General features: G+C 45.7%; 2 protein-coding genes across 5 annotated transcripts; one reads left to right on the top strand and one right to left on the bottom strand.

Annotated features, from left to right (window-relative positions):
• Positions 1 to 13,247: 13,247 nt before the first annotated feature.
• CNOT6L (CCR4-NOT transcription complex subunit 6 like) lies at positions 13,248 to 74,646 on the top strand. Of its 4 annotated transcripts, none has more exons than XM_053255200.1 (12): positions 13,248 to 13,873; positions 48,934 to 49,055; positions 51,079 to 51,265; positions 57,140 to 57,225; positions 58,181 to 58,270; positions 60,679 to 60,747; positions 61,892 to 62,049; positions 63,819 to 63,973; positions 64,253 to 64,404; positions 65,200 to 65,427; positions 69,399 to 69,601; positions 70,613 to 74,646. In XM_053255200.1, the coding sequence occupies exons 2-12, from the start codon at positions 48,944 to 48,946 to the stop codon at positions 70,823 to 70,825; spliced, it is 1,653 nt and encodes a 550-aa protein (XP_053111175.1). In that variant the 5' UTR covers positions 13,248 to 13,873; positions 48,934 to 48,943; the 3' UTR covers positions 70,826 to 74,646. The 4 variants fall into 4 exon arrangements, with proteins under 4 accessions (XP_053111175.1, XP_053111172.1, XP_053111173.1 ...); XM_053255197.1 differs by lacking the exon at positions 13,248 to 13,873 and adding an exon at positions 16,266 to 16,458; XM_053255198.1 differs by lacking the exon at positions 13,248 to 13,873 and adding an exon at positions 19,743 to 19,760.
• Positions 74,647 to 79,152: 4,506 nt separating this feature from the next.
• On the bottom strand, positions 79,153 to 85,257 carry LOC128327762 (growth-regulated alpha protein-like). The gene is made up of 3 exons (XM_053256990.1): positions 85,116 to 85,257; positions 82,249 to 82,387; positions 79,153 to 79,240 (listed from the first exon to the last, which is right to left on the bottom strand). Exons 1-3 carry the CDS (start codon positions 85,243 to 85,245, stop codon positions 79,153 to 79,155), a joined length of 357 nt encoding a protein of 118 aa, XP_053112965.1. The 5' UTR covers positions 85,246 to 85,257.
• Between the last annotated feature and the right edge of the window lie 31,748 nt (positions 85,258 to 117,005).

Raw genomic sequence — 117,005 nt, 5'->3', positions numbered from 1 at the left:
GTGCTGAAAAGCAGTCTGCACTTGCCTCTCTGTAAAGGTAAAGTGTGCCATCAAGTCGATTTCAACTCCTGGTGCCCACAGAGCCCTGTGGTTTTCTTTGGTAGAAGGATTTACCCTCCCACCCAGTACAAAATGATGCCTTTCAGCATCTTCCTATATCGCTGCTGCCTGATATAGTACCAGCAGGGATTTGAACCGGCAAACTTCTGCTTGTACATAATCTCTATTTCATTAAACTATTAATATTCATGATTCCACACCACTACCTTGTCCTTGCATACTGCAACTCTTTCCCTTTAATTCAACACTTTGTTCCATTGTTTTCACATAATTTGCTAGACTTGTCATAGGCCCCCCTAGAAATTAAATCTCCAAGTGGATGGGTGGATGCATTTGTGTCTCTAGTACACCTATGCACGTCAATGGGTGCAGAAAACTGAGACTGTCTGCACTGCACTGCACTGCACATACATACATACAGAGGTGCTCTTACCTCTGGACTTGGGGGCTGAAGTCCAGGGCCTTCAAACCCCCTGGGGGCCCCCAGATCCTCTTTAGTCTGTTCTGGGTGGTGTGGTCACCATGCCACACCGCTGCACCAGGTGGCCGAGTGTGATTGTGAGCTGCGCTGGGTGTTTTAGAGACCGAGGGGGGAGTGGGGAAAGAAATAGGTGGGATGGGAATATGTTGAAATGTTGCTGCTAATTCATATTTGCATAAATGTACCTGTTTTATATTCTTACATTCTTGTGAGTTCAGTTGCAGTTTGTGCCCTCAAGAACCCATGTGTTACAAATACTGCATGTGTCACAATGTATGTGTTTATGTGTCTGTGTAGGGGGATGATGCTTAATAGGCAGGGGGGGGCAGCTGCAAAGGCTTTTAGGTCTTGGCTTCAAAATTACCTAGATGCACCATTGCGTACATAGCGGGTGGAATCCATTTTTCAGCAATGTGTAATAACGGGTGGGGAGCTTGGGCAATGAGCAGTAATTCTTGGTATGAAAAGCAGTCCTTACCATTATATCCCTATTTTCATTTGCAAAATGTTGGGTACACTCTTGATAAAGAACAGATCTCTGTATGGTAACACATTGAAATAAATCCACAAAGATGCATAATAGAGTCTCCACCATTTTTTCTCGACTTTCACCTCTGTTTTTAAGCAAGAGTTGACATGCAGAAATCAAATGGTGAAGCTTTCTTCATCACTTTATTGATTTCCACAGCAGGGAATGCTTCTTCTTGCTAATTATATAGCCACGAGAATGGATGTAGAATCAAAAGTCTAAACAACACCTTCCTTAGTACTCTATCATTATCCAACTTAAGCTTTGTAGTCCTTCTAAAATCAAGTTCATTAATCTTTTTGGTATGAAATTTGACTTGGAGAATCTACCGAAGGGATGATATAATGTGGTCAGATTTTAGGTGGGAGGAATCTACACATAAGTCTGCTATATATTAAGCAGCTGACTTAAGCTTTTCCCATATCAGGAAAGGATTTACTTCCTAAATTTCTGGGTGTCAGGTTGCTGTTGAAGGCACAGGAACAAGTTCAGGAAAATAAGTCGGCAACCTTAATTTGGAATAAAAGAATAATTTTTCCAAAAACAAAGCTGGGTGTTCTTATCACCAAATGTCAGTTTATGTGAATGGAGTTATACACATAGCAATTTAATAGTCTTATAAATAATATAAAACACCTACACATTCTTGCAAAGAACATTTGCAAATAACATTCTTGCAGTATCAGAGGTCTGCAATCTTGATTCAATGATAGTCTAAATTAATACTACACTAACATAAGAACAGACCTGCTGGATCAGGCCCAAACCCATCCTGTTTCGCACAGTGGCCCACCAGATGCCGCTGGAAGCCTACAGGTGTAGGAGTTGAGGGCATGCCCTCTCTCTTGCTGTTACTCCCCTGCAACTGGCACTCAGAGGCATCCTGCCTTTGAGGCTGGAGGTGGCCTATAGCCCTCAGACTAGTAGCCGATGATAGACCCCTCCTCCATGAAGTTATCCAAACCCCTCTTAAAGCCATCCAGGTTGTTGGCTGTCACCACATCTTGTGGGAGAGAATTCCACAAGTTGATTATGCATTGTGTGAAAAAGTATTTCCGTTTACTGGTCCTAAATTTCCTGGTAATCAATTTCATGGGATGACCCCTGGTTCTAGTGTTATATGAGAGGGAGAAGAATTTTTCTCTCTCCACTTTCTCCAGACCATGCATGATTTTATAGACCTCTATCATGTCTACCTGCAGTTGTCTTTTTTCTAAACTAAATTAGCCCCAGGTGTTGTAGCCTTGCCTCATAAGAAAGGTGCTCTACACTGATACTGCAAAAGCAAATGTTATATTATTTTATCTTCTTTTTAGAAAATGGCAGACACCCTACATATTGCCTTTTTGTTGTTGTTGTTGTTGCAAAAATCTGTATTTGTAAAAATTTATAGAATATATTATCAGCATTAAAACACTTTCGTATTGGTATACAATCAAATGGAACCCACAGACATGCCCATGCTAATCTACTGATATCCAATCTACTATAACATAACTTTTTGATGCTGTATATTACATTAACAGTTCTTAAAATTTTAATAATTTGCTATAGCCCTAAAGTTCAGGATGACTTTTTAGATCTAGATTCATATCGAAACATGGATTTACTAGGTGGCAATCCAACGCTGCACATATTTAGTCAGGAAAAAAAGCCCTCTCTTCAGTGGGACTTACTTCTGAGTAAACTTGCTTATCTTTTATTCATGCAATACAGCCCCAGTCATGTTTACTTAGAAATGTCCCAGCTTTATTTCTGAGTAAACATGGAATTATATGAATGAAACACAGCAGATCAGTCTGATAGCTAGATCCATGCACATTTACTTGGGGAAATGTCCGACTGTGTTCAATGGAGCTTACTCCACAGGTAAGTGTGCACAAAGATGCAGCTCTGCAGGGCCATCTAAGTATGTTTATTCAGAACTAGATGGTCTGATCCAGCAGAGATCTGGACAACACAGTACAAAGGCTTTGTGAGGTCACGACTGGACAGAGTGAACAGATCAACATTTCGGACATTACGGAACATTGCAGCACTGACCTTTCTGTCCTGCAAAGTTCTGTGAGAACTGCAGTTTTCTGAACGAGGAGGCAGCCATCACATTCTGCAGGGTTCACAATGCTCTGGAATAAAAGGAACAGCGATACGGTATATTTGGTAACTCTGTAAATACAGGAAGAAGCAGGCAGATTGGATATTTCGTCATAATGTCGGGTTTAAAAAATATGCAGTTTAAAGGTCCACATGTGTTTTTCAAGGAACTAGTCCCAACTTTCTGTGATGACGTAGCACAATGATTTGCTAACAGAGCCACCCTGTCGTAAGCATCTGGTAAAGGTAAAGTGTGTCGTCAAGTCGATTTTGACTCTTGGCAACCACAGAGCACTGTGGTTTTCTTTGGAAGAATACAGGAGGGGTTTACCATTGCCTCCTCCCGCACAGTATGAGATGATGCCTTTCAGCATTTTCCTATATCGCTGCTGCCTGATATAGTACCAGTGGGGATTCAAACCCGCAACCTTCTGCTTGTTAGTCAAGCATTTGGACCTTAGAGATATACTGCCTTTGCATATGAAGGTACAATTTAATTATTATACCTACTAGTACACATTTCTTCCATATGCTCCTGCAGCTAGGGATAGGAATAATCTGTATATATTCTATGTCACAGTGCATTTATGGGTAGGCGAATTGTGTCCCACATATTAGATTTCTGAAACAGAAAGAAATGTGGCTGGGGGGACAAGCCAATTGTCTGGTGGTACTTTCCTCCCCGCCCCCCTCTGGAGCCACACTTGTTCATACCTAGGGCTGCCATGCCCCCCAGAATTCTGGGTATCACCAGGATTTTAAGCATCTTGACCAGATTGTTTAGCCCACCCAGATTCACTCAGATTTCAGCTCCCCCCCGCCCCCGCCCAGCTAAGCTCTAGCCCTTGTAGAAGCGGAGTTATGGAGCAAAACATGCAGTCACTATTCGGCTCAACCACTGGACCTAATCCAAGTCCAGAGGAAGAACACAGGAGGCTAGCAAGGAGGGTTTAATTTTCACAAGTACAGTAATCCCTGGAGGAATGTTGTCTTGTTTGTTATTAGCAGGGGATCTCTGTTGGGAAGTTGAGAGGATAGTTTGCTTTTGATGCGAATCACTACCTGCCTACCAGGCTGTGTGTATTATAATCTTTAACGACTTGCTTGGCTTTATATTCAATGCATGCCTACTTAGAAGTAAGCACTGTTGGTTTCAATCAGATCTTCTCTCAAATAAGTGTGTACAGAATTGCAGCTTTAATTAAAAAGCTGTGCATTTTTTTGTTCTATTGCTGCTGTTAATATGTCAAGGAAAATGATCAGGCAGATATCTTCCCAATAACTATTGTTGGTAGAGATCCAGAGCAAATACAAGTCAACGGGAAAGTGCAGTTGCTAATTTGCATACACAAATTATTTGCAGGCCAGTTTGCATGACATGGAAATTAGGCACCCAGATTTGGCGAGCCAGAATATGGCAACCCTATTTATATCACCCCACTCCCTAAGACAAGCTGAACTTTAGGAATAAGAGAACAATGGAACAATTTCTGTTGCTCTGTGGTGTTTGCTGCTAAATTAAACTATCAGTGAAGATTGCAGACCTCGGATAAATCTTCAAGTGTTCCTTGCAAGAATGTGTGGGTGTTTTATATTATGTATAAGACTGTTAAATTTCTGTGTGTGTCCCTACATTTAAACAAAAGGACATTGACATTTTGGGATAAGAACACCCAGCTTCATTTTTAAATGCTAATTAATCTTTTAATTCCAATTTAGGATTGCCAACTTTTCCCCAGGCCTTGCTTCTGTGCTTTTAACAGCAGCCTGGCATGCAGACATTGAACAGGCCTTTCCTAGTAAAGGAAAAGCTTAAACCAGGAGTTCTCAGCCTTGGGTCTCCAGATGTTGTTGGACTACAGCTCCTATCATCCCCAGCCACAATGGGGATTGTGGTTGCTTGAGATTTATTAGAATTGCAGCACTATTAAATTGTTCTAAATTTCAGAGATGACTACTTGCATCCTGAGTATTGGTACTATATATCATGGGTGAACATAAGAACAGCCCTGCTGGATCCGGCCCAAGGCCCATCTAGTCCAGCATCCTGTTTCGCACAGTGGCCCACCACATGCCGCTGGAAGCCACAGGCAGGAGTTGAGGGCATGCCCTCTCTCCTGCTGTTACTCTCCTGTAACTGCATTGTGTAAAAAAGTACTTCCGTTTGCTGGTCCTAAATTTCCCGGTAATTAGTTTCATGGAATGAACCCTGGTTCTAGTGTTATGTGAGAGGGAGAAGAATTTCTCTCTATTCACTTTCTCCACACCATGCATGATTTTATAGACCTCTATCATGTCTCCCCGCAGTCGTCTTTTTTTCTAAACTAAAAAGCCCCAGGTGTTGTAGTCTTGCCTCATAAGAAAGGTGCTCTAGGTCCCTGATCATCTTGGTTGATCTCTTCTGCACCTTTTCCAGTTCTACAATGTCCTTTTTTAGATATGATGACCAGAATTGTACGCAGTCATCCAAGTGTGGTGGCACCATCATTTTGTATAAGGGCATTATAATATTAGCCGTTTCATTTTCAATCCCCTTCCTAATGATCCCTAGCATGGAATTGGCCTTTTTCATAGCTGCCGCACATTGAGTCGACACTTTCAACGAGCTGTCCACCACGACCCCAAGATCCCTCTCCTGGTCAGTCACAGACAGCTCAGATCCCATCAACGTATACTTGACGTTGGGGTTTTTTGTCCCAATGTGCATCACTTTACACTTGCCAACATTGAACAGCATTTGCCACTTTGTCGCCCACTCCCCTAGTTTGGAGAGATCTTTTTGGAGCTCCTCACAATACATTTTGATTTCACTACCCAAAAGAGTTTGGTATCATCTGCAAATCTGGCCACCTCCACTTCTGCCTACCCCACTTCCACTTCTAGATAATTTATGAATGAATTAAAAAGCACCAGTCACAGTACAGATCCCTGGGAGACCCCACTCCTTATGTATGTATGTATGTATGTATGTATTTTATTTATAAACTGCCCATCCAGAGGCTCTGTACAACTTTTTAAAAAGACATAAAACCCACAATTCAAAAACAATGCTAAAAACAATATAAACACAATTCAAAAACGATTAAACCCAATTAAAACCAATTAAAATACTTTTTAAAAAACAACACTTTACAAGCCTTGGAAGGCCAGGCCAAATAAATAAAGGCTGACAGCGAGCCTACTTCCCTCCATTTTGAAAACTCTCCATTTATACCTACCCTCTGTTTCCTGTCTTTGGTTATGGAAGGTTTTTTCCCCATTGTCTAGGTAGGAAGTCATTCTAGATTATAGCTTGTTGCAAGACTGTCTCCCCTCTGTCTTGAAAAGGTGGTGTTGACTCTGAGGCAGACGAAACAAAGTTATTGCATAAACAAGCATTTGGTGCCAGGAAGGATGCATCCTTCATTGGGACCAGATAACAGAGTCATGCAGTGCAAGTGCCTGGAGCAGTGACACCCACCCCCCGCCCACAAATTCTTAGTGAAGCCAAATTCCAGATGGCGCAAACAAGGGGACTGAGACAAAAGACAAACCCTGAGAAACAAGACAATCACACCTTAAAATGCCATCAAGGCAGTTAATGAGATTTAGCTTTCTCGTGCCCTTTTGTGTTGGTGACTCCTCTGAATAACCGCCTGCGCAACCACACATTTCCCCTGCCCTGACTCAACAACATACATTCCAAATTACCAATGCTGCTTGCTGAACTTTCCCACTTTTGCAGCCCCTGTAAGAAGAACCCAGAAGGGGAAACCTAAATACTTTGGTTGAAACCCAGTGAATTTAAGAAGTCCTTTACAGTAAATCCTGAGTAGTCTGGTCTGGATGTTGGCCTTTGTGTTAAGACACGACTTGTGTGTGACTTCTGTTAGCAGACAGCCTCCTCCTTCCCTTGCATCCTCATTGGGAAACTCTGGTTTTACACAATCATGCAATATGCAGTGTAGCATAGGCAGGCAGTTGGTGCCAGAAATTGACTTCTGTCTGGATTGAGAAGGTCTTGTGGTAGCAAGCATGAATTGTCCCCTTTGCTAAGCAGGATCTGTCCTGGTTTGCATTTGAATGGGAGACTACATGCGTGAGCACCGGAAGATATTCCCTTTAGGGGGATGTGGCTGCTCTGGGAAGATCATTTACATGCTTCCATGCAGAAGGTTCCAAGTTCCCTCCCTGGCACCTCCAAGCTGAGAGAGACTCCTGCCTGCAACCTTGGAGAAGCCGCTGCCAGCCTGTGTAGACAATACTGAGGTAGAGGGACCAATGGTCTGACTCAGCATAGGGCAGCTTCTTATGTTCCTATGAGCAGCAGTGTCAAGGGCGGCTCACTAATAAGGCAAGGTGAAGCAATGGTCTCAGGTGGCACCTGCACCACAGGGCAATGAGTATGGGCATCCCAACCTGCCCCCATCACATACGGGCATCACCTCACCTATCTGCCACTCCTCATCTCCGTGTCATCCACCACCCTCCCTTTATTTCCGCTGAAAAGCAGCTCCCATGCTGAGACTGCGGACTGGTAGTAGCTTATAACCCTATTGCTGGTGTGCCCAGAAAGTAAGCTGCCGGGAAAAGGGGAAGGCGGTTCTGAGGGAGGTGGAGCTGGCCCGACTGGCCCAGCACCTTGATGTTGGCATTTGTGGAAGAGGGTATGGCCAGCTGTGGCATCAGGTGGTACCAGAGCTCAAGCTGGCATGGAGCAGTATCAGGGAAGCACACCAATTTCACAGTTTTGCAGCATGTATACAGCAGCCAGCCTCCGAATTGATGATGGAGACATTGAAGTGGTGGGTAGCTTCTGCCTTTTAAGATCGACCATCAACAGTAAAGGACCCAGCAGTCAAGAAATACACCGCAGACTAGCACTTGGTAGGGTTGCAATGAAGGCCTTGGAAAGGATATTTAGATGCCGTGATGTGTCTACACCTAGAAAGATTAGAATCGTTTGGACAGACCTTAAAGGACCAGTTGAAGACAGATCATTCTGGAGAGAATCTATCTATGTGGTCGCTAAGAGTCGACATCGACTTGACGGCATTAATCAATCAATCAATCAATATGGGAAGAACAACCAAGCTTGGAATTTGCAAAAGAGCTTTCAACACTCTGCTGTTTATTGCTGTCTGAAAAGACCCCCTGAAATGAAAGGGAGGTGGATAATAAGCTTCTGAATCTGATCTTGCAAAGGGTTCTCACCTTTTCCAGGTTACTTCCACCTTTGCCTTACTCCTTCAACATCTCAGTGGCTGGTATGAGTTCAGCTAATTTTATCACAAAATTGCAGTTTGTATCAGGCATCAATGCTACCCTTACCTTTTAAGTTGAAGCTTCCATGCTACTTCTTGGGTAGCATGCTAAGGACTTGCTTTAATGTTACTCTGTTTTGTTTTAATCAACCTGACTTTGGTCTCTGGTCAAGAGAGCACATTGTCCTGATGTAACCATTTGCAACTGGGAGAACAACATGGAACCAACACAGAGAGTGGATGATTCATCTGACCTAGATTGGAACAGAGCTCTGTTTAAATATCTAGTCCATTCCTTCTCACTTCCTTTGGTGGTTTTAGGCAGGCTCAGTTATAGGGCCAGTTATAAATATGACCAGAGCAAAACCAGAGTCATAAATGTAAGAACAGATCCAAAGTATGTTTTTTGGAGCATGGGGATGTGGGTTTATTGCTCCTTAACTCAAGCATGAAGAAATGTACAACTTAATTTTTCTGTCCCGCGCAGTCAATTCCTTGTCAGAACACAACAATATTTTATTTATTTATTACATTTTATATCCCGCTTTTCCTCCAAGGAGCCCAGAGCAGTGCACTACACACTTAGGTTTCTCCTCACAACAACCCTGTGAAGTAGGTTAGGCTGAGAGAGAAGTGACTGGCCCAGAGTCACTCAGCAAGTCTCATGGCTGAATGGGGATTTGAACTCGGGTCTCTCCGGTCCTAGTCCAGCACACTAACCACTACACCACGCTGGCTCTCAATAGTGTTTTTGCTTTATTAATCAAGTGAATTTAAATAATTGATTTAAATCTAGGTGCTAAATCAGCCAACATGATTATATTGGTTGATGTTTCTAATCAACAAGGTTCTCTGACTTTGATTTCTGACTTATTCCTGAAGTTACAGTCACTGGTCTTCAGTGGCCTTACTCTAGAGCTTATCCTTTCCTCACAATAATCCTATGAAATACTTAGGCTCAGAGTGGGTGACTGGCGTGGTTGTGAGCGTTAGGGCTGAGTGAGGATTTTAGGTGTCTCCTGTCAAATTCCAGCACTGTAACAACTGCATCACACTCTCGGTTTACACAAAGCAACAGTGAGGCCTAACTGGCCTGTCCAGTGTCCTCTGTGAACTGAGATTGTACCTAGAACACCCTGCCTTCAGAATCAGCTGCAATGCACTGGGGTTCCTCCTCAACAGATATCTATTTTGCATAGAGTTTCCTGCATCTGCTGATACAACATCTGAAAGCCATGAACTAACGGAATGGCTTATCCTTGAGACTTTTCTGTTCCACTTCTCTAGGATTACAGCTTTTTCTGCATCACTTTTGCTGGGAGATCTGATAGCGTGAATCCACTCAAGTTCCATCTCAATTCGGCTAATTATCTGTGTGCACAATACTGAGGGGGAAGAAACAAAAACACCAGCCCAGTCTGAGTCACTTCCTGCTTTAATAATTCCCCTATGATCGTCTTAATAACAGTTCATACTCTACAGGTTATAATTATTTGAAAAGCATGACACTGATACCAAAGGGCAACTGTCAAATTACAGTTTGGTTCAAATAACTTTATTGGTCACTGCTCCAAATAAGATCTAAGGAGACTCCCGAGACATTTGCTCTAGCTTTCAGTGTTTTTGTTTTTGATAGAACTGCCAATGTACAAAGCAACGTAAGATGATCATAACAACAACAACAACAACAATGGCTGACATACAGAGCAAGGATGCACCGGTGTAGTGAGAGAACAGCATCAAGGAACTTACAAACTAGCTGCACTTGTGCAGTGGGGAAGCGGCAAAGTTTTATAACCTTCCTTCCCTAGAAAGCCCTCTGTGCCACCTGAAAATATGTTTCTGAGGCTGTGCAACCTTCAGGGACATATTTTTGGGTGGCACGAAGGGCTTCCTGAGGAAGGGGAGGATGTCAAAGATGGCAGCTTCCCTGCTGCACTGGTGCCATTAGTTGGGAAGTTCTGTTAGGCTGCTCTGTCTCTGCACCAGTGCATCCTTGAGCTGTTATATCAGTCAATAATAACAATAAAAACTAGAAGTTTTTCACATTAGTTCGCATCTCCTCCAGAATGGAGGGTGAGCATTCACATATTAGCCAAATTTACTACAAAATCCCTGTGAGCTATCAGGGAGCACTTCACACATGATTCAGGTTTTTCATTGCATGTTAGAGTGTAGCTTGATTTATATCCTTATTATATAAATCAGGATATAAATTTTTTATATATAAATTTTTAAATGTAAAAATAATAAAATAATAATAATAAAAAATAATAATATCCAGGGTTAAAAAAAATCCACTTTTTGTGTCAGGCTTTTTTTTGACAACTCTGAACTCCTGTGGTTAAGCCTGCTGTCTGGAAAAACTCCTGCCTCCTGCCCTAAATGAGCTTACAACTAAATCTCAACACAGGGAGGAAAGAAAAAGACAAGTGAAATAGGCAGGGGTGTCCTACGGTTTTGGGGGTCCTGCAGTACAGCACCAAATGCACAGATAGTGTTTCTTTGCTACTCGGTAATTACATCTGCACTTGCATGTCTAGAGCTGGGGAGCAGGACTACTAGGTCCGAATGGGTGCCTTCTCAGCAGGCTTCAGCCTTGGCATCTCCTTTCAGACATTAAATACCAGTTGTTTAGATTTTATTTTTAAACTACAGTGGACATAGCCAACCTTTAAAATTGTGGTAACGATCAGGGAAACAAATTTGTAATGAAAACATCTATAACTGAGGCCCCATCTCATGCATGGGATTGTGTGCATTATTTAATGTGAGAATGGCCATACCAGTATACTGTACGAATGTTTATTCATGTGTTATTATTTGTGATTATATTTGTTCCCAGTATTATATAGTGCTGGGAACTCAACCCCTTCTCAAGATATATGTAGAAAATTAAAAATCGTTATATATATTTCTCCAAGGCATACCCGTTGCTAATCCCATGCGTGGCAGCTCTCACGAGAGTTCACAAGCAGCTGCCTGGATAGTGACGGGGAGAACATGGAGGTGGCAGCAGGCCAGCAGGTGGGGAGGGAAAGTGCTGGCCAGCGAGGGAAAGCAAACTGAGGGGGGGGGGGAATGAACTGGAGATGAAGGGAGGGAGGAAATGAAGATGGGGAGGAGAGACAGGGAGAACTAGGGGCACAGATGCTCTATGCTGGATCAGCTAGTAAATAAATAAAGGCACAGCAATGATTGCAAAATATGTGCATCTCTGTACTACATACTTAGTCACCTTAAGTGGCACAGCAGGGAAATGCTTGACTAACAAGCAGAAGGTTGCCAGTTTGAATCCTTGCTGGTATTATATCGGGCAGCAGCGATATAGGAAGATACTGAAAGGCATCATCTCGTACTGTGCAGGAGGAGCCAATTGTAACCCCCTCCTGTATTCTACCAAAGAAAACCACAAGGCTCTATGGGTGCCAGGAGTCGAAACTGACTTGACGGCACACTTTACCTTTATTGCATACTTGAACACATGCAAGTTCATGTGGGGGGGGGGGAGATGAGCCCAACTTTTGCTAAATCTGTGGCTAATTTGAGGAACCTGGAAATTTATTGTCCATGCCAAGGCTCCAGCAGGGGCGTAGCAAAGTTGGAGTGGGCCCAGAGAAAAGATTTTAAAATGGGCCCCACCACTCATTGAAGCTCAGCTCATGAAGTCAAGAAATCTTAAATGAGACTGAATAGTGGTAACAAAAAGCATGTGTGTGTGTGTGTGAATGACATCTATGTGCCACAACAGAACATCATCCTGAATCATTTTTAAAAGGTTTTGTAAATTGTGGACGATGCAAGTCATTTAATGGTACTAGAGAAAGACATGCTGTTCTGGAAGCTCCAGGTCTTAACATCACATCAGTTTCGGAGGACGAATACAACTGAAGGAAACCTGGGCGGGTGCGCGGCTGGGAGAGTTAGTCAAGTGACTTGCCTCTGGGGGCCTCCCCAAGGCAGTGGGCCCCCAGACAACTGTCTTCCCTTGCTCTATTATAGTTACGCCCCTGGACTCCAGTGATTCCGGGGCCATGAGAAGTTTTAATTGTTTCTGAGCACTTGTAGAACATATTTATTTTGATCAAGTCAATGGCATTCAATGAGGCCCTGAAATTCTGAATGCATTTGTCTCTTACTCTTGGGGCCAGGTCACACATACATATACAATGCTTGATTTCACATCATCTGCAGTTCAATGAGCAAACTGACTCCACTGGGAAATGCATTTAAGGTGATGGAAGGAGAAAGAAGTGTTCCAGGGTCCAGTTTAAATGCAGTGCTTGGGCGTGCACAAGTTTGTCCCGTTTGAAGTTCCACAATTCTGGCTTCACATTTAAAGTAGACTCTTTAAGTGCTAAATGTGTGCAGTACTACCACATTAATCCGTGGCAATGGCATCCTACCACTACTGCACATGTGAGCAAAGTGGCCCAGTTTAAAGGAGACACAGGGCACTGTGGGATGCTGCACGGCTAAGTTTGCTCGGTGACACCGCTGCAGTCCCCATTCAAACGTCACAGCAGGTAGAAAAGAAGCCCTTCCAAGGTGCATGGCATCTCATTTACAGTGGGTCACCTTGCCTACCTGTGCCCCGTGAGTATGCCATCATGGTGGGCCCAGACAAGCACTGGGCTGGCGCGCCAACCCTGCACGTGTAGAAGCACCACCTGTGGGTTTGGTCTCTCGAAGGTGTGTGGAGGAGGCGCATAAAGCACTCCCTGCCTCTCCACTCCGGTGCTGCGCTTCCGCAATGGCCCATTCACACGGAACAGCGGCTATCCCTCCTTGATGGGGCAGTCATCGCGTGCGTGCACGCACGCCCGTGAAACTGCCCAGCTCACTCTGGGCTGTGTGGCTGCCTATGGAGTGTGTGTGTGTGAGTGTGTCCTCCCAGGGGCAAACCCGGGTTGGCCGCGCGTGAAAAGGCCTCGTCGTGTGTGAAAGAGCGACAACGGGAGGGAAGGAAACTTGGCAGCGGGGCCGCGGAGGGAGGGAAAGAGGCTGCGTACGAAGCGGGAAGCCAAGGCAGCAGCCGCGGAGGAGGCGGTGGCGGCGGCAACAACGGCCCTCCCTTCATGCCGTGTCATACGGGCAAGCCCGGCCCCTCCTCCGGCGGCGATAACAACCCCTCGGCTGGCTGCGCCTGGCAGTGAGTGGAGGGGGGGAGGCAGCAGGAGCACCCAAAGTGAGCGTGAGCGACGGGCTGGCCGGCAGGCGGGGTGACCGCCCGCTCCCCTCACGTTCCCCGTCCTCCCGAGACTGCCGCGCCGCCGCCCTCTCCTCCCCCTCCGCCCGCTCTCTGGTTCCCGCCGCGCCACCAGGCCTGTGACTCTCCGAGCCCGCACCCTGCTCGGCCCGGCCTGGCCCGGCCGCTGCCCTCCTGCATGTCTTTACTGCCCTCAGCCCCGCCGCCTGAGCAGCCGCCTCAGCCCCCTCGACAGACGCCCAGGCTGCTGGATGCAGGTGAGGGAGCGGGGCGGGGCGCCGGCAGGCGGGCTGAGGGGGAGACGGGTGGCGGCAGCGGGGGGAGGCCTGGTTGGCTTGGAGGAGGCCTGTGGTGGTGGCGGCGGCGGCGGCTCAGCGCGCGCGGAGGGGGGGAGGGAGGCAGCCAGCCAGGGAGGGGGTTTTCCCCGGCCGGGGCGCTTTCTTCCCCGCCTCGAGAGCGGGAAGCCGCGCAGCCGCCTCCTCGCCGTGCGCCGCCTCTGAGGGGACGGAACCGGCGGGGGGAAAGGACAGCCGTGCCGCGGGCCTCGTCGCGGCGGGGTGGCCCGTCGTCGCCCCGGGACAGGCGCCGGGGCCGACTCACTGCTGTCCTTCTCCCCCCGCCGCCCTCGGCGCAACAGGATGCGGGGCCTCTTCTCTGTGGTGGGAGCGGGTCGTGGGGAGGGGGGTACCGCCCGTCCCTGTACAAGGAGGGCTGCCGGGTGCGAGTGGGTGGGCAGCGCGTGAGGCGGCGGGAGGGGGGAGCTGGGTAAGTGGCGTGGAAACCAACAGGGCTCTTCTCCCCGGGGACGCGTGTCTGGGGCTGGCTGGCCTGCCTCCTCCGCCGCCTCCTGTCTGCCTGCAGGAGGCCGCGCCACTCTTGGGCCGGGAGTCGTCGGTGCGTGGGGTCTGCTGTTGAGGGTACTGAAAAGACCGCCGCGTGTCTGCCCGAGGCGCACGGAGTACAACTTTGCGGGTGTGAGAGGACGAGGGCGGGTAGGATCTCCGGGGCGGCATCAAAGAGTGTCTCTGCCTAGGAGGCGGCAGCTGCTGCTGCTGGGGTGTGAGGAGGTGCCTGTTGGCTTTTAAATTATTGCTTCCTGCTTCTCCGCGTTTAAGAAAACAGGCAAAGCACTTTCTATGAACTGTAAACACAAATGCCCTAAAATACAAAACGTGGCGGCAATACAATTCCAGAAAGCAGCAGATATATAATCTGTTAAAAGCTCAAGAGAATCTTGTTAAAATATGGGGTTATGTGCAACAGCTCCTACTACGACTAATATTTATATATCGCTTTGCAACAGACGTTCTCAACGTGGTTGACGCAAATAAATAAATAAATAAACAAAAGATGGTTTCCTGTCCTCAAAGAGCTCACAGGCTAAAATGAAACAAGATAAGCACCAGCCGCTGGAGGAATGCTATATGGTGGGATGTATGATGTGATTGTTTTATGTTGTGCTTGTATTTTAATGCTGAATTTCTTTTTTATGCACTGACATCATTAAGCACAAAGTCCCAGTATCGGACAGTGTAACACAGTATACAGAAATAAGAATTAATTAGAAAATACAAGAGAGCTCCAAAAAATTATTACAACAAATTATTACAAAACTTATAACTGAAAAATAGTACAAAATCAACTGGCTCCTAATAATATAAAAGAGAGAACCTCCAGCCTAACATTTTCTCTTGCATAGTTTTAGTTCAATATGACAAAAATGACATTCATTCTTGTACATATTTCTGGTTAGAACTTAGTTGGGAATCTCTCAAATCTTTCTTTAAAATTGGTTAGTTTGTGAGCGTAACTTGTCAATTTTGTTTCTGGATGTCAATGCCAAGCAGTTGAGGTTACTTTCATGCTTGGACTAATGATCTTGGCAGTTGTCAACAAACTAACAAGTAGTTGCCCATGTTTCATACAAGAATAAGAATAATAAGTTTAGATTTTTTTAAAAAAATAATTATATTATTATAATTATTATTATTAGTCCAAAAATTAAAAATGTTACAGGCTCTGTTCACAGGCTTCAATCCAAGGGATTTAGTTCATATGGCTTAACACTGTTGTTGTAAGCCACCTCAAGCTGATGGGGAGGAAGGATATAAATGTGTTAAATACATAAATATATTGGTGAAAGTGTGTGTGTTCAGAAAACGGTTGTTGGGAGTATAGTGAAAGATGAGTGTGTGTACAGAGGGGAGCTGTTGGATTTTTTATGGCCATTTCATATATAGCAAGAAATCTGGACTTGCCATGTAATTATATGTTCAGTAAAGAGCTGCACCTGATTTCAGCTCTTTGACAAATGTACCTATATGATATGAGTGTTTTCAAACATCTGTTCGTTGCACTCAGACAGTGACGTCTTTCATAGAATCAAAAAACTGTGTTCTATCTGGGTTTGGTAGCTGTTTGTACTCTCAATTTTCGGTTGTGTGGAAGCAAGTTAGGAAAAGGTTCTCCTCCTAACTTGGTTGTCCTCCTAACTTGCTTCCAGACAACTGAAAATTGGGAGCACACATGCTCCCAAACCCAGGTGGAGCACAGTCTTTTGATTGTGTGAGTTACTTCATTATGTGTTTGGGTCTGCATTACAAAGCCTAACCAATCAAAATATGTGAAGGGGCTTTAACTTGTACTTAGAGAAAGCTGACTTTAGCAGAGGATGGGTGGTGCAGGTTCAGAGGGGAAGTGTTTGTGGGAAGAGAAAAGCAATGAGGGAGGAAGTGAGGTGTTAGTGAAAGGGAAGGATGAGGAAGTGGTATGAGTATGTAGAGAAGAACCTCATTATCCACGGATTCGTGTATCTGCGGTCAGGAACAGAGTTCCCTCTAAGGTGAGCACATGTGTGCATGCTCACACTTTTTTGATGTCCGCTTAGTTGATTTTAGATCCCACTCAAGTTAACTCAGGAAGGTCCTATTCTGAGTGTACAAGCCTATACACTGCTTTGATACTGCCACCCAGAACAAAACTTATTCCACACACAGAGGGGAAAAATTAGAGAGATCACTGGTCGGGAAAGAGGCACCCAACCTCGGCATACACAGGCGGGGGGGAGGGGGAACCGTGCCAACCTTGCGTATCCATGGGTCGGAGGTGGTAGGAAATGACTGGAGGTTATTTACGGCCACCATCTTCTTTGGCCGATTTGGGGGCACAACACGGTAAGAAGCTCCCCCCTGAAATTTGGCCACTTTTGGACGACCGGGAACCTAACCTCCACGATCCCATAAGATCATAACACGATATTCGCAGTTTCTATAACCATGGCTGCTTCCCAGAACAAAACCTCCACGAATATTGAGGTTCTCCTGTATAGTAGTTTGGAAATTTGCAAGTGGTGGTCTTGTTTTTTAAAGCAGACCAGTGCAAGACAGACAACTGAATCAGTATCCAACTCACTGATAAGTGTGTCTGCCCAAAACCATGGAGGAAGCTGGCTTTTGCTCTGGGAGGAAAAAAAATGTGAGTCTTTAGGTATGTCTGTGCCCACCCTTATTGTGAGATGATTTGCAAATGTAAAATTCAGCATACTCTTTAATATATTTTCTTGGAACTTACTCTCCAGCACAGAATTCTTGTTCTTTTCATCCCCCCCCACCCCGCAACAAACTGTTCTATTCAGTCAATATTTTTCGAGGGGCCTACGATGCCTATTTTTCATGTTGCTCTGTGGGAGCAGGGAAGATACTTGTTTTGAAGCCAGGATTCCTGTTCTGTGTAGAGCTTTACTGTTCTGACTACTTGTCTGGATGGCAGCTAGACCACCCCAGGGACAGATTTAGTACTCTAGTGGAAAACACCTAAGAGGATCCTGCACGGATCTTTTTAGTCTCCAAGTTACCAGGTGGCTAGAAGGAGTTGGCAGAGAGGTTGGTCGTAACTCTTGCCATGTGGGCTAGAGGCATCGGGCATGCTGAGTCCATGTCAGTGTAGCTCCTGAAAAAGCCTCTATTTAGCTATAAATCAAAGCCAGGTGTTAAAAGTTCTGCTATGTAACCACTTTGAGAACTTCCTGTTAATGAAAAGTGGTGTATAAATATGTCTAATAATACTATAGCATGTTCAGCAGAGTAGTACAGTGTTTTTAATTTTTGTGTAATGCTTCATCAGCTTCTGTAAATGGGTTTTTATAGCCTCATTTGATTTTGGTGCTTGTACTACTGTGTTTTCCATATATCTTTCAATTTTTTGTCCCACCACGTAACTCAAATAGAAGCCTTAGCTAAAATACCACATGGTCAACAGAGAGTTGTGGATAATCTCTGCTCCCTGGTAAGTGTGTCTGTATGAAATGCATGTTTCTCTCTTTCAGACACACACTTAAGCACACACAGTCTTGTTTGCATACATATACATATTACATATACATCTCAACATGTGTTGCATAACTATCCAAACTAGGTACCATTAACAATCTTCAGTAAAATTATCTAGAATGTTTAACAGATAGAGCCAAGAGAGGGCCTGGATATTTATCTATCTAGGTTATTCTGTCATGTATAATGCACTCTTTCATGTAATCTGGCTATCCATAAAATACAGTAAACGGCTTCAAGGCACAAAACGAGGACAGAAGTAACTGGAAAGGGAATTTTAAAATATAAACTCCTTGGGGAAGAGATCTGTCTCTTGTTTATAGTACTCTGTACAGGGCCATGTACACAGAAGCAGCTATAAATAATAATTTTCCAGAGTTGAGTGGAAGGATTTCTTACAACATAGATAAAGTTGAGTTTGAGTATCTTTCCTTTAATTACATGCTTATCTATACACTTGAGTAGAACTTTTAGTAAGCATTGTGGTTGCTAAACATACTTCTAAAGTTTGTCTGAATGGGATCGAGTTAAGGGTTCAGATGCCTTTCATGTAAGTGGACTGAACTGCTTTATGTGATTTCCTCCAGAGCTAATTACTGGAAGAAGCATCGGAGTGGCCTTGCCTTTAAAGTGAGGAGAAGCAGAAGCAGAAAGCACTATGAACTAGTCTTGAGCTCAGAATTCAATGTTGTTGATCTGACTCTTGTTCTACTGCAAATGTGGGCTTGCTGTTTTCGATAGCCATGATGAAATATGCTGTGCAAACAAGAGAGAATTAATAATGTACTGTAGTACAGCAGACATTGCTAAATGGAGTTGACTGGAAAAAGAACTTAACTGAAAAATCTGTGCCCCCTTTAAACCTATTTCCTTTTTAAACATCTTACAAAGGCCAATCATTTCAGTCCGAGTTGTCCTTAGTTCATGACAAATAGGGAGTGAGAGCGATTAAAGCATGCACACTCCTTGGTCTGATTATACCACTTGCTCCATTTCCACTCAGTGTGCCTAATGCCAATAAATAACAAGTCAACCTTATTGCACTGTGCTGGTGTTAACATCATGTGTATTTTTAATAGCTGCTATTGCTATTGTAAAGAGGGTGTCTTTTTCATGGTTTAAATTTAGAGGATAGGAATTTGTCCCTCTTCTGTTCTTGGATCAAACTTGGAAGTTTTAATTGGTTGGTGCATTCTTTAATTACTCACTACTTTTAAGGTGCAGGGGTGTTGTTGTTTTTTGGTGGGGGGTGAAATCTGGAAAACAATTGTCTGGCCTAACCAATATCCAAAGTATTTATATAGGTAAATGCTGAATAAAGATTAAAATTTATATGTATAGACTAGTTTTTAGCGAAGTCACATGCAACTTGGCTTGTGTTTTGTGTGTGTTGGTGTTTATAATTTTTCTGAGCTATCGTTTAGAATGATTGTTTGTATTTAATGTGCCTAAACAAAACCCATCTCTGACGGTATTAATGGTGTCCTTTGTATATTCTGCAATCTCAGACAAGTTGGTCTTTTGACATAGTGAGAATATTCATGTGTAACAGGTGCCTTGGAGTAGTCTATCCTTTTTCACAGAACAGGGATTACAGACATTCGGACTGTGCACCAGCTGTGGACTGGCATCCACCATATTCAGCTAACATTTGAAATGCATTGGGTATAAATAAAAATGTGCAGTGAACAAATTAGCCTCCAAAAATGGCATCTGATGCTGAAATTGCTGACTCTTACTTTAGAACAATTTATTTCTAACTTTCAACTTTTGTTCATCAGTTTAGGTTGCCTCAGCAAGAGCATGTATGGACAAGGTGATTATTTATCGCTTCTCGGCCTTTTGGCTGGGAAAGCATTCTCTATTTGTACACTGCCCAACCTCATGCCTTTGGGTCGTTTACAACAAATTAAAACAGAAATTAAATCATTTAAAAGAGTTTAAAACTACAAATTTAGTTAAAAATCTTGAGTGTACAAATGTTTCTTGAGAGTCTTTTAAAAAGCTGTAGGAGATGGAGAGGCTCTTATTTCAGCAGGGTGTGCATTCCAAAGCCTCGGGGTGGCAACAGAGAAGGCCTGTCCCTAAGTAGCCACCAGACAAACTGGTGGCAACCATAGATGGACCTCTTCTGATGATCTCAATGAGCAGTGGGGCTCGCAGCTAAGAAGAAATTCTCTTAAATACGCAGGCCTAAGCAGTTTAAAGTAAAAGGTAAAATTGTGCCGTCAAATCGGTGCTGACTCCTGGAGACCACAGAGTCATGCGGTTTTATTTGGTAGAATACAGGAGGGGTTTACCATTGCCATCTGTCGCACAATATGAGATTATGCCTTTCAGCATCTTCCTATATTGCTGCTTCCCGATATAGGTGTTTCTCATTGTTTGGGAAACATACCAGCAGGGATTTGAACCAGCAACCTCTTGCTCCCTAGGCAAGTTACTTCCCTGCTGCACCATTAGGTGGGCTTTATAATTTATAACCTACACTTTGTGTTTTACTCAGAAACATATTGGCAGCCAGTATAGCTCTCTTAATAGAGGAGGAATATGCCTATTTGAGATGACCCAGAGACCAACCTAGCTGCCATGTTTTGCACCAGTTGCAATATTGGAATGCGTACAAAGACAGCCCCACAGAGTACATTGCAGTAGACAAGGCTGGAGGTTATCAGCATATAGTGTTTTGAGGTCGTTTATCTTGCGATACAGACAGAGCTGATATATCAGTTGAAGCCGATAGAGAGCACCTCTATCAGAAGCCTAAACCTGAGACACCAGGGAGAGGCTTGGATTCAGAAGCACTCCCAGACTGCGTAGCTGTTCCATCTGGAGGAGTGTGACCTCATCCAGAACCGGAATATCAAAATTGTCTCCTGAGTTCTGACTCCTCACAATAAGAACCTTTGTCTTATTTGGATTCAGTCCGTTAGTCATCCGTCATCCAGCCCAACACTCCCCCAGGCAGGTGTTTAGGGAGGTTATGCCTTTTCCTGATGTTGACATGGAGAAAGAGATTTGGGTGTCATCAGCATATTGATAACACCCTGCACCAAATCTCCTGATCATCTCTCCTAGTGGTTTCATGTAGATTTTAAAAAGCATTGGAGACTGTATGGATTACCAGCTGTTCCTCCTCAGTCTAGTGCTATATAGCATTTATGCTTCTCTTAGGAGAGAGAATAAGTTTGAATGCATTATCCAGAGACAATGGGGAAATAAAGTGTTGTAGTTTGACGCAGAGGGGAAATGACTTGATTATCAAGGCAGAGGTTGCTGGTTTGAATTCTCGCTGGTATGTTTCCCAGACTATGGGAAACACCTATATTGGGTAGAAGCGATCTAGGAAGATGCTGAAAGTCATAATCTCATACTTCTCAGGAGGAGGCAATGTTAAACCCTCCAGTATTCTACCAATGGCAACCAAAGGACTCTGTAGTCACCAGGAATCGAAACCAACTTGATGGCACACTTTACTACTTTGGTTATAGGTATACAGTTATCTGGACGTACTGTTTTACAGCTTATTGATGGCTAGAGAACATAAGAACAGCCCTGCTGGATCAGGCCCAAGGCCCATATAGTCCAGCATCCTGTTTCATACAATGGCCCAACAGATGCCACTGGAAGCCTACAGGCAGGAGTTGAGGGCATGCCCTCCCTCTTGCTGTTGCTCTCCTGCAACTGGTACTCAGAGAGGCATCCTGCCTTTGAGGCTGGAGGTGGCCCACAGCTCTCCGACTAGAAGCCGATGACAGACCTCTCCTCTATGAAGTTATCCAAACCCTTCTTAAAGCCATCCAGGTTATTGGCTGTCACCACATCTCATGTCAGATAATTCCATAAGTTGATTATGCATTGTGTGATAAAGTACTTCTGTTTGTTGGTCCTAGATTTCCTGGCAATCAATTTCATGGGATGACCCCTGGTTCTAGTGTTATGTGAGAGGGAGAAGATTTTCTCTCTATCCACTTTTTCCATACCATGCATGATTTTCTAGACCTCTATCATGTCTCCCCGCAGTCGTATTTTTTCTCATCTAAATAACCCCAGGTGTTGTAGCCTTGCCTCAAAAGAAAGGTGCTCTAAGGCCCTTGATCATCTTGGTTGCTTTCTTCTGTACCTTTTCCAGTTCTAAAATGTCCTTTTTTAGATGTGGTGACCAGAATTGTACGTAGTACTCAAAGTGTGGCTGCACCATAGTTTTGTATAAGGGCATTCTAATATTAGCAGTTTATCTTCAATCCCCTTCCTGGTGATCCCTAGCATGGAATTGGCCTTTTTCACAGCTGATGCACATTGAGTGGACACTTTCAGTGAGCTGTCCATCATGACCCCAAGATCTCTCTCCTGGTTAGTCACCGACAGCTCAGATCCCATCAGCGTATACTTGAAGTTGGGGTTTTTCGTCCCAATGTGCATCACTTTACACTTGCCAACACTGAACATTTGCCATTTTGTCGCCCACTCACCCAGTTTGGAGAGATCCTCACAACCTGTTTTGGATTTTACTACCCAAAAGAGTTTGGTATCATCTGCCAATTTGGCCACCTCACTGCTTACCCCTACTTCTAGATCATTTATGAATAAATTAAAAAGCACTGGTCCCTGTACAGATCCATGGGGCATCCCACTTCTTACTTTCCTCCATCCCTCCGTTGTGAAAACTCTTCATTTATCCCTACCCTCCATTTCCTGTCTATCAACCAGTTAGCAATCCACTCATGTACTTGTCCCCTTATCCCACGACTGCTAAGTTTCCTCATGAGTCTTTGATGAGGAACTTTGTCAAAAGCTTTTTTGGAAGTCCAGGTATACTGTGTCAACTGGATCACCTTGATCCACACACTTGTTGACACTCAAAGAACTCCAGAAGGTTGGTGAGGCAAGATTTCCCTTTGCAGAAGCCATGCTGGTTCTTCCCCAGCAGGGCCATTGTTCTATGTTCTTTACAATTTTATCCTTGAGGATGTTTTCCATCAATTTGCCTGGAACAGACGTTAAGCTAACCAGCCTGTAATTTCCCGGATCGCCCTTGGATCCCTTTTTGAAAATTGGTGTTACATTTGCTACTTTCCAGTCCTCCGGTACAGAGTCTGATTGTAGGGATAAGTTATATATTTTAGCAAGGAGGCCGACAATTTCACATTTGAGTTCGTTGAGGACTCTTGGATGGATGCCATCCGGCCCTGGCGACTTGCTAGTTTTCATTTTTTCCAGACAGTCTAGAATACCATCTCTTGTCACTTCTATCTGACTCAGTTCTTTATCCTCCATCTCTGAAAAGCCTGGTTCAGGAACAGGTAATATGCTCAGTATCCTCTGCTGTGAAGACAGATGAAAAGAACTCGTTTAGCTTCTCTGCAACCTCCATATCCTCCTTAATAATCCCTTTCACTCCCTCATTGTCTAATGGTCCAACCGCCTCCCTGGCAGGTTTCCTGCTTCTGATGTATTTTAAAAAGTTTGTTATTCCCCTTGATACTTCTAGCTAAATGTTCCTCAAACTCTTTTTGCCTCCCTTATTGTCACCTTGCTTTTTTTTTTTTTGCCAGAGTTTGTGTTCCTTTCTGTTCTCTTCATTTGGACAGGGCTTCCAGTTTCGGAAGGAAATCTTCTACCCTTTTATGGCTTCCTTGATGGTAGCTCTTAGCCATGCTGGCATCCTCCTGGACTTAGTGGTACCTTTCCTCCTTTTGTGTATACAATCTAACTAGGCTTCTAGTATTGCAGTTTTGAGTAAACGCCATGCGTTTTGGAGCGAAGTGACTCTCCTGATTTTCCCTTTCAGTTTTCTTTTCACCATACTCCTCATTTTGGAGAAGTTTCCTCTTCTGAAATTCAAAGTGTCTGTGTTAGACGTCCTTGGTGATTCTCACCCCACATGTATGCTGAATTTGATCGCACTATGGTCACTGTTCCCTAAAGGGTTGATGACACTGACATCCTGCACCAGCTCCTGAGTGCCACTCAGGATTAAGTCCAAGGTCGCCTTCTCTCTGGTTGGTTCCAAGACCAACTGTTCTAGGGCACAGTCATTCAGCGTATCTAGAAATTTGATCTCTCTGTCATTACCTGACTGTGAATTTTCCCAGTCTGTGTGGGTAATTGAAGTCACACATTATTACAGCCCTGCCTCTCCTTGATGCCTCCCTGATTTCCTGCTGCAACTCCCAGTCACTGACAGCATTTTGATCTGGAGTGTGATAGCAGGTCCCCAGTAGCACATTCCCTTTCAGCCCTTGTATTGTCACCCCCAAGGTTTCTGTGGAGGATTCCAGTCCACCTAGGTTTTCTAGCTTGTTTCTACCTAGGTTCTACCTTGGAGACAATGGGAACTTACTAGGCTTTAGTAGATGTGTAGAAGGGAGATGTTTGCTCCTGCTAAATGAGCAAAGATGCACCTTTTAAAGTGGCAGATCTCTTATATTAAGCAGGGAGAGAGCAACTGTCCCTAACCCAGCCTTAGCACAGTATCTTTCCAGTGTCTGTTACTGGTGTCTATATTTACTTTATATTACTTTTAAGATTGTGAGCCCCTTTGGGACAGGGAACCATCTTTTTATTTTATTTTTGCTATGCAAACTGCTTTGAGAGCTTTTGATGAAAAGTGGTATATATTTTTATAATTTGTTTTAATTGTTTTTATGTCATTGTTAACAGCCCAGAGACAAAAGTTTGGGCGGTATACTAGATAGATAAAAGTAGCAGTAGCAGGTACTGCTTTTTCCTTTCCAATGCTACCACGATGGGAAAAGTCACATCTGCTAAATGGTATAGGAGCTTCCTTTGGGCCTCATGTTAGCAGCCTTACTATTGATCTCTTATAGCTTCCACAAACTTGTTATGAGTTCTTAGGATATATAACCTGATATGGAATCTAACAAACTTTCCTAAATTGATTTGTAATGAATAATCTTCCATGGAGATTTGTTGAATGTCTCTAATGATATGCCAGTTGATTAGCAAGACAAAGTGAACAAATAGAATATTGGAAGTATTTTGGACATTTACTTGAAACCAAAAATTATGGAGAAGTGTAAAATTAAGTATAGGCAAGGCTGATATTGGTTGAGGTGGTCATGTTTAGACTATGGGCAACTGTTGAGTGCTTGTAATGAGAATATTAAAACACTGGTTCCAGTGTTTAACTTTCTTTCATTTGTGTGCAGAATGAGTTTTGTTTTGGGTGACAGTATCAAGGCAATGTATATGCATATGCATTCAGAGTGGGGCCTTCCTGAGTGGGATCTAAAATTGAGCGGATATCAAAAAAGCGTGAGTGCACGTGCATGCATTAGAAGGAACACTGATTGGGTCCCTAACAGCCCTGTACAGAAGAAGTGTTCCCATAATCCAAGACTTAACAAAACTAGGTGGCAAGGAGCCATGGTGCCTAGAAATTTAACTGTGGTGTCTAGACTAGACTATTCAGAGGTAGAATTATTTAATAAAATATTGGTTTGCCCCAGGCAGCCCTGTTTCTGTCTTGTTACTTATAGAGGGGATAAAGAAAAGCCCATTTACGTTCACCCTTCATAATGTCTGTCACTAAGTCTGGTAGTTTTGTCTAGTGTCCATTGCCTGGCTTGCAAATTTCGGGGCCAACTCCTAGATTGAAAGGAAATTTGTCAAGACCTGCCATAATCTGTGTTCCATGTTTGTGGCAGGACTGACCTGACTCAATCATGTGTGCCTCCCCACCCACCCCCGCCGCCACTGCAGGGACTGAGATGGCACATCAAGCTGTTGCTCTCCTCGCATGGAACGCACCACTCTTTCCGCACCTCCTCAGTGGTGTGTGGAGTTTACTTCTCTTCGCCAGGCCTTTCTCCCCCTCCCTTTATCTTATTTGACAGCATGCTGGCACTGCAGCTGCTCTCCTCTTCCCACTGCCATCTCTGGCATTTTCAAAAGCCAGAGGGGGGAATAAAGTGGCAGGAAATGTGGAGGAGGGGAGTAGAATGCGCAGCACTCTAGAGCAGCACTCTACTCTCCCTCCTCCACACTTCCTGCCACTGTATTCCCCTCTGGCTTTTGAAAATGCCAGAGCAAGGAGGAGCCCCATGGTGGAGGCTGGTGTGCCACTGAGTAAGTTCAAAGGGGGCTGATGAAGGCAGCAATCTGCCAGCAGTGGTGGCTGCCTCACTGTATCTCATCAGTGAGCTGGCCTTGTGTATGGGGCTAACACTCCAAATAAGATCGACTAGTAACTCTGTGTAAGGAAGGTTATTTAATGCTGGTGTTCTGTAGCACTTGGAAGTAAAGATTTACAGTTCCTTACATGCAGAATACTTGACTAAAGGATCTCAGGTCAGCTATTGAAAGTCCCACATGGTTATAAATAGGATTTGGGCTAGTCTTCTTTCCTGACAGACAGTTTGATGGAAGAAGTGGAAGTGGAACTGTCCTGAGCCATTTCTGGAAGGGTGGTATATAAATTAAATAAATACACAAGTTGTTTGTTCAGAAGTGCAACAAAGAGCATGAACTCGGTTCTTTTGCTTCAAGGTACTATATTCTTAGATAACTTACTTTAGTAGTGGAATAACATTGGTATCCATGCTTCTGCCCCAGATTTTTCCTCAGGAGAAAGAGCTCTTAATGGAACAACAGTGCTCCAAAAATGGAAATCTTACCATAGCCTATGGTGGAATTTCCATATTGATATAGCATAGTTTGGGTATAATATTAAGCTAACGAGAAGTAAAGTTGCTGCCTGTACTACTATGCCAAAAGCACATTTGAAGACTTCTTATATACTGCTTATGAGGTGTCATGGGTGTGGTTTTCTCTTCACTACTTCCAATGTAAATTGAGATTTTTCTTCCACAAGTGAAAGCAGGTGAGCTTGCAGGTTTATCTGTAAGGGAATGTAAAAGCTTTAGAATTCTTAATTTCATGCAGTTACTTTTACTCTTAATATCATATTAAGTACTATTTACCGCTACTTTAGTTTGCAGATGCCCTCCAGAGAGAATAAATAGGCAGTTTAGTTTTGGTCTCTCTCTGTGTATGTAAAGTCCATAAGTAGACCATAAAGTCATTCTTGTGTCCGTAGCTGGCAGGAATGCAGGAGCTTACTTGCCTTCCCCTCACACAAGCATCTGTTCTCTTGGACCCCACCACGCTGCACACCCACATGGTTGGCATGGTGGCCAGGTCCTGAGCTGGGATTGGGAGGAGGAAGTCCTCCTGCATCCCAGTGTTCACTGCGTGAGCTGCTGCTCTCACTAGATTAGCCACTCTGCGTGGCCATTCCTTCCCCTCAACTCACTACCTAAAATGGTGGTGGGTCGGGGGAAGCCCAGCTATCCAGTGGCGACCACACACACGATTGCCTGCTGGTTTGTTCTACCTCAGTAAATTACTGGGTAGAGCAGTGGGCTCCTGGTGCTCCAGAGAGACTACATAAGCTGCCTGGCAGCTTGTGTTGTGAGAATAGGCTCCGTATGTGGCTTAAAGCACAAACGGGTTTTTGCCAGAAAACAAACACAAATGAAAAACCTGAAACTACATGGACCTTCATAGAGCTAATGTGGTAACATATTGGCCCTGTTTTTGGTATTTCTTGGCTCCAGAGATTGTCACAAGAGTTCCTATGAACAATAAAGGACTTGGGAACTAGTCAGGATCATTATTCATTACCATTTCTAGGACTACTGTTTTGTTCTTGTTCGTGTTGAAAGAAAGAAATTCTCATGCATTGGTTCTTAATAATGCCATCGGTATGAGTGCAGTCCTTTCCTGTTTAAGCTGAAACACTGTGGTCTTTATGGAGCTTGCATCTAGGTTTATTTTTATGAAACGGGAATTTGAATTAAAAATAGACCAAGGCATAATAGTAGCGCTGATATACTGTCTTTGAAGAATGATTTGAAATACTTTGGTAAGTCTTGAGGTAGACTTTGTATGTATTACATTGAGTATTTCAGTGTCGAACATCAAGACAGTTTGAATACATAGACAAAGGGAGTAAGTATGTTCTTGAGTAATTGCCTTCTGTTTTGGTAGGATATCCCAGTGGTTTCATAAAAGTACAAACATGAGGTTACAGTCCAGTAAGAGGAAATGTATTATGATTAATATAATGATTCAGAAGTTGCATTTCACTTGCATAATCTGTCTAGATTTGGCACTCTTCTCTTGAATGGTTGACTAGAACCTTTGCCATAATGCTTAGTTCTTCTCTGAAGTCATGAACAGTGCCTCTTGTGTTTTCCAATCATCATGTAAGTCTTTTTGTTTTCAGATCATCTTATGAACAATTCTGCTAGAATTGTTAAATTGCAGATTGCAAGGTGTGCTTTGGAGGAAAATGTGATCCATAGGAATATAGGAAATTAAAAATAGTTGCAAGTTGTCTTTAAAAAATGCTTAATACATGTTTTGTGGTCATAGGCAAATAAGTTGGTGTCCTTGCTCAAATTTTTTTACAGCACTATTAAAAGTTTCTGCTCTGGCAAAAAATTTTGAAAAGAGAGTATAATTCTTTAGGCCTTCTTTCTTGTTGAGCAGTATGGATAGGTTAGTTTCATACTTGCATGTGAGATGTTGCTTTATGCCAAATTTTGAAACTGGATTTAAAATTTATACAAAACTTTATTTTAAAAGTTACAGTTATCACTGATGTTTACAAAGCTTCAACACGCCTGTCTTTGTCTTGTTTAGGAAAATGTATGCTAGTATAAAACTGGGGTTTTCATTATACTAATATATTGAGGCTGTTCTCAAGGGCAGCCCAGCCTAGGCTTGGCTGCCCGTGTGAATGCCGGGATTGAGCCCAAGCCCGGGAATTTACCCCAGGCCTTAACTTGGGTTTGAGGGTGCATGTGCACCCTTAACACCAGGTTCGGGGTCATGTGTTGCGCCAGGAGCGTGGTGCATTGAGGGATGCCGGAGGCAGAGCCTTGAAATGACAATCACTTGTGTCGATTGCAGGTCTCCTCCTTGCCTGCATGTTTGGCCATGTGCATGATCTTCTTAAGCACTGGGATATTAAGATGAGATATTCTGTTCTAAAAACATTTATGCACAATGCAAGGCTCCTTTATTACCCACAAATAGACTTTAAAGCTTGTTTAAGTACACTTTAGCAGTGTTTTTCTTGATATAGCCAAAATATTCAGCAACGAAGAAGCTGAAGTGTTGTGAAAAGAATTTGTAAAGCAAGTTAAAACCTGTTTATATGCAGACTTGCTGGATCTGATCCAAGTCCTCTAGTAGACTTATGACTGTAATATGAATTATTACGCACTAGTGTGAGAATCTCTAGCTGGTATCACATGGTGGTACTGCCTCAAATGTCCGTGCAATCTGCTTTATAGTCTAATAAAGTTGGTCTTGTTTTCTCTGCCTATAGATTTTATTTTATTTTTAAAATATCCACAGATCTCTTACTTTTCAGATCTTCAAAATGAGTGTCGTATCTGCTCTAGAATGAGCTTGCTTGCATATATATCCACTTCTTTTTTTCCTTGGGCAAGCCACCCGGGTTTCAAGGATCACTGTATTCAATAGAAATCTGAGAGAACAAATGGAGGAACTGATCATATCAGCCCTGCTGGATCAGGCTCAGGGCCTATCTAGTCAAGCATTGTGTTTCATATAGTGACCTGCCAGATGCCTCTAAGAAGCCCACAGGCAAGAGCTGAGGGCATGCCCTTTCTCTTGCTGTTGGTCCCCTGAAATGGATATTTAGAGGCATTTTGTCTTTGAGGCTGGAGGTGGCCTATATCTACCAAACTGCTTTGTCCCTTCTGCTATGTATGTGCAGTGTGTATCATTTGCTTCCAGTTAGAAGAGCAAATAGAAATGTAAATTGAAGCTGTCAGAGTAATCCAACAAACAAGTAAATTGCTAAACAGTGTAATGTGTGACTGTAATGGATATATCTGCATAGCAAGCCAAACAGTTGTCCCCCTATATGCAATAAAACAAATGTAGCAGAGAGGCTGTTGAAGTTCCCATTTGTAGGATATGTCCAGATTGCTCTTTCAAAACAAGAAGAATCTTTATTCTGTCCCAGTGCAATTGAAATAGGCAGTTTGTTTGTAACTTGGGAGCGAGCAGTTGCACAACTTTCTGTCCTGGAGTGGAATTTACAGAAGTATTTGGTATCTTTGAAACTGAAGATGTCAGGTGATGCAACCTGTTGTTGACTACACACGGTGTCCTGATTTATAGACCAGCTGGCCGCCACGTATATAGCCTCTTGCTTTCTTGCTCTTGATCAGACTAGCAGGCTTCCAAGTGACTTTGCAATCATTCTTGTAACCTTTGTCCAATCTGAATTCCAGTTTGTAAAAAACCAATCTGCTCAAGCCCCTTCTTGAATGCAGTTGTAGCAGCTGTTTCAGAGCATAGAGGAAGGAAAGGTCTGGTACAAAACTGGAAGTTTATCCAGGGAAAAGACTTGTGTTTTTCTCTTCTCTGTCTCTCTGCTCCATACCTTCTAAGACACAGGATACAGTTAAATGGTCCCAGTCCAGAATTCTGTGTGTATGGGGAAACTGGGAAGAGATCAAAATATAGGCAGATGCCAAGAACATTTATTCTGTTGGTTCTCTTTAGATTGTAATATTACAAATTTTATTTATTTAAGATATTTTTATACTGCCCAAAACCTACGTCTCTGGGAGATTTACAACAAAACAAAATAAATGACAGCAGAAAAAGTTAAAAAACATTACAACAATTTAAAATTTCTCAGTGGGCGGTGAAATACTCATGAACTACCAGCTCCTACCACAATGTGTGAAAATATGCCCTGACAAATTCTTGATGAGATGCTCATTTGGGAGTGGTGGGATTTTACTTCTTTTTCCAATGTGACTTTTTATTTTATTACAGCTAATTCTGAAGTTGGAAGATTTAGTGCAGGATGCATTCTCCACCCAGTAGAATTTTCCACTTGTGTGTGTTTTTCCTTGAATCACTTCTCTGCTTTGGAAACTTTTGAACAATGGTTATGGGGACAGGACAAAAAAAAAAGTGCTAGAATGAAAGACAAGAGAACTGGTGGGACCTGGGACCTGCAAGGTTTCAACTAGTATAAACTGGTACTCCTCTGGGCTAGTACAGTTCTATATAGATGCTCTTTTGAACATGCAAATTATTAATCTGATTTCAGATAGATGATCTCCTCCCCCACCCCCATCTCTAGCCCAATGCCTTACTCTGCAAGCTCAGGTCTCTATGAAGATGGTGATGGTTTTTAGTGTCATGAAGCATATTTTAATCGCGATGATCCTTGTATAGGCTTGTAAATAGGTACTCTTGCCTGGTCACCTGTGGCACAAAAGGATTTCCTCCAAGTGATTAAGCAGTGACATTTCTATAAAATTGTTTTTCCTTTAGGCCACAAATGGCTAACACAGACAGGTGAGGGTAGTTCACCTGCCCCTCACATCTTTGTTAGTTATAGATATTTCACAATTAGTTGGTTAAAAATAATAGATGGGCACTAGTAAACTCTTGTGGACTTATAGGTTTATCTAGTAGTCAGTGTCTCCAAGTTAAGAAAAAAGGATAGGTTGAGCAGAGCTTTTTAAAGAGTGACTTATGACTACTACCTAAGACAAGCCACCTAATGGCGCAGCGGGGAAGTAACTTGCCTAGGGAGCAAGAGGTTGCTGGTTCGAATCCCTGCTGGTATATTCCCAGACTATGGGAAACCCCTATATCGGGCAGCAGTGATATAGGAAGATGCTGAAAGGCATCATCTCATACTGTGCAGGAGATGGCAATGGTAAACCCCTCCTGTGTTCTGCCAAAGACAACCACATGGCTCTGTGGTCTCCAGGAGTCAACACTGACTCAACGGCACAGCTTTACCCTTACTACCTAAGACAGATGATTTGAGCAACTGTTCTCTACCTACGTTTGGCTGCTCCCCTTTCCCCCAGAGCATGCTCTCTTGGGCCTGTTAAAATGCTTGCACATTAGATGTTCCATTCAAATAGGAGCCTATATGCATGGACCTGCCCTGCACAGTGTAAATGGCCAGATGTGAGGGATATGGATTGTATGAAAAGGGCCTACATGCATTAGGTTCTGCAGTTTGAATGTTGCTTATGTATGTCATAAGAGACTAACTTTGAAATGTGGATAACTTACTGAAAAGAATCAAACAAGTGTGTTTGCAGACATGCAGATATTAAGCATTCTACCACTTGTAACGTTTATTTGCAGAACTCTTAAGAAGCCGAGTCTCTGAATTTGTTCTAGTATTATAGTCAAGATGTATTTTACATACGGTTGAACCAACTATAATCTACTGCAACATGGTGTAGAGTGATGAAACAGTTTTAATACAGGAGATATTCATTCCTTGTAAGGAGGACTGACTAGGTTTTATCTTTCTTCCTCCCTATGTGGCCAAAAATACCCCCGGTAAACAGTGTTCTCTCTAAGGTGTGCGCGTGCTCACAAGTTTTTTGATGTCCACTCAGTTAATTTTAGAACCCGCTCAGGTCAAATCAGGAAGGTCCTGCTCTGAATATATGTGCACACACACTGTCTTGATACTGCCACCCAGAACAAAACTCATTCTGCACACAGATGAAAAAGATGAGAGAGAACACTTCCAGTAAATACCATTCCATCTCGGTCTGTTTGCATTGTCTGAGTGCATGAAATTAAACTCAGTCCAGTGGTGGGCAACATTTTTGCTGTAACTCCAGCACAGAATATTTTCTTGTATTACTCTTCTGCAGTCTGGATGTGCTTTTGCCTCTAATCCATTGGTTTTCAGCTGGTGGACTGAACACATAAGTGGATTGTATTCCAAACTGCAGTTCTTTAGACCAGTAGTATCACAATCACTTCTTGTTGTAAAGGGGTTTCTTTAAAGGACAGAAATGACAAAAAGTGAAGGTGGAAAACAAGGTGACCTGTTGTAAAGCAGGGCAGCCCCTTTTCATCCTAGCATAGAAATTAAATTTCAGCAGGTACACCTCTTGCATGAAAAACTGCAGCTGCTAACATTTTCCTCCTTCTATCTGATGAAGGAACACACATAGATGTATACAGTAACACCTATTAAAAGAAGGTCCTGTATTGCAGCTTTGGGTTAGGGGTAGATCCTGGGACTGAAAAGGTTGAAGACTGCTGAGATGGAGTTTAGGTCATAACTCTATGCCAAATCCAGGCCTGTAGGTGCTTCTATTCCTACCAGCAACATTCACTCTGGCCAGGCCTCACAGCATGTCAGGACCCCACACCATTCTGATGTCTTCCAATTTTGCTTCCCGCTTTCTTGGATGAGTAAGGTTCCGTGACGCACAGTGTGAGGGACTGATGGTGACTCTGATAGTTCCACACGTTGTCCCTGTGTGATCACCTATGATATATGCATTGGGTGAGTGATGTTTCTGACCACCTTTTTGTCATTTCTGTTTGTCATGTAAGCCATTATCGCAGTACCTTCACTGGCAGGTGAGTGAGGTTCAGCAGACTGCTCAGTGCCACACATCTGACCACTACATTTTCTTCCTCTCTCTCCACCAGTGTTCCCTCTAAGGCATGTGCACGTGCATGCGATCACACATTTTTAAATGTCCATTCAGTTAATTTTAGATCCCACTCAGGTTGAATCAGGAAGGTCCCACTCTGAATACATGTGTGCACACACTGACTGCCTTGATACTGCTGCCCAAAATGAAACTCATTCTGCACACAGATGAAAAAAATTAGAGAGAACACTGCTTTCCACTTGGAACCAAGCTCCACCACCCTGGCTTTCTGGGCTGTATCCCTCTAGGAGAAATGGGAAAAGAGCAGAGAGGTACTATGGATGGTTGATCCATTAATGCCAGGCTTACTGAAGCTGACATTTTGTGGTTGCTGCTGTTGTGATCCTTCTGGCTTTGTTCTGCTGGCTAAAATCTCTGCTTCTGCAAGATCAGATGCTTCTGAATGATTTACTTGTTCCAAATACTAGGTCCGACATTGTGGGAGGGGCTGGTTTCATTTTCCCGAACTCAGGAGCACAAAGCTATGCAGTTCCTCAGACTATTTTTCAGACACTATCTTTCAAGGTCAGTTGAGCTTGCAAGGCGAAGCAAAACTGAAGTTTCCAAAGAGAAACAATCTTCTCTCCCATTCCAAGTAGCTTATTATAGAAATGGGATAGAAACCACACTCACACTCACACTCACACTTTAGAAAGCCCATTCATTTCTGGGGTGGTTTTTCTCCCAATTGACTTAATATGGGGGTGGGATAGAAATCACCCCACCATAGAAAGTCTGTTCATTTGGCGGTAGTTTTCTACCCTATGTCTTTTATTGATAATAACAACATATAACTGGTGATGAGCAATACTTGTGGATACATCGTGTACCAGAGGCCAGGCAAGAGCTTCAGCCCAAAGAGTTACCCCCCAATTCAAATGAGGGTTAAGAGAGCACCACGGTTGTCATGGACCTTGTTGCCTATTAAAAGCATGTGGGGCGGTCCAGTTACAGTTGCGACTGGCTTGTTTAGTGGCGACCCAGAGCTGGACCTTTTCTGTGGTTATCCAAGCGCTTTGGAATGTGCTTCCTGTCAAAATAAGAGCTTCTCCATCTGTGGCTGCCTTTTAAAAAAGACCCTTAAGCACCTGTATTCTTCAACTTTTAATTAAAGACACTTTAAAACTGTTAATTTTTTAATGGTTGTATTTTTAAATCATGTACATCGCCTAGAGATGCATATATTAGATGGTCTACAAATATGAAGAAAACTTGTCTGCAGAAGGGCTCTGCATAGATTTAAAGGCTGGTGTTCTTAACCCTTTCGAAACAAAGTCATTCAAAATGAGGAATTGGAGACAGGCTCATAAGATAAACATGGTGCTCCAAATTGTATGACAAAAATAACATTGCTGCTTAATGGGTTTCTGTGTTATAGCTCTTCAGCTGCTGTGTACTGAGGTTTATTTTGTTCTGGCAAGCAAGTATAATACACCTGCTCCTTCTTCTCCCAGCTCAGTCTGGGTATTGAGTCTGGTCTGGTGGTTAAGAGATGTGGACCGGAATAGCTCATGTCCACAATAGCTTCTCTTATTTACCAAAACATAGCATGTAACCCTGAGCAAATTGTCTGGAAGGTCACGTGCTTTCCCAGGGATTATTTTTTGCTATAAATTGCTATAAATTGTTCGAGGTGGATTTTGTTTAGTTATGAAACCCAAATATCCAAAGGGGAAAATACCAAAGGATTAGAGGGAAGGGAAAACTGCCCTTCTATAGTAACCCTGTGCAGATGTTCAGACTTTGGGGTCAGATGCATCTGCCACTCAGCTGTTCACACATGTGATTTAATGCTTGCACAGGGGCTTGTACATGTAGGCCTGATTCATGCAGTCTGTATGCCTTCATTTCATCATGTACAGATGGGTAGATTCATTGCGCTTTATATATGTAGGAAAGGAAAGATTGTGCTGCTGAGTCAGTGTTGACTCCCAGTGACCACAGAGTTATGTGGTTTTCTTGGTAGAGTACAGGAGTGGTTTACTATTGCCTTCCTCCCGCACAATATGAAATGATGCCTTTGCCGGGCTAGATTCAAGGTGCTGGTCTTGACCTTTAAAGCTCTACATGGCTTGGGGCCAGGGTACCTGTTGGACCGCATTTGCCTACGTGAATCTGCCAGGGCCCTCCGCTCATTGTCTCAGGCCCTGCTCATGGCCCCGCCATAAATAGAAATCTCATTGGCGGGGACTAGAGATAGGACCTTTCCGGTTGGGGCCCCTTGGCTTTGGAACGCCCTCTCTGAAGAGCTTTGCCATGCTCCCTCCCTCAGTGTTTTAAAAAACCCAACTTAAAACATATCTTTTTAAGGAGGCTTTTATATGCTCCATTTTTATTTATATCTGGTAGGTTCTTTACCTTTTTTAAATTTTTAGTTTTTAGCTTTTAATATAACTTTTAATTTGAACGTAATAACAATTGTGGTTTTTAACCTGACTTTTAACTTGTTTGTTCAATTTGGTTAGTTTTATTACTTGTGTTTTGTATCTGTTTTATTGTTGTAAGCCACCCCAAGCAGTAGTGCACTGGAGGGGCGGGGCATAAATATTTTAAATAAATTTTTGCCATTGTCACTGAAGTGAGCATCCACCTCCAGCACCTTCCAGTATTGCTGCTGCCCGATAAAGGTGACTACAAACATATATTTACTAGGCACAGTCTGGAAAGCACACCGGTGGGGATTCAAACTATCAGCCTTTTGCTCCCTAGGCAAGCTGCTTCCCCGCTGCGCCAGACCACATTCACACAACCATGTCAACCTGCATTTAACCAGGATCCTGGTTAAATGTTGGTTAACCATAGCAGGTTGGCCAGGATCGCCTGGAAATTCTGGGTTCTCACAAACCACTTTGCAGGGCTCAGTGGTCCTGGTCAACTCTTTAACCAGGATCACCACGATTGTGTGAATGCAGCTTAGGCAAATGTGTGAACAGTTGGAATACATGTCCCTGACTTCATATACGGGGTCGAATGCATGAATTGCAGCCTGGGGCAGGGCAGGCTAGTACATTCCCAGTTCCCCACAATTCATTCAAACTTTATGCATGCGCAAGAGAGCTATGCCAAAACGAGGAGTCTGTTTCTGAACAGAATAGTAGGGATGTGCACAAAATACTTCAGGCACATCCCAGGGAGCAGGGAGGGGTTCCCTTAAGAAGAGACAGGCAAGTCCTACCTGCTCCTCCTGCGAGTCTCACAAATGTTGGCTCTGCAAATGGCGCCGGTGCCATTTGCGTGTTGATGCTGTGTGAGCGATGCTGGGAGCAGCGTCCCGTTGCCACGGCGGGTGCCTTAAAGGAGACAGCAGCACAGGCTGCTGCTGTCACGGTGGAACTTTCCGGAGTACAGTGCCACGATGGGGTGGCGGCTCGCAGGAGGGGCAAGTAGGACCTGCCTGTCTCAAGGAAACCCCTTGCCCCACGCCGAAACGTTTTGGCTTCAGGGAGCTGAATCATTTTAGCGCCTTTTCAAAGAGGCACTGAAGTGATTCAGGTACATCCCTACAGAATAGTGGCTCTCTCAATTTCTCTCTTCCTTCAGAGGATTCTTAATCTCTCAAATCGTATTTCTTAGGCTTGTGGGTTAATGTGACTTGTTAATTGCAGAATAGCACAAACGTCTAGAATGGTGGGTTATCTTATGGCATTACTTACTGATTTCTGGTGTCCAGCTTCTGCTACATTGAATTTTCGTTATGCTCAGTTGAGCCTGTTAGCCAAAGCTAGTGACTTTCCACAAAAACACTGACATGCAAAATACATGCTACCCTGCAGCTGCATGTGATAAAACCCTGACGGCCTCCTTTCCCTTGCAAAACATGATTTGCATTGGAGAAGGGAGGGAAGAAACTGCCTAATCCAGGGGTGGGCAGATTTGGCCCTCTGGCTGTTATGAACTAAAACTCCCATCACCCCCAGCCACGCCACAATTTATTGTAGTTGGGGAAGGTGGGAATTGTAGTTCAACAACATCTGGAGGGCCAAATTTGCCCACCCCTAGCATCCCCTGACAGTTGCTTTTGCCCATCCAGTTTGTGTATGGACCCATAATTGCCTCCTAAGCATCAACTTTGCTCCTTCTTCTCTGGTCCTTTTCTTGATGCAACGTGTACTTCACAGAGGGCTACTGTGTAACCCATACTCAAAGGAAGTTAGTCACGATTTGGTCACTCTGTGATAGTTAATTTCAGTGGGATTTAGTCATAGTTAACTTTCTTTCAATAAAACTGATAGTTTGCCCCTGCAATAAAATCGGTAAAGGCTATTCGCACAACGATGATGAGTCCCAGCCTCCAGGAATCCCACAATGCACGGAGTGTGGTGCATTGGGGGATTCCTCCTGCAAGCACCCCGAGCAACATGACCCCAGCACTGGGGTTAAGGGTGTGCTTGGGCTTGGTGAAGAGCCAGGGCAAAAAAGGGCTAGGCTGGACGGGAGTGCTGGGATCAGGAGCAATCCCGGAGCGCCACATGAGCAGCCTAACCCAGGGTTAGACTGCTCATGCGAACAGCCTTGTAGAGTAGCGTTGGATACTTTGGTGATAGTTAGTTTATTAGTATGCACATAACAGTTCTTGAAAGGGGGAAAACACTGGTCATATTCTTCAGCTGAAGGAGTACCAACTGTAGTGTTAGTTCTAGGCTTCCTTGGAATACTTCAGCGTTTTCAGTGTAGGACTGCTTCATGCAAAACCTTTTCTACATGGTTTTTATTTCCTTTTAGAAGAACTGAACATACTATGCAAAAGAAGAAATCTCAGTGTCTACATGTGGCAACTGAAGGTTCCTTTCAGGTCTACACTTGGTGCATTAGACATTTGTCAATTGCTGTGTTGTGCATATGCAGTTCTCTGCACAAAAGTGATGTATGTATGTGGGAGAGGAGAACTGGTCTTGTGGTAGCAAGCATGACTTGTCCCCTTAGCTAAGCAGGGTCTGCCCTGTTTGCATATAAATGGGAGACTTGATGTGTGAGCACTCTAAGGTATTCCTCTTAGGGGATGGAGCTGCTCTGGGGAGAGCAGAAGGTTCCAAGTTCCCTCCCTGGCAGCATCTCCAAGATAGGGCTGAGAGAGATTCCTGCCTGCAACCTTGGAGAAGCTGCTGCCAGTCGGTGTAGACAATAATGAGCTAGATGGACCTATGATCTGACTCAGTGAGGCGAGTCCCACGATCAGTGAGAAGCACCTTAACGGGATTTGCAGGGAGAGCAGGCTTAGCCTGCAGATGATCACAGTTGCAGCCCTCAGTGGTCGGATCGGCCACCCACACGACTGCCGGCTCTGTCACGGAGCCGGCAGGGGCTGTGGGGATCGGGGGCCACATGGGCCCCGGAAGTTCCAGAATGCCCTGTGCGAGTGCGTGGGGCATGCTGGGGAGACCCCCGAGCCCGGGAGACTTCTTGCAGCCTCCTAGCTGGGGGTCTCCTTGTGTGTTGCTGCGGCACGGAGCCACGCTGCAGCAATACACAATCAAAAAGATGAGGTTAAAAGAGCGCTCGCTCCGTTAACCTTGGCTAAGGGGAGGGGTACTTTAGGAGGTTTGCTGCCCGGAGCCGCGCAGCTCCTATCGCAGCACATGATTGGCCAAAATTGGGCTAGGTTCCCTTAGCCCGATTTTGGGCGATCGTGAGAATAGCCTCAGTATACGGCAGCTTCCTATGTTCCTAAGCCATCTTGGGTCATCATGCAACCCTTATATAGGCAAGAACTGGGCCTTTAATTTGTGTGCTTGAAATACATGGCTGAAAACAGGCAAGTTATAAGTATCTCTGCATTGGATTGTTTTGAATGGTAGCTGCTGCTTCCTGTGTGTGTGAGAGAGAGTGAGGGTGAGGGTGAGGGTGGGGACTATGTGGAACATTTCTCAATGTATATCTTGCTTCAAGGGAGGAAGTGGGAAGACAGGTTAGCAAACTAATTAGAGAAAGGTGGTGTAGATTAAAACTGAGCAAAGTATTACAAGGAATGGGAATAAAGTGTTGCATACGTTATAGGTACTTTTCTTTGGATCGTTTCACAAACTGATTCAGCAACAAACCATCTATAACCTAGTGTATTTGCAGTAGGTCGGGATGTGTATGGAACTGGTTTGGAGTCCCTTTATGGGCGTCCGAACCGGTTCAAAAGATGGGTGGTTTGGCCGGTTTGAAGGTGGGGGGATCTCTTTAAGGATGGGGGGAGGTGCTCTTATCCCTCCCGCCACATTTCCCCTGCCGGCGCTGCCTTCTAGAACGGTCCGGCGGGGTGGCAGTGGACTGGAAGTGACTGGAAGTTGCTGCTGCATGTGCATGTTGCGACGTGCACACACTCGTGGCAACATCCGGTCCGAGGAGGCACCAGGGCGGCAAGGAGGTATGCTGCCACCCCGCTGGACCATTTTAAAAGATAGTGCTGGTGGGGAAAATGTGGCGGGAGGGGTAAGAGCACCCTCCCCCATCCTTAAAGAGATCCCCTCCCCCCTTCAAACTGGCAGGTGTCGGTTCCATGCACACCACTAGCTGTAGGCAATTGCAGCCTATCCCAACCCTGGTTTGTTTGCTTGTTTGTTTAACATATTTTCATACCACCCCAAATGCAAGTTCTCTGTGTGTGGTGCACATGTGCATCTACCTGTGTGGGTGCACATGTGCACCACACAGGTAGGTCCCAAAAAATAGGTCCCCAAAAATACTTATTTGGGACATGTGTGTACACTGTCTTTTTAAGCATTACCTGCAAAAATCACGTGGTCCCTTTTTGCAGAACTTCAGAGGGTTCCTGTATTCACATAGAGACTTTTTAATAATCTTGTAAAAGTTGTTGGGCTGCAGACAAGTGAACACTGTGGTGTGTTCCCATATATGGTGTGTATCTTTCCTGTTCATTTTGTGTTAAACTTTTTCTGGCCCTGCTGGTTGGGGTGTGTGTGTGTGTGTTTTAAAGCAATGAAGGAAATGGAAAAGTTTCATTTTACTTGGCTAAAGTGCAGGTATTTAGGTGGCAAGTTCTTGAATGCCACTACAATCCTGATACTCCTGCCACCTGATACACACAGAAGTCTCAAACCCTCTGAGGCCTTCTTTGAACAGCCGGGAGACATCTTTATTCTTTACATTTTTATTCTAGATAGCTTAATAAAACAACTTATTAAATAAACCCATTGCTAATATGACAATTAGTCAGTCAGCGCAAAACATTCTATAATATGCTGTCAGAGGACAGAAGTGTGTGTGTTTGCTTGTTTTAATTTTTTTTTAAAAAAGCATAAATCTGCCACCTGGTTCTTGGTGGCCATAAAGCCTGCATTCTACACAGGCAGACCTTGCAGTAGTCAGTCCTTGCATTCCTCTACAGTTTGTTTATACATTTAATGACTCCTCAATGCACTTTTTAACAGAATTGATTTGGTCTTGTGTTTGGATGCAATAATCATCCAAGGTCTTGCTTCAACAGAATACACATGTTGCCACAGATATTATGTGGGTGGATGTGTAAACATCTAGTCCTCAGGTGTGTTAACATTCTGGGAATGGGAGTAGGTAGAGAGTTGTATGGTTTATGCATCCCTTTAGTCTGCAAGTATCCCACATATGCAGGATTTGCTTTGTGAAGAAGACAGAGCAAGTATCTGTGTGAATTGGCCCTTGGTCATCCCCCTTTAGAACTATCTGTGATTCATAAAATATGTTTTGGATGTTGGCAAACAAATCATCTTACAAGTGATGCTTTTCAGATGTACAAAGAAAAAACTGACTTCCTCTTCTGAGAGAGGAAATATTCTCCCTCCCACCCGCAAGAAGAGAAGGGTTCTTCGACATGGTCTCGGTGCTCAACATGATTGGGCTTTGCGCCTGTGCAGAGACCTCGTCAGAGTCTTTCCAAGCTGAAGTCTTTTCTCCTGAAATTGAGCGGTAGCCCAGCTCCCTCTGGTGTAATGCACCTATGCGCCGAGTCCCCTGCTCAGTCTTTCCTTGTCTGCTGACAGATTGACATGACACCTCTGTGAGTTGCTCTGAGCTGGGCGGGGTACCCCCCTCATTGTCTCCTCCACTTTACTCTCCTCCTCTCCACTATATCAGCTTCACCTGGAATCTTTGCTTGTGTCATTTGTTGATGCTTCTGAGAACAGCTTTGTTGATGCTTCTGAGAACAGCCAGCAGTCACTGCTTCTCTGAGTAAGTTAGAGGCATATCTTCTGATTTGCATGTTCACAGGACATTGCCTCTTTCTGTTTTGCATGTTCGTCTTTGAGCAGAACCTGCAGGAAGTCCAGAGGCTGCTATATGATGCTTTAGTAATTAGCACTACAGCTGTTCTGCTTTGTAACTTTTGCCGCATGGCTCTAAAATAAATAAGACCGAAATCAGCCATGACTTGGTCATGGATGAGGGAGCCAGCCTGGCTTGTATAACTGAGACCTGGATGGGGGAGGCTAGTGGCCCAGTATGGGCCCAGCTTCTTTCACCAGGCTACTCTGTTGTGGAGCAGGCTAGGGGAAGTGGGCGGGTGTGTGTGTGTGGAGTGGCTGTGGTCCATAAGGATACCATTTCCATTATCAGGGTCCCTGTGTGACAGTTGACTTATGTTGAGTGTGTCTTTCTGAGGCTGACAACTAGGGATAGATTGGGGATCCTGTTGGTGTACTGTCCACCTCGCTGCCCAACTGACTCCCTAACTGAGCTGACGGAGCTGGTCTTGGAGTCGCCCAGACTTTTAGTTCTGGGGGACTTCAATATTCATTGTGAGGCTGACTTGTCTGGTGCGGCTCAGGAGTTCATAGTGGCCATGACAACTATGGGCCTATCCCAACTAGTTTCAGGACCAACTCATGTTGCCAGCCACACACTTCCTCTGTTCGGATCAGGGAGGTTTCTGTGAGTGTGGGATCCTGTGGTTTCCCCATTGTCATGGACAGACCACTATCTGGTTAAGGTTGGTTTCACAGCCACAATCCAGCCCTGCAGGGGTGGAGGATCTACTGAGATGGTCTGCCTAAGACAGCTGCTGGACCCAGTAGGATTCCAAAAAGCCTTGAAGGGTTTTAATGTTGGTGTGGCCAGTGATTCTGTTGATACCCTGGTGGGAAACTGGAATAGGGAACTCACCAGGGCAGTAGACACAATTGCTCCTAAGCATACCTTCTGACCTGCTTTAAAAGAGGCCTCATGGTATGCAGAGGAGTTGCGGGGTCTGAAGCAGCAAGGTAGGTGACTGGAGCGCAAGTGGAGGAGAACTCGGCTTAAATGTGACAGGACACAGCATAGAGCCCATTTGAAGGTTTATGCAGAGGCAGTGCGTGTGGTAAAAAACCAATTCTGGTCTGCCCGCATTGCTTCTGCAGGTTCGCGTCCAGCAGAGCTGTCCTGGGTTGTGAGGAGTCTGATTCAGTCTCTTTCCAATTCGAACCAATCCTTGGGGACTTTGTTCTGCTGCGATGCTTTTAATGGATTCTTTGCGGACAAAATCTCTTGTATTTGGGCTGACTTGGACTCCACTGTTTCTGCAGTCTATTAATGTGGTGTTGAGCAATCCCTCTTGCAGTATTAGATTGGATCAGTTTCAATCTGTGATGCCTGATGACGTGGACAAGCTGCTTGGGGTGGTGCGGCCTACCACTTGTTCTATGGATCCTTGCCCGACTTGGCAGCTTCTTTCTAGCAGGGAAATTGTTGGAGAGGGCCTAGTTAATATCACTAACTCATCACTGAGGGAGGGTAGGATGCCTCCTTGTTTGAAGGAGGCAATGATGTGACCACTTCTTAAGAAGCCTTCCCTAGATCCCTCAGTGATGGATAGTTATAGGCTGGTCTCCAATCTCCTATGGTTGGGCAAGATGATTGAGAGTGGTGGCTAACCAGCTTCAGGCAGTTTTGGAAGAAACTGATTATCTAGACCCATTAGAAAATGACTTTAGAGCGGGCTATGGGGTTGAGTCTGCCTTGATCGGCCTGATGGATGACCTTTACCGGGGAATCGACAGAGGGAGTGTGATTCGGTTGGTTCTTTTGGATCTCTTGGCAGCATTCAATACCATCGACCATGATATCCTTCTGGATCGCCTGGGGGAATTGGGGATAGGAAGCACTGCTTTGCAGTGGTTCCGCTCCTGTCTCTCAGGCAGATTCCAGATGGTGGAGCTTGGTGACAGTTCCTCTTTAAAATGGAAGCCTCAGGGCTCCATTCTGTCACCAATGCTTTTTAACATTTACATGAAAGCGCTGGGTGAGGTCATCAGGAGATTTGGTGCAGGGTGTTATCAGTATGCTGATGACACCCAAATCTATTTCTCCTTATCATCATTATCATCATGAAATGCCATTCACTCCCTAAATGCCTGCCTACGGACAGTAATGGGCTGGATGAGGGATAACAAATTGAAGTTGAATCCAAGCAAGACGAAGGTGCTCATTGTGGGGGATCGGAATTTAAGGGATGAGTTAGATCCTCCTGTGTTGGATGGGGTTACACTCCCCTAGAAGGAACAGGTGCGCAACTTGGGAGTGCTCTTGGATCCAGGCCTAACCCTGGCATCTCAGGTGGAGGCTATGGCCAGGAACGCTTTCTATCAACTTTGGTTGATTCAACAGCTGCGCCCATTCCTTGAAGAGAATGACTTCAAAACAGTGGTGCATCAGCTGGTAACCTCCAGGCTCTACTACTGCAGTGCACTCTACGTGAGGCTGCCTTTGTGTGTAGTTCGGAAACTTCAGTTAGTTCAAAATGCATCAGCCAGATTGGTCTCTGGGGTAACCCGGAGAGACCATATTATGCCTTTCTTAAAACAGTTGCACTGGCTGCCGATAAGTTTCTGGGCGAAATACAAAGTTCTGGTTGTTATCTTTGAAGCTCTGAATGGCTTGGGTCCAGGCTACTTTAGAGAGTGCCTTCTTCAGTATGATCTCCATCGCTCGTTGAGGTCATCTGGTCTCCAGTTGCCACTGGTAAGTCTGGTGGCGACGCAGAACCAGGCCTTTTCTGTAGCTGCTCCTGGCCTATGGGAATGCACTCCTGGCAGATATCTGCCGTTTAGGCTCGCTGTTGGCCTTTAAGAGAGCCCTAACAACTTACTTGTTTGACCTGGCCTTCCAAGGTTTGTAAATTATTTTTAAAGTATTTTAATTAGTTTTAAATGTTTTTTAAAATAGTTCTTGAATTGTTTTTATATTGGTTTTAGAACTGTGCTTTAAATGGTGTGTGTTTTTAGGTCTTTTTAAATTTTTTGTACACTGCCCAGAGCCTTTGGATGGGGTGGTTTATAAATACATGAATGCATGCATGAATGAATGAATGCTTCAGCTTTGTTTCTGTAAGAGTGCACTTAGAATCTGATTTCAGTCATGTGAGTATAGGGACTGGGAGCAACTTTTTGGATGTTGGCTGAAGGTCTCTCACAGCCTTGTGATGCTGGGGATTAAGCCTGGTGTCTTCTGCATGCAAAGCGTATGCTCTGACATTACAGCCCCTCTCCTGAGTGAGCAAGCCAGCCTGAAATACAGCACACCTTATAGTGGCTGGGAACTGGCAAATGGAAAGGGGTGCCCGAGACCTTTTCTTCTAGGCTTCTTATCTGACTGAAAGTTCAGCTGCCAGCTTCAGGGGTTGCAGTCTTGCCTCTGCCACATTATAATTCTGTATGAGCGAGCTAACTACTGGAATTGTCTGTGGTTCTGTCTATTGTAGCCCCAGAGGAGTCTGAACATTCTATGAAGGAAGTCTTTCTAAGAAAGTGAGTGGTAGAATTGCCAGGAGCAAACATTAGAAGAAGTTTCCCCATGTTCCTGTCCATCTCCCATGTCCTGCTTCCCCTGAAATAAAACAGTTGCCTCCTGGGTTAAAGCATGCAGGAACATTAATGAAAAGAACATGCTTTTGATAATAAGGGAAATACTCATATGTTCATGTAGCAAAAATTACTGGGCTCATTCTCACGATCAAACTCTATGGGTAGGAGGAGTGCCCAGCCAGGATGGGAGAGCCATGCAAGCTCCCGAATGGCAGTGGTGTGTTTGCAAAGATCAAGGGGGGAGGAGGGGAGACCGATTGTGTGGGAGCCAGGAGCTGGGTAGGATGGGTTCAGCCAACTCGCATGCTGTCCCCAACATTTTATTGAGAGTGGATGAAAAGCTTTCCAAGCCAGCTCTTGGCTCCCACATGGTCACTCTCTCTCCTCCCTTGATCTTTGCAGACATACAACCACCTGTTCAGGGTCATGAGAACAGCCCTACAGTCCGTTAATAACTTTTATTAGGGCTATCCAAAATGACACCAAGTCCTGAGCAGCAAACTTTTGGGATCTCCAGAACTCCTCATCAGGCTGGATGTTAAAGCAAAACACACCACACACAGGAGTGGCCATGGCAAGGTGGGAGAGAGAAAACCGTGCATGGTGTTATAGCCCCAGAGTCTGCAACTTAAGATGTTTGTCCCCTGCTAACTGGGCAAAGAGGCACCTTTTACCATGGTGATTCTCTTTATTGAGCAGGGGGAGAGTAACTGGCCCTCTCCACCCCCAGCACAGTACCTCCGGTGACTGTTGCTGGTGTCTAGCTTGGTTTGTTTGTTTTTTTTTAAAGCATTTGAGCCCTTTGGGGACCGGGAGCCATCTTCATTTATTATTTCTCTGTGTAAACCGCCCTGAGCCATTTTTGGAAGGGCGGTTTAGAAATCGAATTAATAATAATAATAAGACAGTGTACAAAGAGTTCCACAGATTCAGGTTGGTTGGCCTCACTACTTGGCAACCATTGCAGGATGAAGAAGAGTTCTGGAAATCTTGAAAGATTGCTGCTGAGTACTTTTTGTGTCCTTTCGGTTGATCCTAATAATGGTATTAGCAGATTGTAGTGTTTGGATTTCCCCCACTGATGACTTAGCCCAGTTTCCTACGACTCACTTTTTCTATAAGGAATGTGCAGAGCCGTGCATAGTTACTGGCATTGCTTAGGTCCTGTGTTCACTGCTGTTGAGAAGTTCAGTCTAGCCACATGTATGCATGTAAAACTGAAGCTGTGAGATTCAGTCCAGGATAGAGCTCCTGCCCTTTGAATAGTTTTGTAGAAGGGAGGATTTTGGTAGGCATAGGCTTTCTTACTTGAGATTACAACAATATAGGCTGTTCTAGCAAAAAAAATAAAAAAATAAAAATCCTTTCTCTTACTGTGTTAAGGCACAGAAGCTTGGCCTTCTACACACACACCCCAGTTGTGTTCAGAACTATCACATTTATTTTAAGAAAACTGTTGCTTCTCCCTTCCCTCGCTTAATACAATCATGCTGGAATGAGACTGTTTTGGCAATTTGCATTTTCAAGGATGTCCTTGGAAATCTCTAGCGTGGTGGTTAGTTTTGTCTTCATTAAATACAAATTCAGACCGTTGTTTGAGATACACATTTTGTGTGAAGGTCTTGTGAACATGTTTTAGCCAAATAGGGTCACTGTGCATACAGTCCTTCGAAACCTTTGCAATGGGGACTTTGTAATTGGTCTGTGTTGTGAACTAGGACTAAGAGCATTAATCATTTGGAGAGCAGCATAAGGAAATGAGTTGTGAAAGTTTTCCATAAACCCTTCCACCTGTCTATAAAAAAGGGCATATGGTGTCTCATTTTTGTATTTGCTGCTTAAGGTTTTAAAACTTTCAAATCCACGGTGTTTAAGAGTTCATATGCTTGAAGTCATGATACATGCTTTGAAGGGGGTAAGAATGACACATCCTGTTCCACATGCAGGTTCCAGAACACAACCGTGTGTCACGCAGGGTGCAATATGGAAGCTGCACAAAGAACTGTTGTCTGCTTTCTGGCCTTGAAGAGCCAGTAGCTCTTCAAGACGGAAGAATGGGGACTTATTTGGGGGCCACTTTTACCCTCTGCAAAGGGTTCATGAACAAGCTTGGGTTTCAGATTGATTTTTTACAACAGGGCCTTGGAGCTATCAGTTTCCTTACACTACTCATTAGAAGTTCTCTGCTTTAGGTAGGTAGTACTGTTCCTTTGTACTAGGTGAGAGTTCAAAGCCAGGATCAAGAAAATAGAGAAGGTCAGGATAATCGGCAACTGCTTTATTGCAGGAGGTAAGAGAAGGACCCCTGTGATCACTGAGCAGCTGGGTGTTTGGGGAATTCTTTGTTAAGATCTGTTCTAAAGCAAAGTAGTTCTAGACAGTTAGGCACAGTAGCCAATATGAAGGAAGTGGGTGTGGGGTGGGGTGGACGGCTTGATCTCAAAATTCCCAAATAGAAACTACATGACATTTTATGCCTGGTAGTTTAATGCTGCCTTTGTAACAAAACAAACAAACCCAAAACTAATAAAACCCCATGGCCTTTCTTTGCCAAGCTGAATAGAGGAAGTAAAAATGAGAACCTCTCTCTCTCTCTCTCTCTTTTATATATAACTTGTCAATATTGTAAGGAAAAGTATTCCAAGAACAGTGTAGTTGTATTGCAAAATTTGGAATGTCTTTACATTAAGTGTGTGAGAGTGTGTTTCCTGTTGGTTAGCAGAAAATTCTCTAGAAAAATGTCTACTTTAAGAGCTTCCAGGAAGTTTGTTTCTCGTGAGTGGTGAAAAATTATCTGCTTTCATTACATTGTCATACAATAATCTTACTTAGAATATTATATACTGTTGTGCAACAGCAAAAGTTTGCACAGTGGTTTTCAAAGCAAAAGATAGGGTATGTTCTGTGTCCCAAAATGGGTTCATGGTCTTATAAAGGCAAGGAAGATATCAGCAACAGCCACTAGGAGGGATGTTGTGCTGGCATGAATAGGAGCTATGTATGTGAGAGGCTGAATGTATATTTTATAATATGATGTGATCTTCTTAAAAATATTATCTATGAGCAAAACAATGGCTTCAGCCAAGTTCTGGGGCAGTGGGGATTGGTCTGATTCTTTCTTCTCCAGTATTTGCTTGATTCAGGGTTAAATTTGGCATGGCAACATGGGTTTCGTGTGTGCTTAAACCTGGAGCTGCTCCAGTCATATCGGTCTGTGTTTCTTAACAAAAAAGCATAACACAAGCGTGGGGAGGGGTGGGGGTGGATACTGAGCCATGCCTGTGGCTTACCTCACTGCATTTCTTCTCAAGCACATTTTGCCCAGCCAGGGTCAGTTCCGCTTGGCTGAGTGTAAAAGCACTTGGGGAGAGGAGATTCCAGGAGTAGTGGCGGGGGGTAAGGTGGCAGGATGGTTATTTGTGCCTCTTTTTGCCATTAAAAGCAGATCCTCACAACCCCTCTCCATTTCCTCATCTCATTGGTGCAGTTCCAGGTTGAAAGATCCAGAACTACTGTTCTGCTACTTGCATTGAGTTTGGTCTCCGTTGAGAAGAGTGTTGTGGCAGACAAGTCTACTGTTAAATCTTATGTATTCTTAGCTTGCTGAAACTAGCAGGGCCCCTTATAAATCTTGGTGTGTGGTTTTTTTAAAATGATGAGAAACTTGCTTGTAACTACTAGTGTTGTAATAACCATGCCGCTTATTTTTCAGACTAACAGGGATGCCAAAGGAAAAATATGATCCTCCAGATCCTCGCAGAATTTATACCATCATGTCAGCAGAGGAGGTAGCCAATGGGAAGAAGTCCCATTGGGCAGAATTGGAAATCTCGGGTGAGTCCTCTATTAAAACATGTGTATACTACTTTTGGGCATTAATCCATTAAAAATCCAATTAAAAAAGTATTTTTGCAGTGTGTGGGTGGAGGAGTGCTGGTCTTGTGGTGGCAAGCATGAATTGTCCCCTTTGCTAAGTGGGGTTCACCCTGGTTTGCATTTGAATGGGAGATTACATGTGTGAGCTCTGAAAGATATTCCCCTTAGGGATTTGGGCTGATCTGGGAGAGTATCTGCATGCAGAAGGTTCCAAGTTCCCTCCCTGGCAGCATCTCTAAGATAGGGCTGAGAGAGACTCCTACAACCTAGGCGAAGCTGCTGCCAGTCTGTGTAGACAATACTGAGCTAGATGGACCAATGGTCTGACTTGGTATAAGGCAGCTTCTTATATTCTTATGAGATTCTCATTGACTTAGTTATCCATTTACCCCATAGGCTTGTGAATGGTTCAAGACGTGGCAAGCTTATCGGTCCAAGAAAGTCTCAGAAGCAAGATGCCAGGCATACCTGCAATGAAACACTTTAAATCATTTTTATTAATAGGAGTTAAAGTAGATATCTTCCACAAAATACCTGGTAACTTTATGATGGGAGTGGGGAGAAGATCATAAGAACTAAAGACATTAAGCCCCAAGAGAAAAAAATATATACAGAAAGTTGGGGGAAATTGGGGAGATGTTTTTCCATTCTTCCCTCCCCAGATCCTGAGAAAAACTGAAACAAATCTCCCTCTTTTTTCCTTTCAGAACATATTTCAATTAGTTTTTGGCCCATTTCTTTCTTCTCTCCCACTGGGGAAAACCATAGTATCCTCTCTTTCTCTCTCTCCACCCCCAGCTTCAAAACTCTTGAACATTTCATATCTCTAATAAAAATCTTCTCTAAGACACATTGCTTTTCCTAATAATGCTGCTGTTTCATGAATAGACTAAGAGTTTTCTGGGGGGTGGATGGTAGTGATAGTATGGAAATCCTCCATGTTGATGTCCTGGATAGCTTGAAAGATAGTTTCTATTTCCTTCAACTGTAGCAAAATGATCTAATAATCTAGTGGAGCTAAGTGTCTTTGTTTAAGGTTCTTAGCCATTTTTTTTAGCCACCTGTGGGGTGTTGTGGGCTACAGCATAGAGGAGGGAAAAGCCCCATTCCTCAAGCAGAACACCACCTATGGTTCTTTGGATTTCACCCACTATGTTCAGGGTTTTGCTTGGGATGACATGATACAATGGATATTTATATCCTGCTTTTCAACAAAATTTTCCAAAGCAGTTTACATAGAGAAATATAAATAAAATATCTCCCCTGTCCTCAAAGGGCGCACAATCTTAACAAGTAAAGATAGTCACCAGCAACAGCCACTGGAGGAATGCTGTTCCAGTTGCTCCCCCCCCCCCCGCTAAATAAAGAGAATTGCCACTTTAAAAAGGTGCCTCTTTGCTCAGTTAGCAGGGGACTGATATGATATGACTGATTGGCTGATATGAATAGTAAATGAGGTGTTTGCACGAGCAGCCCTACCCAGGCTTGGGTAGGGTTGTTTGTGTGAAGTGCTGGAATCAAGGCTGATCCTGGTGCTGCCTCCCCGGGAATTTTCCCTGGGCTTTTACCCATGTCCAGGGTCGTGTGTGTGCTTGGACAGCAGGCAGCTTAAGCAGACATGGAGCTAGGCACCTAGAATGTTCAGCTTGAGGGGAGAGCCTTCAATGCATTGTGCTCCTTGCATGGTGCATTCAGGGATATCGGGAGGCCTGGCTTTGTTTTCCCCAGCTTCCAGAGCTCTGCAGTGCTCAGAGCAGCACGGATCTTGTGGGTGTGTGAGCTGTGTGCCACACAGAAGAATGATGATCTCTAGGGGGAAGGCAGGTTCAACTCTGCCTTCCCTTCCTACCCCTGTAACAGTTGTGTGAATGACCTTAGTGTCTAGTTTTCTTATTTGCATCGCAGTACCCATATACCTGTTGGGTTTTGTTGAGAAAGCTGCCTTCATGCTTAACGCTCTCTGCCATGCTCTTCATTTTAGGTAGAGTGCGGAGCTTAAGTACATCACTTTGGTCACTAACGCACTTGACTGCTCTCCACCTCAATGACAACTATTTGACTCGCATTCCGCCTGATATTGCCAAGCTTCATAATCTGGTTTACCTGGATCTCTCATCCAACAAACTCAGAAGTTTACCAGCAGAACTAGGAAACATGGTATCTCTCAGGTGAGGAATCTTGCCGCATAACATTTTTGGCTGTGATTTAACTCTGGCTTAACTGGAAATTGGGTGTAACTTGACTGTAGAATGTGGGTAGTTTCTGTTCTTGAAATTTCAGAAGCATATTCTGAAAAGTTGTCTGGCTTCTTTTTTGCACAACTCTCTGGGTGGGGCTGCATGTCACGATACCTGTGTTCTGACGTCGTCCTATTGTGTGTTCCCTTGCCCTCATCAGCAACAGCTAATGATGTAGAATGAAGGTGGGGGAACAGACAGCATGATGATGTCGGGACACGGGTAAGTTTTACTACATGCTATGGAAGGGGAAGCACTAAATGGGGCTGCTGTTCTTGATCAGCAGCCCCGTGTTTATCTGACTGTGTAATTCTGCTTTTTCTGTGCTTCGTAATAGTACTAATTTCCATCTTTAAGAATGTTAATGTAAGAATGTTGCCAGTTTATAGTATATACAAACTTTCTTTTTGATTCAGACGCAAAGATGACTGACTAGCCCTGGCCCAAAACTTGTGCTTTCTTCCTAGAGCAGAAGTTGTCACCTATAAATCTGGTAGCTGTGGACAGTAGTGACTGGGTCTTATACGCTTTCCCCTCCTCCTTTACTTTGGTTTCCTTTTGAGGCTGTTTACACAGTCAAAATTCAGAAATTGTCCTCTTAGTTTAACAGCCGCTTTCTGACAGATTAAGAAATGCCAGGACCTTTCATCTGCTCTTATTTGCTGGCTGACTTTGGATAGTTCAAAGGTCATAGTTTCTCTCTGGTACCATGAACTCATTGGAGATAACCCTGATATTTACCTGATTCTTTATCCTAGGATGAAAGACGTTAACTAAGGACCCACAAACTTGCTAGAGGTCACTGATGTCCTTTTAACTTCTGCCTTAAACCCTGGAGTGTGTAGACAAATAAGGGATAGTGTTTGAGATTATCCTTCTAGAATAACTGTCTTGACCTTTAACCTCTCTTTCTCGTCTAATACTGCTACTACCACGATGATGAATATTTATATACTACTTTTCATGCTGCTGGAGTAAGACATCTCAAGTGATCTATCTTTTCCGCATGCTCCAGAGGCAGGACAAATCAATCAGGGGAAGCCTTTAAAAGGTGTGGAAGGAGTTCCAGTTCAGTTTGTCCTGCTACGCTCCAGAGAAGGTCTGTCTTGCTTTATTACAAGCTTTCCCTCTCCTTCATCATTTGTCTCAAATCTCTCCTTACCTCCTTCGTGTTTCTCCTCGAGTTTTCTTACAGCTGCCCTTCAGCTAACAGTCTCTTCCTCTTTGCTACAAAAAACAAGACAAAAAAACTTTCATTTCATTTCTTCCTCCCTGTTTCTTCTCTCCCCCCCGCCACTTCATTGGAGCACTCAGGGAGCCACTTTATCAGTGTCCTCATCCAAAGGAAGATGACAACACAGCCTCCTAATCTTCTTGGCAAGCCACAACACCACGAGGTATGGTGCACACCAGCTGATAGGGCCACCAGGTTCTCGCCAGCGCCATGTGGGGAGGCAGAGGGGTACAGACACTGCAGCAGGCCCTTCAGGTCCTCTGGTCAGAGAAATAGCAGGCTTGCCTCATTTCCCAGCTAAATCCCAGAGCCTTTGGATAGAGCAGTATAAAAATGTAATAAATAAATTGGAGGAGAGCCCTGATCTGGAGGTTCTGTCTGACCCTCTTGGGGGCCAGTGGCAACCTTGCAAGGTGGGCAGGAACATCGGGTGCCGTCGCATAAGTATCTGCATTGCGAAAAGGAAAAACAAGCCTAAAAGCAAGGAGAGGCCATTGCAGCCCCGAGCTAAGAATCAGCTCGAGGAGGGGGATGCTGGAGACATCCCAGACAGTGGTAGTGTTCCAAACTCCAAGGAACCTGCAGACCTGCTGTTACTGCCACCTCCCTCTAACTCAGGTGGGCAGCACAACAAAATGGAGGTCAGAGCAAACAACATACCCATCCCCACCATACCAGCTCTACCAGTGGACATGGGAAACAATGGAGCTCTGCATCCAGACAAACCTTTGCAATCTAAACTGGTGAGCCCAGGGCCCTGAATTCCCTTCCTCCTTTCTGGGTGAGGTGCCTCAAATGTGTCAAAACTGGTTCCAGGGCATGTTGGGAAAGTCCTTACATCACCGCCCCCCCCCCCCCCCAACCTAGCAAGACTCTCACAAAAGAAGCCATAGTCAGGAGGTGGTTTCTCTTTCATCATCATCTTTTGATTCCTCTTCCTCATCTGCCTCAGAGGTCTCTCCTAAAAAGCTTAAGAAAAGTCCTAAGCGTAAGAGGGTGCAACAGAGTGGTTTTGTGTATGTTTTGTTTGTTTGTTTGTTTTTAAATAAAGGCTAAGTAGGAGGCACGCCACACAAAACATAAGAACAAAAAGGCTGATTAATCTCATCCCTCAGCTATTTGACTCATTCCCCAGATCCTCACCCTGGGAACCCGGCTTTGCCAGTATTGCCCCAGGTGCCAACAATCCCTGTAAATAACCCCCAGGACCCTCCAGACCCCTCAGAACATGAAGGAGACTCTAAAGAAGAAGGGGAATGGTCAGATGGGCAAACAGTGGAGCTTCAGTTGCACTCGTGCAGACTATCCCCATCTGAGGACTTCTCCCATTTAATTTGCAAAGTGCTTCACACGTTAGAGCTTCAGCAAACACAGGCACAAGAAACGCCAGTCCCTTCAAGGGAATCACTGGTACTACCTACCAAGTGCTTCTGTTCCCTTTTCCTGGATTCTTTTCGCAAGTAGTGAAACAGGAATGGCAGGCCCCCCATCTGCACACACAAAGAATGCTAACTTCACCAATATGTTTTATAATTCCCTCGCCATCAGCTATGATTCAGATGCCTCCGGTTGACACTCTTGTGGGGGCTATGACCTCAGGCACGATCTAACCACGTGATAGAGAATCCATTATTGAAGGACCCCACAGAGAAAAGGCTAGACAGTCACCTCAGAATGACTTGCGAATCGATCGATCTCACCATAAGAGTGACCACAGTGGCCTCTCTTGTATCAAGCCTCACTACTATGGTCAGACGAACTCCTCCAGTCACCATCATCAGACCCTGCCAGGCAGAGGCAGATTCTACACAAGATGCAGAAGGCTCAGGCCTTTATTGCTGATGCAACACCGGACACGGTGAGGTTTGCTTCTTGCTCCACAGCATCCACCGTGGTTGCTAGACTCACCCTATGGCTCAGACACTGGCAGGTCTACGCTACCTCACCAACTACCTTACCATTGTTCCTTTTACATCTTCCAAGCTGTTTTGTTATGAAGTGCTACAAGAAGTCCTGGTAGAGACCAAGGAAAGCGCACTCCTGTCATCCACAGACAAGGATGACTGCGGATCCACAAAGAAATTATTTTGGCCCTTTCATTCCTACTTCAAACCAAGACAGAGATCAGTGACAACAGTGCCCCCCACCCCGGAATAAACAACGCTTCCCATCAAGAAACAACAACTGTAGACAGCAGTTTGGACAGCAACCCAGACTGCGACAGTCCTCCTGACTCCCTGGGCCCGGTGTGGGCAGCCACCTATCTCATTACTTTCCCGCATGGGAAACCTCCATATCAGACAAATGGATGCTGGACACCAACACACACAGTTGCAGAATAGACTTATCTGCCCACCCCAATGCCTGCTTCCTACCCACAGCCTGATTCATTCCCTGCAGAAACACACAGACCTCCTGAGGGCAATACAACACCACCTCAGCAATAGAGTCGATACCAACACACCAAAGGGGTTAAAGCATATACTCCATTCTGTTTACCGTGCCCAAAAAAGATGGCTACTTGAGGGCTGTCCCCAACCTGAAGTTTCTCAACAAATAGGTAAGACGCAGGAAGCTCTGCATGGAGATCCTGCACTCCATAGTAGAAGACCTTCCTACCATGGGGGCTACCTGGCTTCAGTGGACCTGACCAAAGCATACCTGCACATCCCCATACACCAGGACTTTTGCCACCTCCTCCACTTCAAGTACAGTGAACCAGTGTGGTTCAGGCTTGCTGCCTGGCGACTGAACACAACATCCTGAGCCCCTACAGCTATGACCACAAGGTACTGGACACTATCCTGGCTTCCCAAAGAGACTCTACCAACAGGATTTACCAGAGCATATGGCGGGTCTTCCTTCGTTGGTGTCTGTGCTGTCACTTCAGTAGAGCAGTGTGGCACCGTGGAACTACTCTGGTTCCTATAAGATGGTCTGGATAAAGGATTGAAGGCAAATACTTTCAAATGACATGCGGTCGCCCTGGCCAGTGTTTGGTCACCAACCAAGAAGAAAGGTTTGCACTCGTATCCTCACCTCAGACGTTTCTTTAGAGACATGACATTCTCGTCACCTCCAGTCATGCACAGATTCCCTTCATGGGGCCTCCACAGAGTACTCCATGTACTCCACGTGCCATTTGGGCTTCTACACTTTTATCCCGCTTCGCATTCTAACACTCAAGCTTGCCTTCCTTGTTTCCATCACCTTCACTTGGAGGGTCTCTGAATTAAGAGCGCTGTCCTCCAACCGTAATTTCGGCATATTCTCCTCCTTTTCCGTCTGCCTGATCCTGGACCCGTCATTCATACCCAAAATAGCATCCGTGATACTACTTTCCTTCTGCCCAAATCCTATTCAACCCAGGGAAAAGTACTGGCACTAGCTAGACATGTGCCTCTGCCTCAAGGTCTATCCGGCCAGAACTTCTTCCTTCAGGACCGCCGAGGCTCTGTCCATCTCATTCCTAATATCGGCAGTGGGCCAACAGGTATCGTCAGCCCCTATTGCAAGATGGATCAAGGCATGCATCGCCCTGTCTTACAAAATATAGCACCTGCCGCCTCTGCTCAAATTGATGGCCCACTCCACTAGATCGGCTGCCACCTCAGCCGCATTCTCCACGAGCACATTGCTGGCTGAAATATGTAGATCTGCCACATGCACTGCTTCTTCCACGTTGACAAGACACCACAAGCTGAATGCTCTTAAGTCCTCACAAGCCGTCTTTGGCAGATGTGTACTGCAACAGGTCCTTCTGCTCCAGTAGCCACTGACCCCCCTCTGGGGTGTGTGTGTCTGTTCTACATGAGAGGTCCTCCTCCAGCAGTATGAGAGAGGAGCATTGGTCCTTTACCATGAAGGCTGCTTCTTGCTTCTGGAAAGAAGGACATCTCGCCCCACTTGTCAGGTGTCCACGGCTACTGGTCTGCACTATCTAAGTTTTCATTTTCACCTGTTTTTCCTTCTCCTGTACTGACCTTTTTCCTTCCTAGAAGTTTGGCTTGAATAATCTGAACTGGGAGGGTCTGTCTTTCCACACCTTTAAAAGGCTTCACCTGATTGATTTGTCCTACCTCTGGAGCATGCGGGAAGAATATTCACATGATATGTCCTCCATTCAAGCAGCAAGAAGAGGCCTTCACAGTAAGTGACCAATGCTCCTTTTTTCAGCAGTTCTCAAAGCGTTTTATATAGAATAATAATTAATAAGATGCTTCCCTATCCCATAAGGTCTCACAAACTAGGATAGATGCCAGCAGTAGCCACTGAAGGAATGCTGCACAGGGGTTGGATAGGGACAGTCACTCTCTCCCTGCTAAATATAAGAGAATCACCACTTTAAAGGTGCCTCTTTGCTTTGTTAGCTGTGGTAATCCATCTGAAATTTGTGTGGGTGATTTTGGGGGGCGGGGAGTGGGATGAAGTTGGGGATTGATTTGTGTTTTCCCTTCTTCATCAGTGGAGAAATCTCCCATGTTGCAGAAGTTGGTACTTTGCAAGATAAACAACATACATTCGATGAACTCTCTTAAGCTGACTTAGTAAAATGTTTCACCTGTTTTTAGGGAGTTGCTTTTAAACAACAATTTGTTACGAGTTTTGCCTTATGAACTTGGACGGCTCTTCCAGCTACAAACACTAGGTTTGAAAGGTAAGAGAAATTCCTAGGCATGGTTCTCTCACCCCCACCCTGCTTGTCCTCCCTCCTCTCCTTCATCTACCAGTTTCTTGATGGATCTTTTCTTCAAGGAATTTGACAGGACATGGGGACAGGTGTTTTGAAAAGTGGCATTGGGTTTCTTAGCCCACTGTCATATTCATTCATTCAGTAATAAGCTTTATGCAAGTCCTGAATTATTTGTAATAATAAACTTTGTTAGCCATCAATAACAAATTGTTCTCTGGGCAGCTTACAACACAACATTAAAACATGAGATAAAAACACACAACCAATTAGCTCACTGTCATATTCATTCATTCAGTAATAAGCTTTATGCAAGTCCTGAATTATTTGTAATAATAAACTTTGTTAGCCACCAATAACAAATTGTTCTCTGGGCGGCTTACAACACAACATTAAAACATGAGATAAAAACACACAACCAATTAAATCATAACAAACCAGAGAAAGTGGGGTTGGGGAGAAAATACAATACAAAACAATGTAAAAATTTTTTTTAAAAAAATCAGTTAAAATCCAATCAAATTATAAAATTTAAAAGGCCAGAAAGGAACCTGAAGTGATTCCTTTAATGGCAGTTCTTACCTTGTCTGTGTTACCTATGTAGCTCTGTAAGGTACAGTCTATGCTGATGGTTAGTAGAGGGTTTGTTGTGTGTTAAAATAAACAATATAAACTTCGAACATACATACATCTTGTAACCAATATAAAGTATTGTTTCCTGGGAATGAAAATGTTACCTGCCATGTTGCCTTGTTTTCAACTTCCATGGGCAATCTGAAGAAGCAGAATATAAATATGAAAATTAAAGCAGCTGAATCCTAAAATTCAGAAGTGAAAGGCGCTTTAGGATCTGCAGCTTTACTGGGAGCAATATTTGTGTGCAGTGCCACCTTTAACTTCGGACATTTTGCTTTGATTCCAGGCAATCCTTTATCGCAAGATATTCTCAGCCTGTACCAGGACCCAGATGGGACACGGAAATTATTGAACTACATGCTTGACAATCTAGCAGGTAACAGTCTTTTGCCATTATAATTATATTGGCAAAATGCCTATCATTATGATGGGATGGGATGTGTGTGCATGGAGGGCTTTTATATTACAGACCCTCCTGTAGGGGCTGCAGTATGCATCTGTACACTCTGCAAAGAGAACCCATTGTATCCCATGTGGGAGCCCTGACAGGGAGGATAGATTCTTCCCCCTCCTCCACTTCTTATTTTCCCCATAGCCATTTGTTTTATGGAAGATGCAAAGTATCCCTTTAAGACAGAGTAAAGGGATACTCAATGACGTGGGAGCTAAACCTGCTCCCTAACCTTAGTGATCCCAGCCGTTAATCGTTGAGCCTGTTCCTCATCACACCCCTCCATCCTAGATTCTGCTTCTTGCTCATACTAGATCAAGAAGAGGTCTAGTGGGGGAACCTCCCCCTTTTGGAGGCTGGGGTGGAATATTGGGCAAATAAAAAAGATCACTTGACTTGATCGGCATTGGCTGCCAATACAGCAAGAGATTGAATTCATAGGAACATAGGAAGCTGCCATATACTGAGACAAACCATTGGTCTATCTAGCTCAATATTGTCTTCACAGACCGGCAGTGGCAAGGTTGCAAGGTTCTCCAAGGTTGCAGGCAGGAATCTCTCTCAGCCCTATCTTGGAGAAGCCAGGGAGGGAACTTGGAACCTTCTGCTCTTCCCAGAGAGGCTCCATCCCCTAAAGGGAATATCTTGCAATGCTCACACTTCTAGTCTCCCATTCATATCCAACCAGGACAGACCCTGCTTAGCTAAGGGGACAAGTCATGCTTGCTACCACAAGACCAGCTCTCCTCTCCAAGGTCTATGTAATTCAAAGGTCTATGTAAAACTAGGCCCAGATCACAGAGTCCGGTTTGCTTATATACATACATGCACACAAAGATCCATCATATTAGTGAGGGTTTGCCATTTGTTCAACAAGGAGCTGATCATTTCCAAAGGGGAAACCTCTTTGGTTTCCTTCATTTAAAGAGGCCATTCCAGGATGAGTAGCTCCTTGTGCATATCAAGTTTCCAATGTCAGAAACAACCTGATGGATTGGTATACATCAGGTCTCAACTGTATTGGATCCCGAAGTACACAGGAAGCTGCCTTATACTGAGTCATACCATTGGTCCATCTAGCTCAGTATTGTCTGCACAGACTGGCAGCGGCTTCTCCAAGGTTGCAGGCAGGAATCTCTCCCAGCCCTATCTTGGAGATGCCAAGGAGGGAACTTGGAACCTTCTGCATGGAAGCATGCAGATGCTCTTCCCAGAATGGCCCCATCCTCTAAGGGGAATATCTTACAGTGCTTACAAATGAAGTCTCCCATTCAAATGCAAGCAGGGTGGACCCTGCTTAGCAAAGGGGACCATTCATGCTTGCTACCACAAGACATGACTCTTACTGAACCTGTGTCTGGGTGGTACAGTTGCCACTGAAAACTGCTTCAGCTTTAAGGAATTGCCCGGCTGCGTCTAGGAAAGTATGAATGGCTTACTGCATAGCTCATCCCCACCACCTGTTGCACATCCACACTGAACCTCTCTGCAGCTGCTGGTGCTAGTGTGGGAACATTCCACCTGCTGGGCTGGAGTGACAGGGTGGGCATTGCACACATTCCTGGCAGCAGCCTGGAGCCTCTGTCCGTTTCTGGTGGCAGCCATGCCACTGCAGCCTGTGTGGAACAGGCTCTCCTCGTTATCTCATGGTAACATCAACATGGGGCTGTTTCTAAGGTGTGAGTGCGAGAGACGAATAGCCCACATGCTAAAGATAGGAGTCATACATAATTGTTCGCAAATAGTAATGCAACTGTTACTGTTGAAATCTCTGAGGCGCTATGGATAAATCTGAAAGGGAAATTTGGAGGCACTTCAAAGACACAGCAGTCTGAAGAGACACACCTCTGTCCAAAGACATGAGAAGATTTTAATGTCAACCAGAGTCCATATGTGTAGTTGTGAGAAACAAAGCATGTAGGAGATTCCAGATTCTTTTGAGACTTATATGCACATATATAACTGCCATATATTTATAAAAAGAGTATTCTAATCCTGCACCACCTAAGGCTTTCCCTCAGTTATAGTTAAAAGCTTTTTTCTTTGATCCTATAGTACAGTTCTTACTTCCTTATTTTATTTTATTTCTATACCGCTCTTCCAAAAATGGCTCGGGGCAGTTTGCACAGAGAAATAATAAATAAATAAAATGGATCCCTGTCCCCAAAAGGCTCACAATCTAAAAAGAAACTTAAGACAGACACCAGCAGCGGTCACTGGAGGTATTGTGCTGGGGGTGGAGAGGGCCATGACCACTTGAAGTTCAGTTCAAGGATGTTAAGGATGGCTAGGGTTTCCAGCTTTCATTCATATTTACTCTTTGAATATTTCAGTTCATCCAGAGCAGCTGCCTCCAAGGCCATGGATTACATTAAAAGAACGAGACCAAATTCTGCCCTCAGGTAACTATGTGGACATCTCTTGTTCTTTTTGCTGGTGGTGCTTTAATGCAACTCAGTCACTTCTGTACTTTCAGCAGACGCTTAGAAGCCTGGCTTTCATCTCTTGAAAGAAAAAAAAAGTTCCTAAAACTCATGGTTGCAGAGAGCAGCACCTTGAACTCGTGCAAGCCAAAATAAGGGACTAGAAGTAAATAGATACGTTAAATAATAATAAATTACTTTCGAGTCTCATTCAGCTTTAGTAAAGAGAAAGAGGCTATTCTGACAATCGGGCGAAATCGGTCTAGGAGACCCTAGCCCGATTTCGCCTGACCGTGTGAGCCAGCCTAACTACCCCTCCCCTTAAGGTTAACCCGCCTAACTACCCCTCCCCTTAAACCGGGTTTGCGAAGTGAGTGCTCCACAAACCCGGTTTTCAAAATCATGAGCAGCCACAGCGTGACTCCGCACCATGGCTACTCACGAGTAGACCCCAGCTGGGAGGCTTAAAAGCAGCCTCCCGGCTCGGGGGTCTCTTCAGTATGCCCTGCGTGCTTGTGCAGGGCATACTGGAGCTTCCGGGGGCTGTGCAGCCCCCAATCCTCCCAGCCCCCGCCGGCTCCGTCAGGGAGCCAGCAGTCGTGTGGGCAGGCGATCCGGCCACCCAGGGCTCCGGCCCTACTTGTCTGCGGGGAGAGCGGGCTTAGCCCGCTCTCCCCGCTTACCCTGATAAAGTGAGTCTCGCTAATCGTGAGACCCGGCTCACTGTCTGTAAAGAGCTGCCTGCCTGCTTTTGTTGTGTTAGTGTAATTGCCTGATATAGAAATAGGTTATAGGATATATTCTATACCAGCTGCCTAATACAGAAATGGGGTGAATGCTTATCTGTATGAATAAGGCAATTAAAAAAAACTTAACCTGCAAAGTTTAAGTCTGAAGTAGTTCACCATCTTGCAAGATAGAAAAAGATTAATTGCTGCTTCTAAAAGCAAGTGTGCATTTTACATGTGTAGAATAAGTACTTCAGCCTAGTAATGGGCATGTAAAGCCCTTGTTTTAAAGGACTTGCTGGAAGTCTATTGAAATGCCTCGGGCTAAGTGACAGTACTTCTGTCAAAAAGGCCTTACCCGTCATCACCTGGACTTATACTTTCTTTCCTCCCAGCTTCATTTACCGTCATGTGTTACAATGTGTTGTGTGACAAATATGCCACCCGACAGCTCTACGGCTACTGCCCGTCCTGGGCATTAAATTGGGAATACAGGAAAAAGGGAATCATGGAGGAAATTGTGAACTGGGATGCAGATATCATTAGTCTTCAGGTAAGGCATCATCTCATACTGTGCGGGAGGAGGCAATGGTAAACCCCTCCTGTATTCTACCAAAGAAAACCACAGGGCTCTGTGGGTGCTAAGAGTTGAAATCGACATGACAGCACATTTTACTTTACCTGATGGTAACAAATATCACTTTAATTCATTCTTAGAATTCTGATGAACTCAAGACATCTTTATAGATTATTTCTCCTCCTCCTTCTCCTTCTCCTTCTTCTTCGTCTCGGTGTAGTCCCACATATCGAACTGTCCACACACAGTCTTCAGTACAGGTGGACCGGTCCTGACACCATGGTTTTGTGTATCTGCAGTCAGGCAATGGGGTCCTGACCTCGGTAAACGTGGTTGAAAAAAAGGTTAAAACCCTCAGTTCCTAGGAGTTGAGGGGAGCATTGCTGGGCACCCAGAGAACATAACACTGTACTTTATTTCACTTGTTTCTGCTTTTTATTGCATATTTTGTCCTTCAGGTCCCTAACACACACACACACACACACACACCATTGCCATTGACTTGCGGTCTCGTTGTGCATGGTTTCATTATCTGCAGAAATTGGTGGGAATGGAATCCCCACAGATAATGAGGTTCACCTGCATTTATTTTATTTAGAGAAAAAGTATAGCAAACATGGTGAGATATGAACTTGGTAAAAAAACACACATAAAAAACACACCATACATATGCTTTTCTGATCCGAATAGAATATTTGAAAGAAAACTGGATGTTGTGGCCTCACCTTTTGGTTAGGGCTGAGTTTGTCCCTCATACTACATTACATGATAGGTTGTAGATAAAGAGAATCTCTCTTTCCCATCATGTTAGAACTGTTTTGCCCAATTAAACTGATTGGCAGTAGATTCAAGATAGACCAAAGAAAGGACTTGATACCTAATATATGGAATTCACTGCCCTGGGGTGTGGTGATGGTCACTTGCTCAGATGGCTTTGAAAGGGGAGTAGACAAACTCATGGAGGATAGCTCTGTCCATTATTCTTGGCCATTACAGCAATTGTGCTTTGGGGTCAGCATGCTGGCGGGCAACAGCAAACAAGGGCCGTTGCCTGGGCTTCCTGAAAGCATCTGGCTGTCAGACACAGGATGTTGGGCTTGGTGGGCTCTTGATCTGACCTAGCAGCACTCTTCTAATGGCCCTTATATGGCTGCTACCTAGCGAGACTGTTCACATAGCAGCCCTACCTGCGTAGGACTGCTCGTGTGAAGTGCCGGGATTGAGGCTAATTCCGGCGCTGCCTTCCTGGGTAGCCTGGGAATTTTACCTGCCCATTTACCTGTGTAGGAGGAGATGTGGAGATGACCATTCTCACTGCAAAGTTCTGCACTTTGCCCCCCAGCACTGGGGGGTCTCCTTTATTGGAGACAGTGCTCTCTTGAACCCTTCCACCATCTTAGAAGGCATGCTTGGAGTGCTTGGAAGTGTAGCCCTACCCATTGCTTTCATTCTAGAGCTCCTAAGAGGGCTTATTCTTTCCAAAGGGGCTCTATCAGCACCGAGAAAAGTGCAGTACTGTGCAGAGGTCAGCACAGTGGGAAATGGCTCCCACCTGGAAGGGATTTGTGTTTCTTTCTTTTTTCGCCATAGTGAGGATCACTGCCCTAGGAGCATTTGGGAGGAGCCCATGCTCTCGACCCTCCCCACACCAGTGTCTCCCCACACTGAAATGGACACAGATTAAAGAGAGAGTTATTTCTCGACAGAGTTTCCTTCAATGAAATGTTAACTGTGTTTATTTCCAGGAAGTAGAAACTGAGCAATACTTCACCCTCTTCTTGCCAGCATTAAAAGAGCGTGGTTATGACGGATTTTTCTCTCCAAAGTCACGTGCCAAAATCATGTCGGAGCAGGAGCGAAAACATGTGGACGGTTGTGCAATATTTTTCAAAACTGAAAAGTAAGTGGCTCTCTCCTGACCTGTCTGAAATGGAAGCATGTTTGAGTAGTACCTCAGAAATCTGCATCTGTGCTTTTGTGTTGGTGTGGCCATGGAACTGATATGTGTATTTTTAAGAATAAATACTGTTCCGTATTAATGTGGAAGTGGCTTTTTTATATTCCTGGCTTCCTCATGGTCACTTCTACTCTTTCCTTTCCATAAAGAGCAACCCTTTCAGGGATTTATTTATTTTTTAAAGGAGATAATTATATATAGGTATTGATTGTGATGTTTCAGGTTCACATTGGTGCAGAAGCACACAGTGGAGTTCAACCAAGTGGCGATGGCAAACTCTGAAGGATCGGAAGCGATGCTGAATAGAGTGATGACAAAGGACAATATTGGAGTTGCTGTAGTGTTAGAGGTGCACAAGGAACTCTTTGGGACAGGTAAGCGTCCTTTAGGCTCCAACCTCTTGAGTTGGAAACAGTAAATAAGTGTGAAACATGCCCAAACTCTGCTGTCCACTTCACCCAGTTTTGTGGCAGAGATACTAACCATGTGGATGCCTCCATGAAGTAACGGTCGTCCTGACGGGTTAGGATGGCTAGCCCCAAAGCTGCCCCCATTTTCTTTTACATACCAGCGTGCCCCAAACAGCTAAGCTGTGGGGAGTTTTAGAATTAGACAGAGACTAGCAGTTAAAAAATCAAAAGGTGGTTTATTTACAAAAGGTGTGAAGGCCTGGGTACGAAAAGGAGTGGGGAAGGGAGAAGCTACACCACCTCACATTAAACCAAAGTTAGCAGCGAACTAGCAGATCCTTGTGGTCTACTTCAGAAGTAAAGGATGGTTATCTGTTGAGTCTCCAAGTTCCTCCCTGCAGGTAGACTCCTCCTTCATTTGGGTTAGACTTCCGTGGGACACCGGCCCTCCTAGGCAGGGCCCAGCCAACCACTGCAAAGCTGTCGCTGCTCTGCAAGGCATCCAGTGTATTGATGGCAACCTTTTGCCAAACACAATCTGAGGGGAGGTGCAAACCAAAGGAGCTGGAGCTTTACACTTTGCTACTTCCAGTCCTGCTCCCTGCTCAGTTTAGGAATATTGTCAAGGCCATGAGCTTAGGAGTGCCCTGACCAAAAAAGATGAGTTCCTTCTTTGCATCAGTGAATGCCTCCCTATTGTTTCTGTATCTAGAGAGGAATGGAATTCACTTAGTTTTGACTTTTGTTCCTCAACTCTAGGTATGAAGTCACTTCATACAGTGGACAACCAGCTGCTTATTGTAGCAAATGCCCATATGCATTGGGACCCTGAATATTCAGATGTAAAACTTGTCCAGACTATGATGTTTGTCTCTGAACTGAAAAGTATTCTTGAGAAAGCCTCTGGCAGATCTGGAAGCCCGACCGCGGATTCAAATTCCATCCCTCTGGTGCTGTGTGCAGATCTTAATTCACTGCCTGATTCAGGTAATTAGAAATGGTTGCCCTTGCGTCAGGTTTCATAAGTTGACTTTTAATTTTTAGCAGCATCTTGAATCATCTTTTCAATGAGGTTTTACATAATGGCGACTAGTTGTTGTTTTTGTTTTGTTTTGTTGCAACATCTTGTGTCACAAGGGATTCTTAAGGTACTAAGTAGCATCCAATTAGTGCTTTCGCAAACTAAAAGCATTCTGTTTGCGCAAATGGGGATGAGGAGTGGCGCAGCCCCATATAGCGGCTGGGGGCGGGGTTTCCACCCAAAGCAGGAGAAATTGAGCTTGTTAGATTCCAATGAGGTCTCTGTGCAGGCGCATAGCCCATATGCGTAGAAGTACAGATGACCACTAGAAGAACCAAAGTTAATGGCGAGTAACCCATAGTTCGGCCGCGGTGGCGCAGCGGGGGAGCGACTTGCCTAGGGTGCAGGAAGCTGACGGTTCGAATCCCCGTGGGTGCCGCTGCCGCGATCGTGCCTTGTAAAATATAACTTTAGGGAGGAGAGCTGGTCTTGTGGTAGCAAGCATGACTTGTCCCCATAGTTAAGCAGGGTCTGCCCTGGTTGCATATGAATGGGAGACTTGATGTGTGAGCACTGCAAGATATTCCCCTCAGGGGATGAAGCCGCTCTGGGAAGAGCAGAAGATTCCAAGATCCCTCCCTGGCTTCTCCAAGATAGGGCTGAGAGAGATTCCTGCCTGCAACCTTGGAGACGCTGCTGCCAGTCTGTGAAGACAATACTGAGCTGGATAGACCAATGGTCTGACTCAGTATATGGCAGCTTCCTATGTTCCTACTTATTTATTATATTTCTGCACCACCCAATCCAACAGCTCTGGGTGGTTTACAAACTAAAAACAAAATATAATCATTCAGAAATCAAATGTAAAACCATAGAATCTGAACAAATAAAACAGTTTAAAACATTTTAAAAACAGTTTAAAATCCCTGGAAGGCCAGACCATACAAATAAGTCTTAAGGGCTCTCTTAAAAGCAGATAAAAGCTGGCTCCGTGCCTAGAGGCTGTCAGGACTTGGATGGGCCAAAACAAGCTCAGGCTTAAGACCTCCAAGCCCGAGTTGCTTTTGTTCAGTTTGCGATCTGGCCAATTGCCGTGTGTGAGTTTATCTCTTGATGGGGTTGTGCTTCCCTTGAGAGAGACGGTTCGTGATCTGGGGGTACTTCTGGACCCGCGGCTCCTGCTTGAACAGCAGGTGGAGGCCGTGGCCAGGGGTACCTTTGCCCAGCTTTGGCTGGATCGCCAGTTACGACCATTTCTCGACCGGCAGGCCCTGGCAACAGTAACTCAGGCCTTTGTTACCTCTCGTTTGGATTACTGTAATACGCTCTACCTAGGGTTGCCTTTGAAAACAATTCGGAAGCTTCGCCTAGTCCAGAATGCAGCAGCCTGCCTCCTTATGGGTAGCTGTGGATTTGATAGTGTCACACTTCTTTTACAGTCGCTGCATCCAATTCAAAGTGCTGGTTCTCACCTACAAAACCTTTATGGGCTTAGCACCAGTATATCTCCGGGATTGCCTCTCTCGGCCAGTTGTATCCCTACCTGTGAGGTCTTCTCAGCTGGCCCTACTTAGTGTCCTAGTGCCTGGTGTAGTGCCTGGTGCCTGGGCCCACAGGAGGGCCTTCTCTGTGGCTGCCCCTCTTCTTTGGAACACTGTTCCCCTCCAGATTCGTTCAAACCTCCCCCCCACCCCCACACACCTGTGGCTGTTTTTAAGGCCTTTCTTAAGACCCACCTGTTTGCCCATTGTTGTTAATTGTTATTCGTATTGTTATTGTTCACCACCTAGAGTCTTTGGAGGAAGCAGTATATAAGAAAACTTTAATTAATAAATGTATCTAAACCACAAATTTCTGTGGGGAGTGCATTCCACAACCTAGGAGCAGCTACAGAGAAAGCCTGGTCCCGAGTCACCACCAGACGCACTGGTGGCAGCTGGAGACGGACCTCTCCAGATGACCTCAACGTGTGGTGGGGAAGAAGAAAGCGTTCTCTAAGGTTTTCCCAGTGACTGGGCCAGTTCCTCCACTTTGGAAGTTCTAATAGAAGCCCTTTTCATGATTACAATTGCATATTGAGCAGGGGCAGAGCTTCCATGAAGCAAGGTGAGATGAACACTAGGGATGTGCATGAACAGTTTGTGCGCTCCCTGGAGTCGCATAGGGGGATGCCTTTAAATGAGCAGGTAAGGTGCTCCTCACCTGTTTGCTCCCTCTTTGCTGCTTGCCCCCCACTGGCGCTCAGTTATGAAAGAGACGTGCAGGGCTACAGCGTTCCTTCCTACAGCCCCAGGTGGCGTTGGCATGCACATGGCCAGGCCATACACATTCTGGCCATTTGCATGGTATGCGGACCATGCAAATGGCTGGCACATGTGCGCCCCGGCTGTGTGCATGCCAACACCAATCGGGGCTGCAGGAAGGAACGCTGCAGCCCTGAACATTTCTTTCATACTTGAGCATCAGAGTGGGGGAGTGGCATGGAGGGGGCAAACAGGTGAGGAGTGCCTTACCTGTTTTTTGAAGGCACCGCTGCCCATTGAGCTGGCTCGAACACCAGCATTCAAATGGGTTCGGCACGCCAGAAAGAGAGCACCGAACCTGTTCGTGTGCATCCCTAGTGGACACCTAGAGTGGAGAGTTGAGCGGTTTCAAAATGCCCCCTGCTGCCTCATCTGCCCTCTGCCACTGTGACCAGCCCGACCACCACTACTACTTCCCCCACTCTCCCTGTCTTTTGGGAAGGCAGGAATGGAGTAATAGAAACTGGACTTCAGAAGTCTACTATAGGAATCAGAAGTCCCTGCCGCTGGCTTTTGTAGGTGGTAAGTTAGGGCGATGAGAAGGGAAAGTGGGGAGAAGAAGAAACTGCTCTCTAGGGTTCTCTGCACACCGGGGAAGAAGGGGAAAGGTTAGTGTTCTATAAACTGAAAAGTTGCTACCTCTATTTTTAGAGCTGGATACTGAACAAGCTATAATTGAAAATGTGTAAGAGCACCAAGCCAGCTAGCGATATCGCAAGAAAGCAAATTAAGGGGAACAACTGCTTTGAACTTTCTGGTTTTGTACATGCTTTGGCCTGTCTTGAGACATGCAAGCCCATGCATATTTATTTGGAGGTAATGCTCACTATATTGGGTGAAGCTTACTCTCGTAAGTGTGTATGGATTGCTTATGGCTGAATTAAAAAATGTCTACTCAAAAGTTTGACTTCTTTAGAGAGTCCAGCTTCACTGGGTATGTACAAGACCTCAGGCTTGCCTAAAGTGGCTATTGAATTCAAGTGTTTAAAATTGGGTGAAATAGGTGTGTGGAAGAAGAGAGAGCAAGCAGATGCCCTCTGTTGTATCCAGTGTTCTAATTTTTTTCATCTGTGTGCGCGATGTGTTTTGTTCTGGGTGGTAATATCAAGGCAGTATGTGCACATGTGCATTCAGAGTGGGACCTTCCTGATTCAACCTGAATGGGATCTAAAATTAACTGAGTGGACATCAAAAACCGTGTGAGCACATGTGCACACCATTGTATCCATGTACCTTGTTACTTGACTGCCTGGGGGAATTCCTATAACCAGGAGTGCTAGATAACATTAAGCAGATAAATAACATTTCCCTTCTGAATAGAGCTAACCAACTGGGCTTAAACACCACTCGTAGTAGCATTTTTCTAATTGCTGAGTAACTTCCTTTCCTCCTTAAGCTACATTGCAGACATCTTTATGACCAGCAACCAGTGTTCGTTCATTTGCCACTGATAGTATTTGTTCATGTGCTGCCATTTCCCTGTTTCTTCTGTATAAACCACTTTAGAATTCCTCATGATGATGAACACAAAGATCTATAGGCTTGAGTTCATCTTAACCTAAAGACAACTGAGTGGTGAAGCTCAGCACTGATATTGGACAGAAACCAATCCACTGTCCTTGTCTTGAAAACAGGTGTTGTGGAATACTTAAGCAATGGAATCGTAGCTGACAACCATAAAGACTTCAAGGAGTTGCGGTATAATGAGTGTCTCATGAACTTCAGTGGCAATGGGAAGAACGGGGCTCCTGAAGGAAGGATCACGCATGGCTTCCAGCTAAAGAGCTCCTATGAAAACAACTTGATGCCTTATACTAATTACACCTTTGATTTCAAAGTAAGTAATAATCTGTTGGGAAGTCCTGATCAACACACACCTTCTGGTGGCCTGTGCTAAGTAATAGGGCTGTGGCCTCGGTAACTGGCTCTGATAATTGTGGAGGCACAGAGGCAGTGCAGGTGCCGTTTTTGAAAAGGTATAGTCCAGTTTCTTTCAGTCAAGGCCGATTTATTTTCAGTTCTGGCTTGCCTCGCTAAATATTAAAGCTTTTGTGAGGGCTATTCTCTACCATGCAAATAAAATACTGCCAGCACTACAGTACATGTGCCCTGCACCAGTGGATAATGGATACAGGCATTTTGTACCAAGCTGTGGTTTCGTACCCCAGCTTCCCAATCGCAGTAGTGCCCGTCATCACGGTTATGGTGCTTGCCTTTTCAGACGAACCGTGAACAGCACGGTGAGAGAGCTGAGTTAGAGCACTGGGGTGGGACTTCTGGACCTGTGTATGTCACTGTACATGCCTACAGTTTCTTTTAAAATAGCATCTGAAGAGGGCTTATGCTGCTCTCCTTCAAGGGTCAGGACCCTAACCCTTAACTAGTAGGAAGTAAATGTTTCTGGGTAGACCTGCACCCCGCCCCCCCGCCGGCCGGCCACCCCTGTTGCTAGCTGTCAGTCACTAATGCAACTTGTGTATGTGGAACAGAAGAGCTTGCTGCACCAACCACCCCTTTCTGCAACAGTGTGTGATGGAGGGGGAAGTGAGATTAAGCCTTCAGTGGCTTATCATAAATGCAAGCCTACTATGATGTAAACACAGTTTTTTCTTTCTAAAATGTGGACCATTTAGATGGCTATTGTTTTAATAGTTTTAACTGTTTAATTTTAATTGTTGAAATGTTTTAATGTTTTATTGGCGGTTTTTATTGTTTTGTAAACTGCCCAGAGAACTTGCGTTTCGGGCAGTATAGAAATGTATTAAATAAATAAATATTGGGCTAATTTTCTTTACAGCATTCCTCCTTTAAACCATTTTTTCCTTTTTCTCTTTCTCTTTCTCTCTAGGGTGTGATTGACTACATTTTTTATTCCAACACTCACATGAACGTGCTTGGTGTCCTGGGGCCTTTAGATCCTCAGTGGCTGGTTGAGAACAACATCACTGGGTGCCCCCACCCTCACGTCCCCTCAGACCACTTCTCACTGTTGACACAGCTTGAGCTCCACCCTCCGTTCCTGCCTCCTGTCAATGGCATCCACTTGCCTACCAGGAGGTAGAGGAGCCCTGCCCCTTTTGAGGGCCGGGGCCGACCTGTCTGTTTATGGACCTGTACAGTTGTAAATCAAAGTATGTAGGAGTGAAGTATGGCCGACCTTTTGAAAGCTGCTGCTTCAGGCTCCTTTTCATTATGTGTTTTGATGATACGATTTTGCACATTTTTTGGGTGCATATTGGTACCATTTGGCACTAGGGCTGGAACCAAAGTTGTTGTTTGTTCCTTTCCAGGTTTTTGTTTTTAAGAAAAAGAGAGAGAGAGAGGTGTACCTGTATTTTAAACTGGCAAGCTTTGTTGGTTTCATTGGGAAAGCTGCCTTTCTAAATGGACAAATCAGATGGGAGGATTTGAGTTCACGTATACATCCATAGCATATGCTTCATTTCAGATTGTAAAGCTATGCCTCCCCCTCCCCTCCTCCAGCCTCCTCCCCCCCCCCCCCCGGCCTGTTTTTAAAGCGTCCTGAAATAGAGTAGATATAATTGATGTTGGGGAAAGTTTATAATTGGAAAAAGCACTTGCTGTTTTAGTAAATTATTAATAGTACACCCTGCTGTCCCCTCTCCTCCCCTCCCGACTAAAGTATCACATTTAATTTAGAAAGCCAAAAGTGGTGAAAGGCCTGTGTGTAACTTTCTGTCACAGAAAAAAAAAATACACTTTTCCATTGGAGGGTTCACATGGGAGCATCTCAGTGCCTATAGGGCTCCCCACCTGCTCCTGCTCCTGAAATATATCCTATTTGAGTATGTGTGTTGCACCCTGCACAAGCCCCTCCAAAGCGATGGAGCTTGATTGTAGCAGGATAGCTTTTTGTGCCTGCAGATCTCTGGTCTAGTGAACTACTGGCAGCGGTGTTCATGGAACTGGCAACTGCCGGTTTAAAGGTGGGTGGGAGGTGGATAGCTTTAAGGACCAGGGAGGGTGCTCTTAAACCACTCCCTGGTGCAGTTTTCCCCACCAGCACTGTTTCTAAAAATGGTCCCGCAGGGCAGCAGCGTACCTTCTTGCCACCTTGGTGTACATCGGACTGGAAGTGCCTGGAGTGCGTGCGCATGGAGGCATGCTGCCACCCTGCAGGACCATTTTTAGACACCGCGCTGGTGGGGGAAATGTGCCCAGGGGTGCAGTTTAAGAGCACCTCCCTGGTCCTTAAAGCTATCCCCCCACCCCCGAACCTGTCAAACTGCTGGACTTTCAAACCATTTTGGAGGTCCGTAAAAGGGCCTCCGAACCGGTTTGTGCACCTCCCTAATGACTGGGTCCCTGTTGTTTAATTGCAGAAAGGACAAGTTGCTCCATAGTTGACAGTGGGAATGCTCTAATGACACTTGAGGTATTCGATTGCTGGATTGCAGCCATGGTCCTCTCTGTTGGGAGAGTGTAACTGGTATCAGTCTCTTGTAGAACCCTGAAAGTGTATGTGTGTGTTATGAATTTGACCACATTTTGAGAGGCCCAGCAAAGAACATTGACAGATGATTGAGGAGGAGAGAAACTGAGTTAAATTGGAGCAGGATTTTGAATTGTAAATAGTGCAGGGCAGGGGCAAGAATTCTTGGGTTTTGATGTCACAAAGTGCAAATACCTTCTAACTCTATCTATAAGTTCTTCTCCCCCTGCCCACCCCTTCTAAATTACAATCTCCCTCTCTTCTCCCTCCCATCCTCTGGCCTCAGAAACAACCCTTCATAATTATTCAGCCAACAGCGCCACACGATGGGGGGAGGGGGCCATGGAGATGATTTTGCTTCAGCCTCTTGTGCATTTTCCTTGCCACTCCAAGATGAGCATTTTCCTCATCTCTCCAAGATGACAAAGTGGTGGCTATAATCATTCTGTAAATTTGTTTTTCCTGACCCTAGTCGCCAAATAGCCATCTCATGCTTTTAACAATCCTTTTTGCTTGTTGTTTGTTATCAAGGTTTAATTCTCACCCCACCCTGCAAAAGATGCTGGTTCATTCCTAATGGTTGACGGCTCTTTTAAAAAAATGTGTTGGCAATATTTTTTCTTCTGTGCTCCAGGTGGCTATTTGGAAAACTTGGCACCTCCAAGAGAGCAGAAACCTCTTAATACCATCTCCTTGGAAGGCTGTGCCTGCCGTCTACCCAAGACTGCTGATGAGCAACCCCTGTTCTCTTTGGTGAAGCCTGGGTGGGATTCATTCACAGTCCACTGAAATAATCAGTAAAAGGGTGCTTAACCACCACCACCACTCTTTAGTGGATTGAGCCGTGCATCAGGTTTCAAACAACAGCAACAAAGGCACAATAACAAGGAAAGGTTGTGTCTGTGTTCTTAAGTTTTCCTGTATTCTGCTTCTTTGCTGCTATATGAGATTTCTTGAGCTTATATTTTAAACTTTTCATGCACTTTACTGTTTCTAGTCTCAAAATGTGATATTTTTAATAAATGAGATTTTTTTCCATTATGTGAATGAAAATTTTTAAAGAGCCTATATTTGTCTCATTCATACACTTAAAAAAGGAAAATAAAAAAGAGTAAAATGGTTAATTTAATTTTAAATCCTAAGGCACAACTGTCGTGTTAAAATGTATACATTTTAAAGCTGCCCCCCCGCCCCTTCCATGTACGCTAGCTGTGTATAAAATATCAAAGGAAATTGAATCAGGCTACTGTTTGGCGGGGGGGGGGGGAATCTCCTTTTTTGTTGTGGCTTTTTTGTTATGGGGTTGGAGGTGGGATGAGGGAGGAGTTGAAATAGTTGCTTCAGTGAAGACTAAAATTCCCTTTCAAAAGTGCCTACAGCTGGGGAGGCTTTTGTCTTCATTAACGGGAAGCTACATATTGTGTGACAATTCAAGATGGGACTACACTAGACACGTAACATGGGGGTCTGTTGAAAATGGCAGCCCTAGGCATCTTCCCTCCCTTCTCCTCCCACCATAAACTTTAGTGGAGATCACCCTACATCCTGCAGTAATTTTGATAGGTTTCATCATCATCATCATCCTCCCCACTCCACATCATTGGCTTCCTCTGGCAGAAGCAGCGTGGGGGGTGGGGAAGATGCTTAGCATTATGGTCCTGGGACAGCTGGGCTAGATGGAAATGAAGAGAGCTTGGCTCGGGGCTGCCATTTCTGACAGCAACTCTGTTTCTGATAGCATGTAGTTCCGCCCTTAGTGTCAATTGCTCATGATAAGTTTTCTAAAAAAAAATTCCCTCTTCTCCCCCCCCCAACTTCCTTGATGCAGGTATCTCTTTTTATATACCTCAGAAGTGTTACGTACGTGGCCATGTATATATAAATTGACAAAAGCAATTATAATATAGTACTGGAAAGTAGAATAGCATGAAAAAACTTAATTTTGTGGACATTCTTCTTCTTTTTCTTATTTTGTGAAGGGCACAATTTCACTAGCAAGTTCTCCTTCTGTGCAGGCCACATAGAAATGAACAGGGATTGTCGGCCCCTGCCCATTTCTATGGGGTTTGCACAGAAAAACTCCCTAGTGAATTGTGCTCTGGGTCATCTACTGTATCTTCATTTTGGAGGCATTTCATCCAACCCCTCCCCCCTTTCCTGCTCTGGAGGTATGCACTAACAATTTTCCTCCTTTTCATGTGCATGTTAACTAGCAATGTGAGCAATATTTCCTACCATACTTCACTCCCAAATATTTTTTTGAGATGTTTGTATAAAATGGAGTTTAAAAAATTCGCCTGTGATTGTATATGAACTGCAGAGGAGCCGGTTTATTAAATAATAATAATTAAAAAAGAAAAAACATGCAATCTTTTGTAACATTGTTGGGAGGGGGAAAATGAAATAAAAAGATTGGGAAACATTGTAAACAGCTTAAGTTCTTGTTTTGTTTTTTAGTTGTGGTTTGGTGCCCTCTGGTGCAGATGTTGTTGAGATGGCTTTCCTCTGCTTTGAATTTGACTTGTACAGTAATGTGTACTTCCTTTTTTTGTTTTGTTCATTTGTTTCACTTGTTCATTTTCTCTAAAGAATACCTTTTTAGATGTTGCACAATTCTTTTTCTTTCCTCTGGGCTTTTGTCCAGAGAAGCACAAGGTAGAGATTTACATACTCTCTGGGCTTTGAGGCTCACTGTTTTTCCAATGCTACCACTTGCAAACTCTTCTTTCAAAGAGCAGCTTCTTGTGGGAGCAGAGTTGCTGCTGTTCCAGCTAATTAAGACAGAAGCTGGACTCTATATCTGTGCAAGTAGAAAAACTGCTTGGATTGGGGCTCTTCCTGTTGCGGCTGCTCTATGCACTTGACTTAGTCACTGATGCTCCTCTTTGATGGGGTGCACTTTCCCCCTCTTTGAATAGCAAGTATTGCATTATCTGTAACTACAGATGATCAGAAAAGCTGCTCAATCAGCTGAGATGCAGGGCTGAATCACTCTTCCAGTGGCCCCCATACAACTGCTGCAATTCTGGGTGTGAAATCCTGAGAAAAGGCTGCAGCAGTCATACAAATCACAATGGTTAGCCCTCATCCGATGGTGCCATTCTTTACAAACAGCATCTCCAGGCACAGTGATCCCTGCACACGTTGGTGTTCACATGGAGGTGCCTTCAGTGTCGGTCCATAAGCTAACCTCGGAACTGGCAAACATTTCCCTTTGCTAGCAAACAAAGAAGTGTGTTATCTAAATCATGGTGCGTACTATCCATTTTCAAAAGAGGTTTGTGTAGAATTAAAGTATGTCTGCATCAGGCTTTCTAGTGCAAGTAACAAATCCAACACCCCAATTTTGTAGTCCAAAAACTGGGTGGTGTTGGACTGAGCTCCCATCAGCCCCCAACCACATTGACCAAAGGCCATTTGAGAATCCCTGGCCTGAGCAGTGCAAGGACCCCACGGCAGGGAATGACTCTTGCCTTTATGCCCTCCTAGTGGGCTTCCTAGACGTATCTGATTGGCCAGTTAGAGGCAAGATGCTTGATAAAATGGTCTGATCTAGCACGGCCCAGCCAGTTCCTGATGCAACAGATATGAGTGCAGCTCCTATGGAGGAGAAGAGGAGAGCTGGTCTTGTGAGAGCAAGCATGACTTGTCCCCTTAGCTAAGCAGGGTCTGCCCTGGTTGCATATGAAAGGGAGATTAGAAGTGTGAGCCACTGTAAGGTATTCCCCTCGGGATGGAGCTGCTCTGAGAAGAGCAGGAGGTTCCAAGTTCCCTCCCTGGCAGCACCTCCAAGATAGGGCAGAGAGAGATTCCTGCCTGCAGCCTTGGAGAAGCCGCTGCCGGTCTATGTAGACAATACTGAGCTAGATGGACCAATGGTCTGACTCAGTATAGGGCAGCTTCCTGTGTTCCTTACTGAAGAGAGATGTATAGCTAATGTGTATCTAAAAGGGCAGTGTTTGAATCAGACACATTTGGAAAGTAGATAATTGTGCGAGTAAATGCATTTGTGAGCTAGGATTGGCTGCCACTCACTTAAAACTCGGGCACTGGGAAAACTTGGATACTCTGCCATGTAATATGTACAGTGAGCCTAAGAGCACTCTGGCTGTGTCTTCTTCCTAGGAGAACTTTTGAATAGTGGCCTAGGTATACAATCACTTCAAATCATTTATTCCAGGCTACAGACCATAAAAAACAGAACACAACAAAAAGCCACTTGATTTAAAACATCAGACCTGGACTAAACTAACAAAGGCATAATCTTGACCTAATCTCATACAATTTCACACATTTTATTAACACAGTAAAAGAAGGAAGAAAATTGTCCTTCGCACAGCCCAGCCACTCTTAATAGATCTTCCCTTGTTCTTAAAGCTGCAGCTTGGAACTTGGTGTATTTTCAGTAGTTGTATTAAAATCTGCAGTTAGTATACAAATAAGAATGCACAGCATGTAAACAAATAACAAGCTCTAATATCCTTGTAGAAGTTCTAGTACAAAAGAATATGGGCCAGTATTTCTATGGCACCCCATCCACATGGACAAATTCTTAAATGCCAGAGAGGACCTACAAACTGACCTTTCATGACTGCTGATGGCAAAGCATTTAGCCTAGCCATAGGGCGGGGGGGGAACTAATGTAAGGGGGGAAATGAAAGCTTGTAAATCAACTTTAGGCTGCAGACCAAAATATAGTGGCAGGCAGACCCTACGAAGCAACAGAATTTTGATTTATATCTAGAAGCCTCTGTTTCTGAAAGTATTTTGCTTTCACTAGTCCAAGGGGGATAAGTTGAAATACGAACCTTGTAAATAAACGTCAGCCATGAGGAAGCATAATTATTGAGCTAGATCACCAGGGCCAGCTAAAGATAAATATAAAAAGCAGCCAAAATTTAATTGCAGGGGTCCATGGGGCGGTAGGGCAAATTCCTGCCCCAAGTCTTAGTGCTGTATTTGAGATACGTCTTTGTGCACAAGACATCTTTCTCACTGATTAAACTTTCTAAAAATATATATTTCCTGTTGCTTTATGTTCACTATGTCCATTACGTGCAGGCAACAACTGAAATCAAGGTTTTCCTGAAAGAGATATAAAACATGGCTATTTGCCAATAATTGTGGTAAAGCTTTCACAAACAGCAGATAAGAGGGAAAACAGTTTTGTCTTCTCATGGGGGAGCAAAAGAGGAAAAGAAAATATTTTGGAGTGAGCTCCCATAGCTACAATTGAAGAAGGTGGGATAAATATCCCTGGGCCCTTGAAGTAGAAGGGGTGTCCATTGGCTGAGTGACAGCTTAACAAATACGACAAATGTTTATATACTGCTTTTTAACAAAACTTCCCAATGCAGTTTACATATTTATTAATTAATTAAATGGCGATCGGTCCCACAAAGGGCTCACAGTCTAAAAAAGAAACATAAGAGAGACACCATTCAGTGTTTGGTGAGGTTGAAGATGAATTTATTTCAACATGCAAAGTAATTTTTCCAAGACATCACTGCATACCTACAAGGATTTGGAATTGTGGGAAGATACAGAGAGCTGTGCAAAATTTAACAGCTGGGACAGGATCAGGACTTTGTTCTCAAATGTACAGGGAGTATGCTAATCTGCAGCCATGAGTCCTAGGAAATTGAGGCCAGACTGTTCATCATGACTAAGCTCCATTGGAATTAATGGGGCTTAAGTTAGTTCTTACTAACCTGTCTCTTATTCAGTGGAGCTTAGTCATGACTAACCATCTGGCTCTTGCCTTGTTTATTTTAAACATGGAAATAGAGATTTCCTTGCTTTGAAATGCATGGACACGAAACTATTCAAACGACACTGGTGTTGGAGTGATATCCATAGACAGCTGAGAAATGCACAGCAGCTGTTCTAGTAGCATTATTTAATGGCTTGACTGGCTAGAAATCTTAAGCTTTCTTCAATGCAGTTCTACACCCCTTGTGTTTTATTCCAAAAAGTCAAGTCGGTTAGGCCTTCCATGATCAAAGGGCACAGAATCTTGGATTGCAGTTTTAAGTAGCTGTAAATTAGATATACAAATAAAGATAAAGCTGATGATGGCTGAGCTGAATTTCCACCGCACTGTTCCTGGGCGCCCCTTCGTGAGAAGAGTCCATTCAGGATTCTTTGTCGCTATTTTCTGCAATCAGAAAAATATTGTTAAGCAATATAAAGTCAACAGTCTGCAAGAGGTGATAGGAAACCCCTGGCTTATACAGTAGTGTGATGTGTCTGTGATGCAGATGAAGCTGCCCTAGATGGAAGCAGACCATTGGATCAACTCTCCTGGTATTGTCGTCTCAGCTGCCAGCAGCTCTCCAAGGCCTCAGGCAGGCATCTCTCACATCACCTGCTATCTGAGCCTTTACCAAAACAAATGGGAAATGCAGGGCCTTGAACCTGAGGTGTTGTATATGCAAACCAGGTGCTCTACCACTGAGCTATGGCCTCTGCCTACCTTGATCAGCCCCAGTGGCTTTTAGTTGGGCATTATGGGAGTTGAAGTCCAATAACATCAGGGGTCCCAATGCTGAGAATCCCTGATCTAGGGCCATTAATATTTACATGTGATTACAGTTAGCTTGTTAACTTGTTAGATCACAAGTTAATATGTGCTTGTTCAAGATTTTATTTATTTGATTGATTGATTTGATTTCTATACCACCTTTCCAAAAATGGCTCAGGGCAGTTTACACAGAGAGATAACAAATAAATAAGATGGATCCCTGTCCCTAAAGGGCTCACAATCTAAAAAGTAACATGAGATATATACCAGCAACAGTCACTGGAGGTACTGTGCTGGGGGTGGATGGGGCCAGTTACTCTCCCCCTGCTAAATAAAGAGAATAACCACGTTAAAAGGTGCCTCTTTGGCAAGATTGCAGAGAACTTTCTTGTTTCTCCAAATGTGTGCTATTTTACCTCTTTGTTAATCTCCGAAGTAATTCCTTAGTCCATCCAGCATTTGGGGAGACACAGACCCTGTGGTTACTTCTCAGGGTTAATCTGAATGAAACAGTGAGATAGTTAGTCTTTGGTTGCAAATCCTTCCATGGTTTATTTATTTATTTATTAAAAAACTCAAACCAAGGCACAGGAATGGATATGGGCATACTGGTGTGTGTGTCTGTATATAAAAAAATGCTTTATTATAATTAACAATTATAATGCACATCCATCATAGTAAACATGTACATATGTGTTTAGCTTAAGTCGGTTAATTTTATCTGTCTGATTTTACATTGTAACTATTTTATAAATATTGTGAGTCGCCCCAAGCAGTAGTGTACAGGAGGGATGGGGTACACAAACTCACCTAATAACCAAAGAACTTATATTTATTAGATTAACAGCTTTATAAATTTTAACCATCTATAAAATATATTACTAGCCTTCCTAAGAAACCTATGAGAAACCTAGACACAGGACAGGAAGCTACAGTCCAGATGGAACATGGTGAAACAGACTGGTTCCAGATTGGCAGAGGAGTAAGACAAGGCTGTATACTTTCTCCTTCTTTATTCAATTTATATGCTGAACATATACTGAGAGAAGCTGGACTGGAAGAAGATGAGCGTGATTTTAAAGCTGGAGGAAGAAACATCAATAACCTGCACAGCGCTGATGACACCACTCTGATAGCTGAGAATGCAGATGATCTGCAAGCTCTAGTAATTAAAATCAAGGAGCCCAGTGAAAAAATGGGATTATGACTAAATGTCAAGAAAACTAAACTAATACTAAAGGGTACAGCAACCAGACTCTTCATTATCAACCAGAATTGATGAGACTTTGAAGTGGTGGGTAGCTTCTGCCTTCTAGGATCGACTATCAACATTTAAGAATCCAGCAGTCAAGAAATACGCCACAAACTAGCACTTGTTAAGGTAGCAATGAAGGCCTTGGAAGAGATATTTAGATGCCGTGACGTGTCTTTACCTACAAAGATTAGAATCGTTCGGACAATGGTTTTTCCCGTGACGCTCTATGGATGCGAAAGCTGGACTTTGAAGAAGCAAGATAGGAAAAGCATTGACGCTTTTGAACTTTGGTGCTGGAGAAGACTTTTGAGGATACCATGGGCAGCCAGGAAAACAAACAAATGGATCATAGAACAAATCAATCCAGAATTTTCACTTGAGGCACAAATGACCAGGCTCAAACTATCATACTTTGGACACAAACATGATGTGAAAACCCAGCTCCCTTGAGAAGTCCATAATGCTGGGAATAGTTGAAGGAAAGAGAAGAAGAGGACAACCAGCAGCAAGGTGGATAGACTTGATCACGACAGCAATGAATGCACCCCTGAGAGACCTTAAAGGCCAAGCTGAAGACAGATCATCCTAGAGAGAATCTATCTATGTGGTCGCTAAGAGCTGGTACCAACTCGGGCACTTAATCAATCAATCAAACCTTCCTAAACAATAACTAAATTTATCTCATAAGCAATTATCTGTCAAATATTTAAAAATGTAGAAATCTTCATATTATAAAATTAGGTAAAAAATTATAATATATATGAGTACTTTAAATCTATGCCTATTAAACAGAATCATCTACAAGTACATTCATGTGAATAAGTGCATTTATATTTTATGACACATACATTAACATTATATGACCTCACTAAAATGTAGGCTGCAGGGGTTGGTTAAAGAAATGTCCCCAATTAAGTGGGCAGTGTTTTATTTTTATTTTTAAGGTAGCCGTTTTGTTGCACAGCCCTCCGGTACCGGAATGCCCCATGCTGGGGCTACTGTGGACGGATAGGCAGCCCCGACGCTGTTAAGAACGAGCAGCAGCCTGAGTGCTCTCAGCTGCCATGAATGGGAATAATGGCGGCAGGGCTGCTTGCTTGCACAACTGCTCATTCTTAACATCAATGGGGCTGCCTGTGCACTCACAGCAGCCTTGGCACAAAGCGTTCAAGCAGCAGAATGGAGTGTGTCATGTCGGCCAATACTTTAAATGCAAATTCTTAGAAGAACTGCTAGCAGGCAAGCAGCATTTTAGAGCAGGGCTTTCCAACAGGGGTTACCCTTACCCCAGGGGTATTTAAAGGGCTCCCAGCAGGTACCCAGAGCAATTCTGCCTCCCCACAGTTTGCTTGTTGCCCATCTGAAGGATCGCTGGCGTGAAGTCAACATGTCATCAGCAAATGTGTCCTCAGCAATGTGTTTGCTACAGAAGGGAAGGGAGGGGAGGATGATGATGAAGGCCTTCCTCCTCTGCTCCTGACTGGCTGGCAGGCTATGTGCTGAAACTGAGTGTACCTCTCCCGTCAGCCTGACAGGTTTCAGAAAATTAGCAAATTTCCCATTAAAATTAATAGGACATGCCCTCTTTCCCCCACTTTTGGTCTTCCTAGATGCACCTGGTTGGCCACTGCGTGAAGCAAGATGGTGCACTAGATGGAACTTCAGCCTTATCCAGTGGGGCTTTTCTTGTGTCCTTATGAGTACTCATGAGCAACTCAGCCTGGATGTAAGCCAGTAGCCTATTTCATAACGGTAACATTTAAGAGTATGGCTGTTGTGGTTGGGGATGATGGGAGTTGTACTCCAAGAACATATGTGGACCCAAGTTTGAGAATTTGCATTAAAAATATTGGCCGGAATGACACACTCCATTCTGCTGTTAGAACGCTTTGTACCATGGGACCCATATTAGCCCCTTTCTCCGGCCACCCCTTGGAGTGATGGAGATAATGAAGCAAATAGAGAGGGGTGGAGCTGGAGGGCCCTCAGGAGCTGCCCCCCCCGGGTTCTTTGAACCCATCCGCTCAATTATACAGTAGCCACACCCGTTTTAGAGCGGAAGGTCTTCTAGGCCAACGCTCCACTCAGTACAAGAATCTGCGACCGCTTGCTACGACACATGTGACCATCTAAAAACAAAGGTGTTTAAGAACAATGGTGCAGAGTTTTGCAAATTTCACCAGCTGATATATTGAGAAGAGCTATATGATTATTAGACTACAGATTCTTTAATTGTGCAACAGTCCTCCTTACATAAGTTCTGTCCTTCGGCAATGGACTCCCTGAGGGATCAGTCGAATAGATTTAATGTCCTTAATAGGAACGGCCATGGAGGCCTCCCTCAAACATTGGCACCTTCCCAAATTGATCAGGAAGCTTTCCAAAGGAAAACCTGCATGAGAACACAGTGGAAAATATATTCAGTCGGTATATTCATTACAATTTCATTTGTTACGTGTTTCTTCCATTCTTCATTCAGTGAGGTTACGGTGGCCAGTGGGCTCCGCTTGATCATTGCAACAAACCTTTGTGGCAGCTAAGACTGAGATACCGATCCTAAGACACTCAGTGAACTTCATGGCTGAATGGAGATTTAAATTCACATCTCCCCCAGTCCTAGCCCAACATTATAACAAATTACCATGGATGGTGTGTTATATAAGGCCTAGAGGACTTTGCCAGGAATGTTGCTTTTATCAGCAACATTCGGGAACTAAATTCCTTGAATTTTATGCAGGGTTTTGTATATTCTGTGCAAACAGGACTTAAAATCCTAAAAATGGCCCAAACACCAATGCTTTCTCCACAACAATGGGATATACCCGGGACAAATAGGAAGGGGGAGTCAGGAATACACCAGCTGTCCACACACAAACCCTTCACATGTCCAGCCAAAGGTCTCTGGACATAGCCTATATGCATGCAATTGTATGCAAGTAGGCTCTGTATGTGCACATAAAACTCTGTTCACATGTTATGTTCAACACTTGTACAATGAGTGTACAGAGCTCACAGGTACAGAACAGCACACAAGTACAGTTATTCACACAGTATGTTGAACATGGGTACAACAGTACACTTCCTATCAGTACCATACATTCAAAGGACCTGTACCCAGGTTCATTTTAAAAATAAAGACAGGCACAGTGATTCACACAGAAATGTGCAGACATACAATTCAGACATGTTGAACACTTGTACAGCATGTATACAGTGTACACAGGTATAGATCTGTACACAGGTACGGTTGTTCACATGGCATGTTGTACACAGGTACAGTAGCATACTTGCTATCTATGCCATACATTTGAGGAACCTCTACCCAGGCTATCTTTTTAAATGAACACAGGTACAGCCATTCACACAAAAACAAGATAATGTACAGACAGCTGTACACTCACACGACATAATGTCTGGACTGGGCTAATTTCTGAATAGGACTTGAAAATCTGCAGTGCTTTTGGGGTTTCCGATTACACAGAAGCAGACATGTTGAGTGTGTGTACAGATGTCTGTATGCATATTGTGTGACTGACTGTAACGGTGTTCATTTTGAAGGTGAATCTGGGTACAGGTCTCTCAAATGCATGGTACGGATAGAAAATGTACTACTGTGCCTGTGTTTCAAATAATGTGTGAATCACTGTACACTTGCTGTACAAGAGTTCAATATAATATCTGAATAGGACTAGGGAGCAGCCTATGTGTGTACAACTTGTACCCAGCTATATGTGGGGAGATCAATAGCAGGGACTGGAGGTGCAGGTGCAATCTGGTCCCACCCCATTCCCTGGATATATGAGAAAAAGTCATTGAGTGAGTATTCATGATGGACATGTTTTGCATCATTCAAATAATAAAATAAAAGAAGCAAGAAACCAACAGAAGAATTTCACAAGAGCCGATGCTTAAAATCCAAGAAAATCCCAACACTATTAAAGTTCAAGATATGAGTGGTGATTTAAAATTATTTAAAAGCATTGATATGCTGCTTTTAAAATATGGATTTCAAAAGGGGGTCTGGACACACACACACACACACACACACACCTTTCACAAGACACCCATAAAACAATGCTACCCAAACAAACAAACCAAAAACACAATCGGAAAAGAAACAGCAAGAAACATATGAGGCAAGAAAGAAGCAATGAATGTTCCAAGATCTTTTTAAAAACCCTCCAATTTGGGGGCCTCTTTTTGGAAAGTTAGCAGGGAGTAAACTGTATGGTGCTCTCTTGACAAAGAGTCCCACATTGTAATGGCCGCTTTGTGAGCCATTTTCGCTTTGAAATATTGGGGGAGTGCAAACCACTCTAGAAGCCATGGACTGTAACGAAAGCCCACGCTTAGACCTTTATATTATAATAGACTATAATATTTTCTGCTACAAACCTGTAGGAAATCTGAAAGGCAAGCAGGCATCCTTAAGAACATAAGAATAGCCCTGCTGGATCAGACCCAAGGCCCATCTAGTCCAGCATCCTGTTTCACACAGTAGCCCACCAGATGCCTCTGGGAGTCCACAGGCAGGAGTTGAGGGCATGCCCTCTCTCCTGCTGTGACTCCCCTGCAACTGGTACTCAGAGGCATCCTGCCTTGGAGGCTGCAGGTGGCCTATAGCCCTCCGACTAGTAGCTGTTGATAGACCTCCATGAAGCTATCCAAACCCCTCTTAAAGCCATCCAGGTTGTTGGCTGTCACCACATCTTGTGGCAGAGAATTCCACAAGTTGATTATTCATTATGTGATAAAATACTTCCGTTTGTTGGTCCTAGATTTCGCGGCAATCAATTTCATGGGATCACCCCTGGTTCTAGTGTTGTGTGAGAGGGAGAAGAATTTCTCTCGGTCCATTTTCTCCACTCCATGCATGATTTTATAGACCTCTATCATGTCTCCCTGCAACTCCTTCAACTCCCCACTGCCACCACCCTTCCTTGCCCACTTGGGGCATGCTGTTCATCCCCTCCTCCTTGCCCCACTGGGGTACACCCCTATCTACTCCCGACTTGAGCCATATATAAATATATTCTAAATACAAATAATTCTGTAGTGAACCCCTGGCTTAGATGAATGGCCTGACTGCAGAGAGATGAATTGGGATCAAGGTTACTCACCACAGAGAGGAGTGATGTCACAGGCAATCAGAGCTAAGGTCAGCACCACAAAGAGCCCCTTCATCCTGCCTGCGGCTTGAGATTCCTGCTGTGTGTGATTTGGAAAAAAACCTCTTCTTCTTATAACCATCCGAAAAAGGGAACTGGCAGATACTGCAGCATATACAGAAGAAAGCTTTTGTATCAGAATGTGGGTTTTTTTTAGAACTTCCCCATGCAGTTGTTCTTCCTTAAAGCTAAATAAAACAGGAACACAGAAAGTGCAGGCGGGGAGGGTACCTGTGGCTACCAGGAGGCATCGTAGGGAAAACCCTGAAGGGGCTCACCAATGTAGAAACAGTGGCGTAGCACGTATACACAGACAGACTTCCCCCCATTTGCCTCCCCACTCCAGCTGGCCGCCCGGCTGCCCATTCACCTGCCTAGCTAGAGCCCCCAGTGTTACTGCTGCTGGTGGATGCCTCTGCCTTCTGCCGCCCGGCTCCCAGGTCTGCTGTCCTTCCATTGGCCCATTGGGAGCACATGCACACTCTCCTTCCATCAGTCGGGATGGAAGGAGCCCGGTAGGGATGTGCACAAATTGAGATCCACGCACTGATTCGAAGCACAGATTGGGCACCTTTAAAAGTGAGGAGAGCAGGTCTGTAGCTGCTCCTCATCCACTCCACACAGCTTCCAAGGAGCATAAAGCTAGGAACTGAGCTTCTCAGGTTTAGTGGCTGAAGAACTGGGCCAGTTTGAGGTGACAAGGGAAGATGTTCTAAACTGTCTTGAAAAACTAAAAATGAAAAAATCACCAGGCCAGATGGTCTCCACCCAAGAGTTCTGAAGGAACTCAATAGTGGAATTACTGATCTCCTAGCAAAAAATATGTAACTTGTCCCTGCAATCAGGCTCTGCACCAGAGGACTGGAAAGTAGCCAATGTAACTCCAGTTTTCAAAAAGGGATCCAGGAAATCACAGGCCGGTCAGCTTAACTTCAGTGCTGGGTTAACTGATGGAAAGCATACTTAGGGACAACATTGTTGACCATATAGAAGAAAAGGCCTTGCTGAAGGAGAACCAGCATGGCTTCTGCAAGGGCAAGTCTTTCCTTGCTAACCTCTCGGAGTTCTTTGAGAGTGTCAGCAGGCATGTGGATAAAGGTGATCCAGTTGATATAGTATACTTGGACTTCCAAAAAGCTTTTGACAAAGTTCCTCACCAAAGGCTCTTGAGTAAATTTAGCAGTCATGGGATAAGGGGATAGGTCCAGTTGTGGATTGGTAACTAGTTGAAGGACCAGAAGCAGAGGGTAGGAATACAGTAAATGGACAGTTTTCACAATGGAGAAAAATAAGAAGTGGGGTCCCCTGGGGATCTGTACTGGGACCAGTGCTCTTTAACTTGTTCATAAATGATCTAGAAGTTGGAGTAAGCAGTGAAGTGGCCAAATTTGCAGATGACACTAAATTCTTTAGGGTAGTGAAATCAACAACAGATTGTGAGGAGCTCCAAAAGGATCTCTCCAAACTGGGTGAGTGGGTGACAAAATGACAAATGTGGTTCATTGTCAGCAAGTGTAAAATGATTTTTATTTTATTTTATTGATAAAAAACCCAAATTCACATATACACTGATGGGGTCTGAGCTGTCAGTGACTGGTAGGGATGTGCGGTTCGGTTCGGATCCGGACCGGTTCGTCCGAACCGGTCCGGATCCGGCGGCTCGATCCCGGACCGAATCGGGCCCTCCCGGGGACCGAGCCGGACCGAATTCGAGCCGGTTCGGTACCGAACCGGCTCGGGTTTCCCGAACCGGTTCGGGAATGAAATTGAGTCTCACTCAGTGTCTCTTTAAAGTGTGTCCTCCATTTTGTGTCTCCTTCCCGAAACTTTTGCTCCTCCTTGCATCCATTTTGTGATGCTATTTCCAGGCATTGTATTGGCTGCGCTATTGATCCTTGATTGGCCAGAATGAGTCCTTTGGTCTGGTAGGCTGCTTGGCTGTTGCACTGTTGAGAGCTGGCACCCTGTTGGCCGTGGGGGGAGTGCAAAGGTGGGGGCTCCCAAAGGAGGGAATTTCAAACCTATATAAACCCAAGCCTCTTCTCTGGAAACTTCTCTTGGCTGCAGTTGTGGGATCATCTCTGAGACCTGCTTGCCCTTTGCTGGCTGCTCTGGTGTCTCTGTGAGTCCTGACTGTGTCCTGTGTCTCTCTGTGTGTGCTCTGTCTAATCCTTTGTCCACCTGCCCTTTGTGACTCTCTGTGTGTCTCCTCTCTCTGTCTGTCTCTTGTCTGTATACTGTGTGTTACTTCACTTTACTTTCTTCTTAATTTCCCCCAATTTTCCCTGTTCCTTGTCTGTCTGCTTTTCTCCCCCCCCTCCCCCCCCTTTCCCTTCTCATCCTTTGGGCCTACCCTCCCCCTCCCCCACTCCCACCCACTGCATCCTCATTGCTTTAAATCTTCTTCCATTAATTATTGCTCTTTGTCCTGCCTTGTTGTTGTCCAACTTTTTGATTTTCACATTGCATTCCATTGGTTTCAGTTATATATTGCTTGCTGGTTTTGCTTAAATTGTACCATTTTGTTTGTTTCTGCTGACTGCTGCTGCCCTGCGAGTTGGTTCCCTGAATCCCTCCCCCCCACCCCCAGAGGATTCTGTTGTTGTTTCTTGTTGTCCCATATAATCAGTTTTGGTTCCCTGCTCCAAACTTGCCCCTCCAAGTCCAACCACACCCCACCCCAACCCCACCCCATCCAGCCTTCTCCCAAGTTTGCTGCTGCCAAACCGAGTCCAGTTTTCTTTGCTTGGTTCCACTTATTCATTTGCTATTATTAATTTGCAGCAATTGTGGTTTCATTGTCTCTGTTCACTTAGTGGCCCCCCTCAGAGTCTGTGTTTGGTTCCCCCTCCCCACACCCCCACCCCCAAGTTTTTTCTGCTGGTTATAGTCTTTCTTTTAATTTTTTTTTAAACTTCTGGCTTGTGTTCTCTTGATATATATTGCTTTATATATTTTGCTACCCTCCTCCTCCTCCTCCCCCCCCTGCCTGCCCCCCCCACCCTCCCTCCTCCCAGACCCTACCCTAGCCCAGGCCCAGCTCCTCCCCCAACCACCCCATCCAGCCTAATCGCTGCTGCTGCCCGAGTTGTTCCAGTTTCTCCTTTGCTGTTTGTTGTTGCCCCCTCCCCTTCCCCCCAACACCCCTCTGCCACACACTAGCCCCCAACCACACACACCCTCTCTGCTCCCCCCACCCCACCTCTTTTTCTCCTTGCCCCTGACTCTCTCCACTCACCCCAGGCCCCCTGCCACACACTAGCCCCCAACCACACACACCCTCTCTGCTCCCCCCACCCCACCTCTTTTCCTCCTTGCCCCTGACTCTCTCCACTTACCCCAGGCCCCCTGCCACACACTAGCCCCAACCACACACACCCTCTCTGCTCCCCCCACCCCACCTCTTTTTCTCCTTGCCCCCGACTCTCTCCACTTACCCCAGGCCCCCTGCCACACACTAGCCCCCAACCACACACACCCTCTCTGCTCCCCCCACCCCACCTCTTTTCCTCCTTGCCCCCGACTCTCTCCACTTACCCCAGGCCCCCTGCCACACACTAGCCCCAACCACACACACCCTCTCTGCTCCCCCCACCCCACCTCTTTTTCTCCTTGCCCCCGACTCTCTCCACTTACCCCAGGCCCCCTGCCACACACTAGCCCCCAACCACACACACCCTCTCTGCTCCCCCCACCCCACCTCTTTTTCTCCTTGCCCCCGACTCTCTCCACTTACCCCAGGCCCCCTGCCACACACTAGCCCCCAACCACACACAGCCTCTCTGCTCCCCCCACCCCACCTCTTTTCCTCCTTGCCCCCGACTCTCTCCACTTACCCCAGGCCCCCTGCCACACACTAGCCCCAACCACACACACCCTCTCTGCTCCCCCCACCCCACCTCTTTTTCTCCTTGCCCCCGACTCTCTCCACTTACCCCAGGCCCCCTGCCACACACTAGCCCCCAACCACACACACCCTCTCTGCTCCCCCCACCCCACCTCTTTTTCTCCTTGCCCCCGACTCTCTCCACTTACCCCAGGCCCCCTGCCACACACTAGCCCCCAACCACACACACCCTCTCTGCTCCCCCCACCCCACCTCTTTTCCTCCTTGCCCCCGACTCTCTCCACTTACCCCAGGCCCCCTGCCACACACTAGCCCCCAACCACACACACCCTCTCTGCTCCCCCCACCTCTTTGGACCGCTGCTACTGCTGTGTCCTCCCCCCACACCTGAATCCCCCCTCCCTGCTGCGCTGCGCTTCTCCTCTCTCCTCTTTCTCTCTATCATCTCTCTTTCTCCTCTCTCTCTCTTTCTTTTCTCTCTCTCTCCTCTCTTTCTCTTTGTCCCTGCCCCCCCTCTCTTTTCTCTCTCTCTTAGTCTTTTCTCTCTCTGCTCCCCTTCACTTTCCACCTCCTCTCCCACAGCTGCAGCCGCACACAGTAGCCTACCCACCTGGCGGCTGCCATCGGTTTTTTTTTTTCTTTTTATAGTTTTTGGTTGATTTTGTCTCTGCTTGGGGGTGAGTTGAGCGACACAAATAGTGTTGTCTCCTCACTTCTGCCCCTCCATCGTTGTTGAACTACCCCGGTTGCCTGTGTGCCTCGTGCGGCCGCCCTGCTGTGTCTCAGCCCAGGGTGGCTGGCTGGCGGCGGCGAATCCGTGACCAGCAGTGAGTGGCAGGAGAAGGACCGGAAGAAGAGGGGTTAGTGCGTGTGCGATTGTGCACCTTTTGTTGCCCCTTTCTCTCCCTAGCTGGCGGTTTTAAATAGGGACACCCCTATTCTGAAATGCATTTGGGTGTGGGGAGGAGGGAGGGAACCTTGGAGAGGAGATGTACTGTTGTAAAACTTGTGTCTTCATGCCCATGCCCAGTAAAGAAATTGCTGCTGTGTGTTGCGTTGCATTGCATGCGTCTTGCAGGTGGTTTTTGAACAGGTGCCTTCCAGAGTGCTTCCTTGCCTCTGGGGCAGTCTGAGTGGGGTCCAGGGTTCTGATGCGATGCTGCCACTACATGCTGGGCCCATGCCATGCCAGAGTGCTTCCTTGCCTCTGGGGCAGTCTGAGTGGGGTCCTGGCTGGGCTCTGATGCTGCCACTACATGCTGGGCCCATGCCATGCCAGAGTGCTTCCTTGCCTCTGGGGCAGTCTGAGTGGGGTCCTGGCTGGGCTCTGATGCTGCCACTACATGCTGGGCCCATGCCATGCCAGAGTGCTTCCTTGCCTCTGGGGCAGTCTGAGTGGGGTCCTGGCTGGGCTCTGATGCTGCCACTACATGCTGGGCCAATACACACGTATGATGATGATCATGATGTTCAATCCATGAGGCTGCCATCAAGTGTTTGCTGCTGCTTGCTTGCCATGGCATTGGGCAGGCAGAGTCACAGAGTGGGTGGGTTCAACCTCTGTGTTGGTGTGACTGGCTTCTGGTTTTGGTTGTGTGCAATTTAGAGTCACTAAATAGGCTGCATTGAGTTTGATGCTCCCCCCACAGGAGCATTACTTGAGAACCACCCCCCAGAACCCACACTTTGTGTTCCAGTTCACTAAATAAGGGTTTCCTCCTTTGATCTGCAGGTTCCCAAGCGTTGATTGCATCCCTCCCCCACCCCCGGTAGGTGCTGTGCCCTCCCCCCATCCACTCTCCCCCCCAAAAAAAGCTAAAAACTTGCCACCCACACCACAACTACTCCACCCAACTGCCCGTGCCACCCTCCCACACCGGGGTTCCACCCTTTAACCCCCTATTTTTCTAAAAAAAACCCCTCCCAGACCCATCTCCCCAATTGGCTTGGTGGTTGACTCCCAAATTCAAAAAGGACACCCTCCCCCTCACTTCGATTGGCTTCCCCCCCCATATCAAAAAGTCTTCCTTTCCCCCCAATTGGCTTCCTTTTTTGAAAACAAACTTCCCCCCCGCCGCCTCCAAATCAGCTGCCTTTTTTTTGGCCCCTAAGCCCCTCCAAATTATTTTTTTGACCCTGTCTGGCCTTCCTCCTAAAGTCTCCCTCCTTCTGACCTAGCAGCATGTCTGAGCGCCGTGTGGCGGGCAGGGCTCGCTCAAGGCTGGCAGGCAGAGGTGGGAGAGGCCAGGTGCGGGGTGCGCCTGCGGCACGGGGAGGGAGAGGACGCGGGGAGCCTGAGGACACCCCAGTTCTCCCCATTGGAGAATTCTTTGCTCCGGCCCCTTCTTTGGTGCGCAGGATTCAGTTCCCCACGCCTGCTGCCGCCAATCGCGGCAGAGGCAGAGGCACTGTTAGGGCTGTGGCGGGTCCCTCCTCGCCGGCGGCACCAGGTGCTGCTGAGCTACCGCCAGTTGTTGAGGTGGAGGAGACTGTGGAGTTGGAAGAGCAGGTAGAGGGCGGTGAGGACCGTGCGGCTGGCAGCGATGCAGCCAGGTTCTCCCTCCCTCTGGGGCCCCTTCCCCCTATCCTTTCGCCGCTCAGTGGGGCCCCCCCTCGTGAAGCCCGACACTCTGGTGGGGAGCGGTCTGGCGAGGTGGTGGAGGAGAGGCCTGCCTCTCCGATGCCAGTTGAGCCGGGCCCTTCCTCCGCTGTGGAGGGCGGAAGGGGCGGGTTGGGTGGCAGCAGTGGGCAGGCAGCGGCGGCCGCCCCCCCCCTAGGACTGCAGCCACCCTGCGAGAAACGGCCTAGGACGGCGCCCAGGGCGCAGGAGGCCAAGGGCAGTGGTGCATGGGTGCATTTTGAGGTCCCTCAAGATGCCCCATTCCACGCCCGCTGTGTCCACTGCAGGATGCTTGTCAGCCGTGGAAGGGACCCTGCGCACCTGGGTACGACGCCTATGTGGAGACACCTAGAGCGTCACCACCCAGGTCTCAGGGGACAGGCTGGCAGCGCTAGTGCGCCTTGTGCATCTGCCACTAGGGCGGGCAGCGGCAGTGTGCCAGCCAGCAGGCAGGCTACACTGCCCGTCCAGCGGTGGACGCAGTCCTCGGGCAGCCAGCGTATTGTTCGCGTGGACCATCATCACCTCACCCGCCTCATAGGGGAGATGATTTCCACCGATGACCAGCCGTTTCAGGTGGTCGAGAACAACGGCTTCCGCCGTATTCTCCAATACCTGGCTCCCGAATACGTCATCCCCTCAAGGACGACGTTCAGCCGGAACGTGGTCCCCTCCCTGTACCGCCGGTGCAGGGAGCTCGTGTCGGCCGAGCTGCGTGCAGCTCCGGCCGGGACAAGCGTGCATTTCACGACTGACCTCTGGACCAGTGTCAGTGGGATGCACGCTTCTTTCCTGGCCCTCACTGCCCACTGGTGGGGACCGGAGAGTGAGGGGACCTCCGCGGGCGATGCTTCCGGGTCCGGCGCGGCTCCCGATGCACTACGGCACAGGTGGGCCATCCTGCACGTGGAGACGATGGACACGAGGCACACCGCGGAGGAGGTGGCGGTCGTACTCGACCGCCAGATAGAGGAGTGGATTGGCGGGTGTCCACACCTCTCCCGCGGCTTCATTGTCACCGACAATGGAGCCAACGTTACCGCCGCTGTCGAGACAGTCATGGACTGTGTGAACATACGGTGTATGGCACACACGCTCCATCTGACCGTCAGGGACGCCCTTGGCCTTAAGGAGCTGAGGGCGTCCCAGGAGAAGGGGGCCCGCCCCATCGCAGGTGCTGTTGCTGCCACGGCTACGCTTGTGGATAAGTCCCGCAAGCTGGCCGCCCACTTCCACTGCAGCGAGAAGTCCAGGAGACTGCTTCGCCAGAAGCAGGATGACCTTGGCCTTCCTCGCCATCTCATCCCTACGGATGTGGAGACGCGGTGGAACTCCACCTTCCTCCTGTTCCAGCGCCTGTTGGAGCAGGAGAGAGCCCTTGTCGCCCTGGCGAGGGACGAGTCCTTGGATGTCTGCGACTTCTCGAACGCAGAGTGGAAGCAGATGTCCGAGGCGGTGTCGGCACTCGAGCCCTTCCAGCTTGCCACGAAGGGCTTGTGTGGCGACACCACTCCCTTGAGCCAGGCGCTGCCCACAGCTGTTGGTCTCGAGAAGCTGATGGGTGGACTCCATATCTCTCTGACCACGCCAGAGGGTCGTGCTCTGGCTGGGAGGCTGAGGTCTGGGGTTGACAAGCGGCTCGTTGATGTGCTGGGAGACAGGGAGGAGTATGTCCTCGCTTGTCTCTGTCACCCAGCCCTCAAGGGCAATGCCGTGAGTGCCGACGACTTGCCCAGGTGGAAGGGCATCCTGGTCGAGAAGGTTAGGGAGGAGGAGGCCGCTAGGGCCCGCAGAGACCAGGGTGTTGGTAGTGGTGCGGGGGCAGCCCTCGCGGCCCAACCCGCACCCAGCAGCAGCATGGGCGGCCAGCCGGCGTCAGCTTCCCCTTCCCCTCCCTCTTCCCAGTCCAGCAGCGCGGCATCCCAGGCGGCGCCATCGCAGCAGCCATTTGCTACCGACTCGAGATCCGCCCAGTGGTTTCAGCGGTTCTGCTATGGCGCCATGCCTGGTATGTGGGAGGCTCGACCTGCCAGGCCCCCCTCCAGTGCTGAGCAATGCGTTGCGCAGTACTTGGAGGAGCCTGTGGAGGGAGACGGCGTGGACTGCGCACAGTTCTGGGCGAGCCGCCGCCAAGTCTGGCCGGACCTGGCGGTGGTGGCTGTGCGCCTCCTCTCCTGCCCCCCAACCAGTGTCCAGAGCGAGCGGGTGTTTTCACGTGCCGGGGACGTGGTGACACCCTCTCGCTCCCGCTTGGACCCTGGTCTGGTGGAGCAGCTGGTCTTCCTTAAGGTGAACCTCCCCCTGTTGGGCTACCCCAAGCTGCAGTTTGAGACGGGCGAGTGATTACCGTGGGTTGCCCCATGGTTGGTCACCTGCCTGGCTCGAACTCTGTGCTTATCCCTACCCTCCCCCCTTCCACCTCTAGCTGAGCTGACGTGACAGATGCTGAGCCGTGCCAGCCAGTCGCAGCGTGTAGTGTGCCCACACAGAGATGCAGTTGTAGTAGTTGTTGTAGTGCTGCGACTGGCCAGATGTTTACAATGCCCACGCCCACCTAAAAAGAAACCCAATGCTGACCAGCACAGGCCCTTTATCTATCCACCTGTCAGCATTTGGGGACCTGGCGTGGGCACGGCACACCCCCCCAAAGTAGCACAGCCCACGGAGTACTAGACTTAGCGGCAGCGGCGGGTATACGTTCTAAAATGCAGTGTAGATATGTAAATACTGTATGTAAATAAACATGTAAATAATTTTTTCTTTAAAAACCCCATGTCAAAATCAAGCCTCAAAATTATGCAAAAGAAAGAAAAAAAGGTGACAAAGGGAGAACAAAATGATGAATGCCAAATGAATTGATTTTATTGAAAATGTCACCAGAAATCATGTGTGGGGGGCTTGGTTTACATGGAGAAGATGATTGGGTGATTTTTTGAAATGAAACGAATGAATTATTATCATCTTATGTTCATCTTGATTGTGGTCACTGTTGATGTTGGCTGATGGCAAAAAACCCAAAACCATCAGAATAGCAATGAACTGGCTGCCAACACAACATATTGATTGATAACTGTGCAGGGGGGGAATTGGGTCTGTGTGTGTGTGTGTGGTGCAGGCTCAGTCTGTCTCTTCCTGTTGTGTGTCTGTCTGTCTGTCTGTCTGTGTGAATGGATGCCTAGCACTGTCTCTGTGTGTGGATGCTTTCTGTGTGTAGTGTGGTGTGTGTCTGTCTACATGTTTTTTTTCCTCCCCCCCATGCCTCCCTCCATCCTTCCCCTCTCATCCTCTCCCTTCCTCTTCACCACCTTCCATCCTCCCTCCCTTCCAGCCCACCACCGCCTCACCTGCCCCCAACCCCGGTCTGGCAGATGATGAGAGTCTGGTCTCTCCCACCGAAGCACACACGTGAGCACGTGTGTGCACAAATATGTGGCTGACCAACTCTGAGCCGGACCCTCCCCCCTTCAATCCCCTCTACATCCCTCTCCCCCTCCCCTTTCCTCCCCCCTGCCTCCCAGCCTCCCTCCCTGCCTCCCTCCCCCCTCCTAGCTAGCAGCGCACACATACACACACAAAACACCTGTGGTGGCAAACACCACCAGCACACATGCACTCACACTGGTGCCACCACCTCTGCCTTGGGCCTCTGTGTCCTTGAGCAGATCTGTGGTGGTGGACCAGAGAAGCATTTCTTTCCAGCAAGGCAAAAGGCATGCACTCACTGCACACACACACACACACACACACGAAGAGGTGAAGACGAGAAGAGGCAACTTCTAGAACCAGCAGCAGCAGGTGAGTGTCGTGTAATTGTGTTGCTTCCCAAGGCCACTGCCCATGCTCAATGCTCAGTCTGCTGAAACTAAAGAACTAGCTACAATCACCCTTCCTCACATGCAGCTCAGCTCAGCTCAGCTCAGCTGCACAGCACACTGACTAACTAGACACTACAGCTGGTGGTAGAAAAAACAGAAGTCTAGATTCTAGAAGATGTCCTGGTGGATTTTAAACTTTCAAATCTGTGCTAGGATTGCCTCGCCCGCCTCCTCCTCCTCCTCCTCCTCCTCCTCCTCCTCCTGCCTGTAATTGTGCCCTCTCCCCTTGCAGTTGTGCCGTCGTGATGGGTTGGTGATGTGCGTGCGCCGTCTACTTGTTAGCTCTCTCCTCCTCATGTTGGCTGGGCTTGCCAGGCACTGGCTGGCAGCAGCTGTTGGCTGTGTGCTAGGCTCAGGCTGTGGCGCGCGTGACTGGACTGGGAATGTTATTGTAGCGGCAACACTGGTTGTGGTGGTAGCAGTAGTAGCTGTTGTTGTTGCTGGGCTGGTGGCTGCTGGCCTGTGCTGACTCTGCGCACTTGGTCTGGTCTGGTCTGGTCATTGGGATGCAGATGTAGGGTGTGTGTGCATCATCCATGGGGAGCATCAGAGCAGAGCAGAGCAGGTTGGCTGGCTTCTGTCTGTCGGGCCTAGTCAGTGGCAGGCACTGAGTGAGGCGGTGGTTCCTTTGGGCATCACGTCACCCATCATGCAGAGCGGCAGGTCTGCTGCTCTGCTGCTCCGCCTCCTGCTTCTTCTCTGTGTGTGCTGCTCTTGTGCTTAGTGTGCTGCTCCGCTGCTGCTGCTGTGCTGGCAGGCAGCACAGCAGTGGCCTTTTTGTTAGATCAGAGAGTGGGTGTTGTCTCTCTGAGTGTCCTCCTCTTACTTGCTTGGATAGGAGTGGTGGTAGTAGGTAGGCATTAAGATGGACTGACTAGGTGTTACGTGTTAGGGCGCCCAGAGAGAGGGGCCAAAAAGATGGGGTGGCAATTGTTGGGTTGCTCCGAGTATTATTGGTGAATTTCTGAAGAAAAAATTTTTTTCCATTGGCTAGAATGGGGGTTCGGGGCTGCCCCAGACCCGCCTCTGTGGGGTGGCAGCACCGCCAAAGTGGGTCCGGGGCCATGGCAAAAATGCCCTCAGTCCCTCCCAGCAATCCCCGTAGAGATAGGAGTGATGGTTCTGTTGTTTTTCTGAGGTGTTCTGAGTGAGTGTGGATTCTGTGATAGCAAATGAGAGTGGATTCATGGTGTCTCATTGGAAATCTCATAAGCTATCATAGAATCTACACTCAGAATACCTCAGAAAAACAACAGAACCATCACTCCTATCTCTACGGGGATTGCTGGGAGGGACTGAGGGCATTTTTGCCATGGCCCCGGACCCACTTTGGGGGTGCTGCCACCCCACAGAGGTGGGTCTGGGGCAGCCCCGAACCCCCATTCTAGCCAATGGGGAAAAAAATTTTCTTCAGAAATTCACCAATAATACTAGGAGCCACCAATTGCCTTGGGATTTTTGGGGTGGAGGACACCCATGGGTGGCTACCACCCACCCCAGCTTTTTTGCCCCTAAGGGCTCCACATTGTGAGTTATGGGCAAAAATTTATTTTTTGAAAAAAATTTGTAAAAAATCAGAGGAAGGTCCAATCGACTTGAAATTTGGGTGGCAGGTAGAACACAATGTCCCCTTCAAAACCAGCCACTTTTTGTGATCCGAACCGGTTCGGTTCGGATCCGAACCGGTTCGAAACCGAACCGGACCGGGGGGGTGGTCTGGCAAAACCAAAACCGAACCACCCCGGTCCGGTCCGGACCCGGTTCGGACCCGAACCGAACCGGGAGAACCGGTTTTATGCACATCCCTAGTGACTGGCCAGGAGAGAGATCTTGAGGTCATGGTAGACAGCTCATTGAGAGTGTCAGCTTAATGTGCAGTGGAGAAAAAGGCAAATTCCTTGCTAGGGATCATTAGGAAGGGAATTGAAAATAAAAATTCTAATAATATTTTTTTAAATAAAAATATTAAATTTTTAATTTATATATGTATATATGTGTATATATATGTGTCTGTCTGTGTGTGTGTATATATATATATAAATATAAATATATAAAAATATACATAAAAATATACATATAAATATAATATATATATATATATATATATATATATATATATATATATATATATATATAATTTATTTTTTAATTAAAATACTGTTTAATTTTATGGTTTTTAAATTATTGTATTGTTTTAATTTTATATGTGTTTTATGCTGAATTGTTTTAATTGTTGTTGGCCACCCAGAGATGTAAGTTTGGGTGGGGTATAAATTTGATAAACAAACAAACAAACAAATATTATAATGCCCTTATAAAAATCTATGGTGCGGCCACATTTGGAGTCCTGTGTACAGTTCTGGTCACCACATCTTAACAAGGACATTGTAGAACTGGAAAAGGTGCAGAAGAGGGCAACCAAGATGATCAGGAACCTGGAGCACCTTCCTTTTGAGGCAAGGCTACAGTATCTGTGGCTTTTTAGTCTGGAAAAGAGGCGACTACAGGGAGACATGACAGAGACGTATAAATTTCTGCATAGAGTAGAGAGAGCGGAAGGAGAATTTTTTCACCCTTTCTCATAACACTAGAACCAGGAGTCATCCCAAGAAACTGAAGACCGTGAAATTTAGGACCAACAAAAGGAAGTCGTTTTTCACACTGCGCAGAATTACTCAATGGAATTTTCTGCCATGGTATGTGGTAGAAATCCCTTTGCTTGGATGGCTTTAAAAGGGGTTTGGACAAATTTATGAAGGACGGGTCTATCAATGTCTACTAGTCTGGTGTCTATAGGCCACCTCCAGCCTCAGAGGCCAGAGGCCTCTCAATTCCAGTTGCAGGGGAGCAACTGCAAGAGAGAGGGCATGCCCTCAGCTCTTGCCTGTGTGCTTCTCAGAAGCATCTGGTGGGCCACTGTGGGAAACAGGATGCTGGACTAGATGGGCCTTGGGTCTGATCCAGCAGGGCTGTTCTTATGTTCTTAAGAGCTTCTAGAACCAGCAGGTCTCTTGTCTCTCCAGCTAGGGCTTGGCCATCCTTCCTCTAAGAGGGTCTCCTTCGGACCTGAACATGGATATTCAACCCACTGGGCAGTTTCCAAAGCATACAAGACTTTGATATCTACTGGATCCCATAAGCACACTAATATCTTCTTACAGGAAATGCTTCATTTGTTCAGTAAGCAAGCCCCTTTGTGAATGTGAACTCCCAACTCCTAGAAGAAAACTGAGCACATCTGTGCATAGATCTCCAACATGTGTGCTGGAGGAAGCCCCTGGCTGTGTGTTCATGATCATCTTTTGGTTTCCTATCCCGCAAGTAGATGGCAGAAAAATCCCAACTGTCGGTATGTTAACCATAAAGGCCTTTTGGGGGAAAGAGCATACTTCCTATTTACAGTTGATAAGTCTTTACAGCTTCTTCATGCTGCCTCTTCATGCTGCCAGTAATCTAAAACTAGAAGAGGCGTGTGTGTGTATGTGTGTGTGTGTGTGTGTGTGTGTTTAATGATCTGTGGAATTTTTATGCTGCAAGGCAGAAGGAAGGTCCAGGGGCACTGACTTCCTCTTCTCCTTTTACTAACAACAGCATTTATGCATCACAATGTAATGAGTACTGTTTTCAGCTTCTCCAGAGCTCTTCATCAAGCTAGGTGTGAAGCAAAACAAAGTGGAGTGAGGCAAAGTAGGGCATGATGAAAAAGTCCCCAGATTTGCAGACCTTTGAAATTTCCGAAGTCTGCTGGTCAGTCACTTCTGCTTCCAAACCCAGCTGCCTCCCCGGAACACCACCGTTATGCAAATATCTGACATCGGCATTTATCAGACATCTCCTCAACTGAATGCAGCCCATATGGGGAAAACCTACCAGAACATAATCTTGAGCTTGAATCTGCTGTCCTACCACTTCAATGGTGACTTGAGAGTCCTCTTGCTATTTGGTGTATCATGACCTGAGGCACTGCTTTCTTGACCTCCTCAAGAGTTCCAGAGTAGGTGGGTCTGGAGGGGAATCTCTCACTGAGGCTGTTCACACAAATGGGTAGGACAAATGTTCTACACAGGTTTAGGAGCTGTGTGTACCCCGCCTCCCAATTCTTGGTTGTGTGGGAGCAGACAACTAGGCAGGAGGAGGGAGAAGTGATAGTGTGGCAGGCAGGAGCTGAGTAGGACAGCACCATCCTACTCAGCTTCCATACCCCGCATTTGACCGAGGTAGGAGGAAAAACTGTCCTACCCAGCTTCTGTCTCCCACACAACCACTTCTCCCACACAACCAGAAACTGGGGGTGCACGCAGCTCCCAAACCTGGTAGAATACTTGTCTTACCCAGTTATTGGTTGTGTGAACAGGCTCGCTGTGTTTTCCTGCTATGCCCCAACCCCCAAGAACATAATTTAAGGAGAGCCCTCCTGAATCAGAACAAAGACCCACCTAGTTCAGTGATGGTCAATCAGATGACCAACCTGTTTCCCATGGTGGCCAATCAGATGTCTCCAGGAAGCCCCCAGGCAGGGCATGAAGATAACAACCCGTCCCTTTCCCATTGCTGCTCCTCTGTAATTGGTATTCAATCCCATTTAGCCATCATGGAGAGTACCAGTCCCCAAAGCAGTACTCTGTGCACAAATCGTGTCCCCATCTACTCTTATCTCCACCCAAGGGCCAATCTATGTAAATTATACATAGTTTGGCTCTTGGATGGGCATAAAATTCAAGCACGGATCATGTCTTCGGGCAGGCATTGTCTCATGCCACCTTATTGGCCAGCTGCTTTGGGATCTACCCATCCTGACCTGGGACTGAACCTGGAATCTTCTTCATGGAAAGCATGAGCTCTGCGACAGAACCACAGGCTCTTCCCAATATGGAGCCATGGTCTTCGGGTTTGGTTTGCTTTCCTTGCAGAAATAAAGGGGGTGGGGGGTGGGCTTGCGGATTGCAGGGAGATACAGATTTTGATTTAGTTTTCTGTTCTCCCATACAAGGGCAGCGAAGAAAGAAACACAACTTACGCTAGTCACATCCTTAGTGACCCACAGTATTTCTCGCTTGTGAGTTCTGCAATATGATGGAAACAAGGAAGAACAGGGGCCAATTCCCTGTCAGAGTTTAAATAAAACCACAAAGGAAGTAATTGCTTCACTTTTTATGGCTGAGACAGCCAGAGTTCCCAGACCTGAAGACCACATAACCAAACCAAACCAAACCCAAGAAGTATATGACAGGTGGCTTCACTTGCCTTGGAGTGCCCTGCCCCTCTCTATGATGACTGGAAGAAAATTTTTGTTTTTGTTTTTTTATTTTGCAAAGTAATGGAACGTGCAGCATAAAATATGCTGCACAATATTTGCTATTACATTGCTAACTGAGCAAGAGGCACCTTTTAAAAGTGGCAATTCTCTTTATTTAGCAGGGGGAGAGCAACTGTCCCTATCCATCCCCAGCACAGCATCTCACCAGTGGCTGTTGCTGGTGTCTATCTTACGTTTCTTTTTTAGATTGTCAGCCCTTTGGGGACAGGGAGCCATTTATTTATTTATTTACTTACTTACTTACTTATATCTATATAAACCACTTTGTTGCTGAAAAGCAGTATATAAATACTGGTTGTGTTCGTATTCGTAATAGGCTTTAATTGCATTATGTATATGGGTTGCACAATTGGTCTGCCCTTAACACAGAATTTTGATTTTTCTTTCCCCTTAGTACAGAAATCACACAGCCCTGAGAAGGATGGCCTGCTGTGAGTCTTCTTGCCCATGGTCTCTGTCTGAAGAAGGGTTGTACAGAGAGAACTTTGTTCACACCGCGGTGATTAGGTTTTACCAGGAGTTTATGGGGAGGTTTTACTGGAAACTCAAAATTGTCCCAAAAAATCCTCCGCAAATAGTGGATTTTTTTACCCCGAATATAGCCCGGGCTACACTCTAACACGTAGTGAAAAATCCAAATTGTGTGTGAACTGCTCCCTGATAACTCGCAGGGACTTCAGGGTAAATCTGGCCGATACGTGACTGCACTGCCTCCATTCTGGAGGAGATGTGAGTTAAAGGCCTTCCAAAGCCCCCTGTGACAAGCTTTCTGCTAACTGAACGAAGAGGCACCTTTTAAAAGTGGTGATTCTCTCTATTGAGCAGGAGGAAAGCAACTGGCCCTATCCATCCCCAGCACAGCATCCCACCAGTGGCTGTTGCTGTGCGTGCGTGCGTGCGTGCGTGTGTGTGTGTGTGTGTGTGTGTGTGTGTGTGTGTATATATATATATATATATATATATATATATATATATATATATATATATATATGTTAACTGCTTTGGTAAATTTGGTTGGAAGCAGTATATAAATATTCATCATATAAATATTTCTCATATTCATCATAAAAGGGGACAAAAGCCATCCCAGAAACCAGGGGAAACTTCAGAATAGGGATGTGCAAAAAATTTCGGGCACAGAACGATCTGTGCCTGAAATGAGCATTTTCAGGTGATTCGGGGCCGAACCGAATCACCCCCAATGTCCCCTGATATTTTTCGGGCCCGAGCCGAATCACCCAAATTTCGGGCATGAAAAATTCGGGTGATTCGGTTCATGGTTGATTTGGGGGGATTTTTTGAAGTTTTAGTGACTTTGGGGCAGTTCGGGGGCATAGCATGGGATCTGGGCAAAAAGAGTGGGGTGGGGTGGTAGTGCCTAATGGGTGCAGGCTACCACCCCAATTTTCAGGGGGATTGGGCAAAGGGCTGATTTTTGGTGAATTTCTGAAGTTTTCATGTCTTTGGGGCAGATTGGGGCAGAAAGTGGGGACTGGGGCAGAATAGTGGGGTGGGGTGGTAGTGCCTAATGGGTGGAGGATACCACCCCAATTTCAGGGGGATTGGACAAAGGGCTTTCTGCTTTCTGCCCCCAAACTGCCCCAAAGTCACTAAAACTTCAAAAATTCTCAAAAAATCAGCCCTTTGCCCAATCCCCCTGAAATTGGGGTGATAGCCTGCACCCATTAGGTACTACCACCCCACCCCACTCCTTTTGCCCAGATCCCATGCTATGCCCCCGAACTGCCCCAAAGTCACTAAAATTTCAAAAATTCCCCAAAAATCAACCCTTTGCCCAATTCCCCTGAAATTGGGGTGGTAGACTCCACCCATTGGGCACTACCACCCCACCCCAAAATTTTGCCCCTGGGCCCCTTTTTTACCCCCCAAATCAATTCAGATTTGGATTCAGATTAAATCCAAATCCGAACCGAATCAAGGCCGAATCAACATATTCAGGCACAAAACAGAACAGGGGTGATTCGGTTCGGGTCCTGAACCGAATCACCGAATTCCCGAATTGCACACCCCTACTTCAGAAGCAGTCCCAATGAAGTGTGACGGTCTGTGGCCAAAAGTAAAAACTGGGAACACCTGAAAGAGTCAATACAAGCTCTAAAGCAAGGGATCTTGGGAGCATGGCCCATGACCCAGGCAGATGTGCTTGAATTTATTTGAATTATCTCATGGTTCTCCTCCCTAAGAGTCTCCAGATCTTACTACACATTTACTTGTACATTTAGCTCCTGGTAGCTGCTGTGAGGTTTGATCTTCCCCACAGTCAGATGTTACAGGTATCCAGGGCATAGCAAAGTTGAAGTGGGCCCTGGGACAAGATGGACCCCTGCCTTTTTCTCCTTCCTTTCCACTAGCCAGCTAGTCAGGAGGAGAGGAGGAGAGAGTGATGCTGCCTGACACTCCTCCCCCCTCCCCTCCTGGAGAAGACGCCTCTTGCTTGAAGCTGAGATGAGCCCTCCAATCAGGAACCAACAACAGCCCACTGAGTTGGAGAGGGGGCAGGGAGAGAGCCCTCAGGGGCTGAAGAGTGAGTTGTCACCCAGCCAGTGCCCTCCCCTCCACCCTGAACCAGGAACATTTGCCGCACCTTGTTAATTATGTTCACTACCCTCACCCATAACGTACACATAACGTACCCCTTTCTGCTTCCCTCCCACCCCCAACCTTCCCTTACCTGGTGTGATGGCAGCAGCTGCTTAGACAAATTCATGGAGGACAGGTCTATCAGTGGCTAATAGTCTGATGGCTACAGGCCACCTCCAGCCTCGGAGGCAAGATGCCTCTAAATACCAGTTGCAGGGGAGCATCAGCAGGAGAGAGGGCATGCCCTCACCTCTTCCCTATGGGTTTCTCAGAGGCATCTGGTGGGCCACTGTGTGAAACAGGATGCTGGACTGGATAGGCCTTTGGCCTGATCCAGCAGGACTGTTCTTATGTTCTGATTCCCCTTCTCTTCCTTATCCCTCTTATCCGTCCAGCTTCCAACCAGCTGATAGGCAGCAGGGTCCCACACTTCCTTCTCTGCTGTGCAGGGACAGTGGGGCATGGAAGAGCAGCATGGCAATGGTGGTGGTACTTCCACTACCACCAGCAGTAGCAGTGGTTAGGGCAGTGAGCCACCTGCCTGCTAGTGGGGCATTGTAAGGCGGGCGGGCAGCCACTAGAGGAGTCTGCTGTGCCTCCCCCTTCAATCTAGGCTTGTGCATTTTGATTTGGGTACAAAAAGTTTTGTGCCCGAAAATGGCAATTTCAGAGATTTTGTAACCAAAACGAAATCAAGAATTTAAAAAACCAGAGATTTTTGTTTCCAAATCGAAATGACTCTGTTTTGGACCCGAATGCTTTGTTCTTCGGAAAAGCATTGAAATTGAAATTGACTTCTCTGACTCAGTGACTCCAGCTGAGGCACTGAGTGATTAGCAGAAGATAAGATATGCAAAAAGCTGGCAGAGCTTCCCTGTTGGGCATGAATGGTTTAGTTAAGTATGTGTTGTATTCAGTGTGATTGAAATGTAAACTGACCTTGCAAAGGGATTTGGAAGACAGCATTTTGAGACAGAAATACCCAAATATCTTTGGGAGCTCAATGCAGTTCCAAAGCTCTTGCTGAAAGCCATGGTATAAGTTGTGTGGAGAAGCTTTTCGAGAAGCTGGTTAGGAAAGTTCTGAAATTACACAGGTTTTTCTTTCCAAAGGTTTAGAAAGAATCTCTTGACTTGTTCAGGGGTCTTTTGAAAAGCTATTTTGTTTTTCTTCTGATTTTTATGAGTTATAGTGGTGTCTAAGTTTTGTTGCCCAAGTTGAGCAGTCTAATGTAATTTAGGCCACAATGTAATTAGGCCATAATGTAATTTGGTGGGACATGATGTCTAAGCCAGTGGTTCACAACTTTTGCCATTGCAGGGACAGGTCATGCATATGGGACTACAGGAGACAAAAGGAGGGGGGTGAGGGAATACCCCTGTCAATCTATTGACATCCCCAGGAATCTTAGTTGCTTCTCTCTTTCTTGTAACCATGATCCTTGGTTTTGCACTTTCTTAAATGCAGTGATGATAAATCTCAACAATTCTGAACAGTAGGCTGATTTGTTTGGGCTACTTCTCACTCCACTTCAGTAAAATGAACATTTGAAGCTGTTCCATAGTACCAAGGCAGGCCATTGGTCTATCTTGCTTTCTCAAGTGACCTGTGGTCACTGTTCCATGGGGACAGAGCGTTTTTATTGAAAGATTGCTTGAATCCACAAATGGGTTGTGCTGCTGTGCTAGTGCCACAGGGACAGGCCCCCACCTGCTGCAAAATTCTCAAATAACTGTGCCAAAAACCACCCAAATTGCAAGTTCTCTGGGCTGTTTACAAAACAATGAAAACAATCAATCAAAAGATTAACATGTTTCAACAATTAATTTTTTTTTAAAAGTTAAAACTATTAAAACACAATTAAAACATATCTAATTAAAAGCCTGGGTGAACAAATGTGTCTTGACTGCCCTTTTAAAAGTTGTAAGAGATGGGGAGGCTCTTATTTGAGCAGGAAGTGTGTTCCAAAGCCTCGGGGAAGCAATGGAGATGCCCCATCCCTGAGTAGCCACCAGACAAGCCAGTGGCAACTGCAGACGAACCTCTCCAGATGATCTCAATGGGCGGTGTGGTTCATAGCAAAGAAGACATTCTCTTAAATACCCAGGGCCCAAGCTGTTTAGGGCTTTCTAGGTTATAACCAAAACCTTGTACTCTGCCCGGAAACGTATCGGCAGCCAGTGTGGATCTTTAAAGATAGGAGTAATATGGTCTCTCTGAGATGACGCAGAGACCAATCTGGCTGCTGCATTCTGGACTAACTGCAGTTTCCGGACTATGTACAAAGGCAGCCCCTCATAGAGTGCATTGCAGTAGTCAAGTCTGGAGGTGACCAGCAGATGTACTATTGTTCTGAGGTCATTTATTTCAAGAAATGGACACAGCTGGCGTATCAGCCGAAGCTGATAAAAGGCACCTCTGGCCACTGCCTCAACCTGGGACACCAGGGAGAGTTTTGTGTCCAGAAGCACCCCCAGACTTTGTACCTGTCCTTCTGGGGAAATGTGACCCCATTCAGAACAGGCAGATCAAAATCATCTCCCGAGTTCCGACCCTGCACAATAGGTACCTCCGTCTTATCTGGATTCAGTCTCAGTGTGTTACCTCTCATCCAGCCCATCACTGCTTCCAGGCAGGCATTTAGGGAGGTTATGCCTTCTCCTGATGATATTGACATGGAGAAATAGATTTGTCTGTCATCAGCTTACTGATAACACCCTGCACCAAATGTCCTGATGATCTCTCTCAGTGGTTTCATGTAGATGTTAAACAACATCTGAGACAATACGGAGCCTTGAGGGACACCATACCCTGAGGGACACCATACCGGAGTTCAGTATTTGAAGAACAACAGTCCCCGATAGACACCATCTGGAATCTGCCCGAGAGGTAAGAGTGGAACCACCACAAAGAAGGGCCTCCCACCCCCAACCCCCTCAGATGCTCCAGAAGGATACTATGGTCAATAATATCGAAAGCTGCCGAGAGGTCCAAAAAGACCAACAGAGTCACGCTTCCCCTGTCAATTCCAAATTGGAGATCATCCATTAGGCCACCCAAGGCCCAAGGCCCCATAGCCCACCCAGAAGCCAGTCTGAAAAGGGTCTAGATAATCAGTTTCATCCAAGACTGCCTGGAGTTGAGAGGCCACCACCCTCTCAATTACCTTGCCCAGCCACGGAAGGTTGGAGACAGGCCTATAGTTGCTCAACTCTGAGGAATCCATTGCAGGCTTCTTAAGAAGTGGTCTAATAATTACCTCCTTAAGGCAAGGAGGCATCCTGCCCTCCCTCAGAGAAACATTTATGATCTCTACCAGGCCTTCTACAACAACCTCCTTGCCAGATAGTATTAGCCATGTCAGGCAAGGGTCAAGAGAACAGGTGGTAGGCCGCATCGCTCCAAGCAGCTTGTCCACATCCTTACAAGTCACAAACTGAAACTGATCCAGCCTAACCACATAAGAGGAGTCACTGGACATCTCTGATTCAGACACTGCAGTAATTGTGGGGTCTAAATCCAAGTCGGCCCAAATAAGAGAGATTTTATCCACACAAAAACCATTAAATACATCACAGTGGGTAATAGATGGCTCCAAATTGTGATTCAAGGGAGGAGGGGCACTCACTAACCCTCTCACAGCCCTGGACAACTCCGCCGGATGTGGACTTGCAGACGCAATATGGGCCGAAAAGAATCGCTTCTTTGCCACCCGTATTGCCAGAGCATAGATCTTCAAATGTGCTCTATGTTGTAATCTGTCGGATTCGAATTGAGTCTTCCTCCACTTGAACTCCAGTCATCTACCTCGCTGCTTCAGCCCCCGTAGTTCTTCCGTATACCAAGGGGCCAATTTTGAAGCAGGTCGGAGAGGACGTTTAGGTGTGATCATGTCTACTGCCCTGGTGAGCTTGTTGTTCCAATTCTCTACCAGGGCATCAACAGGATCACCGGCAGAGCCAACACTAAATCCCTCCAAGGCTTCTTGGAACCCTATTGGATCCAATAACCTTCTTGGGCAGACCATTCTAATGAGCCCCTCGCTCCTGAGAAGGTGGGGTGTGACTGTGAGTCCAACCTTAACCAGATGGTGGTCCATCCATGACAATGGGGAAATCACAGGAGTCCCCACCCACCAAACACCACCCTGATCAGAGTGATGGTCCACATCAAGCGTATGACCTGCAATGTGCTTCGGTCCTGAGACCCTTTGGGATAGGCTCATAGTTGTCATGGCCACTATGAACTCCTGAGCCACCCCAGACAAACCGGACCCAAAATGGACATTGAAGTCCCCCAGCACCACAAGCCCCAGAGACTCCAACGCCAAACCTGAGACCAAGTCCGTCAGCTCAGTTAGGCACTCTATTGGGCAGTGGGGTGATCGGTACACTAAGAGAAGTCCCAGTCTATCCCTGGTCCCCAAACTTAAGTACACACATTCAATATGGTCAGACACTTCCACAGGGATCCTGGTCAGGGAAAGGTTATTCTTATAGATCACAGCCACTCCATCTCCTCGCCAATGTCCCTGCACCCACTCCTCAACCGAGTACTCTGGAGGGAGAAGCTGGGACCGGACTGGGCCACCAGCCTCTCCCAACCAAGTCTGCGTAATACATAACAGGTCTGCCCCTTCATCCAGAATCAGATCATGGATGATTTCAGGTTTATTCTGGACAGACCTGGCATTACAGAGGAGCAAGGTGAGAGTCTGTGGGAGGTTGGCACTGCTCCCCAAGGTCAAAGAGCAGGCAGGGCAGCCGGAAGGGGAAACAGCTAATAGATTTCTGACTTCCCTTCCCCTGTAACGACACGCTGACCTGCCAACTTTACTTCCTCTATTCCCCACCACCACCGGAATAGCCACTCCACAGTCAGTGGGCACACCCCCTGTCCCCCCATCCCCAGACAAACCAAGACACATCTGAGACCCCCCAGGAACTTAAATCAACAGAAGCCAAAAAATATCAACAGGCCCTCGCCCTCGTTGCCCCCCGACATGGCTCCCCTAAAGGGACAACCCTGTTTGGTGTTGCCCCTTAAGTGGCGTCCTTGCCGGTGGCAGGCCCACCGCCACAGGGCAGCAGCCCTTATATAAGCCCAGAAAGATGGCTAATCTGAGCAGCTGACCCTCAGGAACTTCTGACTCATCCCCTCTGGCCCCGATCCCGCACAGACTCAGCTGCAGGGCAGCCACAGCCCCACACACTAGGGGGCACACTGGCTGGCAAGCTTACAACAGCAGACAGCAACCACACACAGACTTTTACCACTGGGCAGCTGCTGTCTCTGGGAAGCAGATGTTAACACCTCCTCCTCTCTGCAACGTTTCTGGCAACTACCATTTTCTTTCCCCCACTCGTCCCCATCTCTATCTTATCCGGCAGCTCTCCCAACTCTCATGGGAGCTGTCACATATGGGATTAGCCACAGGTATGCCTTAGCGAATTATATATAAAGAAGATGATACCTCTCACATACAAGATCAAGTTACATCTCATCAGTGGTCTGTTGTTGTCTAATTTTAATGGTTGCCAAGCAAAAATTAGCTACATTCCAGGTAGTGTCTGCACAATTATCTGAAAGGAGAAACCGTGTATAGTAAGATTCATCCCTACCTGGCCCATTCAGTAGCAAAGGTGGAATCAAGCTGGCATGTAAGTCTTTATAAAAGGAGCAGTATAAAAGTACGTGTTATATTTTCTTTGGCATTCCTTCACCACAAGGAAAGATCCTGTTTGCATAAGGCATTTCATTATACCTGCTAAAAAGTACAGCCAAGGGAAGCACATCATATCTGGCTCTAAAGAATGCTTTACGCAACTTAGAAAAGGGCAGTGCCGATGGATATTTTGCTGGAGAACGACTGATACATAATTGAGATCAGAGATCATACTAAGTTCGTTTTGGTGTTCTACATCCTCTATTCTCTGCGCAAGTAGCCTCCTAGCGTTGGCTAGGCCTAAGGACAGCAGGTACTCTGGGGACAGTCCATAGGGCAAGAGTTTCTCCCTGAGTACCGTCACCTATCCCAATCTGTAGTTATCATCAGCCAGGACCAGAAGGGACCAAACCCACAGGACACAAATTAAGCTTCAGCCAATAATTGCCCATCAGCCTCCATGCCGTTAACTCAACTCTTAGAGTCTCCACCTCCAACCTCAGACTTGCGTTGGACACGCATCTGGGTGTGCCCTCAAAAATTTAGTTTGAACCATCTCAGTCTCCTTGTGCTTGATGTAAATTCCCAGTTGTGTGCCATATAAAATTTGGGCCAAAAGTTTGGCCTCAAACAGCTTCAGGGCAGCTGGCACCCATTCTTAAATCTTAAAATAGCTGCAGAGCTCCTCTGAGCTGATTGCAAGGCACTGCTGGTATGGGGCTTCCATGAGCCTGCAGCACTAGAAAACACCTCCAAATATCTAAAGTTATGCACCTGTTCAATTCTATTACCCCTGACTGACCAATTGATTGTCTGACGACCTTTGGTGAAAAATCAGAATTTCTGTTTTCTGGTAGTTAATCTCCAGCCGATTTCCCAAACAATTCTGAGAGACACTCCTGAGAGCTCTTTTCAGGCCAATTGGTGTATGCAAAGTTACTTCAGCATTTATCCACACAAAGCAAAAGAGTAACCTGGATACCTGTCAGTTTTGGAGCATGAAAATCTGGCTTATCTAGGCTAATAGCCAATGAGGAAATATAAAAACCGAAAAGAGAGGGAGCCAGAATGCAAACCTGTTTGACTACCTTCTTCACAGATATTGCGTTTGATAATAACCCCTGCGGGTTACATCTTACTCTTAACTAAGTATTAGAATACAGCTTTTGAATGAGTAAGAGCAGACACCTATCTATATTGTTTGCTTTAAGCCATAAAATCAGCCTCGAGATGGACTCAAATGCAACTCTAAAGTCTACAAATGCCACATAAAGAGCGACCTTTGATCTGCCAAGCTAGGGTAGTATAGTGGATAAGAGGCTGAGATGCAATTTGGACGTACCCCTGATTTGAATCCTGCCTCTACCATGAACGATGATGTACTTTAGTTAAGTCTCAGCGTCAGCTGTAATTATTTAGTTATCATATTTTTATACTGCCTGATTTGTATATCTCTAGGCGTTGTACAAAATTTAAAATATTTAAAAGTCACAAATTAAAATACATGACAATAAAAACAATAGAATAAAATTATTAAAACAAGTTTTAAAAATTATTAAAATTAATTCTGATTAAAAGTCTGAGAGAACAGGAGAGTCTTGAGGTTCTTCCTGAAAACAAACAGAGAAGGAGATGTTCTTATTTCAGCAAGAAACTTATTCCAAAGCCCTGGGGCAGCCACAGAGAAAGCCTGGTCATGGGTCACCATCAAACAAGCCGGTGGCAACTGTAAGCAAACCTCTCCACAAGATCGTAACAAGTGGCAGGGATTATGACAAAGGCACATGCGTAACAACGATAGGGCAAGGGGACACAGTTGTCTAGGGGCCCCACTGCCTGGAGGGGCACCCCAGAGGCACCTCACGTGACTCCCCATTGCCCCTCAGCCACTTGCCCTGTTCGCTGTCTCTCCTGCTTGTTCTCCTGGCCCGCAATGGAAGCAGCAGACAAGCTGCAAAGAGCTCCTTTTCTCCCGCCTCTCAGCTGATCGGCGGGTGGGCGGGGCTTCCACGGAGGCCTCGTGTAGGCCTCTGTGAAGCCTGAACTCGAGTAGGGCCCAAGCAAGCCAGGAAGGAGGAGGCAGCCAGAGTGGCCACCACTGTTCTCTGCAGCAGACCCCTTGCTGCCCAGCATTTGCCAGGTAGAGTGTGAACTCCTTTTTGTGGTTACCTTTCCTCCCCCTCCCCCCGATATATAGGGATCTGCTTGCCATAGGGCTTTGATATGGGGGGCTGGGACTGAGAAGTCTCTGAATATTTATTTTAAAACAGCTTGGAAAATTTGCTGGCTTAAAAAAAAAAACTATCTAAAAAGTCCTATAAGTGGCTTGTTTCATGGCAGAAAATTACAAAAACTTCTGGAAGAAACAGTATTATATTTATTTTATTCATTCATTCATTCATTTATAAATGCACTTATGTTCAAGTTGTTTTGCAACCCAGAAGGTCTGAGTGAGAACTGTGAAGCATGTGTGGTGCTTTTATTTTATTTTTCTTGTGTGTGAACTGCTCCCCAATAACTTGCAGGGACTTCAGGGTAAATCTGGCCAACATGTGAATGCAGCACCTCCATTCCAGAGGAGAGGTGTCTTAAAGGGCTTTAAAAGCCTCCTGTGAAAAACCTCCTGCAATCAAACTTGACTGAATTTGTTCAGAATTCTGAGAAAACAAACATAGGCTCACCCTGCATGGTTGAAAGTCTCCTTTGCTAATCTGCAGCAAGGGGCCCATTTTAATAATTTGTCTTTCTAGTGTGTTCTAGGCATTAAAAGTAGCACAGATGTATAGTACTCAATGTATATCACTATACTGTATATTGTGACGTGTGCGTGTGTGTATTCAGTGAAATGTATTTCCAGGCAGCATACTTATTTTGAAATATCAGACTTAAATCCTTGGGGACCTGGGGTGTGCAGAGGCCCTGGACTTTGAGTGGGGGGGGGGGGCATTTTAAAATCTCGTCTCTGAGCCCACTCCAACCTTGCTACGCCCCTGGACAAAGGAGGCATTCTCTCAAATAGCCTGGACCCAAGCCATTAATGGCTTTATAGGTAATAACCAGCACTTTGTATTTCACCCGGAAACATATTGGCAGCCAGAGCAGTTCTTTTACACCCAGTGTTATGTGGTTCCTTCCTGTTGTCCCAGAGACCAATCTGGCTGCCGTTTTCGGTACCAATAGTAGTTTCCAGACTACTTACAAAGGCAGCCCCACACAGAGCACATTACAGTAGTCAAGCCTAGAGGTTGCCAGCATATGCACCACTGTTTTAAGGTCATTCACCTCTAGAAATAGACGTAGCTGCCGTATCGACCAAAGCGGATAAAAAGTGCACCTGGCCACCACCTGAGAAACCAGGGAGAGCTTTGGGTCCAGGAGCCATCCCAAGCTATGTACCTGGTCTTTCAGGGAGAGTAGATCCCCATCCAGAAGAGGCAGATCTAAACCATCTCTTGGGTCCTGGCCCCCCACAGTCAGTACCTCTGTCTTATTTGGATTCAACTGCAGTTTGTTATCCCTCATCTTAACACTCACATCAATTTCGGAGGATGAATACTACGGAAGGAAGCCTGGGCAGATGCGCGGCTGGGGGAGTCAGTCATATGACTTGCCTCTGCTCCCCCCCCCAAGGCAATGGGCCCCCAGACAACTGTTTCCCCTTGCCCTATTATATTTACGCCCCTGGTAATATGACAACAGCATATTCATTCTTCGTTATGTCTGCCAACAATCCCAAATTACCTTGCCCTTCTTGTCTTCCACACCGTTGACAGATTAGAGACTTGTTTTTCTAGATATATTACTTTGTGTATATTAATATAATAATGATGGTGGTAATAAATATAACCTGAGTAAATTTTCTAGGCACTTAAATGAAAAACCCTCAGTACTTCCTGGTTCCAGAAAAACTAAAAATGCTACAAAAATTTTCACCTTGAGTACCTGATTTCAGTTGATGGTTCTTTAATCAACACCAGTGTCTGGAAGAACTTTCTTCAATGGCCCACTAAATTTTGGGGCCAACCAGCACAGCAGCTAGGACACACTTTTCAACCAAGCTGGTACCGAGAGCATTGTTGTGCAGTGGGTGGAGAGATACAGCCAGCAAGGACGACAAATCAGGGATTTACACCTAGCTGGAAGGAAGATGCAATCAAAGGAAGGGCACCTCAGGGTGTATGCTGCTGGCTTTTGCGGGGAACTGACACTGCATTAGAGACTAGTGCTGTTGGTCATTTCCCCTGGGCTCCATGTGTATATTGGGAAACAGAAACCTATCTCTCTCACACACACGCTTTAACTTTCCAATGGCCTGTCATCCACAGCAAATTAACACTTTGTGAAGATGTACTAGGTTTTGAAATGGGAACCTCAGGGTCTGTGTGCTGATCATCATGAGTAAAGGAAATATGGCACTTTATTGCTTTTCCAGACTCTAACATAGCTCCACCTGCCATAGCTTTCCTTCTGACCTTTGTGTGGTTATGAATCTCAAACTTCTTCCAGCAAACACAGACTTGCCTCCATCAAAGTCGGGGCAAGTCGGGGCAAGTTCCAGCAGCTCCACGCACCCCCCCTCCCCCCGACCTCTCGGGTCCTCAGAGGGAGCTGTGGTGGCCAAAAATTCCTCACTTGGCAAGACAATGAATGATTTGTCACCACTTTTCTCCCATGTTCTTTCTCCCTTAATGTGTTTTTATTAGACAGATTATAGGAAACTGTGTGTGACCCCCTTACAGTTCTAAAGTGAGGCTTCAGTTTTTAAATCAAGACATTTCAGATCTGCCTTGGGTTCTTCATCTGAACAACTATTCACCCAGAACAAGTACTTCCAGTGACTGTTGCTGGCGTCTATTTCATGTTTCTTTTTAGATGGTGAGCCCTTTGGGGACAGGGAGCCACCTTATTTATTTATTATTTCTCTGTGTAAACCGCCCTGAGCCATTTTTGGAAGGGTGGTATAGAAATCGAATCAATCAATCAATCAATCAATCTTTGAGCACTTGGTATTTTTAAGATTCTGTTCCCTGCTTCCCCATTCTCTTGGCTTCCATCCTGGATGGACTGGTCATCTCCCGACCTCATTTCTTCCCCTGACTCTGATTCTCTTTGATCTCACTCATGGTCAATGGGCTGCCCGAAACCTCTGCTTGCTTCTTCATGGGACTTGTCCTGTTTTAATAGCTTGCCTTCTTCTAAACTCTAATTCAACACTACTTGTTTCTCAGTCCATTGCAGACTTGCCTCAATCCTCCTCCATCCTCGACTTTCTGTTCTTCAAGGATTTGTGCTTCTGCTCATGAGACCTTGGCTATCTATAGCCCAGCATGGACAGGCCAGTAACTTTTTATCATTCAAGGAAGTAGAGAATGTGCAATGATAGTCACAGTAGACCACAATTCCACCAGTGGTACAAGCAAGGGCAAGGTTCTAAATTTGCTAAATGACCCAGTACAAAGAGTAAGAGAGAGTATGTCTAGGTCTACCCATTGCACCCCAAATGTGTCCACTTAATGCCATCTTTGGTTCCGATTGCCCAGTAAAGAGAACTGGTGCTTTTGATTTATTGCTGCTTTCAGAATTCTGAGGATTCTGACTAGTGCAAGCTTCCCCCTTCAAGTGAGAACAGATTTGAATGTGAAAGGGATTATTAAGGAGGATAAGGAGATTGCAGAGAAGCTGAATGAGTTATTTGCAGCTGTCTTCATGGTGGCGGATACTGATCATATGCCCCCTCCGGAACTAAGCTTCTCAGGCTTGGAGGCTGAAGAACTGGGCCAATTTGAGGTGTCGAGAAGGGATGTTCTAAACTGTCTTGAAAAACTAAAAATTAACAAATTGCCAGGGCTAGATGGCATCCATCCAAGAGTTCCGAAGGAAGTAAAATGTGGAACTGTTGACCTCTTAGCAAAAATATGTAACTTGTCCCTACAGTCAGGCTCTGTACCAGAGGACTGGAAAGTAGCTAATGTAACTCCGATTTTCAAGAACAAAACTGTTGAACGTATAGAAAAACAGGCCTGGCTGAAGCAGAACCAGCATGCTTTCCACAAGGGCAGGTCGCCTCACTAACCTTCTGGAGTTCTTTGAGAGTGTCAACAGGTATGTAGATAAAGGTGATCCAGTTGACATCGTATACTTGGACTTGCAAAATGCTTTTAACAAAATTCCTCACCAAAGGCTCTTGACAGGGGTGTAGCTATAATTGAGAAGATGGGTTCAAAGAACTTGGGCCCCCAATCTCCTGACGACCCCCCCCCAGCTCCACCCCTCCCTATCTTCTTCGTTATCTCCCTCACTCCAGTGGGCCGTCGGAGAGAGGGGTGAACACGGGTTCCCCCCTGCGCTAGCTACACCCCTGGCTCTTGAGTAAATTGAGCAGTCATGAGATAAGGAGAGAGGTTCAATTGTGAATTGGTAACTAGCTGAAGGACAGGAAACAGAGGGTAGGAATAAATGGACAGTTTTCACAATGGAGGGAAGTCAGAAGTGGGGTCCCCCAGGGATCAGTACTGGGACCAGTGCACTTTAACCTATTCATAAATTATCTAGAAGTTGAGGTAACCAGTGAAGTAGCCAAATTTGCAAATGACACTGAACTATTTAGGGTAGTGAAATCCATAACCAATTGTGAGGCGGTCCAAAAGGATCTCCCCAAACTGGGTAAGTGGGCGACAAAATGGCAGATGCGATTCAGTGTAGCAAGTGTAAAGTGATGCATATTGGCTCAAAAACCCCAACCACATATACACTGATGGGATCTGAGCTGTCAGTGACTGACCAGGAGTGAAATCTTGGGGTCGTGGTGGACAGCTCGTTGAAAGTGTTGAGTCAGTGCACAGCAGCTGTGAGAAAGGCAAATTCCATGCTAGGAATCACTAGGAAGGGGGTTGAAAATAAAAATGCTAATATTGTAATGCCCTTATACAAATCTATGGTGAGGCCACATCTGGAGTACTGGTCACTGTATTTTAAGAAGGACATTGTAGAAGTAGAAATGGTGCAGACGAGGGCAACCAAGATGATCAGGGGCCTGGATCACCTTTCTTATGAGGCAAGGCAAGGCTACAGCATCTGGGGCTTTTTAGTTCTGAAGACATGATAGAGGTGTATAAAATTATGCAAGGAGTAGAGAGTGCAGTGGACAGAAAGAAATGTTTCTTCTTCTCTCACAACACTGGAACCAGGGGTTATCTCATGAAACTGAAGCCCAGGGAATTTAGGATCAACAAAATGAAGTACTTTTTCAGGGAATTCTCTGCCACAGGATGTGGTAATGTCTGCTAGCTTGGATGGCTTTATAAGCGGCTTGGACAAATTAATGGAGGACAGGTATATCAATGGCTACTAGGCCACCTCCAGCCTCAGAGGCAAGCTGTCTCTAAATACCAGTTGCAAGGGAGCAACAGCAAGAGAGGGGGCATGACCTCACTTTTTGCCTGTGGGCTTTTCAGAGGCATCTGGTGAGCCAGTGTGTGAAACAAGATGCTGGACTAGATGGGCCTTGTTGGGTCTGATCCAGCAGGGCTGTATCAACTTGGTAATGAACAGACACTTCAAGGATTGGCGGGCAAATCATGCTGTCCATGATATTATGGGCTGTGCAAAATGTCATCTGGACAGCCCGCAAAATCACTCGTTGGAATCAGCAGTCATGCTGAATAAATTACCATCTGGAAAGACTCTGCTGCCACACACAGGCAGAATCCCTGGGTTTCTAAGCCCTGGGTTCCTTCCCTGCCCCACTCCCCTAAAAAAACACACAACCTAAATGCATACCAACACTGCAAATGCATATCAAATTTATACCTGAAGAGAAATTTCTCAGCTACCATTTCTCAAACTACGATTCCCAGGATTCTTAGAGCTGATATAGTATAGTAGCTAAGAGACTGAGATACAAATAGGCACTTCCTC

This window comes from Hemicordylus capensis, chromosome 5 (genome assembly GCF_027244095.1).
Source record: "Hemicordylus capensis ecotype Gifberg chromosome 5, rHemCap1.1.pri, whole genome shotgun sequence".
NCBI lineage: Eukaryota > Metazoa > Chordata > Lepidosauria > Squamata > Cordylidae > Hemicordylus > Hemicordylus capensis.
This window is presented reverse-complemented; position numbering and strand designations above follow the sequence as displayed.

Bases quoted from the DNA above. Each gene is read 5' to 3' on its own strand.
- CNOT6L (XM_053255197.1), top strand. From the start codon at position 16,373: ATGAGGAAGTGGTATGAGTATGTAGAGAAGAACCTCATTATCCACGGA. The intron at 49,056-51,078 runs GTGAGTCCTCTA...TCTTCATTTTAG, and splicing joins GGCAGAATTGGAAATCTCGG to GTAGAGTGCGGAGCTTAAGT. The intron at 65,428-69,398 runs GTAATTAGAAAT...TCTTGAAAACAG, and splicing joins TAATTCACTGCCTGATTCAG to GTGTTGTGGAATACTTAAGC.
- LOC128327762 (XM_053256990.1), bottom strand. From the start codon at position 85,245: ATGGTTATAAGAAGAAGAGGTTTTTTTCCAAATCACACACAGCAGGAA. The intron at 82,388-85,115 runs GTGAGTAACCTT...GTTCTCATGCAG, and splicing joins TGACATCACTCCTCTCTGTG to GTTTTCCTTTGGAAAGCTTC. The intron at 79,241-82,248 runs GTAAGGAGGACT...TGTTTCATTCAG, and splicing joins TGCCGAAGGACAGAACTTAT to ATTAACCCTGAGAAGTAACC.